Source organism: Girardinichthys multiradiatus, chromosome X (genome assembly GCF_021462225.1).
Source record: "Girardinichthys multiradiatus isolate DD_20200921_A chromosome X, DD_fGirMul_XY1, whole genome shotgun sequence".
NCBI lineage: Eukaryota > Metazoa > Chordata > Actinopteri > Cyprinodontiformes > Goodeidae > Girardinichthys > Girardinichthys multiradiatus.
The window spans coordinates 39,163,500-39,285,395 of NC_061817.1; the positions used below are offsets into that span (position 1 = coordinate 39,163,500).

At 42.6% G+C, this 121,896-nt stretch overlaps 7 protein-coding genes across 17 annotated transcripts in view; 4 read left to right on the forward strand and 3 right to left on the reverse strand.

The window, feature by feature from the left end:
• LOC124862501 (syntaxin-4-like) overlaps window positions 1-28,148 on the forward strand; it is a 52,326-nt gene extending 24,178 nt beyond the window's left edge. The window contains exons 7-12 of the mRNA XM_047356455.1: window positions 11,247-11,320; window positions 11,994-12,102; window positions 14,843-14,916; window positions 16,590-16,727; window positions 16,814-16,924; window positions 19,910-28,148. Coding sequence (XP_047212411.1) covers window positions 11,247-11,320; window positions 11,994-12,102; window positions 14,843-14,916; window positions 16,590-16,727; window positions 16,814-16,924; window positions 19,910-19,990 — 587 coding nt within the window. The 3' untranslated portion in view covers window positions 19,991-28,148. The remainder of the gene's footprint in view (window positions 1-11,246; window positions 11,321-11,993; window positions 12,103-14,842; window positions 14,917-16,589; window positions 16,728-16,813; window positions 16,925-19,909) is intronic.
• A 6,157-nt stretch (window positions 28,149-34,305) lies between these two features.
• Window positions 34,306-45,017, reverse strand: LOC124862797 (zinc finger protein 646-like). The gene is given in 5 exon segments (XM_047356926.1): window positions 34,306-38,510; window positions 39,362-40,471; window positions 42,462-43,335; window positions 43,338-43,637; window positions 43,640-45,017. Coding segments are annotated over 5 exon segments (4,548 nt in total). The 3' UTR covers window positions 34,306-37,624.
• A 9,466-nt stretch (window positions 45,018-54,483) lies between these two features.
• Window positions 54,484-60,684, forward strand: LOC124862169 (THO complex subunit 6 homolog). The gene is made up of 13 exons (XM_047355984.1): window positions 54,484-54,637; window positions 56,163-56,254; window positions 56,336-56,400; window positions 57,242-57,345; window positions 58,653-58,690; window positions 58,767-58,815; window positions 58,920-58,991; window positions 59,076-59,178; window positions 59,246-59,295; window positions 59,382-59,444; window positions 59,583-59,693; window positions 59,779-59,907; window positions 59,983-60,684. The coding sequence occupies exons 1-13, from the start codon at window positions 54,623-54,625 to the stop codon at window positions 60,061-60,063; spliced, it is 972 nt and encodes a 323-aa protein (XP_047211940.1). The 5' UTR covers window positions 54,484-54,622; the 3' UTR covers window positions 60,064-60,684.
• Window positions 60,685-63,314: 2,630 nt separating this feature from the next.
• On the reverse strand, window positions 63,315-78,842 carry LOC124862186 (mediator of RNA polymerase II transcription subunit 15-like). The gene is made up of 18 exons (XM_047356003.1): window positions 78,668-78,842; window positions 77,046-77,139; window positions 76,792-76,843; window positions 76,663-76,686; window positions 76,362-76,517; window positions 75,952-76,184; window positions 73,164-73,568; window positions 72,960-73,064; window positions 72,732-72,845; window positions 72,240-72,355; window positions 72,032-72,162; window positions 69,597-69,731; window positions 67,646-67,709; window positions 67,441-67,507; window positions 65,568-65,725; window positions 65,333-65,499; window positions 64,039-64,137; window positions 63,315-63,754 (listed from the first exon to the last, which is right to left on the reverse strand). Exons 1-18 carry the CDS (start codon window positions 78,733-78,735, stop codon window positions 63,618-63,620), a joined length of 2,325 nt encoding a protein of 774 aa, XP_047211959.1. The 5' UTR covers window positions 78,736-78,842; the 3' UTR covers window positions 63,315-63,617.
• A 7,657-nt stretch (window positions 78,843-86,499) lies between these two features.
• On the forward strand, window positions 86,500-98,104 carry LOC124862587 (nuclear receptor subfamily 1 group D member 1-like). Of its 3 annotated transcripts, none has more exons than XM_047356578.1 (8): window positions 86,500-86,728; window positions 91,985-92,269; window positions 92,507-92,595; window positions 92,719-92,863; window positions 93,906-94,582; window positions 94,667-94,852; window positions 96,700-96,910; window positions 97,569-98,104. In XM_047356578.1, exons 1-8 carry the CDS (start codon window positions 86,704-86,706, stop codon window positions 97,784-97,786), a joined length of 1,836 nt encoding a protein of 611 aa, XP_047212534.1. In that variant the 5' UTR covers window positions 86,500-86,703; the 3' UTR covers window positions 97,787-98,104. The 3 variants fall into 3 exon arrangements, with proteins under 3 accessions (XP_047212534.1, XP_047212535.1, XP_047212536.1); XM_047356579.1 differs by having other exon boundaries at window positions 91,988-92,269; XM_047356580.1 differs by lacking the exon at window positions 86,500-86,728 and adding an exon at window positions 87,078-87,220.
• A 1,553-nt stretch (window positions 98,105-99,657) lies between these two features.
• On the reverse strand, window positions 99,658-103,481 carry LOC124862590. Its single transcript, XM_047356589.1, has 9 exons — window positions 103,415-103,481; window positions 103,132-103,225; window positions 102,728-102,851; window positions 102,196-102,353; window positions 101,784-101,926; window positions 101,502-101,706; window positions 101,195-101,334; window positions 100,926-101,088; window positions 99,658-100,545 (listed from the first exon to the last, which is right to left on the reverse strand). The coding sequence occupies exons 1-9, from the start codon at window positions 103,429-103,431 to the stop codon at window positions 100,480-100,482; spliced, it is 1,110 nt and encodes a 369-aa protein (XP_047212545.1). The 5' UTR covers window positions 103,432-103,481; the 3' UTR covers window positions 99,658-100,479.
• On the forward strand, window positions 103,162-121,022 carry LOC124862588 (WAS/WASL-interacting protein family member 2-like). 9 transcript variants are annotated; one of them, XR_007036950.1, is made up of 9 exons: window positions 104,659-104,775; window positions 106,007-106,080; window positions 106,346-106,478; window positions 115,909-116,031; window positions 117,034-117,681; window positions 117,802-118,029; window positions 118,225-118,326; window positions 119,159-120,280; window positions 120,733-121,022. XR_007036950.1 is itself a non-coding variant. In XM_047356584.1 (8 exons), the coding sequence occupies exons 2-8, from the start codon at window positions 106,039-106,041 to the stop codon at window positions 119,197-119,199; spliced, it is 1,317 nt and encodes a 438-aa protein (XP_047212540.1). In that variant the 5' UTR covers window positions 103,162-103,288; window positions 106,007-106,038; the 3' UTR covers window positions 119,200-121,022. The 9 variants fall into 9 exon arrangements, 8 of the variants coding, with proteins under 8 accessions (XP_047212540.1, XP_047212541.1, XP_047212544.1 ...); XM_047356584.1 differs by lacking the exon at window positions 104,659-104,775 and adding an exon at window positions 103,162-103,288 and having other exon boundaries at window positions 119,159-121,022; XM_047356585.1 differs by having other exon boundaries at window positions 104,658-104,775; window positions 118,460-121,022.
• Window positions 121,023-121,896: the final 874 nt, after the last annotated feature.

The following is a 121,896-nucleotide window of genomic DNA, read 5'->3' on the forward strand; positions in this document are numbered from 1 at the left end:
CAAGACTGAAATAGGAATAAATCTAGAAGTCACGTCACTTGTTCATGGGGTGGGATTGTCAACGAAAACAGAAATTATTGTTTTTCTTCGAGACTGCATTATGCAGGTATTGTGTGCTGTATTAATAGAAGACTCTGAGGATGATCTTGCACACTGACCTTCAGCTGCATCAGAAGATTAAAATATTCAGAGACTAGCAGTGATTTATCAAGCTGTAATCAGCAACTCAAACACACACAGAGAAAGATGGGCCAATGAGCCTAAAGCTACAGAAACAGGGAGAGAGCATTGTTGCTACAGCAATAGTCCATGCTGAAAGCTCAAGGACATCCCTGCTTTAATGTGAACAGCTAGAAGATGGACTACACAACACACACACACTGACAGTACATATGCAGACTGAGAATAGCTGTGATGCTGGCAATGAAGCTATAATTGGAATCTCCACGAGGCAGCCGAGTGTTATTGTCCCCACACAGACTGAAATTCTGCAGCATCTCTTACTGTAGACCTGAAACCCTCAGGATGGGTTTTAGTGTTTGAGTCCACATGCTTGTATAAAGTGATCATCGCCATGTTTGGCCAATTGACTGTGGAGCTCTAAAACAGTCAGAATTTTAAAATATCTTTAAACAACCTTTTACCAAAGAGGTATCAATACATTCAGACTAGAGTCTGTTGTGTATTGTTTGTTTATCTGTGATATTTAAAGTCTAGCGTGTTTAAATCTAGATCCTGTTAAAAACCAAACAATTTTTACTTTGTCCTGATGCATAAAACACTGGACATGAAAGAGGCTGCTTTGTTACCATGACTCTAAGTTTTATTAACTGATACAGGGGTTGGACAATGAAACTGAAACACCTGTAATTTTAGTGTAGGAGGTTTCATGGCTAAATTGGACCAGCCTGGTAACCAGTCTTCATTGATTGCACATTGCACCAGTAAGAGCAGAGTGTGAAGGTTCAATTAGCAGGGTAAGAACACAGTTTTGCTCAAAATATTGAAATGCACACAACATTATGGGTGACATACCAGAGTTCAAAAGAGGACAAATTGTTGGTGCACGTCTTGCTGGCACATCTGTGACCAAGACAGCAAGTCTTTGTGATGTATCAAGAGGCACGGTATCCATGGTAATGTCAGCATACCACCAAGAAGGATGAACCACATCCAACAGGATTAACTGTGGACGCAAGAGGAAGCTGTCTGAAAGGGATGTTCGGGTGCTAACCCGAATTGTATCCAAAAAACATCAAACCACGGCTGCCCAAATCACGGCAGAATTAAATGTACACCTCAACTCTCCTGTTTCCACCAGAACTGTCCATCAGGAGCTCCACAGGGTCAATATACACGACCGGGCTGCTATAACCAAACCTTTGGTCACTCATGCCAATGCCAAACGTCGGTTTCAATGGTGCAAGGAGCGCAAATCTTGGGCTGTGGACAATGTGAAACATGTATTGTTCTGTGATGAGTCCACCTTTACTGTTTTCCCCACATCCAGGAGAGTTACGGTGTGGAGAAGCCCCAAAGAAGCGTACCACCCAGACTGTTGCATGCCCAGAGTGAAGCATGGGGGTGGATCAGTGATGGTTTGGGCTGTCATATCATGGCATTCCCTTGGCCCAATACTTGTGCTAGATGGGTGCGTCACTGCCAAGGACTACCGAACCATTCTTGAGGACCATGTGCATCCAATGGTTCAAACATTGTATCCTGAAGGCGGTGCCGTGTATCAGGATGACAATGCACCAATACACACAGCAAGACTGGTGAAAGATTGGTTTGATGAACATGAAAGTGAAGTTGAACATCTCCCATGGCCTGCACAGTCACCAGATCTAAATATTATTGAGCCACTTTGGGGTGTTTTGGAGGAGCGAGTCAGGAAACGTTTTCCTCCACCAGTATCACGTAGTGACCTGGCCACTATCCTGCAAGAAGAATGGCTTAAAATCCCTCTGACCACTGTGCAGGACTTGTATATGTCATTCCCAAGACGAATTGACGCTGTATTGGCCGCAAAAGGAGGCCCTACACCATACTAATAAATTATTGTGGTCTAAAACCAGGTGTTTCACTTTCATTGTCCAACACCTGTATGTGATAATTACAATTTGGTGTATTTTCAGTTCTCTACAATGATTAATAACAGTTTATTATTATCACATTTCAACTTTAACTCTTCTGAGTTCGTAGAATTTGGAAGAGATTTTTACATGAGAACAAATATGCACGCACCATTATGTATTTTCAACTAAACAGGCTAAAAATACACAAGGACACGCAATCTGTTTCTTATTCACCCAGTTTTTATCTCACTGTCACACAGAAAAACAACATCACCCAGAAATACAGTGCACGCACACACACAGACCATCAGCGCTGTGATTCTGCTGAGTCATCGTGGATTCAGCAGGGCCCTGCAGGCCACGGGCCAGAAAACGCACACAAACAATTCCTGCATAAAAAATATCAGGATGTAAAATGACTCCCACTCATCACTGTACACTAAGCATTTCTGCAGACAGGTAATGCTATTCATTAAGGAGACTCCAGAGACAGTCAGTCCCCATAGTGCAGGCAAACTACTGTTGGAACCCAAAATGCAGTTAAACAAGGACACGTCCACACACAGCTGATGAGGAATTTATCAACTAAGATCTTTAGCTCGGTTCTTCTGCAAAACAACGATGATCATTTCTGCCTGTCAGAAAACACACAACTGAAGTTTAGTGGCCTTGTCAGCAAAATACATTACTGTGTCAATTCATACTTGGCATGCACACCTGAAGCCTGTTCTTCCTGAGGGTAAAAGGACGCAGTACAGTAGACGTGCAGTTTGGATGAAGCATACTTGAAGATGTCACAGCCCAGCTAAGATCAAGCCTGGAGCTTCAACAAATGGCTGTTTATTCCATACTTTTAATAATAATCTTTATTTATAATGACGAGCAAACAAATAACATTTGTGGAAATGTTGATCAGGCTAAATATACATATTTACACAGGAAGATTTCCCTAAATACACTTTTAAAATAATAAGCTAAAGTTATATTAATTATAAAAAATTAGTAAGTAAACTGGTGGTACCATTTTTACATTTTCAGACTTCTGTAGCCGGTGAAACATGACTGTCAACTAAAAACTGAAAATCATCAACACCTCAGAGGGCTATTTGCTTATAAAATATATTCTGGCTCAACTAATGAATATTTGAATAAATAAGGAATAATCATGACCAGATTTAGAGTTATACAATAATTCCTTTAAATCATATTGGATCTATAAGCAAGAGGAGTTTCAGGAATAATTTTTTATTCATCTGCATCAGGCCAGAGTTGTTGCTTTAAAACTGCACGATTTGTTTACAGTAACTACTAAACAGTAATGAGGATAAACCTATTTCTCTTTTTATTATCATCATTAGGTTAACCCATATCATAGCACAAAGACAGGCAACTTTTTTATTTCTCACCAAGATTATTATTCAGGGAATTGTATGAAACATCCTGACAATACTTTTCCTTGTTGCGTTTCTGTGGATTTTATTGAGCAGAGCCAGAACATTCAGAAAACTCGGGGCTGGATGCTGACCTCTGTGGTAGACAGTGTTGTCTACATCAACATCTGTGCCTTTTTCAATGTTATCTTGTTTCTTTATTGTGCAACAAACCCACTACAAGCACATAACGTGTGTCACTGTAACACCAGCACATGTGGGTATATTTGGGTTCCGGTGATTATGATGAAATCATTGTTTAAAAACTTGGCCTGCTGAATGACGTGTCTTCACTTGTGGCCCAGTTTGTATATCCGACATCACACCTTTGATATTAGCTCGGAACCGTGTTTGAATAGTTTGGGTTTGAGCTCAGTCATTTGCTATAGTCAAATGAACTATAAAGAAAACTGTTCAACAGTCTTAAACCGTCCTTCATTTCTGCACATTTTTCTGAAATTATCCAGACTTTCCTACAATATATTAAAGAAGATTTTATCAACAGCTCTTTGGCTGCTTTTCCACTCAAAGTATAAAGAAGAACTGTCTTGAGGTTCTTCTTAAATTGCTAAATATTTTAAAGCATTTAAATGAAATATGTCCTTAGTGCATGCATACGATTTTTCACTATGTTGCCACCTACAGTGTCAACAGCCTGTAGTGGTGCTAAACAAACGCTAGATAGAAGTATGTCAGAAGAAGCAGGAGAACAAGAATATTGTGACAGTTTTGTTGTTCAGTACTGCAGAAATTACATTATACGTGTTACACAGTTCAGCAGACTGACGTGTGTTAAGGAACACCACACGTTATTATCATAAAATATAGAAATATACTAATTTATAGCAACAGCTTGGCTCTGAAGGTAGTAAGAGAAAAAGTCTAAAACATATTTTGTAAATGCAGTTCCCTGCACAATTAATAAAATTGAATTAAAAGCAAATGGTATTTACTTGTAGTAAAGTTGATCTACATGAAATTCTAACAATGTTGATAAATTAGTCAGTCTCATAACGTGGCCTAGTACCTGCCACAGGTAATGATGATGACATGCAGGTGCCGTTGCTATGCATTGAGTCACGTCAACAAAACCAACGCTGTTCGGATGTGGGGTGAGCGTGCATCTGTCACAATACTCAAGCTGCATAGTTGTGATTATAGTATCACAGTTTGTTGGCTTCTGGCCTTGATGCTGGAAGTTTTAAACTGATATATTAAAAGTGGGATCATGTGACTCCTGTCATCTGGGCCCAGGAGTGGGCTAACCATCAGGAGGCAAGGGATATTTCCTGGTTCAACTGGGACCAAGGGCTCAGTTCAGGTCACACTTGATTATTTTTTTTTTAAATCAATCCCTGCTGTTCACGTGTCTCACTCTGGTATCTGCCTGAAGCCCCCAACCGGAAGACAGACTTCCTTCCTTTGTTCTTCTGAGGCCATCACAGCAGGCAGAGAAAAACAGAGACTGCCAGAGAGGATAAAACATCAGAGAGCTCGGACCGCCAATGCTGCAAAGTGTGTAAATTAATATATGTTCATAAGGCAGCAGGTGAGACATAAACAGTAGTGATGAGGAGTGAACAATGAGCTACTTAGAAGGAAGACCACTCGTCCGGTTCTGTCAGAGGAGACCACATAGAAATAGAGAGCAGTAGTGGAGGTAGGGAAGCCTTTGGCAGAGCGTTCTAGTAGGTGGGACCCATTCCATGAAGCTCTTTGTGGGCTAACATCTGGGTAGCTGGTGGAAGTCAACCAACAGAGGGGTGACATGTCCTCTTTTAGGCTAAGACTGAACATGCAGCAGATGTTTCACAGCACAGGCTGGGAGACCAGTTAGGAAGGCCTGGCACTGGTACTGCCTGATCTGTCTGTGAAACAATATGAAGCAGTACAATTGAGCGATGGAGGTATCATGATCTTTAAAGGTCAGCTGGTCATTCTTCATGACCCCCGAGGTTCTAGCTACCTTTGATGGATCAGAAGTAGGGATTCTGTCTGGATGCAGATGATGTGGTTATATGGTCCGTTTGGCTGGGAATGCATGTAGTTTAGTATTAAAGACATTCCAGAAACTGAGGAAAAATGTGAAATATTGCAGCTGGAATAAATTTACAACCATAAAAATGTCCCTCTTTAATATTTTCCTTTGTATAATGTGTTTTCAAATTAATTTCATTGCTATAGATTTAAATCTGTTCTTGTTAATATTGCTGACTAGAAGTTGGAAGGTCAAATATGGTTTTGGTTCAGGATCTTTCTCCTGGATGGTTTCTTTAGAAGCTGCAGTGATCACAGTGATCCTCAGAGGGAACATCTAATTAAACTGGCTCTCCCAGTTAAATAACTGTTGAAGCTCCAGCAGAGTGATGAGGTGAGGCTGTTGCAGGCAAATGAAGGAGAACATTTAAGTTTATTCAGTCTTGTGGAAATGATGTGGAAAGCTTTTTAAACATCTTTTTAAACCTCATTAAAGATGTGTGAGAAAGTCTGATAATAAACTATCTTTCATTGCTGCAGCACATTCTGCTCTGAAAATGGTAGAAAAATCCAACCTTTGGCTTGAGAACATTTATTCAGGTGGAACAAAATCCCACAAGATAAATAATTTCATGGCAACATCACTGATGGAGAAACTATTCGCAACCCCCCTGTTAATATCATTGCCCTTTGCATAATCTCTTCAGATGGTCCAGAGTCCTGGTTCTTTTCTCTTTAGCGCCCCCTGCAGGTTTTCCATGGGATTTAGATCTGGGGACTGAGATGGTCATGGAAGGAGATTGACATTGTTTCATTTCCTGACTGATAAAGATCGATACACACTAGAGGGTGACACGGGAGTGGATTTTTTCTCCTGTCCCATCCCGCTTCCATAGAAAAATGTCTTGTCCCATCCCAATCCCAGGCCAGCATAACGAAAAAAATCCTGTCCCGTCCCAGTCCTGGTAAATTGACTCCCACTCCTGTGACTCTCCCATTTTTGTTTTCTTTATTTAGTCTTTTGGTAATTTCTTTCTTTGAAGGACCAGTTAGGTCCCTGTTTTTAGCTGTAGTAAAGGCCAGTTAAAGTAAAAAGAATAATAATGAAGAAATAATAAAATATCAAACAAGGAAACAGACCATGTCTATCTTAGTTGAATAAACAAAATGTACATAGTTGTATTTTACTCATTTATTAAGTGATTGTTTCCTTTGAACAATGACATTACTTTTATGTTTCAAGTTGCTGAAACGAAAGAAAAATGCACCTAGTAAGAGAACTGTACTTGGTGAACAAAAGGACAAAAAGGCATTACCTTCATAATTTAGAAACTGTACCTCAATGGTTCACAGCCCTGGTCCTCAGGGACCCCTTCTCTGCTAGTTTTAGATGTGTTTCTGCTCCAGAACACCTGATTTAAATTCTGACATGACCTCCTATACAGGCATCAAGAATGGAGGGTCAAACTGGACAAAATTAATACAATAAAATCATCATTAAATAAATACATGTTAATGTCCCATAAGTGAAGTAAATGTAACATGAAAGAAATGTAACATTAAATGTGCCATTAAATTAAAGGTACCATTTATTTATTTAATACATCATTAGAAACAATAAATGTACCATTATATCATGAAATGGACTATAATGCAATTAAATGTGCCACTGAATAATTAAGTATAATTTTAAAGACGACATGACGTAATTAGTGGTACACTTAATATTTAATAATGTATTAAATAAATTGTACATTTAATGGTACATTCAATTTTTTTCTATTTCACAACATATTTATTTAATATCTTCTCTTGATGAAGCTTTTCTACGAGGTCCGCGAGGGGACAAGGGGGGATGTTTTTCTCTTTTGCGTTCCCACGCAATAGTCTTTGCGTTATTTCACAATACTTTGTGGGATAATTTCCAAACCAGATAACTGCAAAAATGAAACAAACACTACACCCGTTTTGAGATTTATTGAGTTTTATTTTGAAATCGGCCTTAAATAAAATGATCTTCAAATCAGACTAAAAGACAGTTTTTAACCACAAGCTGTCAAACAAACTACTGAACTCTGGACCATAAAACTGCACGAAACCACATCTGTGACACTTTATTTCCTTATTACTGCTGCATGATGGGTACTTTTTTTTGTACGCCATTAGTGTTTTTGTTTTTATCGTGATTTAAACGGTTCTTCTTATCCTAAACATTTAATCACATTGTTTACTGCATGTTAACCTGCATATGACAAATAAATCATATCAATGACATATCAGTGTTTGTTTTATGAGCAGTTTATCATCTGTGCTGTTGCTCCAAAATGCCGAACGCAAAAGTATTGCGTGGAGACGCAAAAAAAAAAAAAAAATCCCCCATGTCCCTTGGCGGGCTCCGTACCTTTCCTCTCTACTGTGGCAAAACCTCTTAAATCTTTAGAGCACATGCAGCAGTTTTGTTGGTCAGATGAGACTTGACACATGTTGGTACTTTTGGTTTGATGAATGAAGAGAAGCAGGGTTGATTTAATCCAGAATCTGTCTAACAAGTGTCCCTTAATCACTGGTGAACTTGATTACAACTAAACACGTTTTATAAGCAGCATACTGCGTGTTAACACCGCTACATTCAACTCTCCTGAAGTTCGGTCATATTTGCGACTTTCCTGTCAGCTCTATGAGTTTAATAGATACGTCCTTACTGCTGACTTTACGTTGCAAATCCAATTTTACCACGTCCAGTTCTCCACCTGCATTTGCTCCCTTCATCCTGAACGCAGGTGGAAAACATCGATCAGAAGCACTGTTGGCTTGTGGGTCGTGTAGTTCATTTGACTCGCATTATAGTATAGGCTTCTTGGAAAAAAAACTACACAATGGCGGCATCGATCCAAGTTTTTTTTTCTTAAAGTTTATAACAAAGTCTCAGTTTAACATTTCCAAAGACAGTTGATCCTAGTTTATTTTCCCTCCTATTGGTTAGCTCCCACTCCCGTCTGTTCCAGTTCATGTTTTATCCTGTACCGTCCCAATCACGTGATCTTTACTGACGCTGTCTCCCGTGGGACTCCCGAAAAAATGTCAGCCTCTAATACACACCTGTCTTACGGACATAGCATGTTCTCTTGTCCTTCCCATTTTGAAGAGTTGCTAAGATTAAGGGACTTCCTTTTTCACGCACAGAAACAGGAAACTGTGGATTAAAGTTCTTGAACAATCTGATCAATTTGAAATCATTAAATATAAATAATTTACATTTAGTTTATGGGGATCATTGTAGTTGCTGACACTTTAAGAACCAGAGGTTACCTTGGAAACAATTATTTCTTAACATTGGGTCTTTTTCCTCTCTGTTTATGCTGTTTGTGGTCAGATTGAAGGTTTGATTTTTTTTATTTTCCAGGATAAAATGATGATGCTGCAAAGACAGATTGATTTAAGATCAGGTGCTCTGTACCTCCTGGAGGGTCTGAGGATTTAGAAGATTTTCAGACTTGAGGTTTAACTTTGAAAGGTTCTGAAAAATAAAAACATTTTTTTATTATTTCAGTCATACTGCTGGTCTGACTGGGAGCAAGCAGTGAATAAAAACCAGGTCCATCTTAAAACAGGGGTTTGAATCCCGACTTTTATCGGGATTAGGGAGGATCTAATTAACACCACCTTATTGTTAAATGCTCATGATTAACCTTTCTTAGTATGGTAACGTTTACATTTATGCTGCTTCCTCTGCATCACTGCTCTTCATGTTTTATGACCGTTTTTAGGACTTTGTTGCACAGAACGTTTCCTGGTCTCACTTTAGAACCTGGTTTCTTGGCCATAGTTGAGGAGCTGCTGGATTTTTATGGACCAAGCTTTACTGAGTAAACCCACTCCTGTTTCAAGTCAACTGCAACACTTGCTACGACTTTTAGTCGGCGTCTCTTCAGAGTAACTGAAGAGAGCAGTGGACGTTTTTAAGCTGGAGCTTCTACCTGCTTGATGTTGATTCAGATCTTGTAGCTCATATCTTCGTCGCAAGGCCAGGTCTATCATGGAATCTGCAGGATGTTTGTGGTTAAATGAACATCACAGCAGTGGAGACTTTAGTCCATAATTATTTCAGCACTCTTAAAGCTGCTATACTCATGATCTTGTTAGGTAGCTACAGACAACCCGATTCATCCAAATAGTTTTAAAAGAATGGAATAAAGCCCAGGTGAACCAGTGAAATCTATGATTCAGGTTCTCCACTGATGTTTGCCTGAAATCAAACATAATTTCAGCAAATCCAGACGTTTCTGCAGTGGTTCACTTCTTCCTTATTTTGTTATATTACAGCATTTTTCTTGACTGGGTTAAATTTAAATTTTTCCTCACATTCTTCTCATAACATCCCATAATAACAAAGTGAAAGACCTTTAAAGTGTTTGCAAGTTTATTAAAAACTAAAACTACAGAAAAAAATCACCTGAACAGAGGAATCCACAGCCTTCGCTCAGCACAGTCTCAGCCTCTGATCTTCTGCATTCGTCTCTACAAGCTTGGCTTACCTGTTTTGTGTGCAGATGTTCTGAAGATCTTCTCAGGCTCGGTCAGGTTGGATGGCTTGTTGTTAGGCAGACACTTTAGGTCTTTCCAGCGATGTTCAGCTGGATTTAGAGCCAGGATCTCTGGCTCAGGAACATTCAGAATGCTCCTGAAGCAACTCCTTGGTCTTCTTGGCTTTGTACTTCATCTCATTGTCATGTTGGAAGATGAATCTTCACCTCAGCCTGAGGTCCAGAGCGCTCTGGAGCAGGTTTTCTAGAAGAATCTCACTACGCTTGTTGTTCTCATCTTACCTTCTGTATGAACTGGTCACCCACTTCCTCACAGCATGATGCTGCCACCCCCATGCTTCAGAGTACGGATGGTGTTCACCAGGTGATGAGCAGTGCCTGGTTGTCTCCTGACATGACACTTGAAGTTCAGACCAAAACCTTCTACTATGGTTCCATCTGGTCCAAGGGTTTTTGTTTCTCCTGCTCTGATGATCTTCAAGGAGCTTCTTGGCATAATTCAAGCAAGCTGCCATTTTGTTCTGACCACTCTACCATAAGGCCTGATTGGTGGAGTGCATTACAGTGGTTGACCTTCTGGGTGGGTCTCCTATGTCCACAAATAAACACAAGAGCTCCACCTTAGAGACATTGGGTTCTCTGTCACCTCTTAGACCAAGGCCCTTCTTCTGATTACCCAGTTTGGTCGGGCAGCCAGATTTAGGACGGGTTCTGGTGGTTCCAAGCTTCTTCCATTCCCAGGAGACCACACAGCTTTTTAGGACGTTCATTGATGCCAAAATCTTTGTGACCTTCCTCAGATTAGAGCTTTGACACAGTCCTTTGACTTCATTCCTTGGTTTCTGCTCTGCTCTGTCAGCTGTGAGACCTTTTATAGACAACTGTGTTCCTTTCCAACCACAGGTGGACCCCAAACATGTTGAAGAAACATCTGATGGATGATCAGTGGAAACATGATGCACCTGAACTCAGTTTTCAGAGACATAAAACAGGCCATACTGTGATAATGTGAATGTGATTTTGTTTTTTATTGATTTCCAATTTTAGCTCTTTAATTCAAATGTTAAACTTTTAGCATATTCTAAAATATTTACAAACTGGTCTAAAAATGGGTCGGAACCAGGAATCAGCCTTGTGGTCCGGAAAAAAATATTAAATATGTTTTAGTAGAACAGCTCGGATGTTTTTTAACATTGTCTGCATCTTTGTTTTTGCAGCAATCGAGCAGAGCATCGAGCAGGAGGAGGGTCTCAACAGATCATCAGCGGACCTCCGGATCCGTAAGACACAGGTGGGTCAGGTTCTGACACCTGACAAAATGAGCATCAAAGCTCTTTATTAAAGAATAAGTTATTAGTGGGTCAGCGTCTGCAGAAAGTGTCAAAGTTTCACTTCATTGCTGTGTGTTTATCTGTTAATGTAACTGTTGCTGATCACGCGTGTTCAAACTGACACGTATATACAGGACAGACATCTTTAACATGTCAGATCCAATAATCCTTCTACACTCATACTGGAGTTTTCTTGCTCATAGTTCCTCCTGAACGTCATTTCCTGCAGGAAACATTTTCTCATGCAGCAGGATCCTGCTCTGTGATTGGCTGAAGCCATCTTGTCTGTTGCTGCTGCCACCCAGTGGACAGGAAAGGGACTGCAGTTACTCAACAGCTACAGGATCAGCTTCAGCTTACACAACAACAGAAATAACACACACACACATCTTAAACCTATGCCCACTCTCTTTATGCCCACAGACTAAAAACATTTGCATCAGTTATGTTTACAGTCAGACTGGGTTTATTTATATTTCTGCTGCCATATTTCAACATTTGGTTTGACCTAAAACAAAATTATCTGTTTGACACAAAACATTTCTGAGCATCTGAACTTACATCATAAACCTCCATGTTTGGTTTTGGTTTCCCAGTTAAACCAGTTGCCGTTTCCTCCTTGTGTTCCTGCAGCACTCGACGCTCTCACGTAAATTTGTGGAGGTGATGACCGAGTACAACACCACGCAGTCCAAGTACCGCGACCGCTGCAAGGACCGCATCCAGAGACAGCTGGAGATCAGTGAGTTACACAACGGAACCAAAACACACAGCAGCAGTCCAAACGCTGGAGCTGCTGGAGGACCACATCTACTGTCATAGTCAAACACACATAATTAGAAATCAGTGTCTCTTTGTGTTTGTAATGGCTACCTGCAAAACAACAGCTGCAGTATCAGCACTTTGCATCCAAACAGCCTCACATGCAGTAAACTGTGGCTGAGAACATTACAGCCTTTTGGACCACCAAGAATGTCAAGCTGAGAGGTTCAACTACAAAGGAAAAGCTTTAGGATGTCTCAGAGGGTCCAGCAACCTGCAGGGCCATGTCAGGTTACCACCAGTGCAGAGCTTTCTCAGCATCGGCGGCAGGTTGGTGCACAGTAATTGTGAAGACTTTTGTACATCAAGGACAGCAAAGAACCTGCATCTGTCCTAGAAAACCATCAAGAACAGTCAAACTCTGCAGGAAGAACCAGTATGGGCAGCAAAAGACTAGAACAAAGGGACTTCCTCTGATGGATGCTCATTTAGACTGTTTGGGACATCTGGAGAAGAACAGCGGAGAGTTACCCTGAATCCTGTATGTACCAACAGTGAAGCATCCTGATCCAATACATGTGTGAGATTGCTTCTTATCTAAGATTGGCGTGGTTTGGCTTTTAGCAACTATTAATAATTAAAAATTATTAACAAAGTTTGAATATTTAATTTTAGTCAAACAACCTTCGGCCTGTGGGTCTGCCTGTGATCACCAGCCTAATGCAACAAAACACAAACGACTCTCCAAAATATAAGAATTTATTAATATAATAAGACAACTTCAAGTTAAAATACTCCAGTTAACAAACTAAAGTTTAACTTGGCTATAACATTCACTGAGTACAAAGTAAAAATGAAAGAATGAAGAATAAACTACAAAACAAGAATCAACAGAATTAAACCAATAAATGATTCAATGATGACAGCCCAGAATCTTGTTAGGCAGAACCAAGGTTGGTTCTGAGGAATTTAGAATGAGGTTAAATTAGTTTAAAATGAATAAGGAACAACCAGAGAATGGGTAATGCAGTGCATTCTGGGATTCAGAGTTTTTACCAGTCTCTTTTGTTTGTGTAGTTCAGTGGTTGTTCTCCATCTACGGCTGGGTCTAATAAAGAACAATCCAGTCCAAAAACGTTGCATGAGCAACTTCTTCCAACAGTTTGTTGCTAATCCGTGGATTTTCCAAGTGTCTCAAAGATCAGAACATGTATGTTTCGGACCCCTGGTTAGGAAACTCCCCATATCTGCACCCTCTGAAAAACCTGTGGTCATCTCAGGTGGAGAAACAGAACCCAACAAACTGGGATCAACTCCAAGAATGGGTCACCACCACCTAGGATTTAGGAAAAGGACCCGCACTGGGGATATTCACTCTAAGCAGAAATGTTATGGATTTGATGATAAAAGTATTTAAACTGGATAAAATGCATCAAATATTTGTTCCAAAACACAAGAGTGGTGTCAGAGCAGAACATTTTGTGTTGTGACTGTAGAACCAGGTAGAGAAAGTTGTATTTAGAAACCAACTAAACACAAGGTCAGCAAACATCACAAGAAGGAGCGTTTCTGCTGACTCAGCAGTCTGAGTGTTTTTATGTCACCTGCGGTTCTGAACGTTGCTCTCAGTTTCCATCCATCCTGGGTTTCCAGTGAATCTCTGTTGATGGATATAACTGACTCATTCTTCTGTTAAACATCACCCTCAGGCTCCAGATTAAAGCGTGTGAACGCTGCAGAGGTGATGCAGCTATTTTTCACTCAGCACTTTAACTATGACCTTCACACACTTTCCGCTCAATGCTGCTGTTAAAGGAGACACCTTCTAACAAACTCAGGCACTTTAGGTCTTAATGAAAAGCGTTTGGGACATGTTTCTTTTCCATCAGGTCCCCCTTTTTTCTGACTGTGTTCAGTTCAAATCTGCTGCCTCTGATCCATCACTTAGGAACTAACCTATCATGAGTGATGTTCTCCACTCCTCCAGGCTGTTCAAATACAGGGAGCAGGAGCAACAATTGCTGCTGAAAGACGAGTCACGAAGTTAACTGCCATATGGTCTGAGTGACCATCAGAACTTTTTGTTGGGCTCACATGTTCATCTGTCTGGGTCTGCAGTGTTTTCTGTGGGGGATCTGCCAGGATAAACCGAACCTTCAGGTCCATTGTCTCCAGAACCATCCAGAGCTGAAATTTACTGTGAGTGAATGGGAGTGCGGGCGTGTCTCTCTGCATTCTGGGCTCTGATTGGTCAGAAAACTGATGGTTCTGCAGCAGTGGAGACACTGGCTGGAAGGAGACAGAAACACCTTCGACTGGATGGAGATCCTGGACATGTGGAGATGAAATCCAAAAAGTTTTGAATATTTTTCCGAGTCAGAACCATCATTACACTCTAAGCTGAACACTCTGTAGGGAAATCTGCAAAAATACTAAAACTTAAACTGTGGAAACACTGGAAGAGGGATCAAAATGATAAGTGGGTCAAGTAAAGTCCAAATTTCTGTGACCCGGTTAAACTTTAAGTGATGGTCCTGATGGAACTGAGATATGAAGCTCCAAACAAGACTGGCTTCATTGCTGCTTTTAGTGAAAACCTGTTATCGTCTGAGGAATAAAATCTTCTGTCAGCCAGTGTTCAGGTGCATCCGGCTGCAGTCACATGACCTTCAGGTTTCCGTGTCTCTGAATATTCTCTTTGTTTCTTGCTCTGTCTGCAGCTGGAAGAACCACCACCAACGAAGAGCTGGAGGACATGTTGGAGAGCGGCAAACTGGCCATCTTCACCGATGATGTAAGCACCGCACCTGAGGTCACTTTAACCTGCAGCATTCTGCTTCCTGTACGCATCATCATGTGATCAGGACACAGAATGGCCATAGGTGCGCTGAAACATCAAGTGAAGACGACCTTTGTCACATGAAATCATGGGTGGGGTGGGAGGATTGAAGAAAAGCAGCCACTGCTTTTATTTTGAAGGAGTCCTCATTGTTTTCTTCTCCTTCAAATTAAAAGCGCTCATGTCTGCAGAGACCAAAACTATGGGATATAACTAAACACCTGGCTGCAAACAACTGAGCTACTCTGATTGAAACCATGTCTATTGTGATATCACAGCGAGGTGGCAAATCAGCAGAGGTCAGTAAAGTTCAGGCTTACAGCAGGTGTTGAGTTAGTCTGAGCAGGTAAGTTGGTCTCACCATCAGCAAACAGGAGAAGGTGATGAAAAACATGAGTTCAGGTGTGCAAACAAAACTAAATTATTCGGTCGCTCATATCGTTCCTTTTGGTTGAAACATTTAACAGGTGAAAGTACAAAACTTCAAGTTTCTTCACCAACTAACCACATTGTAATCAGAAAATGGAAACAATCCAATTTTAATGAGGCAGCAAACATCTAGGCTACTTCTGTTTCTCATTACGTTTGATCATCTTTGTTTTCATGACCCTTTCAATCGCTTAGACCTGAGAACATGAATAGTTCCTGTTCTTCAGAGGAAACTGTAAAGTTTTGATAGATCCCAGATTTCAGTAGCTCCACACCATGGTCATCATGGCTTCATGGTGCTTCTCTCAAACATGTTCACTGGGAGCCAGACCTGGACTTCAGGCTCACAGCCCAGATCACATATCCTCTGTCTATGAAGCCAGATTTTCTCCGAATCCAACTCTATCTAAATTTAAAATGCTAATTCTAGCCAATCATCAAACAAGGCTAATCAGGAGGTCAACTCCAGCTAATCATAAAATGATATTCAGTTATCCTGTGCTAGGATAACTGTAACCTAACTGAGGTGGACTGTAAAATAAGATAATCAAACGCTAGTCCCAGCTCTTCAAGAAGCTAGTTTTAGTTTACCAGATAATTTGAATTAATAAAGGAGTTTAATATCGCCAATCACAAAATAATTCTAGCAAATCTGGATTTTTGGTTCAGCATATAATTTGAAATAATCTTCTTGCTAATTTGGCTAATTTTTAGATATTTCTCTTTAATTTAGAAACTAATATAGCTAATTATTAATTAAATCAAGCTGATCTGGAAGAACATTCTCGTTCGTGATAATAAACCTCCCTGGATGTTAACTTGTAAGACTATAAATGATGTAGATGGAGGTTTTTATTCTTTTCTTGTTGTCTAGCAGAATAAAACTGCTGAAAAAGTTTGAACACAGGTTAATTTTATTTTTGTTTTTCATCTTTTTCTGCCTCCAACTATTTTATGTAATGTTTCATCAGATTTTTTTCTCTTTTCTGAAGTTATTAAAGCTGCTAACCAAAGACAGATTATCTTATTACCTTGTCTTATTTGCATGTTTATTTTTGTAAACTTTTTTAAGGCTTACCATACATCAGGTTTCTGACCCATTTCTACTTCCTGTTAATGTAGACGTTAGGGTTTTTTATTTGAAAGTTCTGTAACAAAGAAGAGAAGCAAGGATTTGTTCACTTGAACTTCTCCTGCAGATCAAAATGGACTCCCAGATGACCAAACAAGCCCTGAACGAGATCGAGACCCGACACACCGAGATCATCAAGCTGGAAAACAGCATCCGTGAGCTCCATGACATGTTTGTGGACATGGCCATGCTGGTCGAGAGCCAGGTAGATTACATGGAGGAAGAAAGTTGTCAGAACAGATTAAGGTGTTGTCTTCTGGTTGCCAAATGAAATTCTGATATTCATTTTAGGGCGAAATGATTGACAGAATTGAGTACAATGTAGAACACTCCGTCGACTACGTTGAGCGAGCCGTCTCCGACACCAAGAAGGCCGTAAAATACCAGAGTCAGGCTCGCAAGGTAATACATTTTTCTCCTGATGAAAGTCTGCTCTGAATCCAACTGCTGTTCCAGAAGTCTCCTTTTATGAAGCCTAATTATTTTAGGGACAACCTAAAAGCAAAATGTTGGACTGAAGGCTTGGACTGCTCTGATTATTCAGCCAATGTTGTTTGATTGGGTTCTAAAAAGCTTGCAGCTATTCAGCCGTTTTCTGCAACTTATAAAAGACTGGACTCCATCTGAGAGCCCAGAACCTCCTTCGTACAGCTGCCTCCTTCAGATCCCTTTGGTGAAATCAGGGCTCAGGTATACCTTGCCGTGCCTAATGAGTTTAGACATCAAGAGCATGATTTTGAAGGTTCTAGCTAATTTGAGGCACACAGCTATCATTGCAGTTCTAACTTTAAAGAGTGGGTGTCACTGCAGGTAAACGTTGCCTGTATTTAACAAGAATCTATAGAGGAAGTGCATTCCCAATAAACAACTCTAACTACACAATTTGAACTTAAAATGTTATATTTTGGTGTTTTTGAAGGCATGTAGAACATTTAAAAAAATACTTCCCCCTATCTATTTATAACTATGCATTAGGTTGTAATAACAAACATGCTTTCAGACTTTATCCTGCTGCTTTCCTAGTTTGTGAACATGAATAACTGATCAAAACAACAGAACATGCAACTTCTTGACAAGGTGCGCTTCAGCATGTTGCGTTGGTGAGGACCGAGGTCCTGGGTCCATCCTAAGACCTCCTCTCAGTGGGACATGAATAAACAGAGGAAGATGTTCGGATGGTATTTCCAACCAGGTTCCCTAAAACACCTCTATTAGCTCCTGTTAATGACAAAAGCAGTGACTCTACTATGAGCTACTCCTATTTAGCTAAGGCGACTGTGGATCAGTAGGAAGAGTAGTTGTCTTGCAATCAGAAGGTTGTGGATTCGATTTCAGTTTCCTCCTGTCGATGTGCCCCTGGGCAAGGCACTTAACCTCAAGTTGCCTACTGATCTGCATATCAGTGTATGAATGTGTGAGTGTTAGTGAGTGCAATTGGGTGAATGTGGCTCTAGTGTAAAGCGCTTTGAGTGGTCTGGAAAATCGCTATATAAGTTCAGTCCATTTACAATTTAAGTCTCTCACCTCAACAATCTCAAACCGGCTTGAATCACCACCTAACTTTATTGAAGGGGTTTGACCAGAACCCAGAATCTATGTTTTCTGCAGCACGTTTTTCCCCGATATGGTCTTCAGTGGGTGATTTGTTCTGGATGAGAGGCCAGAGAGCAGAATATACAGGGGTTGAACAATGAAACTGAAACACCTGGTTTTAGACCACAATAATTTATTAGTATGGTGTAGGGCCTCCTTTTGCGGCCAATACAGCATCAATTCGTCTTGGGAATGACATATACAAGTCCTGCACAGTGGTCAGAGGGATTTTAAGTCATTCTTCTTGCAGGATAGTGACCAGGTCACTACGTGATACTGGTGGAGGAAAACGTTTCCTGACTCGCTCCTCCAAAACACCCCAAAGTGGCTCAATAATATTTAGATCTGGTGACTATGCAGGCCATGGGAGATGTTCAACTTCACTTTCATGTTCATCAAACCAATCTTTCACCAGTCTTGCTGTGTGTATTGGTGCATTGTCATCCTGATACACGGCACCGCCTTCAGGATACAATGTTTGAACCATTGGATGCACATGGTCCTCAAGAATGGTTCGGTAGTCCTTGGCAGTGACGCGCCCATCTAGCACAAGTATTGGGCCAAGGGAATGCCATGATATGGCAGCCCAAACCATCACTGATCCACCCCCATGCTTCACTCTGGGCATGCAACAGTCTGGGTGGTACGCTTCTTTGGGGCTTCTCCACACCGTAACTCTCCTGGATGTGGAGAAAACAGTAAAGGTGGACTCATCAGAGAACAATACATGTTTCACATTGTCCACAACCCAAGATTTGCGCTCCTTGCTCCATTGAAACCGACGTTTGGCATTGGCATGAGTGACCAAAGGTTTGGCTATAGCAGCCCGGCCGTGTATATTGACCCTGTGGAGCTCCTGACGGACAGTTCTGGTGGAAACAGGAGAGTTGAGGTGCACATTTAATTCTGCCGTGATTTGGGCAGCCGTGGTTTTATGTTTTTTGGATACAATCCGGGTTAGCACCCGAACATCCCTTTCAGACAGCTTCCTCTTGCATCCACAGTTAATCCTGTTGGATGTGGTCCGTCCTTCTTGGTGGTATGCTGACATTACCATGGATACCGTGGCTCTTGATACATCACAAAGACTTGCTGTCTTGGTCACAGATGCGCCAGCAAGAAGTGCTCCAACAATTTGTCCTCTTTTGAACTCTGGTATGTCACCAATAATGTTGTGTGCATTTCAATATTTTGAGCAAAACTGTGCTCTTACCCTGCTAATTGAACCTTCACACTCTGCTCTTTCTGATGCAATGTGCAATCAATGAAGACTGGCTACCAGGCTGGTCCAATTTAGCCATGAAACCTCCCACACTAAAATGACAGGTGTTTCAGTTTCATTGTCCAACCACTGTATGATTCCCATTATGAGGACTTTAATTTCCAAGGACAAAGGAGTCCGTGCCTCACCTTGAGCCAAACCTCGTTGAGAGCTTCTGGTAGTCCTGCCCGGTACATCTACCACGGTGGACCCATCACCTACAGGACACGCGTGGTGCAGCATGGATTGGGCAACATTCAGAGGCAGAGATATTGGTGGCACAAATCCTGGTTATTGAAAGTGGCTTTAAGTATGGCGGAAACTTAATGGACACGTGATGTTTGTGATGAATTAACAGCATTTAGAATAATTTTAGAGGAAATAAACTCCGAAATACCTTTAAGATCAGTAACCAAATGACAATTCTAAAAGGTTTTCACCAGCAAAGGACAGACCTAATAAAAAAAGTGTTGCATCAGTTAACTGTCATTCCCTCACCATTCATCTGTTTCTTTTCTACTGTCGCCCTGCAGAAGAAGATTATGATCATTGTCTGCTGCGTCATCCTTGGCGTGGTCCTGGCATCGACCATTGGCGGCACGCTGGGCTTCTAAGACGTTCCTCCACCTGCTGCCATGATGACTGATGCCGACCGACTGACCGACAGCCAGCAGAGAAAAGAAACAGCAACGACAACACAAAAACTTGAAACGCAAATGCAAGACCAACAACCAATCAGCTAGGAAGAGATAATCCAACCACAGATAAGAGGAAACACCACGGGTTCGGGCGGGGTACAAAAAGCAAAGAAGAAAACACAGTAACACCACATTATAGGTGATTTATCCAACGTATACAAGAGAGGGAAAAAATAAACCTATTTATGTAAATGTATTGAACATATGAAGAAACATGTGGGTTAGCTACCTGTAAAAAATGATAACCAATAATATTTACTTTGTTGTTTGTTTGGCTGTTTTCTTCTGTTTTAAAGTTTTTGGTTTGATTTCTGAGTGTCTCTGAGGACAGTGACAGCTGCTGGGTGGGAGTTTTGTGGGTAAAATCTGTCATTCGGGTTCCTCACGTTCAATTCAGGAAACAAGCACCTAATATATTGATGCAGAAAAACCATTCCAGATGGTTTTTCCGGAAGGAAAGATTCTAGAACTTGGGGAGATCCGTACAATGTTCATTTCTGAAGGGGCCTGGAATGTTGTGCTTCACCGTCAGCTCAGCTGCCAATTTAGTCCATCTCTCACTGGCTGCTTTGTCCCGTCATTCACCTCGGTGAGCCTGTTACCATAGACTGATTCGACCAAGATAGGCACCTTGAGATGTTTTCACAGCCAGCTGACTGGTTGGGGAAACAGTGTCGATAAGGGGGAAGTCAGACTCCCCGCATCATTGCATCGATCCAACCAAAGAGCTGTGGAGGTAGGACCTCTGATCGCCTTGCTTTTTCTGACTGGCCAGCATATGCGACACAGTGATAATTGGAGAGGTGAATGGTGGGTAGGATGTGGGGTAGGAGGCATTAAAAGGGGTGGGTGGAGATGGACAGTTAATCTATGCAGTTTAGATAAAGGAAAGACGACTTGTTCCGCCAATGAGAATCTGGCCTCTATGTTAAAAGCCTGATCCAGGCAGGGGCATCATCCTCCAGCTCTTCATCTGGAAAATTGTACAAAAAATAAAGGAAACACATCCAGACCAAACAAACAAGCAAGTTAGCCGAGTGTGGCGATGGTCTTGTGGCTGTTTGGTGTTTTGATGGCGAGCGTTTGTTGCTTTTGCCATGCTGCTGTTCTGGTGTGTGTGTGATGTATCCTGTGTTGTATCTGCTTAACATCGTGTTAACGTTGAGTTTGTGCGATCTGATGTGTCTCCGGTGTGTTTGTGTTGGAAAGCTGTGATGTTTCAGTTGCCACACATGAAGGCATTCCTGTAGATAATGTGAAAGGAACATCACACCTCTGTGCATGCTGAGGCAAGATGCACCACCCGACTCTTTTTAGCTTCCTGCCTAGAAGTCCTGAAATAGGAGTAGGCAGCATCTAACTAAACCATGCCTGATGTCCACTTCACATTCTCTACTGGTGCATTTTCTGTGGATGGTGGTCAAACGTGACACACATTCATTCACAACATAAACACGTCATGTATGTTTTACTTCTGAGGTAGACAGGCCCCATGAATGTTGTGTTGCTGCCAGTGTTAGGATTAGTCTGAGCTGCTTTGCATGTTGTAGAATTAGCTTGTGTTTGTGTAGGTTGTGCAGAAGCTTACTGAAGATTTATTGTCTGTTTTCTAGTTACTTTTTCTAAAAACTCTGAAAGGCTTTTTTTTGACCTGCCCAGTTGGAAAGATTTCTGAAAATGTAACAATTGGTTAGTGGATAGTAGCAAATTAGTAAGAAAATTATTTGTTTTAATTATTGAATGCTAATTTTGTTTGACCATTGTTTAATCCTTGATATTCTGCAAACTATTTCTAGCTGCTCACAAGTTATTTCTGTCTAATCTGGAAGCTAATTCTAGCTATTCATTGGCTAATTCTAATTGAAATGAAAGATACCTGTAAACATATTTAATTTTACATTATTTAAGTGGGTTTTTCTTACTTTAAAATAAATTATTTGATTGTGTTATTTTCAGCACTTAACTGTAAACCAAATTATGGAGAAATTGGATAATTCTAGCTAATCATAGAATCATTTTAGCTAACGAATAATTCTTATTAATATAGAGAACAAATTGTAATATGAAAAATATTTTAGCACTTTTAAATTACTTGAACTAAAAATGTGTGGTTTTAAACTGATTTTTAGACTTTGTTAGCATTAGCAACCTACCAATTACCCAAAGAATGCAAAGTGGGATGCTAACTATATGGAACTAGCTAGTTTTAGCTAACTATTATTTTGAACTCAACTCTGTTAACCAGGACAAATTAACACGTGTTACAATACTAGGAGTATAAATGATGTACGCATGTTTCGTTTTGTGGTTTATTGAATGCTAACTGTGTGTGTGTGTGTTTGTGTGTGTGTGTAGTGTCCCTGACTGGACAACATGCTAAAACGACCGTACACATGGTTCAATTTACAGAATAACGCAGTCTCATGGCAGCTCATGAAAATCTTTAATTGCATATGTTGTAAAAGTGACACATTTGCCAGATTATTCAACTCTGGACCGTTTAAAGTAAAGATCAAACTCTGATAGAAACTGCAATTAGCCTGGTGGAATCTGAGGAGAGAAAGAAAATATCTATTGAGGTGTTACAATCAGTGTAAGAGTGGACTAAGTTTCTGCTTTGTTCATAACCACAGAACCAACAGTTCTGACTTAACTTTTAACTATTTAATATGTTGCCGTGTCTGAGGAAAACTGTTTGGTGAAGTGTTCATGATCTGCCATGATGCTGGGCGAGAACAAGTTAGAGGCTTTCAGGAGGATTGCGCTCAGGCTCTGTGATACGGAGGTTCACCTACTTCTGTTGAGGCCTACGCTGGATGAAAAACCACCTTAAGGTCCCTCTTCACTCTCTGCCAGAGCAATAAGTATAGTTTCGATTCTCAGAGTTGAGAAAGTAGTCATTATTTAGTGTAAAATGTGTTTCTTCTTGAGATGTAGAATTTGGCATTGTTAGCTTTAGATGTCTGTGGTGCGCTTGATGTTGTAGCTTTAGGTTTGTGGGGTTCATTTATTTTATTCTTTAGCTTCAATAAACCAAAACTATTGTGTTTACCAAAGTGTCACCTCACAACTCCTCCCAGCAGCACAATCCAACAAATCTCTCTTCAAACAAGCCCTTTGTAGGTTTAGGATGATTGGACCATTTTCTCAGCTGTTGTCTTTGGTTTCTGTTTGTAATGGTTTCCAACATTTAAAGAAGTGTACACTGAAGTGGATTTAATGACCTAGCAAATCGAAATGTCATGGTCACTTCACACATCAGATTTTTAAAAATGTTAGTCACAGCTGAGCTTTTCTTCATTCAGCGCCATGGGTCTTCTGGACAGCTGATGGTCGCCTGGTGGCATCAGAGTCGTCTGTGGTGATTGAGGTGGCTGAACGTGAGCGGTGTAAGGATGCCGCCAAAGCACCAGCCAGTTTGTTGACGTTGTTGTTTGTGTTTATTTTGAGTAAAGTTCCTAAAAACACATCAAACCATGAAGACATTAACAGAAGAATTCGGTGAGGGTCAGTTCGTCCGGGTGTTCGGCCCTACCCAGTCCTCTTGTCTTGTGTTGAAGTCATTTGGTTGTATAAAAAGATGGCGACGCGTGTTGGGAGTCTGACCTTCCCCGTTCATCCTGCTGTGTGTAATAATTATAATGATAACAATAAAAAAGGCATGCAAAAGCGTTGTGGAGTTTGCATGAAGCTGTTTTTGTACCCTGCCCCATTCTCCTTATCGTGCACTTTACCACTCATCGGACCTGTTTGATTAGCACGTTAGCTACTAGCTACAAACAATTGCTTGTTACTAATTAATCTGTGTTCCAGTATTTCTGTTTAACACGTTTTGTTGGAACATAATTTGAGTGTTTTGCTTAAATGTGAAAAACTAAACTCCCGTCAGCTTCAATCATTCAGGTTCGTTTAAACTTCTGGCTGGATTTCACCCCACCTTTATCTGCCGGGCTTGTTTACGTCACCCTTTGTTTGCTGAGAAATTGCCTGTAGGATAACCTCCGGTTGCACCTCCACCCATCATTGTGCGTGTGCAGCAAGTTTTCTCTCATCTTCGGTGAAGACGGTACGTTTGTGAGTGTATGTATGTGTTGGCAGCATGGGTTTGTTTAGACATGCGAAGCATCAGATTGCAGTCCGCTGGGTTGCAGCTGGTTTCACAAATTGTTAACAAATTGTAACTAAGAGGTTCAGAACCATTAATGTACGCAACGTTCACTGTTTGCTTAATTCAAACCAAAGCCTTTTCCCTCCCACTCGTGTTATCAAAATGTCCGCCTCTAAAATCAAAGAGCACAAAGCAAGTCAAGTTTACACAGATACAAGGATTTAGAAAAAGCAAATATAAAAATAAAAAGCCTGCCCTGATTCCCTACCGCCATGACCACCACCAGCCCTCATCGCATGTTTGTCTTTCCTTCAATCAGATGATCCAACCTGTCCAAACAATGTCTGCCTCCAGTTTCATTTCTCCTGTAGATGCTAGTTTGTGGTCTGATTAGTGGAAAAATATGGCACATAATCATAACCGGAGACAACGGTGGTGCTTTCTTCTTCTATTTAATAACTGCTCTTATTCTTGTTGTTTTGGTGTCATTTTATTTTATTTTTTCTGTACAGCTTGTTTATCAGTCATCTTCACACTTCTGGATCAATGCACAGCTGCAGGTTGGAGATTCTTCTGAGGGAAATGTTTCCCCATCAGGCAAAAGCAGAATTATTTTAAATTATACTGATTATTAATGTTATATATTTATCCATACATTCATAGGAAGAAACACAGAAATTACATTTAAAGTGCAGCTTTATTCCAGAATGTTTAACAAAAAGGCCAGTTTTCTGTTGCTTTAAGGCTGAAAACCTTAAAGCTGCACCAGTTTTAAACCAAGGTCCCTTCCCTTTACCCCATGTTCCAGAATGTGCTGCCATGCTGGAACTCCAAACCATTAGCACTGGAAAACATTCAGAGGTTGTAAAATTACAAACTGTTTCTGAACCAGAACAGAACCTGAACAGGAACGGGCCTTGGATTGCTAGATGTTCCTGGAAAACGTTCCTGTCTCTGCTTAATGTGAAATGACTGCTGTGCGTAAACGTGGATTCATAAAACTGAAGCTGTGTTCATATATGAGCTTTGGTCTCAACATGTTGTAGATAATCAGGTGGAGCTGCATGTGTGAATGCAGAGGTTTCCTTCAACAAGGTTTACAGAGTAAAACTCAGAACGACTCAAATAGAAAAGTCTGAAACAAAAATAAAAACATTTGGATGTTCCAGCTTCCACAAACCTACAGCGAGCGTTGTCCAGGGTGTGACGAATGACTGCAGCCTCAACCAATATATAAACCACAATATATCAATATATTTATGTAAATCTTACACCAACCTGCTGCGTTTGTATGACTGTATGTACATGGCCAAGTGTCATTACTGCTTCTGTGGGCTGTGTGCAGTTTTCGTCAGAGCAGGACACAAACAAGCAGGAACCAAATCATTCTGACAGGGTTTGGGTTCGGCGCCAAGGCTCCAAAGATCAACTCTCTGTTAGCGAAGTAATCCGACGTGTTTCTTCACACATGATACAAACGTCATTGTCCTTTCACTTTGTGTAAACACGGGTTTGTCAAAGTTTTCCTCTCTTTGTCAGACCAAGTCCTTCTCTGTGATGATTTTTGTCTTCAAGAAACAGTTTTCAGAAACCGGACCTGCTGCGTGTCCTGCTCTGATAACATGAAAATGTTTATTCTGTGTTGCAGCAACAGCTGGGACTTGTTCTGAACAATGTGATTTTTTTTTTTTTGCTTGATCCAAACATCTCTTCATCAAATGAGACAGTATTTGGTTCATCAGTGTTTATTTTCTCTGAGTGGGAGGAGTTAGGGGAGGGGTCACATAGATAGACCACACTGACACAGTCCCCGCCATATTAAGAAATACACTTAAATAACATTATTATTATTATTGTTGTTGTTATTATACTTCTAACCATAAAAGGCAAATAAAATGCAGTAAAACATTTGCAAAACCCAGAAGGAGTGAACGGCTTCACACAAAGTGATCAAACAAACAGAAAAACGTTTAAAAAGGGAGGTTACCACGATTCCATGATTGCAATGATTTAAAGAAGTACAAAAGGAGTTATGTTATCATAAATAATAGTAGTAATATTGAATATTGAATGCTCGCAATTTTGTCAAACTGAAACTGGAATCTTTGTGTTCTGTAATTATTGTAAATAACTTCAAAGAGAGAAAAAATGACTTGCATGTCTATGTATAAATCTACTGAGATATTTATTCCTGTCAAAGTTGACAAGCACTTCGATGTCTGTCCTTTTTTCGCTGCTTTTATTTCCCGGACGTTGCATGTCCTCAGCCCTGCCCCTTCCGGTCTCTGCCCCTGTGGACGGGAGACGGCAGCAGAGAGACTGATTTGCGTAGCTTCCTTTGTCGTCGTTCTCCGCCGCGCTCAGTTCAGAAGCTGTGTTCACATTGCGCTGCAGAGTCGGTCCTTTTGCCATTCTGGTCATCCCAGAGTTTCATAGTGTGAACACAGCCACACTTCTGTCCATAACCCCAAATCCAGAGGCTCCACTCACTGGTTTCTCTGATGAAAGTGCTTCCCTCCATATTAGGAAACTTAACCCCGCCTCCAGGGCTTTAGAAGCCACGCCCCTGGTCACTCTGAAAGATCTCTACGTCATCACAGTCTCTCTGTTTTATGTCGTCTCTCTGCCATATTATGCCAGAAAACCGACCTCAGTAAAACTTTTCCTGCCCGTTTCCCATCAGGATTTAGCCTGCACCAAGTCTGACTCTCAGGCCGACCAGTTCATAGCCATATCCAAACACAAGTGCCCAGATAGTCCGAAATAGCACTAGATGTGATTATCAGTGACAAGGGCCGGTGGTGGTGATACCCATTAAAGGAAAAGCACACGTCCATCTGCTGAAAAGATCCCAAGGGATCCACAGGATGGAGATTCTTGCTGATCTTCTTTCTGGTCTTCATGGTTTCACTAACCAAGCCGTCTCTGATATTAGAGCTCCCCCTTCTTAGTAGACATAAACTAGATTTGACCCCAGAGTTTCAGTCCTCCAGACATACCTCGAAACGCCACCACAGTCTTCCTGCTACACAACTTTTCCACAGTTTTACCCCCAGTTGAGTTCCTGGAGGAGATCGTGGCTTGGGTTTCTCGAAGACATCAAACGTTGTGCAGAAGCAGGATCTGAAAGCTATCCAAGTTCCCAGAGAACCAGCTGTAGTTTTTTGTGGTCAGGAGGTTTGACAGCTTCGAGGATTGTGGTCCTGCCAGAGTCGCCACCTAATTCCAGGCCCGGTCTCCAGCCTCACAGAGGCCTTTCGTAACAAAGCGTGCAATATTCAGAGAAACAAGGGCTGTCTTTATCATGCAGAGGCGACCAGGCTGGCCAACCATCTCACGCTCTCCTGCAGGAACTCCCTTTACTGAACCGCACCTTTGAGATGCCATGATCTTGGGAGAACCTACAGCCCTGTTTTTTTAGGCAGATGCATATGGCTGTGGTGGGGCAGGCGGCAGAAAAGAGACGGCGACGCAAGGTCAAAAAAATTTTCTGCACTGTAAAAAAAGCAGATGAAGCAGAAAGAGGACAGCGACGTCGCTCTTTGCACGCAACTTTGACCGGAAATGCAACTTGTGTCCCGTTTTTTTTGTGTGTGTGTATGTGTGCGTAGCGTAATGTAAAGCAATCTGTCCCCCTCACCCCTCTCCTTCCTCTCTCCTCCCCCTCTCTCTCGTACTGCTGTTGGCTGTTCTGTTTAGTTCATGTGACGTGCCAGTATTCCCCTCCCCCCTTCTTTACTTCCCACCCCTCCCATACCGACTCCCTCGCCTCTCCGCCCTTTGACCCCCCCCCCCCAGCCTCGACCTTCCTCTCTTCATGGATCTTTAAGATGACAACTCTATGCAGATGCTGTCTTTTATAAGTGTGTCAAAATTTTAATTTAAAATAAAAACTTAAAAAACAAACCCCGACAGACATATTGAAACGAAACAAAAAAATAATAAAGAAAAGGATTGTTCAGTGTACTCTGTGGTGTCATGGGATCATTTTTGCTTTATGTGTTTTTGCTTCCGACTCACATCCATGTTGCTCTCCTAGCACGGTACCAACACATGTCAAAATGCCACTTTTCCAGACACAGACCTCAAGGAAACCTGGATGGATGGATGGATGATGGATGGATGGATGGATGGATGGATGGATGGATGGATGGATGGATGGATGGAAAGTGGGTGCAAAGGAGGATAGAGGACAGGAGATCTATGATGATCAGGAGAGGACTCAGGACAGAACCTTGAGGAACACCTAAATCCAATTTCAGACCAAACCAATAAAACTCTGACCTTGAACATGAAGATAAACATGAGCTCTGAAATAACAAGAGCTTATTCGATCATCTTCCTCATATTCACATTGTGAATGAAGACCGGTCTAGGGTGTAGCCCGCCTCTCGCCCAATGACAGCTGGAGATTGGCATCACCTGTCTCCACCCACCCTCCTGTATAGATGAGGGGGTACAGAAGACTGATGGACGGACATTGTGAATGTAGGTCTCCAGTCCATCACAGGGACACACAACCATACATACACTCATACCTAAGACCAGTTAATCTAACACTAACATTTTTCCACTGTGGGAGGAAGCTGGTGTACCGAGAGAAAACCCATTTACACTGCTGAAAAAAATAAAGTGAACCCTTAAACAACATAATATAACTCCAAGTAAATCAAACTTCTGTGAAATCAAACTGTCCACTTAGGAAGCAACACTGATTAACAATCAATTTCACATCTTGTTGTTCAAATGGAAAAGACAACAGGAGGAAATCTTTGGTGATTATCAAGACATTCAACAAAGGAGTGGTTCTACAGGTGGGGACCACAGACCACTTCTCAGTACCGATGCTTTCTGGCTGATGTTTTGGTCACTTTTGAATGTTGGTGGTTCTTTCACACTCGTGGTAGCATGAGACGGACTCTACAACCCACACAAGTGGCTCAGGTAGTGCAGCTCATCCAGGATGGCACATCAATGCGAGCTGTGGCAAGAAGGTTTGCTGTGTCTGTCAGCGTAGTGTCCAGAACCTGGAGGCGCTACCAGGAGACAGGCCAGTACACCAGGAGACGTGGAGGAGGCCGTAGGAGGGCAACAACCCAGCAGCAGGACCACTACCTCCACCTTTGTACAAGGAGGAACAGGAGGAGTACTGCCAGAGCCCTGCAAAATGACCTCCAGCAGGCCACAAATGTGCTTGTGTCTGCACAAACGGTTAGAAACCGACTCCATGAGGATGGTATGAGGGCCCGACGTCCACAAATGGGGGTTGTGTTCACAGCCCAACACCGTGCAGGACGCTTGGCATTTGTCAGAGAACATCAGGATTGGTAAATTCACCACTGGTGCCCTGTGCTCTTCACAGATGAAAGCAGGTTCACACTGAACACATGTGACAGACGTGACAGAGTCTGGAGACACCGTGGAGAGAGATCTGCTGCCTGCAACATCCTTCAGCATGACCGGTTTGGCAGTGGGTCAGTAATGGTGTGGGGTGGCATTTCTTTCCATGTGCTCGCCAGAGGTAGCCTGACTACCATTAGGTACCAAGATGAGATCCTCAGACCCCTTGTGAGACCATATGCTGGTCCGGTTGGCCCTGGGTTCCTCCTAATGCAGGACAATACTGAACCTCATTTTGACTTGTTTTAAGGACATTATATCAAAGTTGGATCAGCCTCTAGTGTGTTTTTACACTTTAATTTTGTGTGTGACTCTAAATCCAGGCCTCCATTGGTTCATAAATTTGATTTCTATTGATGATTTTTGTCTGATTTTGTTGTCAGAACATTTAACTTTATACAGAACAAAGTATTTAATGAGAATATTTCATTCATTCAGATCTAGGATGTGTTATTTGAGTCTTCCCTTTAGTTTTGGAGCAGTGTATGCACGGGGAGAATGTTCCAACTCCATTCAGAAAGACCCCAGACAGGGATTGAAACCAAGGACCTTCCAGGAACTCTTGGACAGAACCATCAGCTTCTGCTCAGATTTTCTACAGCCGAGGCTCCAGTTTTTTTCTAGTATCTTTTAACTTCAATAAAGTTTGAGTGAAAATCAAGATGGAAAACCCTTTGATTGGCTATTTCCAAAAGAAAAGCCTGATCAAAGTTCTCCAAGTCCAAGGACAGAACTGTGTGTTAAAAATATGATCTTACCATCAACCAGATCTCCACTGGAACAGGTTCTGTTCACTCATTTTAACGTTTGCAGACAGAAGGTTGAAAGTAAACACTGGCAACAAAAATGAGATTATTTTTTTAATTAAACAAACTATATTACTTTAATTTTATTTTCACCTTATAAATCACAGCTAAACGTGTAACAGTTTAATCAAAGTACCTGTAAATTATTGTAGATCCGAAAGATAGGAAGGGTTTTTCATGTTTGTGTAATTTAAAAAAAAAAAAAAAATAGCCTATATTTTGGAGTTTAATTTTCTTGGTCTAGAAAAATGTTTTAGTTTATCTTCCAGTAGAAGAAGTCTCTCTCTCTTATTTACATTTACATCTAAAAATTATAATATGTTGAAAAAGGTTAATATCTTTGTACCTCATTTCAGAAAGTATAACTCAGATATAGATCCATTCCACATAGAGTGAAATATTTCAAGTCTTTTTTTCTTGTAGTCTTGAGGATTCTGGCTTCCAGAGAATAAAAACCCAAAATTTGAATATTGTGAAAAAAATCAATATTGGAAACTCATGGTGTCAGCACCCTAATCAGCTAATTAACTCCAAACAGCTGCAAAGGTTTCCTGAGCCTCTAGATCATGGGTGTCCAGCTCTAGCCCTCAAGGGTCGGTGTCCGTCCAGATTTAGATGTGTCTCTGCTCCACCACAGCTGATTTAAATGGTCCAACTACCTCCTCAACATTTCATCAAGTTCTGCAGAGTCCTGCTAATGAACATCACTTGATTCAGGTGTGTTGAACCGGGGAAAGAACTAAAACATGCAGGAAGATGGCCCTTGAGGACTGACTTTGGACACCACTACTCTAAATGGTCTCTCACTCTGGGTCATAGGCTACACAATCATAGGGAACCCTGCTGACTGACAGATGTCCAGAACATAGACATGGACACCCTCCAATAGGAGGGGAAGCCACAAAAGGTCATTGCTAGAGAAGCTGGTTGTTCACAGAGTGCTGTATCCAAGCATATTAATAGAAAGTTGAGTGGAGGGAAAACAAGTGATCAGAAAAGGTCACCAACCCCCAGCCTTAAGGGGATTGTCAAGCAAAATCCATTTAAAAGGAGGAGCTTCACTAGTGGACTGAGGCTGGATTCGGCACATCCAGAACCACTATGCACAAACGGATCCTACACATGGACTACAAGCGTCTTACCTGGGCTGAGGAGAACCAGAACCAGACTGTTGCTCAGTGGTCCTGTTTTCAGATGAAAGTACAGTTTGAATTTAATTTGAAGATCGAAGGTCTCAGAGTCTGGAAGAAGAGTGGAGAGGACCGGAATCCAAGTTGCTTGAAGTCCAGTGTGAAGTTTCCACAATCAGTGAGGATCTGAGGTGCCATGTCACCTGCTGGTTCTGGTCCACTGGCTTTTCTGAAGTCCACAGAACAGCCCACACTGTCAAAAGTACCAAAAGCTAGTCCAATGGCTATGCTTGACTGGGCAACTAACTGGGCTGAACAGAACCCCATAGAGAATCTATGGAGATCTGTCAAGAGGAAGATGTGAGACACCAGAACCAACAACGCAGATGACCTGAAGGCTCCTATCAAAGCAACCTGAGCTTCCTGAACACCTCAGCAGAACCACAGGCTGATCTCCATGCCATGCTGCATTGATGCAGTAATTCATGCAAAAGTATTGAGTGGAAAGAACTGAGCAAACCTTTCAGAACCCTAACATTTCTTTTTAAAACATTTTTATTGATCTTATTTAATATTCTGAGACACATATATTTGGATTTTCTCTGTAATTCTCTGTAAACCAGAATGATCAAAATTACAAGAAATAGAAGCTTGAAATATTTCACTCTGTGTGACAAATCTAAATAATCTATGAGTTTCACAAGGAACCAAAATATTGAATATTTTAATGATCTTCTAATTTTCAGAGCTGTGCTTTTAGCTACCATGAATGCCATAAATGGCCCACAGGCCATACTTTGGACACCCCTGCACTACATATTTAAAGAAGTGACCAAATGTGTCTCTAAATGACTCATTGGTCTGCAGCAGTGACATGAAGCGTTCAGCTGTGACCCGCTGACTCATTTAAACCAGTTAACAATGTGTTTGGATTGTTTTCAGATTCAGCAGCAAAAATTATCCAATTAATTTTAAATTATAACTGTTAACATAACTTTCAAACCAAGGAAGTTTCTCTTTGAATGATCAAGCACAGCTGGGACCCCCAGGCCAGCAGGGGGCCCTCTGCAGGAGCAGAAACCAAAGCTATATCAGGCCAGCTGTGAATGCATGCAGAAGGAGGAGCCCACACAGAAAGATCCAAGCTGGGATTTGAACCCAGGACCATCTTGTTAAGAGGCAGTGTGCCTAAATATGTTTGTTTTAAATGTTTGATTTTTTTTTTATGATCTTCATCCTTATATCATGTTGGCTTCAGTGTAGCTCAGAACTTTCTCCTATTTTAGCTTCCCTTCATTGGCTCCCTGTTAAATCCAGAATAGAATTTAAAATTATCCTCCTCACATATAAAGCCCTTAATGATCTACAGGGGTTGGACAATGAAACTGAAACACCTGGTTTTAGACCACAGTAATTTATTAGTATGGTGTAGGACCTCCTTTTACAGCCAATACAGCATCAATTAATCTTGGGAATGACATATACAAGTCCTTCACAGTGGTCAGAGGGATTTTAAGTCATTCTTCTTGCAGGATAGTGGCCAGGTCACTACGTGATACTGGTGGAGGAAAACGTTTCCTGACTCGCTCCTCCAAAACACCCCAAAGTGTCTCAATAATATTTAGATCTGGTGACTGTGCAGGCCATGGGAGATGTTCAACTTCACTTTCATGTTCATCAAACCAATCTTTCACCAGTCTTGCTGTGTGGATTGGTGCATTGTCATCCTGATACACGGCACCGCCTTCAGGATACAATGTTTGAACCATTGGATGCACATGGTCCTCAAGAATGGTTCGGTAGTCCTTGGCAGTGACGCGCCCATCTAGCACAAGTATTGGGCCAAGGGAATGCCATGATATGGCAGCCCAAACCATCACTGATCCACCCCCATGCTTCACTCTGGGCATGCAACAGTCTGGGTGGTACGCTTCTTCGGGGCTTCTCCACACCGTAACTCTCCCGGATGTGGGGGAAACAGTAAAGGTGGACTCATCAGAGAACAATACATGTTTCACATTGTCCACAGCCCAAGATTAGCGCTTCTTGCACCATTGAAACCAACGTTTGGCATTGGCATGAGTGACCAAAGGTTTGGCTATAGCAGCCCGGCCGTGTATATTGACCCTGTGGAGCTCCTGATGGACAGTTCTGGTGGAAACAGGAGAGTTGAGGTGCACATTTAATTCTGCCGTGATTTGGGCAGCCGTGGTTTTATGTTTTTTGGATACAATCCGGGTTAGCACCCGAACATCCCTTTCAGACAGCTTCCTCTTGCGTCCACAGTTAATCCTGTTGGATGTGGTTCGTCCTTCTTGGTGGTATGCTGACATTACCCAGGATACCGTGGCTCTTGATACATCACAAAGACTTGCTGTCTTGGTCACAGATGCGCCAGCAAGACGTGCACCAACAATTTGTCCTCTTTTGAACTCTGGTATGTCACCCATAATGTTGTGTGCATTTCAATATTTTGAGCAAAACTGTGCTCTTACCCTGCTAATTGAACCTTCACACTCTGCTCTTACTGGTGCAATGTGCAATCAATGAAGACTGGCTACCAGGCTGGTCCAATTTAGCCATGAAACCTCCCACACTAAAATGACAGCTGTTTCATGTCGCCTATAGTAACTCAAATGCAAATAATTTATTACATGTGATATCTTAGAGGCATGCACGTTTTTTTTTAGGATTTCTATAATTCTTTGCTTCCGTATAACCTTCGGCCAGGGATTTTATCCGTGCTGTCTGACTGTTCTCCAGGAATCAGACTCAGAACCTGAGGAGTTTAATCTCATCTATTTATTTTCAGTACTCAGCAGTCAGGGTTATAGTATATGGACAAGTTCTCTGTTAAGAAATGAATTATCAAAACATAGTTTATAAAAGTGTATAGTAAGCATTACATCATATATACGCGTGAAAACAAAAAGTTAGAGCTTCAAACAGAGGGTTACAGATGCTCCAAACTTTCTTCTTCTCTAATCTACTGAAATGCAGGCAGGACGTGTCGTCGGAGGACAGACGGACAGGGAATATTTCTGTGTTCTAGATCACATGGACTCCTACAGCACTTGACGGTCACTGCACGGCTTTCACTTTATTTTTTTTGACTAGCACCGGTGCTCCTCAACACGCTGACAGACACACACAGGCTTCCAACAGTTAAATAAGGAACCAGGAAAGAAACACCAATAAATACAGGAAGTAGGACAGAGCCGGGACGTCCTGCTGACTCGGTCAGGAAGTCCGTACGGAAGCAGAGAGTCAGGAAGACGTCACGGGATGAAGAAGGCAGGATCCGGATGAGTCCGTCAGGTTCGAGCAGAGGGGTGCTTCACATCGACACGGCTTTAAACTCACATCCTAAACACTACCGCGGTCCGATACAAGAGTTAATCATCAATAATCAATAATCAGCTTCATATAAATAAATGAGTTACTACAGGATCTGCTTCCTTCTTACAAAACTGCAGAGATACAACGAGCACAACACACACAGTCCTCCCAGCTGGGTTAGGGCAGTCCAGGAGCTGGATCAGAACCAGAGAGCAGATCCAGCACAGGGCCTGTTCAGGTGCAGGATCAGAGCCAGGTTTAAGCGCCACAGCTGGGCCAACTCGTCTCGTTCACACACATGGAGTCATGAGGAGAACATGGACCTACAGGAACCAGTCAGTTATTGAACACAGATAATAAAATCATTTGTTGGCTTGTTTTACCAATAAACATCGGCTCGGTTCTGATGAAGTTCTATTGGGTTATCAGCAGATAAGTAAGAACATGTTTATTGAAGCTAAAGACAGATCTGTGAGAGAACAGTAGCGTTGTCTATGGCCTGCAGGTGGCGCTGTAGGCTGCAGTGATACCCTGGGTCGGGTAACAAAAACAGCCATGGAGGAAAACATGGAGGAAGTTCTGGTTTCACATGAGCAAGTTGGTTTTCTTTTATTGTTGAGAAGCAGAATCAGCTGATCGATCATGTGATTAGTCAGGCGACCCATTTGATCCAGAACTCAGATCTGGGTCAGAAAAGTTCTGTTTATGAATCAGTGACGAAAGCTCAACAAACCTGCATGAGATGGTAAAGTTGGGACAAGTACCTTCAGAACCAAACCCATCTCTGGTCCGACTGGTTAGATGTGATTAGATGTGAAACTACGGTGGCTGAGAGAGTTCAGAGGAGCCAAACATCAACCTCCTTGTGAGAAGTCAGACGGCAGCCTGATGAAAACAAAGAGGACTGTGTCCACGGTTCTGGTCAGGTGAACCGGTTCTTGCTCTAAGGAGCTGAATGATCTGCTCAGGCTACATTGTGTAGTGAATAAATGCTGGTGCCAGGAAGACAGAGGATGTTTTTTAAACCATGATGCTGTCACCAATACTGACAAATGTCTTTATCTAGAACTCTGGAAGCTTCGTTTTTCCCAGGGCTCCTAAACGCATCACTGGCCTGCTATACCCCTGCTCCATGCCCGGCGAGGGAGCGTCATGGCAACCGTGGAGAGATTTAAACAGCTGATGAAGGTCGTTTATGAAGGAAAACACAACGGGACCACAAAGACAAACTGGACTCCTACGAGTCATCATGAACGGATACGTTAGTCTGTTGAAAAGAGAACAGCTCAGGTTCAGCTCAGCTAAAAACGGCTGATGGACCCACAGAGGTATCATGGCACCAATCGGATCAGAATTCTGCTGTGTAAAGTTGCCAAAGAGCATGAGAAACTATTAGAGGACAAATGGGTCGGATGATGACCTCCGTATTTTAGCTTCAGTAAAGAAAATAACTTGTCCTGCTGTAAATATTGGCCCGGTTTGTTCTGCACCCAGAACCGTGGCCTGCTCTGCTTGTTTCTACTACAGCTTGTATTTGGTTTTCTTGGTGTTTAAACACTGTGCTCATATATTTATATTATATTGTAGATATGTTAATACTGTTTCATTTTTATTGTATTGCACCGACTACGCCAAAACAAATTCCTTGTATGTCCAAAAACGTCCTTGGCAATAAAGCTTTTCTGATTCTGATTCTGATAATCTGTGCTCCGGTCAGCTGTCGATCAGTCCATGCTGCTGTCAACCTTATGAATTGTTCATGTTACTGTGATGGTGCTGATCCAATGCAGCCCAGCCTCACAAAAACTAAAACTGCCCTTTAATTAATGCGAAGCTCCAAACCAGACACCAGCTTCTGCCCTGTGTAACCCGGCTGTGGGGGAGTTCAGTCATGTCTTCATTTTCTTTCAGGGGCCCTAGACGTTGTCACGGCAACAACATAAAGGAGGACCAGCCATCTTCCGTTCCTAATCCACCAGGTGAGGTCCAGGTGGTCCCTGAGCTCTCTGAGCCACCGTAGCAACCAGATGTACCATCAGCATCTTTATGAAACCTTTTAAATCAGCGAACTTCTCAGACTCATTCATTTTAAAAGGTTCATTTCAACTCCGGGATTAATATGGGCACAATAAATGTTCTGACTGATCCGGAGCTTCCACCTCCTCCATGAACACCAAACTGGCTGTGAAGCTTCAGCTTTTTGATTTAAGGGTGCAGGATGGGAACTCGGTATGGTAAATCAGGAACTCTGCTTACCAGTATTAAATATAAGAAACAGCTTTGATAAAAGCGAATGAAATGTGGGAACGTGTTAAAAAAAAACTTGTTAACAATAAAACAGCTTTTTTACATAATTATCAGCTCTGAGTCCATGTGGGTGAACCAGATAACAGGAAGTGTTTTCATGCTGCAGCACACACGCCTAAAGTCTGAAAAGTTCCTATGAGTCATTGCTGCCTGACGGCAGGGCGTAGAGGTCCAACAGCTGAGCTCCACTCGTGCTACGTTTTAGAGTGAGAAGGCTTTAAAACACAGAAGAAGGCCACCAGAGGAATCCACAGCAACCCGACGACCCCACAGTCCGGGTCCGGCTCGAACACTGCAGCTGTGGGGAGGAGGAGGGCAGCATGCAGCAGGGGGAGGTGGTTTGGAAACAGTTTGTGTGTGTGTTTATCTGTCCTCACACACACTTTAACCACACAATAAGGAGGAAAGTTAGGCTACGGTTTGGCACCTCCACCGACCCCAGCACTGGACCCCCCTCAGCCTAAATGAAAGGTCCGCCGGGCATGCCCAGGTAATTGGGCGCTGCCACGGCTGGCAGAGGAGGTGTGGTGCTGCTCCAGTGCACCTTCATGTGGTGCCGCAAGTTGGATTTGGAGGAGAAGCGCTTGTCGCACTGCTGGCAGGAGAATGGCTTCTCCTTGGTGTGGATCCGGCGATGGCAGATGAGCTGTGTGGACACGCGGAAGGACTTACCGCAGTCAGGGCACTGGTAGCGCTTGGGCTCGGTGTGAATGCGCCGGTGGTTCTTGAGGGACATGAGGTTGGGGAACTCCTTCTGGCAAGAGGAACAGAAGAAGGTCCCGGTTTTGTGGCTGTTCTTGTGGTTGAGCAAGGAGCTAGCATGACGGTACGAGCGGCCACACTGGCTGCAGACGTGGGGCTTAGCGACCTCATCGTAGCCCTCTCGGCTGCGTGCTTTATCCAAGCTGCCGGGATCGAGTCCTTGCTCTTGCATGAGGGTGAGGTCAAGGCCTGACCCCCAGCCCAGCTCCTGGGAGCCCCCTGGCCGGTGCTGCTGGGGTCTGGGCTGGCGGGGTTGCGGCACCTGACCATGGGTGATCTCCAAGTGGAGTCTAAAACTGGCCTGTGTAGGGAAAGCTCGCTGGCAGGACCGGCAGGTCAGCTCCCGCTGCTTCTGGTGGACACGCCGGTGGTTATAGAGCTGTGAGGAGACACGGAACGCCTTCCCACAGTCGTGGCAGCGGTGGCGGCGAGTCTCCGAGTGGATGCGACGGTGGTTCTTGAGAGCAAGCAAGTTGTTGTAGGTCTTGAGGCACACGGCGCAGTGGTAGATGCCGACGGTGTGGGTGTTCTTGTGGTTGAGCAGGGAGCTGGCATGGCGGTAGGAACGGCCACACTGATCACATCTGTGCAGAGACAAATGGCAAAGGGGGATCACGGGGGAGGGGCAGGGGGAGAGACAGAGATAGATTAATGATGGGAGGCAGACGTGGGAATCACTGTTACCATCTGATAAGTTCACATACAGGTATATGATCTGAAATCCGGCTCAGAGCTTTCTACAAACTGGTGCACCAACTAACGTGTCTACACAGGTCACTGGGGGGACTTCTGGGTGGACGGGTGAGGGAGAGGGGGACATGGACACACAAGCGGGAGGAAAGTAGGAAGTATCTGCTGCTTCCTGCGCTGCACATACAGCCTCGTTCTGCCTCTGTCTCAGTTTAGACCGTATGTAAAAGGATGCACTGAGTCTGTAGTGTGTCAGCAGAACCAGCCGTAGCTACACTAAATGTCCGGTGGGGAATGCTAACGTTTAGACATGTGCAGTGCAGCTAGCTCCAAATACTCCCTGCTCTTCCCAAACAAACATCAAAATGCAGCAGCCTCATTCTGCTCTGCTCAGCAGCCATCAGATCAGACACAGTCAGAGGAACACACACACAAAGCTTCAGTCAGAGAAGAAAACAGCATGTAAACAACATCTAAACATGACATGATTGATTGATTGAAGGCAGCCTACAAACTACAGTGTGTGAGATATGCTAACTGAAAGCAAACGGGGATGACTTATCTGGTCTCTAATTCAATCTGTCCAAACTTCAGAAAAATCCGAATTCCGGCACGCGTATGGTCCCAAGGAAGCCGGATTGGAGATCATATACCTGTAATAGACACGTAGAGACCTACATTTATCTGCACTACTTGTTTTTTTTTGCCAACTTCGAAGAATCACAAACAACTGACGAGAACTCACGTGTACCGACACTCTTCTCCCTCTCCTGGGGGTGCAGCGGCCTTCCTCCTGACTTCCATGCCTACCTGGTTGTCCCCACAGCGGTGCCGGGCCAGACCAGACCTCCCCTGGAAACTCTTCCCGCAGCTGGGGCAGCCAAATGGGGTGGCACCCTCCTCATGCACCTTCTGGTGGTTCCGCAGGAACCTGGCTAATCGAAAAGCTTTCCCACACGTGTGGCAGATGTGTTTCTTGCGTTGTGTGTGAATGCGCATGTGGTTGCGCAAGGCCATGTAGTTGGTGTAGGGCTTGTCACAGAAGTTGCAGCGGAAGTTGCCCGTCTTGTGGGTGTGCTTGTGGTTAAGCAGAGAACTGGCGTGTTTGTAGGTGCAGCTGCACAGGTCACAGGCATACGGCCGCTCGTCCGAGTCCATGTCCACTGAGCTTCTCTCCATGCTGATGTTGGCCGAGCTGCTGGTGGACGAAGATGACGGAAGGTGCTGAGCCGGGCAGTCGTGAGCAGAAAGCTCGTCAGCTGTGGCGAAGCCTTCGCAGCAGCCATCGCACTCAAAGTCCATTTGGGCCCCTGGGCCTTGTGGGCCTTTGCACAAGCCGGCTGTAGTGTGGGTGGCAAGCTGCCGCTGGGTGCGGAAACCTTTGCCGCACTCCTGGCAGTTGTGCTTCTTCTGGGCAAAGTGGAGGCGCAGGTGGTTCTTCATAGCCAGCCGGTTGGGATACGTGGAGTTGCAAACATTGCAGTGGTACTCCCCGATTTTATGAAGGTTCTTGTGATTTGCCAGGCTGCCGGCGTGGCGGTACGTCTTCCCACATTCTTCACAAGCAAAAGGCCTTCGCCCGCTTTCCGCAGGGTCAAACTTCTGGGGCCTAGAAGTGCCAGCTGATGAGTAGGGCTTCTTAAAGCCTTGGTGGTTGTACTTGACCCCCATCATGGGTCCCTTTGAAGACTCTGCTCTCATGGTCTGCATCTGAGATGGACCAGGCTGCTGGAAGCGGGAACCGTTGGGACCAGTGCGGACGAGACCTTTGGCACGGTGCTCTTCATGGAGACGGAGGTGGTTGATGAGCTGCTTTTGGATCTTGAAGGCTTTGCCACATTCCTCACACTTGTGCCTGGAGCAGGGATGACAAAAGATGAAGGAGACACAAGAACCACAATGTTCCAAGTACAACAATATGGTTTACTTTCCATTTCTGAAACTGATCAGTGAGCAGAAAGTTCTGTACAGTATGTCTACAAGTAAACAGAATTAGATGAGAACCCATCTATGGTGTTCCACAAGGATCCATTCTTGTACCCATGTTGTTTTTATTGAAAACGTATCTTTAATTTCTTCGTGACTCACATTTGGACCTGGATTCTTGAGAACCAACTGAAATAAATTGATCCATGATCCAGCACCACATGGGAGAGAGAAGGGCGGAAGACATGCAGCTGAAGTCCCAAGGTCGGGAATCGAACCGCCGACGGCTGCATCAAGGACCAATAGCTTCCGTATACAGAGCACCCACACTACCTCGATACCATAACCCCCGTTTCCACCTAATTTCAAATGCACACCATGATGCATCTGCTATACTCTGGAAGAGGAAGAAACTAAAAGAAGCTCCACCAGTACATGGAGGTTTGTGTTGGTGAGGTTTTCTTTAACTCTTATTTATCTGGTTGAAAATAGAAAATAGCTCGCCTAATTTGTAATCATGACAACATCAGCAGTGCCACAAACTGCAGCTACAATTATCAAATTTGGTGAAAACGTTTGTTAGCTTCATACCCAGAGACATCAGTAATGGGCTAAAGTCATGTTGCTGCAAATCAATTTGGGAAGAAATAGATTTCCAAAGTATATGAAGTTTATTATTCAGGCAGAAATTATCATGAAAACATCTCAGATTCAGACCATGGTCACAGTGTGCAATGCTCAGCAAAAAGCCAAACCCCAAGAACCCCATCCCAGATTCTACGGGCCTCAGTTGGCAGGTTAAAGGTCATGACAGGACAATTAGAAACACACTGACCCAGTGCGGCTGTTAGAAACGGTTCAAGGACAAAGACTATTGTCTCTAAAAACAGCAGGACTTAGGTTAGCAAAGCTGCAACTGGATGAAGTTCAAGACTAATGGAACAATGTCCAAGCTGAAGCTGGGTTTAAACTGGATCAAGACACGTATTCCAAGGTTAGGACAATGCAAGTATTTTAATATAAGTAGAGGTAATCATTTAATGTAATATAGCTTTAAACCATAAAATGTTTCTATGTTTCATGAAGGAAAAGTCACAGGTTTGAAGACAATGAGATACCATCACGGTTCCAACCATACACCACGCCCACCATCAACCCAGCAGTGTTTTTCTCCAAGACCCACCAAGCAGGATCTGGGAAACCAAAGCCTTTGGGTTCTGAGAGAGGGATAATTGGAACTGGAAGGACTGAGACTGTGGCTTCATTTAATTCAACACAAGTAACCTCACATGGCCCGGACCTGGATGGATCAATCATTATTTCTGGATTCTATGAATGTGTATGGTTCCTGGTTGGTGAAGTGAACTGTCAAAAGGGTCCCAAGAACAAACGAGTCTCTCACTTGTCAAGCAACCCTGGCAGATCATGTCTAACTCCTCCGAGAGACAAGTGGCATTCAGCCACACAAGATTGAGGAACAACAGGGCCGTGATGCCCTTAATGTCCGGGACTACACACACTCATCATGAAAATTAGGGATTGCAATTATTTCCAGCCATGTGGCATTGACTTCATCACGTGGTCCTTCCCCTTCAACAGAATGCTGCTCAGGGATCCCTTACCCCGTCTACCGTAGACGCAGACCCACCGCCCTGCTCCCAGGGCTCGTTCGCCTATTTGAAATTCTGTATGAAGTCTTTGGAAACAGCAAACCAAGACGTGTTGCTTACTTTGAAATAAGCTGCAGATCAAAGGTCACATTTCAAGACATGTACAAGCAAATTTTAATGTTCACAGACTACTTAACATGTATCAAGATTTCTTTACCGAATTAGACGTTCTAATTCGTAATAACACCCATTTGTAATTTGAGTAAAAGCAAGTTTTTCATGACATTTGTAAATGAACCATTGGCATACCTTTTCAGGTCAAAGTGGGTCCTTTGGTGGTTCTTCAGCGCCAGCAAGTTATAGTAGCGTTTCTGGCACACCAGGCAGCGGAAAACACCGGTCTTATGAGACTTCTTGTGATTGAGGAGCGAGCAGGGGTGTCTGTATCCTCGCCCACACTGGTCACATTTGTGGGGTTTATCACTTTGATCAACAATTGATCTGCGGCCATCACCACTACCTCCAGGTACGCCATCACCTCCAGACATCCCCTTGCCTCCATTTAGCCCAGGTTTATTCATTGCTCGATTCTTACCAGGGCATAAGTGCGTGACCAGGTGGTGCTGGTCGGCAAAAAACATGCCACAGTCCACACATATGTGGTTACGTCCATCCATCTTGTCACTGCCATTGGCTGAGCTGCCAGTGATACCCTGCTGCTGGTTGTCCGGCCTCTGGGGGCCATGGATTAACTGGTGATTCAGAAGGTCCTGCTTCCTGGAGAAGCTCTGGCCACAGGTGGAGCAGATCATTCTCCAGTCCTGATCCAGATTGGATGGTCCTGCTCCTATTGGGTTATTGGCATGGCTGCGTAGGTGGCTTCTGAGAGCTCTGAGGCTGGCGTAGTGATTGCCGCACACCGAACATTGATACACTTCTCCGTCGTCGTCGTCTTCTTTGTCATTGCTGCCCATCCTCTTACCCCCACTCTGAGAGTAGGGTCTCTGGCTGCTGCCTCCTTTAATGCTGCCGGAGCTCCCAGAGGGCATGGATGTCCCACTGGAGCTGTGGTAGCTCATGTTCCCCATGAAGCCGTTAGACATGTTGCTTTGCTGCTGCTGCGGTGGTGGTGGTGGCTGCTGCTGTCCGCGGCGAGGACACATGTGCGACTTGATGCCTGAACATCCCCATACATCTCGCCGCAGTCGGCACACACGTGTCTGTCTGTCTGGCGGTGAGTAGAGCTGCTCTGGGACAGCGAGCTGCCGTCAAAGCGATCATGGAACTCTAGGGAATCCAACCCGCTGCTGTGGCTGCCGTCTGGCACAAAGTGAGCGGAGTCGCCAAGGTTTCCTGGCAGTGAGATTGGAGTGTTTGTGGTGCTGCCCTCTTGGACGTAGCTCTGCTGGGAGTCTAGCGTGAGTGGCTCAGGAGACAGCCAGTCGCTGTTGTCGTTGTTGATTGGCTGGTTGGCGGGGCGCCCTTGTGGCTCCGCAGATGGCTATGTAGTGCTGCCAGGTGGGGGTACTGCTTACAGCAGATGGTGCACTGGTAGTGGCCGGTCTGATGGCAGCGTTTGTGATTGACCAGGCTCCCTGCGTGCCGATAACTTTTGCCACACTCTTCACACTTAAAGCGCCGCTCTTCGTCGTCTGGAGAATTAGCCTGAGGCACGCGGCCACCGGAGGGTGATGCCACCGAGCCTTGTGATCCAGAGCTGAGCGTGTCTGAATTGAGTATGGAGCCATCCTGACTGTGGGAGGGTGGATGAGGATCATGCGTTAGATAGTGAACTTTCAAAGTCTCCAGGTCTGGGTGCCCTGCCCCACAGTATGCACATGTGTAAATGGGGTTGTTGACTGGGGGGCCCATAATTGGGTCATAGGGGCCCCTTTTATCTGCAGGAAGGGGAGGCAGGGGCAAGGGGTCCCCCAGGGCCGGGGTGTATGCTGGGGACCGTACAGCACTCAGGTTGTGAGGCATGATCCCTGGAAAGCTGCGTGGCAGTCCGAGTGAGGGTGAGGCTGTATTGTGCAGCAGGATGTGCTCCTGGAAGTCTGTCTTGTTCGGCAGCGCTATCTGACACAAGTGGCAGAAACAGGAGGCAGAGTCATCGCTCTGAGACGACTGCGAGCCAGTACTGCGCTCCGAATCGTGGAGGCTGCTACCAGCGCCGCTGCTCACCATGGTTGCTCCTGGTGTCTTGAACTTCGAATGAGTTCTCTCGTGGCTGTTTAAGGCAGCCAGATTGCTGAATGGTTTAAAACACACAGAACACTTAAAAGTTCCTTGTTGGTGACACTTCTTGTGGTTCACCAGACTACCGTGATGCCGATAGGTTCGGTCGCACTGGTCGCACTTGAACGGCCTGTCCCAGGCGTCGTCAGATTCAGGGGAGCCTTTTTTCCTGTGGTCGTCTGTCTCGTGGCCAGGCAGGACACTATGTCCCATACCAGTATTGTTCAAATGGGAACGGCCAAACCCATCCGAGAGGTCCTGGGCGAGGCCGAAGTTCCTCTCGTCGTGGCCCGCCTCCTCAGGGGCCTCCTCGTTCTCCTCCTCAGCGTGTGCACTGCTTGGGGACAGAGTATGGATCCGAAGGTGGTTTTTCAGAGCTACCGCGTTTGGCAGGGTACGCGTGCAGACTGGACACTGGAACGAACCCACTTCGTGCGACTTCTTATGATTGGCTAGGCTGGCTGCGTGCTTGTAAATTCGTCCACACTGCTCACACTCAAAACGACCGCTCTCTTCTTGGTGATAATGTGCTTTCATATGCTCTAGAAGACTTGGAGTACTCGGGCAGACCATATCACATTCTTTACAGGGGAAACCCTTGGCACGACTCATATCATGCATTGCCATAGTACTCTACACCATAACAGCAGTTGGAGGGAATCACAGTTCACGACGTAGTAATGAACAGTGAAGGGTTGAAGGGGTGAGGGGGAGGGGAGGAGACAAGGCTGCTTAGCTCTTCAGCTGAGACCTTAGGCCATCTTCTCCCACCGAGGAGCTCCGGCCAGTCACGGCCCGCCTCAGAGGTTGGCGGGCCTGTGGGGTGATGGGCACACCAGCCAATGAGGAATCACTGTGGAGAAAAGAAGAAGAGAGTTATTGATGGGATATCACAGGGTTACTAATCTAGGTTCATCTGATTCGTACTGGTTATCACAAATATTGATTTCTAGATTCAAACCTTTAGTTTTGATGTGAATATGCTTCGTTAGGTTTTATATGAACTTTGTAGCATTTATTGTTAAAATAAAAAAGTATTTACATCTTTTCTGATTGTGACTGCTGTCGAAACCCCCCAAACACAAATTTAAAATTAGGCGTCATCAGGACATCAGTGACATAATAACATGTGATTCTAATCACCAAAATGCTAACAGTAACTCCATTCAAACAACGGCGCTGGTGGTGTAGGGGTGAAGCGTGTGACCATATACGGAGGCTACAGTCTTCGAAGCGGCTGTCCCGGGTTCGAGTCCCGGACCCGGCGACCTTTGCTGAATGTCTCCCCCTCTCTTTGCCCCTCCTTCCTGTCTGCCTACTATCAAAAATAAAGGCCTCTAAAAAATTATTTTAAAAATAATAATTTCAACTTTATTGTAATTTATGACTCTCGTGGAACAAATAGTAAAAATAATTCCAACAATACTGTCAGTTTTTGGGAATTTCAAACATCATTATTTAGGATCTATCATCGTTACGATAAACCAAAAACCGTATTATCAAAATCCAAATCACTTTATTGTCATTGTACAAAAAAGTGCAAGTAATATATATTTATAATAAATATTTATAAATATAAACACACATACATACACATAATACAAATAGAAGCAAATAATAAAGAAACAACCGGAATGCCATGTTCAACATGTTAGAATATTACATTTGTATGTATTGATATTGCACTAAGAAAATGAAAATTGTTCAGGTTTTGGATGAATTTGTGGAGTTCAGTGCAACACGATTGTTTGGGGGAGAAGCTGTTTTTCAGTCCATTTGTTCTCGTCTTTATTGCACTGAAACGCATCCCTAAAGGTAAGAGTTCAAAGAGATGGTGACCATGGAGTGAAGGGTCCCTGATGATGCTGTGGGCTCCTTGGAGGCAGCGGGTAAGGCAGATCCCCTCCAGAGATGGAAGGGGGCAGCGTTTATGACCCTCTGGAGCTGCTTACTACCTACTTAGTCCTTAAAGAAATGTCTTTTGGGGGATTTGATCAGCAGCGCATCTTTGACTGCATTAGAATAATAATATAGATCAAATTGTAATTTATGGAAGTGAATTTAAGTCTGTCCACATGTTAGAGATCAATTCTGGGATGGATCTGATTGTCTGGTGACATTTATTATGAATTGGTGATGCATAAATTCAACTGACAGGTAGCTGAATACATGGATATCTTCAAATCTTGCTCCACTTATATGACATTTGAAGTTCTGACTTCTAATTTGAAAAACAATCTACTGAAATTTGAAAATGGAAAGCTAGACATTCGGCTGGCATTTAAACAACCAGCTGGTTTATTTCTAGAAATCAAGCACAGCTCTGACCTCTCAGTGATAATGAGACTACAGACTCTACAACAGGGGTGTCCAAACTTTTTGACACAGGGGCCAAAAATTATATTAAAATTATATAAACACAAAAAACTATTTTTGACTGTGCAACAATAAACCTGCATCATATCATTGAAACCTAGTGGTCAGGTTGCTATAAGACAGTCTGTAAATCATAGTGAATCTAAAATATAAAAAGCATCTCAGATGTTTGTCGTATTAAAAGGAATTTTCTATTTTAAAAATGTAATGTTTATTCTCAGCAACCAGAGCATGAAGCAGCTCACTCTCTCGATGCACCAATGTCTGCTGTGGAGGTCTGTAGTCGTATTTACTATAACATTTTAGTTTAAACTAAAACTGTGATTAAAGACAAATACATTGTGTTCTAACATATTCAACTTTAGGAACATATTCATTTGTAGCAGAAATTTCATGCTAAAAAATGTTTTGCAAGCATAAATCTGTTTTAGGTGCCGCCAGCACATTTCTTGTCACTGGCGGCTAAAGAAAATCACTCCGGGGGCTGCAAATGGTCCCCGGGCCACACTTTGGACATCCCTGCGCGAAGCCCTGTGGCCGCATCTAGAAATCACATTATTGACCAACTGATATGAATCAAACTGAGAAAATAAAGCGACTCATGGAGTCTGGGTTGGCTGTGGACTTCCAGCTGCTTTCTGCAGCTCACAGAAGCAGCAGAAAGCAGCTGAGGTTTTTCCATCCAGTGTTGACCCAGATTGTTTGTTCTGAGGTCATGTGACCATCAGAGCTTCACCTGCCTGCAGGTCAACAGGATGTAGAATAAAACAAGAAACAGGAGCAGCTCTCATTCACACTGCTGGATGTTCTCATTCTCTCAGGCAGCTTTAGTTTACTCTTTCTTCTCAAACTGTTGCTGTAGTTAAACCATTTTGTTTTGTATGTTTGGTTAATAACACGTTCATTATTATAATTACTGGTCATGAATTAAACTTGCGGTCCTTAAAAATACTCCAGTTAAAACCAAAATAATACATTTATCATAACTCTTCCATGTGAGGCTGATTTCAGCAGCAAACAATGTTTTTATTAATGTTTCTTTTAATCAGCTGTTTTTTAAACGGATCCAACATTGCAGGGTGATGGAGCACCTTCAGACACTCTGAGGTCAAAGATCAGGTCAACACTTTCAGCTGATCTGAAGTCAGCAGCTGATCACTGCAGACTTAAACACTCCGGTCACATTCAACGACTCCTGAAGCTCCCAGAGAAGAACCTCTTCTCTGTGTAACAAAACCGGTTCTACAGACAACACCAATGGGTTGGGCTTCTGGAGGTCGTTGAAGGGCAACAGAGACCATTGGTTCTGGGCAGAGATCCAGCTGATCCAATATAATACCTGCTCTGGACACCAGACACCCTTCATCATCAAAAGTAACTGATCTACTGATATTATTACTGATCTATTTAAGCTCCTTTTATAACAGAGTAAAGCAGTTCTGGCATCAGGAAAAGTCCGTTTGAGCTAGGGCTGAAACAATTAATGGGATTAATTGTGATTAGTCGATTATTGAAATAATCGTTAATTAATTTAGTAATCGAATAATCTTAACTGGAGTATACAGACTCTGAAACATGCCTTTTGCTGAAAGAACAACCCGTTTAAGAGCAGTAAATTGGCAAAACTGTACAAAAAGGATTTATTTTGCATTTTAGATGAAAAACCTCGCCTGTCAGTTAATATTCTCAAGTCGCCCAGCTATAGCGTCACCTCATCATCGATCATGTTCTCACAAATGTTTTGTACAATTGAACCTTGCAACATGCAACAAAATACAGTCGCTTTTATTTATTTAAAGACCTTATTATTATTAAAATGCCATGTTCTGAGCACACATTTAAAGTGCGCAATAAATGACTGTTTTTATAAGTTCAAAACGCTCGTTAATTTACCAAGAGTATCTCGTTAATCGATTAATTGAAAAAAATAATGGCTAGATTAATCAATCACTAAAATAATCGATAGCTGCAGCCATTAATTGATCAGATGTTTAACTTCAGGTATCAGAACCAGGGCTGGGAAAGTATCGATGTCATTTATGCCACATTAAATATGAATAAATCTATCACTAACGTCGACATAACTTTCTATAGCAATCTTTATTCATCTTTGTTTATTTCACTGAAAGTTTAGTTTTCCTTTATGCTCCTGAATGCATCGCTCAATCACTCACTGGATCGGGAAATATAATAGTAAATATTGGTTATTGGCCATAACAGCAATATTAATATCGGATATCAATATCAGTCCAAATGTTCCTATCGATGCATCCGTACTAGCTGTTACCTTTGCAGAGATAACCTGTTTTCACAATGAGGAACCAACCTGCAGCATGAGCTTTGTTTTGGACATGAAGTTGATGTTAATAAAGTTATTGGTAAACATATTAGAATAATAATTGAACACGCTGCCAAGCTTGTCTCGGTCATAAAGCTGTTAACATGTCTCTGAATGGTTTCTAAACATGTCGAAAAATTCACCTTCAGTGTTTTATTTTATGTCTGTATGTTTTATGGTCAAAGAGTCTGAAATCATGAGTAACTTTTTAATAAGAAAAAAAGAACAGAGGAGATCTCGGTGTTTGCATCCTACCGTTTCTCCTCTGATTGAAACCTTCGGTCGTACACACACACACACACACACACATACGAACCGTGATCACAAAGATGTTCAAGAAGGTTGAGGTCAGGAGTCTGCAGGTCAGCCAAGGTCCTCCACACCTGCAGCCACAGAGGTCACTGGGACACCAGAATTAATTGATTTGCTGGTGGGACCCAACACTTTAGACTATATAGTGTATCTATCAGTGTTATTTACCTTTAGTGCAAAGTCTGTCCTGTTTTATAAGACATGGTTATTTTTGGTTTTCCCCTTTGAGATATTTTATTTATTTATTATTATTATAAACAGAGAGGTATGCATGTACATTTTGTACTTTATATTATTTTATTTGCTTTATTTGTCTTTGGGTGTATTTCTGTATCACTTTTTGCTGCAACAAAGGAGGATTTCACCACCAAGATTTAAATCTATAGTTATTTCTATTTCGTCTATTTGTTACACGGATTTTTTAACATCACAATCTACGAACCAGGATGCTAGCTTCAGTTTATTATAGGGCGGCACTAATTTAGGAAATCTTGATAAAAACGGTGTAATTTTGCAATGGCAGAATTGGCTGCTGTAAAAACTTTTGCTCAATCTTCTTTCAACATCTCCCATTCTGTTAGCTTTAGAATCTTAATCACTAAAATATGCATTAAAAATAACAAACATATCTATGATACGTTTGGGCACCAAGGAAGCAGAGAACAATCCATCCAACTGGCCAAATATACCATTTACATGTAAAAAATAAGTATCATAGGCCGCCAAGTATTGCATCCAAACTGTCCTGTGTAACTGTGATACCAAGATAAAGGTTCTGATTGAATATGTTGTGCAGCTCTAGTTTATTGTCCCAAACCCTTATTTTCAAAGAAAATGCCCGAACTCCAAGCTGAGTTCCTCCTCAGACGTGCTGTAAAGTGATCTGGACCAGTCTGAACCTTTCAGTCAGTCAGATGTGAATCTGGGCTGCAGCCCATCACAACTTTCCCTTCAGATCATCATGTAAACAAACCTGCTGAGGCCTTAAACTGACCAGGAACAACCCGGCTGCGTTCACACACAAACCGGTCTGACCCGAATTAAAGGTTCTGCTGTATTTTACAGTTTTCTAGACCAACACACATTTCCTGCTTGAAGCAGACCCGGACCAGATTCAGACGGCCGCCCCGTGGCCGCCTGACCTTGGCCCGTCTCCTCCCGCTCCGGTTCGGCCTCGGCAGGAATTCATCGGACCAAGCGGGACAATTCGACATTTCGTGCCGCGGACCCCCCACTCTGAGCGCCGCTCGATCATCACACCGCCACCCGCCCTGCCGCTCCGGGGAGAGGACGGCGGAGCTGAGGGTGGAGGACCGTATGTTTGCGACATGATGCAGGACACCACCTGCAGCCATGAGCCCACTCCCACCGAGACCCTATGAACATCTGAAATGGCTTTCGACCGCGGCGGCGAGCCATTTTCCCGCAGCTAATGGGGTTAGCTCGCTTTTTAATAGCAAACACAGACCCGCTACGGTCCAGTCGACCTCCGAGCACAGTTCACTGACCGAGGCACGGTGCTGAACTTCGGAAGATTGTCCCGCGGTCATTTCAGGCTGTAATTACGAATATTTAGAGCAAAGCAAGCGGAGGTGAGACCTGATGCTCGGCCGAGTTAACGGTTAGCGCCTGGCTAACGACTAGCATCCCCGCGGAGACAGAAAACAGAAAAACGGAAGTTGGAAACAAGCAAATAGCGAAGAAAATCGCACAATCATCAGTCTCACACAACTGTATGCCCGACTGTGAGGCTGGTTTCTAGGTTTCCTCCATATTAAGTGACCGAAAGCTGTATCCGCTGCAGCGGTTAGCAGCGCAGCTAGCTCGGAGCTACACAAAGATCCCGACAAACACACCGCGGCCCCCCTTTCATGGAAAACATCGGCTTTCCTGCGTTTTCCACCCAAAACTCACCCCTCAGTTGGCCTCTGCACCCGCCAGTAGACCGATGCACGGTCTGGACCCACAGATCGTGAACCTTTCACAGATTAGACATGCTTATTTTCTCCTCCTGCTCACCCTCCGACTTTTTCTGCTGTGTCCCCCCCACCGCCGCTACAGCAGCACACTTCCTGCCGCTGCCGCGCGCGGTGAGGCTAGCGGCGCGACGCGACGCGACGCGACGTGGGTCTAAACAGCAGCGGCGGCAGGTTTGTGTCGCCAGGGTCAGAACCGAACTGCCCGCAAAATAAAACATTCTTCTTTTTTAGTTTGCTAATTAAATGAATTAATCTGTATGGAGTCCAAACATGCCACACTCATCCCAAAGGGAACGAAGTGTTTTATGTGTGTGTGTGTGTGTGTGTGTGTGTGTGTGTGTGTGTGTGTGTGTGTGTGTGTGTGTGTGTGTGTGAGAAGATAAACAGAGCATCAAAATGATCTAATGCTACAAACAGATGCAAAATCATAAAATCTGCAGATTCCAGACGCAGGAAAAGCAGACTGATCACAAGTCAATAATATCAGACATTCAGTAAAAAAACAGACAAAAACGCAACAAGAAATTTTACACAAACACAAATATAACCAGATATTACAACGGAGGGAACGAAATGATGGCGAAACAACACAAACAATAAGAGCAAAAATATAAACACAAGCTGCAACATGTGCAACAATCAGAGAAAAACAAGTAAACACAAAGCAACAACACTGACCCACAACAGGACACCAAGTCGACAAAAAGAAGGATGACAAAGAATTTGAATTCAATGATTCACAAATTACACAAGTTCCTGCAGGAAGCTGCTGAGGTCCTCTGCAGCTCTGAGGGTCGTGTGAGCAGCAGGATCACCTGTGGAAAGGGAGACTCGAGAGATAAGACAACGCTGCGATTTGACCAATAATCAACCATCAGCAGCTTTATGTAGCTGCACCACAATAAATGAGTGACCTCTGTGAGCCCTTCAGTCTGACCTCTGAGGAGAACCTGGAATGTTTCAGCTAGTTTCAAGCCTTTTAGAGCCTTTTAGAGTATAAAACAACAGCAAACAGATGTTGCAAATGCACAATTTTATTATATATGTGTATATTGTACATTGTAAATTTGTATATTCTGTAAAACAAAACCAAAGAGCAAAAGTGGACCGGAGTCAAATTCCTTGTTTGTATGTCCGGACTTGGCAATAAAGCCGATTCTGATTCTGATTTTAACGTCCAAACTGATGGGTTGACATGTTGCAAAGGAAACAAACGGCTCAAATTTTCCTGGTTATGTTCTTTTCCAAGAATAAAAGAAGCAAAACAATCAAATTTTAGAAAGTATCCATTTTGTTAGCAGGAGCCTGGTGTCAGTCTGCAGAGGACAGTGATGAGAGGCAGGTTCACCCTGGACACACACACCCACAGCGGCCAGTTTGGACTGTGGGAGAGAATCACAACAAAACCTAAAAATCAGGCAGAGAAAAACTAAATGATATCTCTTAGGAAAGTCTGAAAAATAATCAAATGCTTGAGATATCTTGGAAGAGTAAATGCAGATTGGAACCTCCTGTAGGTTTCCTCCAGAAGCTCAGGGAAAAAACTGCTCTGTTCTGCTAAGACTGTTTCCTCCAGATGTGGAGAGTTGAAGTTCTGAGAGAGAACTGAACTCAGGGCTGAAAAATGATGCAAGTTATCGACTAACGAGCTAATCTAAAGTTGATTGATCTAATCAATCGACTAATGATTAATTGATGAGATCTGACCAAATCCACCCAAACTTTCTGCTACAAACAGACCTCCACTGAGTCCGTTCTGGACAGAGGTGGGTGGAGAAGCCAAGAATTATACTCAAGTAAGAGTAGAATTACTTCTACATATTTGTACTCAAGTAAAAGTAAAAAGTATTTGGTAAAAGTAGAGTACACAATAAGAACATCTGATTTAATATTTAGAAATGATTTAATCAGACAAATAAAAATATAAAGTTAGGTGAAAATTCTGGTATTTTGAAAACTAAAAATTGATTTTTACAAATAAATAATTACAAAATAACAAATTCAGGCAGAGGGAACCTTTTTTCTACTTAAAACCTATGAGACCAGTACTTACAGTAGGTAAGGTTTATGTGTTAGAACAGGGTGAGGTACTTCCTGTGGTAGTTTCTACTGCTTCCTGTATGTTGACTAGATCTGACGGCTCAGCAGACAGAAAATAACACCAGAACAATGAAGCCGCAATGAAGCCGTGAGTCTGGTGTCTTTTAGATCTTCATCCAGTCATGTGACTCACAGCGAGAAGCTTGGTCCAACATTTTACTCAAGTAAGAGTAGCAGTACTTCACAATAATATTACTCAAGTACTTCATCAAAATATTACAAGTAAAACGGATGATGCTGTAAAGCTACTTCTGGAATTACTTTTGTTTTCAAAAGGTTACTCAGGTAAAAGTAACTAGTTACTTCTGGATACTTCTGAATATGTGTGGAAACAGTTGAAGTCCAGTTAACATCAGAGGTCAGGCCACGGGCCGGCTGTCTGAGACTGGTCCAGTCCGGCTCTCATTTGGGCAGGAAATGTGTCTTACTCTGGAAAATTCTGCAGAATATTTAAAGCGGGTCAGACGGGGAGATGTAATTCTTCTCTGGGAGTTCTTGATCCACACTGGGTTCTCCTTCAAAAGGTGAGGCGTCCTGTTCTCCAGCTGGCTGCTGTTGATGTGGAGGAGCAGCAGCTGTTCTCCAAGCTTCCCAGGATGATGGAGTTCTTCTCCTGATCTCTGTGGTAGAACCTGGTCAACCTACAGGAAGCTCAATGCAGCTGCTTGCATCCAGGAGCTGGATCTGTCAGTCACGATCCAGCTCCTGGTGGTGAAGACCGAAGCGTAGATGGAGCAGCAAGACCAGAGCATCTCCCTCAGGAGTCAGGTCTTTGAAGATCAGATCCGAATCAGACAGATCGGAACCAGGATTACATCATGAACCAGATTAAATCTCAGTCGGTCGGTACAGCTCCAACCAGGTGGCTCCGACCACACTTTCTAAAATAAAACTCTTCGACTTGTTTTTCTCGGAGGATATTGGGCTTCTCTCAGCTCGGAACCAGAAAGACGCTGCTGGTCTGCATGTCCCAGAATGCCGTGCTGTGGTGCTGACGTCATATTTCAGCGCCACTCTCCGTGTGTTTCCCTCCTGTTGCTCCGTTGTTGGGCTTCCATCTGCTTGTTCCTGAGTTCTTTGTTTTTCCAGACGTTTTCCCAGAAGTTCGGAGGATTCCCGCGGCCAGGATGGGACCCGTAGAGGTGAACTCGGTTCCGGTCAACATTTCTTCATGGTTCTGTGGGATCTCTGTAAAGTTAAGACACTAAAACTCAAAAACCCGCGGCGCCGTTTCTGAAGATATTTTTGAAGCAGCATAAAAAAATAATTTACACGGTTCTTTTTTACCGAGCAGAGAAGCTAAAAGTTAATAAGGAGAACTTCTATTATATTTCTCCCTTTTTGGGCGCAGAAGTTTGATTCTTCACAAAGAAACGAACTCCCGTTTGAAATCCAGCGAATGTTTGTTTGGATATTAATCTAAAATACAGATATTAAATGAAACGTTTTAAGCAGTTTGACATTAGACTCCGTTTAATGTTTAATTCGGGCAGAGTTTGGACCAGTTCTGAGGTTATCTAAGAGGAAAATCCGTTTGATTCGTTGGGTCGGAGGTCATTACTTCCCGGGGCTTTGTCTCTGCAGGGTCACGTGACCTGCTTTCAGGGAGCCAACCGAAAACTGAGCATGCGCACTTTAAAATGCTCCCAGCCCCACGAACAGTTTTTTGTTGAAATTAATATTAGACAAAAACATTAAAATACAAGAAAACAAAGTAAATCCACACCTGTGTGTAGAACAGTATCTGTTGCTATTATTATATATATATAATAACATATATATATATATATATACACATACATATAAAATAGAAATGATTGAAGTTTGGTTTAGTCTATCTTTGTGAATGTGAAACTTTCCAGTATACAAAGGAAGTTGGATGGAAAAAATGCCCCCTTTCCAGGTCTTTATCTATAGGAAATCAAATTATGCCAGTTTCTTGAAATTAAATTATTTTTCCAGTTTTCTGCCTAGTGTAACGTTTAATAATGGTCCAAACATCCTGATGTAGAACATGAGTAATTAATATCCAATAGAAACCTCGTCAATGTCTTTTTAACTTGTATGTTATAAAGTGTTTTATAGAGACTTATTTTTTTATTGAAACTAAATTTAGCCCCCGGTAACCAAATTATGTTCCAATGAATTTCCCATAAGAGGTTGAACCAATGGGAACTTCCAGAAGACAAAGGTACCTCTTATTATTTTCTTTTGGTGACAACAACCTCACCAATCATTATATAAAAGAGCTCTTCTTTGATATAAGCATATGTTTCTCGCTTATAAAAGTTGGATAAGTCGATGGATATCTTTACGTTTTATAATCACGTTTAAGCAAGCATCAAATTCCAGCCAAAAGATTAAAAACAGGACTTAGAAGTACGCTTGATAGCAGCTATTCAATGCTTCATAACTTGAAACTTCCAGGCCACCATATTTTTTTTACATTACACAATATAGCTTCTTTATCACAATAGTTTTATTTGTCCAAAAGAAATCATATCAAATGTTATCCAGTGTGTTAGGTATGTCTTTAATTTTTTATCATTTTCTCTAACGATAAGGATACGTTCAGCGATATTTCCAGGTAACCATGGTAACGTTTGATCCTGTCTGATCAGATATAACATTAATAACTCGTTACCATCATGTCTTCTCTGCCTGCAGCTCCTCCACATGTCTGTTTTCTCCCAGAGCTTTTCTCCCTGCGGACGCTTTCTGGCAGCTGGGAACAACTATGGAGAGATCGCCCTGTTCAGGTGAGACGAAACAAACACTCCTGATCTGACTCACCTGCAATCGGCGGGAAGCTCACACCTGTCACCATGCTTTGTTTTCAGCCTGGCTGCAGCACTCAGTCCAGACGCCACAGCAGCCAATCAGAAGCCTGTTCTGACCTTCACAGGTGAGACCTGCACACCTGAGGGGTGCGTTTCATTTGTGTTTCTCCTTTGTGAAGAGTTGATTGTCAGTCTGTGAAGGGTTAAAGGTCATAAATCACCTGTAAATTCAACATAAAGTCCTCACAGCATTAATAAAACAAATTGGTTTTAAAACAAGCAGAAACTTTTTATTTCTTTCTTTCAGGTTGATTTTAAAAACTCAATTTAAAACAGTTTTATCAAATAAAATACATTTTTATTTTAACATTTTAAGAAACATTTTTATGAGGCTTTTTAACACTTAATCTGCATTATAAAATGTTTTTTATTACATAAGTGCTTGTTTTAGAAAGGAATAATATTATAAATTAAAAATCAGTGTTTTTTTATTTTTTTGAGCTACTGTAAACATTTCTTAGGTTTGTGAGTTATTGTTTGGTTTCCCCATTTTTAAAATCCTTCGTTTTTAGTTAGAAAAAGTGATTATGCTATAAAATATACTTTGTAAAAGCTTATATGTTGTGTAAAAATGCTTTTTAATCCATTTATTGCATGAATTGTTTTTGTCTTTAACTAGAAGAAAGCCTTTTTTCTCCTAATAAATTTGCACTGTTAAAATGTGAATTTTAACTTAATGTTGTACAAAGATAAATTTGAATGAGATTTTTGTGAAAAGCAACTCTTTTCATTAAAAAAAGTTTTTGTTAGCACGGCAAACTTTAACATTATTGAAGTTATGAACAGTTGCATTTGTAAATGATTCATGCTGTGAAAAGGTACTTTTTAAAATACTGTAAAGCTGTAAAGAACCAGTCCTGGTTCTGGAGTTCTGGTTGGATCCCAGTCTTGCCTTGTCCTCTGCAGCTCATGAAGGTCCCGTGTTCAGTCTCCTGTCCACCGACTGTGTTCTGCTGAGCGCGGGAAACGGAGAGGTCAGCTCCTGGAGCTGGAACGAACTTACCAAGAAGGTAACGTCTGAACTTATGGAAGGCCATTAGTGCCAGAAATCAGCCCGTCTCCAACCTATTTGTAAGAAAACTTCAACACACATAACTGTTCACAGAGGGGTCAGTACTTTTTAGAGCAGCAATTCCAGCTGCAAGTACTTTTGGATCAGTCTCCATGAGCTCGCCATATCTTCCCACTAGGATTTTTACCCATTCTTCAAAGCTAATGTGCGCCAGCTTCTCCAGCGATATTCAAGTCTAACCAAACATTTTCAATTGGACTGAGGTCTGAACTTTGACTAGGCCATTCCAACACATTTAAGTGTTTCTCCTTAAACCACTCGAGTGTTGCTTCAGCAGTATGCTTCAGATCATTTTATGACGGAAGGAGAACCTCCGTCCCAGTCTCAGATCACAGGCAGACAGGTTTTGCTCCAGAATACTCCTGCATTTAGCACCATCCGTCTTTTTCTCGACTCTGACCAGTTTCCCAGTCCATGCCGCTGACAAACATTGCCACAGCATTATGCTGCCACCATCATGTTTCACTGTGGGGATGGTGTCCTTGGGGGTCATAGGATGTGTTGGGTTTGCACCAGACAGCATTTCCTTGGTGGCTGAGAACTTCAATTTTAGCCTCATCTGACCAGAACCCCTTTCTCAGTACATCTGGGGAGTTGCCCACGTGCCTTTTGGGAAACTCAAATGTCCCTTCTTATTTTTATGGCTACGTAATAGCTTTTTTCTGGCCACACTTCCATTAAGCTCAGCTCTATGGAGGCTTAATGTGGTCCTATAGACAGATGCTCCAGTCTCTGCTGTGGAACTCTGCAGCTCCTCCAGGGTTACCTTTGGTCTCTGTGCTGCCTCTCTGATTATTCCCCTTCTTGCCTAGTCTGTGAGTTCTGGTGGGCGGTCCTTTCTTGGCAGGTTTGTTGTGGTACCATGTGCTTTCGATGATGGATTTGATGGGACTTCTGGGGAACATCAAAGATGTGGATGTTTGTTTTTTTTTAGAACCCCACCCTGACTTGTACTTCTCAAAAACTTTGTCCCTGACTTGTTTGGAGAGCCCCTTGGTCTTCATCGTGTGATGTCTCCTGTTTAGTGGGGCTGCAGCCTCTGGGGCCTTTCAGAGAAGGTGTGTTTATCCTGACAGATCAAGCGACAGATTGCACACAGGTGGACTTCATAAAGCTTACATAAAGTACAGCATTTTTACACCAACCGGGCGATTTCAGCTGCTAATGGCTTGCCATAAGTCACAGCTTGTTGACAGGCCTAGGAGCTGCAGGGTCAACATGAAGTGATGAACTTTGTCTCCTCAGAACGTGAAGCCGCTGTGGACGAAGAGGCCGAACTACAAGTGAGGATGACTCTGCTGCTTCCAGTTTGTTCTGAAGGACGACCACAAACTCATGTCTCTGTTGTGTCTTTGGCAGATCTGGTCTGGAGATCCCAGAAATCAACTCCATGGTCATCAACCCTCGGGTGAGAAGGCAGTCACTGACCTCTGACTTGATTTAAAGTAAGGTGATGTAGGCGAGTTGATGAGCTGATGAGGAAGAGTCTCCCTGTGTGTTTTCCTGTGTTAGGACAACAGTCTGGCAATCGGAGCCGGAGACAACAACATCCACATCCTGGACCTGGAGCACGGGGCCTTCAAGGTGCGTCAGCTTCTTCTTCTGCAGCAACCACTCAACCTGTTGTCTCTGATCATACGACTAATATGTCACCTCTGGTGTCCTCAGGCGACCCTTCAGGGTCACACGGACTACTTGCACTGTGTGTGCATGCGTGAGCGGGAGGCAGAGCTTCTGTCGGGCGGAGAGGACGGCGCTGTGAGGATGTGGGGTGAGTAGCAGCCACCATGTGGACGTTCATCAGCAGACAGTGAGGTTGATGATGATGTGTTGTTTAGACAGCAGGACGGGTCAGTGCGTTCACTGCATCGAGGTCTACAAGTACGAGGTGAGAGCTGACACCAGACCAGGCGCATGATGCCATTAAATGTTCTTAAATCCAGAGAAAACTGAAGAAAGTCCGCTGTGTTTCAGAGCTGCGCGAGACCTCGGTACGGGAAGTGGATCAGCTGTCTGACCACAGACTCTGATTGGATGGTGAGAAGTCATGTGACACGTGAGATTTTGTTTAGACACTGATGGAAAAAATCTTCCAAGCTGACCGAGCTTCTGTTAACCACTGGTTGCCATGGTGATTCCTTCTTCGTCAGACTGTTGTTGTTTGTGTTGCTGCAGCTGTGTGGTGGAGGACCTTCTCTGTCTCTGTGGCATCTTCGCTCCCTGTCTCCAACCTCGGTGTTCCCTCTGAGAGGCTGTCAGCGTCAGGCCACCTTCCATCAGGACATGGTGGGAAACAGATTTACATCGCCCACAGAGCGGACAACAAACAGCAATTCTCACTGTGTGTGTGTGTGTGTGTGTGTGTGTGTAGATCCTGGCTGTGGGTGAGGGGGCCTTCGTGTCCCACTGTCTGCTGGGAGGAGAAGTCAAGGCCCGGATCCCTTGCACACCGCCAAGCTTGAACACAATGCAGCTGAACACCAAGAGCTCAGAGCACCGGGTGAGACCCTGAACGCAGCACCGGAAGCTGCAGGTGTGAAGGAGCGTTCAGTTGACAGGTGTGTTTGTGTTCCAGGTGTTGACGGTGGGCGGCGGCAGCAGCAACATCGACGTTTTCACCAACCTGTCCTACAGAGCCTTCTCACTCAGCTTCTGATCTCCGTTCCTCAAACTGATTGTGAGGTTCAGTGAAGGCTTCACAACCAGGATCAAATCCTGGACTATTTCTGCTGCGAGTTACAACCAGGAGGAGTTCTGATGAAGAGTAGACCCTGAATGAACTTAATAAAACCCAGTCTTTGTTACCTTTTCTACACTGATTCCATGTGTCTGTTAACATCTAGCGGTCCGATTTCTTTATCTGGGAACATAAACTGTTACATCCATAACACCACGGTGAAAATCCATTCAGACCCGTTGTAACATGACTGCATCAAAGAACAGGAGCCTCCTGGGTCCTCACCACACCCTTTCTAGATGGGTTCCGGCTGCAGGAACCAGAACCAAATCCAAAGCTGGTAGAAATCTGCCCACATTTTGGATGGACCACGAATGGACATTGGATCTTTGTGGTTTGAGGAAGCTCAAGATTTCTCGTTATGCTAAATGTGCCCAGCATTGTGATTCCAGTCATCAGCTCTTAAGGCCAAATTTTCCAACCAGGGTTCTGCAAACTTCTGGAAAGATTTAAAGGTCTTCCACTTTCAGCAACGCTCAGAGCTTTTAACCAGTAAAGTTCAAATTGATGTTCTGAAATACACATTGAAGCAACTCTTAACGGTGGGATTTCTGGTTCTGTTTGAATGGAGCCGTGTGTATGTATGTGGTTACGGTTTAGAGTGGCAGTCTGTGGCTCCAGTATGACCACCTTGAAACAAGCTGTATTAGTGTGATTTTTACTGGTTTTATGGCTGTGGTGGGTGGAGATCTGCATGCTCAGACTGCGGCTGCTGGACTGCTTCTGAATCAGGACATAAACGGTCGGGCATTCAGGCGCCACAATCAAAACGCACACAAAGGATCCAGGAAGTGAAGCTCCAGATAAAAAGACGTTCAGGAACCCGAAGTGGAAACAAACTAGGCCTGAACTCTGTGTCCTCCTGTCCAGCAGGGGGCAACGTTGCAGCACTGATTTCTACAGGTCCATCTCAATAAATTAGAATATGGAAAAGTTCTGTTTCAATTGAAAAAGTAACATTCTGATATATAGATTCATTAGAGTGAAACAAAGCCATGTAAAAAAAAAAAGTTAGCACACCCTACAACAGCCAGTGTGTTTTTCTAAAATTATTTAAACATTTATATATGGATATTTATCAGTTTTAACCAGTATTATTAGGGGGTGTAGTGGTAGACTGCCCCCCAACGTATGGAGACTCTGGTTTGACTCCCGATCCGGGAAACTCTGAGTAAAATCACAACAGGTGGGCATGAGAACATCATTACTCTGCATTGTGAAGGTTTGTTCTGTTTAAGCTCCAGACATTTAGTTTGGTGTTCCTGACTGTTGCAGACAGGATGAAGACCATGGGGAGATCCAAAGATCTGAGGCCTACAGAAAAGATCGTAGCAGCTTATGTGTCTGTTTCAGGACTTCCGAGAGCTCGGAGGAATCTGAAATCAGCCGTTCTGATGTACAGAAGATAGTCTACCAGAGGAGGACATTCAGATCCATCGCCATGTCCAGGCCTGGTCGTCCAAGCAGGTTGATAAAGATGCTCAAAGAAGTCTCAAAAAAAAACCTAAAATGCCCTCAGGGGATCTACTACAGGTTCTTGCTGCTGTTGAAGTGCATGTCTGTCCAACAGAATAATGTTCATTGAGCAGATAAGTCAATCTAATTATGTGGACACCAGAACAGAAGACATGTTTGGCCTAAACTTCATACCTACAATGAAGCATGGAGGTGGAAGTGTCATGCTTTGATGCAGCCGGAGCTGTCCAGCTCACCATCACAGAATCCAGCATGAACTCTACAATGTATCAGAGGGTGTTTAAAGAAAATATGAGCAGAACTGGACCCTGGAACACAAAAATGACCCAAAACATCCCACTAAACCCACATTTTATAGCAATGGGGTCAACAGTGGCTCTTACAGGTAGGGTGTCCAGACTGTCACCTTGGCTTGAAAACATACTTTTATTCATGTCTTTTTCTGCTAAACAACTAAATATTTATATTTATAAAGTCCTCTTTAAACCAAATTAATGAAATAAATGAACTTTTCAGAAGTTGACTGACCTAATCAATCGACTAACAGTTAATTAATAAATGGTCATTTTCCTAAAAACCTGACTTTTCTCTTGTATCAAGGTCTTTCCATAATGTGAAGCTAAATTTTATACAAGACGCTGAATTTAAAATAAGCACAACAATATATTTAACTTTAATTTATCGTACCTGCTGTATTAATACCGACTGAATTAACAAAAATGTGATTTTCTCACACATTAAACTTAGACATATTTATAAAATAAAGCAAATCAGTAACCAATTAGGTTGCTGATTAAAATACAATATGTGAAACATTAAAGTAGAGCTAAACTCCATGGAAAAGCATAACTCCGCCCCCAGACAAATTTTGAAAAATGCCACCAAAGTGGGCGGTGCCAAGTGTAGGGAGGAGAGCAGAAGGTTAAGTGGGGGTGTGGTCAGGAGGACGAGGGAAAGTGGTAGCACCCCCTCATCACCGGAGGTTAAGAGAGGTTTTATGGAGCCCGAGGAGGCCTGAGCCTCATCAGTTCAAACCGCTGGCTCAAGGAGATGATGCCAGAATCCCGACGCTGCCGATGCAGTGGAGGTGCCGGTCCAATTCCTGACTCGCTACAGGGGCGTGTCCTAGTAAGATGGCTTTGTACCTAAACATGGGGCTGTGACATAAGCACGGACCAAGCTGTACCGCTTGAACCAATAGGAAAATTTAACTACAGTAACCATCTTCAACCCAAGATGGCAGCACTAAGAGGGTTTTAGGACAAATATTGCAGAATTAAACAAGTTTACATGAAATAAAAAAATAAAAACGCACTGTAACATAAAGATAGCACCCCTAAGGCCCAGTTTATACAGCTTATCTGCAAAGAAAAAGATGATTTGGGGTTTAGTTCCTCTTTAATAATCCCTTATGAACAGAGAGATGTAGAACTACCATTTAAAGACAGGGTAAGCAGACGTTTTCAGTAAATAAAATCAAACTAAATTTAATCTAATAAAAATGCTTTCAACAATTAACCGTAAGTCGATTATTTGTTTGCATCCCTGGTTCACACGATATATATTTATAGATTTATCATTTCCTCACCTTTTTACATTAGAATCCAGGCTTTTTCACAGATGGGTTAAAACTCGAGATATTTTCTTTCAGGCCGTGAGGAAAAACCCACAGAAGTGATGAAGTGGTGTTTGGGTTCATGTTGAAACTGATTTTATTTATTAAAAAACATTTAAACAGCTGATAAATCTTTACTATATTGGCTGTTTTCAAACAGAGAAACTAAAGAATGACGCATCCAGGAGAAAAACATCTGAGTAACACAAGCAGCGGCTTACTGGTCTGCAGGTAAACAGGTGAGCAGCATCACAGCTGGAGTTCATTTCAACCTTTAATGTTTGAAATGGATCAGAACGTAGTGTGAGTTACTGTGGCTGCGACAGGTAGACTTCAGGTGGGTGGGGCTTCAGCCTGCAGGTGGCTGTGCGTGGGCGGGGCTTCAGGCTGCAGACAGGCAGGCCTGCCGGACGCTCTGGGCCCAGGTGTTGAGCAGCTCCGTGACGGAGTGTTTGTCCGGCAGCTGCAGCAGTTTGGATGTCATGTTTCTGTGCACCGTCTGCAGGAAGCTGTTCGCACCTGAGAGACACAGCAGAGACAACGTCAACACAGACAAGCACGTCCAGAGTCTCCGACAGGGGTCAGGGGTCAGGGGTTGGAGGTAATAAGATGCTTCAGTCGTTCACTCAGTGTTTCCACAGATTTAATCATGAAGAAATGAAACCTTCTCCAGATGTTCTACATTTTAAATCTAGCTGTACACTCTGAAGCTTTTCTTTACAGCAAACGTCCTGAGTGGATTCAGACTGTAGCTGTGACCTGGTGCTGAGGAACGTGATCCCCATGTTCCTGTGTTTCCTCACCGTACTGATCTCCATCGTCGGCCCAGTGCGGACTCTGATCCGGATAGTCTGCAGGAACGCTGAGCTGCAGAGGAGGAACGCTGGGCAGGTTTTTATCATCTGACGGGCAAACAACAACGGAAACAAGGTTAGATGAACGGTAGCTGCGACTCTGACCCAACAGGAACAAGAACCGAAGCTGAGAAAAAGGAAGCCAAAGTAAAAATGATGGAGATCTGTTGATCCAGACGACCCAAAAAGAATCTCAGGATTCTGGGTCGCAGAAAGGAAAATACAAAGACAATGAGCTGGTTTTCCAGCAGAGCTCAGCAACATTTAGGCTAAATTAGAGTTAGAAAGGCATGAAGTTTTATATTCTGCAGTATTTCATTAACAGTAACTTCCTCTAAATAATTGATCTGAATGATCAGGATTTGTTCTGCTGAAGGAAAACAGCTGCATGAAAGAAACACATTTAATGAGAAGATTATATGTAAACATAAGTATCATCCTGTTTTCAAGTCATTTTAAACTTTCTGGAATGCCCAGAGCCTCCTGAGTTAACCAGGAAGCTGGTCCCTGCATGGACGCCACACAGTGTTGATGCCACTCAAGGTCATGGTAAATGGCCTGAACTCGTATAGCGCTTTATCACGTCCCCAGACAACCCAAAGCGCTTTAAACTACAATCAGTCATCCACACATTCACACGCTGACACAAGTGAGACTGAATAAAGAAGGACACAATGACAGAGACGAACAGTGGGGGTTCAAACTCCTACCACCTGAACCACAGCCGACCCAGAAAGGTGAGAATAACAACCACCGTGTGGGTTGAAAGCGTTCTGGTGACACAGTTGTTAAGAAGATCACGCTGACAGATGCACACCAGCTGCTGGTCAGAACCAGACCAGAATGAGGCCACACTTATTCTCCAGTGAATTACAGACAGGCTCAGTGCAGAGAGCTTTGTTAGGTCTCCAGGCTGCAACTTTCCTGCTCCTCACTGGATAAAATCGCAGATAAATCTTCACTTTATGAACTCAGACTTGAGCTGCAGACTCGCTGTTTTTATCTCACCTTCCTGCATCTCCACTTCAGACGTGAACATGAAAAGAACCATTTTCTATTTGTTGTAACTGCTAGAATTAAATTATTGGCAGACCTATAGATCAATCTGGGCCGTTCTTCTCAGCATTCAGGTCTGTTCCTAGAGTGTTTTAACTTTGCAGAGAATCACAGGAAACATCAGAGCGGCTCTCAGCTGTTTGACTGATCTGAGGTCAGTGCTGATCAGCCAATCACAGCCTCTCACCCAGCTTGCAGATGAGGTGAACGGTGCCATTGTTGCTGCAGAATGACTGGTCCAGATTAACCCGGAACTTGACATCGAGGCGCGCCACCTCCCCCTGCAGGATGTTGGGGATGGTCTGCCGCTCGTCTTCCTCGTATTTCCTCTTCCTCCCGCAGACATTTGGTCCCCTGAGGAACAGAAACTGGGTCAAACAGGGTGAGGTAAACCAGCATCAAGCAAAGTGAGAGATGCCTACATGATGGGAGGCCCGTGGATGGCACTCATGGCGGGGGCGAAGGTCCGGTAGAGGGAGTGGTTGAACACCGGGGAGCGGATGTTAGCCATGACGGCGTCCAGCAGCGGCTGACACAGATACTGCTGCTTGGTGGGCACTGGAGGAGGAGGAGGGGTTGGCTGAAACAGAGATGGTACTCCTTTCAGAACCGATCCACCCAGAAAATGATCTTAAGGTTCATTAAGAAAGAAAACCTTAAAGGACGAGCCAGAGATGAGTCGACACAGAAGCAACTTTCAAAATGACAGAACATCAGAGAGCTTCTCTTGCATGGTTGTCAGCTCAGCTGCACCATCTGCTTACATCTGCTGCAACACGTCTGAGACAAAGAGCCATCACTAAATACAGTAACTCTGATGGTCATTTTATTTTCAACTAACTACTACTGATTTCATCCTGGCAACAAAAGGCTTCAAACCAGGAAAACAAAACGTGCATTTGAGAAACAGCTTAGAGCAACATTAGAATGTGTCTTACAGACAATCCAAAGATCTCTCAGCTATGGAAGCTCGTCAAATTCAATTCTTCATGATCTACCATCGGAAAATTGGGCAGAAATTTATGTTGTATTAGGAAGATGTGATAAAAGACAATTGTGTGACAAAATAAGCCTATTTTCGTTGTTAAATTTTGTGAGTCCAAAGTCGCCAGGAAGTGACATCAGAAGGGAAGTCTCTGGTCATTCATTGTGTGAGCCTCAAACGGTTCAGGTAGAAGCCAAGTTGTGTTAAAAACAGCGTTAATATGGTGAAACGGTGCATTGCTGGTGGTGACAACAACAGTCTGCACTACTTTCCTGAAGGGAAGAGGATCAGAGCTGCCTGGATCAGAGCTGGAAAACTGAGGAGGAACAGATGGGCTGGTCCCACCAAGCACAGCCAGGTGTGATCCGAGGACTTCTCAGCAAACTGCTTCGAACAAGAAAACCTCTGAATTCACCAGAGAAATGATGTCAGAGGTCAGATATCTGACAGAAGAAGGAGGATGTTGAAGCCGAGTCTATAGCCTCGCTGTTCAGAGCATCTGATGGGAAAAGATCTCCAGGTGGTGTCTTCAGATCTTGAATCATCCCTTGTGTTGCTGCTGCTGCTCACTTTTCCTCTAGTTGTTTCACTTGGGGCCGTATTTACTGTAACCCTGGATTTACACGGTATCTGCTTCGGTCCAGTCCGGTCCGGTCCGCTGCGAAGCCCGTTGGAGCTCCAAGAACCAAAGGCAGATCGCTCAATAAAAGCCAGTGATAAATGCGGCAGCAAGTCCAAAACAAGTCATTCTGTGGAACTTAAACCAGTTAAACTGCCTCATTTTTTTTTGTTTTATGCATCCAGATATTTTCATGCATTTTGTTCTACAATGGATGAGTTCACTGAGACCAGAGAAGCTATATTTGTTGCTTCATTTGGTGGATTTAATGTTTAATTGCTCGGTTTATAATACCTTAGTTAACCCAGTAACTGATCTAATTGATCTAATGTTAACAACTGCTAATATAAAGCCAGTTATAAATATATATAAAGCCAGATCTAGTCCGTCTCTAGTGAATTATTTTGAAAATCCAGATGTTGTGCTGGTTCTGTTTCCTGGTGGTCCAGTATGATCCATACATATTGACTCCAGCATCCTGGAACAATAAACTCGCCGCCCAATGCCGGGGATGTAAACTGGGATTAAGGCTCTGGTTTCACTATATTATGACCATATATGTCAACAACTGTTCATTGCAGTAACTTTCTAAAACATTTGATCAATGTTTCCTTTCCATAAATGTAATTGGATTTATCATAGGATCTTTAAAGTGTAGAAAGGTGGAGGCAGATGGTTCAGCTGTTCTTACCACGGCCATGTCGTTCTTCAGTTTCTCCAAAGCTATTTCACATTTCTGCAGCGTCTTCAGAGGACACCTGAAGGTCAGAAGAACAAAGAACCCCTGGATGAACCAGCCAGTCTTGCAGCTCCACACCTTCAACACAAGGAAGCAGCTCTGTGTGTCTCACAGCCTCACATGGAGTTCATGGCGAGGTGTTAGAAACAGATTGTACCTGATGGTTGGGTCGGTGAGGATGTTCAGCAAGCTCTTCATCTTGCTCAGATCCTTCTTCCTGTCTGGCAGCACAACATCACAAGCATTAACTTCCTGTTTTCTTATAATTTCACCTAATAAATATTGATCATAAAAACTGAACCCAAACCATCGGTTCTGGTAACTTTCTCATAGCTCACTGCTTCCTTCCACAGCCTTAATTAATGTTTATAGCTATTTTAAATTGTAACATTGCAATTTCTAATTTTATTCATCCTTCAACTGTAATTTATTCACTTTGAAACTGTTATTTATTATTCCATCCTCTGATAGTCATATAACATATGTACACTGTTTAAAAAAACTAAAGGAAACACTCAAATAACATCCTAGATTTGAATGAATGAAATATTCTCATTAAATACTTTGTTCTGTATAAAGTTAAATGTGCTGACAACAAAATCAGACACAAATCAATGGAAATCAAATTTATTAACCAATGGAGGCCTGGATTTGGAGTCACACAAAATTAAAGTAGAAAAACACACTAGAGGCTGATCCAACTTTGATGTAATGTCCTTAAAACAAGTCAAAATGAGGCTCAGTATTGTGTGTGACCTCCACGTTCCTGTATGACCTCCCTACAACGCCTGGAGATGCTCCTGATGAGACGGTGGATGGTCTCCTGAGGGATCTCCTCCCAGACCTGGACTAAAGCATCCACCAACTCCTGGACAGTCTGTGGTGCAACGTGATGTTGGTGGATGGAGCGAGACATGATGTCCCAGATGTGCTCAATCGGATTCAGGTCTGGGGAACGGGCGGTCCAGTCCATAGCTTCAATGTCTTCATCTTGCAGGAACTGTTGACACACTCCAGCCACATGAGGTCTAGCATTGATGTGCCATCCTGGATGAGCTGCACTACCTGAGCCACTTGTGTGGGTTGTAGAGTCCGTCTCATGCTACCACGAGTGTGAAAGCACCACCAACATTCAAAAGTGACCAAAACATCAGCCAGAAAGCATCGGTACTGAGAAGTGGTCTGTGGTCCCCACCTGCAGAACCACTCCTTTATTGAGTGTCTTGATAATCACCAAAGATTTCCTCCTGTTGTCTTTTACATTTGAACAACAAGATGTGAAATTGATTGTCAATCAGTGTTGCTTCCTAAGTGGACAGTTTGATTTCACAGAAGTTTGACTTGGAGTTATATTATGTTGTTTAAGAGTTCCCTTTATTTTTTTCAGCAGTGTAAATATATATATATATATATATATATATATATGCCTCCTTGTTTACAGCATTTATTTTCAGTTGTACATATCAACCCCTCTGCAGTGTTTGTTACACTTCATCCATCATGTCTCTATTTTAAGAGAAAACCTTCTTTAATGTCTTGTTTTTTGTTAATCCTACTGTGTATGGTAGCTTAGCGCTAGCACCCTCAATGTCATTGTACCCCCAATTACTATGACAATAAAGACTATTCTATTCTATTTTAAATTCACCTCTAAAATATTAAAATATTTACATATTTAACCTGATACAGAATTTAAAATTTGATTTCATATAAATAAAAGACAGAGGACCTTTAATTAAATTAATTAATTTAATTAAAAGTTTTTTTTTGTTTGTAACTTAAGGCCTGTTTCCATGGAAACAAGGTTTCTACAAAAAAAAAAACATCATCTGAAATTATAATTACGAATAAAATGTTTTGTAAATATGATAAAAAAAGTTTCATTAACATAAAACATTTTAAATTAAATTTAGCAATTTAATAAAACATTTTATAACAAAAAGTCTAAATAAACTTAATGAAAATCTTTGGAAATTATTGCTTTCACATAAGAACAAACTGATGATCATTTGAACAGTTTTACTGATTTTTGTCCAACATCTCAGGTCAGAGATGACCTGCTGAGAAGAAAAAATAACCTGCAGATAGTTCAAAGGTCAGCTGCTCACCTTCGTTCTTGTCGATCTTGTTGATCATCCGGCGAAGCGGCTCGATGTATTTGGACAGCTGCTTAAGTTTCTCCATGTATTGCTGCTCCTCCAGAGATGTGGCTCCTGCCGGACTCATGGCCGAGTTGGGGTTACCTGAGCACAGGTGGGGGGAGGAGGAGCAAACTGAAGTCACGTGACCGTCTGCAGCCATGGTTCTGGTTTCAATTTCACTCAAATATGGATCGGTTCTGTGTTTCAGGGCCTATAGACAAAAACCTGCCGCTCGCTGATTTTCACGCAAACGTCTGAATGCATCATTAAGGAGCTGCAGGTTATTGGCCACTCATGATGAACAAATAAGTTACAGGTACAGAAAATACCTTTAACAATAATGACTTTATCAGTAGTATAGTACTATTAGATAGTACTTTTATCAGATGGAACCTTGAAGGTCTATGTATTATGCGTGTATTTATAGACAGAGAGGATTTTCTTTTGCTGTGCAGCTGGAAGGATTTTTGCTGCTACTTTTTTACTTTTGGACATTTGTTATGATGCGTCACCATGGCAACGGGGCTGTTTTATTACAACCAGGAGCAGCTGATTAATATCCCAAAAGCTCAAATAATACATCAACTATAACCCTAAATCCCTGAGGAGCTGAAAAGGAGTCGCTGTGGATGCAGAGCAAGAGCAAAGAGAAGGAGCAAAGTTCAAACCATCTCTTCCGTCGATTATGATGGGCAATGTGAGATCGTTGGGAAACAAGTTGGATGAACTCCAAGCCCTACAAAGGATCCAGCCAGAGTATTCGGGAACCCACTGAGACATGTCTGCAGGATCATATCCGCGACTCCTGCGTCTCTCTGCCAGGCTTTCTGACCATACGGGCTGACAGAGATTTAAAAAGGAGTGGCACACGCAAAGGAGGCGGACCAGCAGTATTTGTGAACAACAGATGGTGTAATCCAGGACATGTAACTGTGAAGTGTCATCTCTGCAGTCCAGATATTGAACTGTTGGCAGTAAGTTTTCGTCCATATTATTTACCCAGAGTTCACCAGTGTTATTTTGGCAACAGTTTACGTTCCACCTTCCGCTGTTGCCGACACTGCATGTGATGCCATCAGCTCAGTTGTTGCTAAGCTACAAACACAAAACCCCAATGCGTTTATGAAGATTTCTGGTGATTTTAACCATGCTTCACTCTCTGCTAAACTTCCAACGTTTCAACAGTTTGTCAGCTGCTCTACCAGAGAAAACAAAACGTTGGATTTGTTTTATGCAAATGTCAAGGACTCATACATCTCTACAGCACAACCTCCTCTAGGCAAATCAGATCACAATCTTGTTTTTCTCTGCTCGAAATAGAATCCCCTTGTTCAGAGGCAACCTGTAATATAGAGGACTGTGAGAAAATGGTCACAGGAAGCTGAAGAAGCTCTGCAAGGTTGCTTTGAGGCTACAGACTGGGACGCACTGTGCCAGCCACATGGAGAGGACATCAATGCCATGACTGAGTGTGTAACCGACTATATAAACTTCTGTGTGGATAACATCATCCCCACCAGAACCGTGAGATGCTTCCCCAATAACAAACCTTGGATCACCAATGACCTGAAGGACCTGCTTAACAAGAAAAAAGAGCCTTCAGAGAGGGAGACAGAGAATTATTGAGTAGTTTACAGAAGCAACTTAAAGTCAATATAAGAGACAGCAAGGAGGTGTACAAGAAGAAGATGGAGAGCAAGCTCCAGCAAAACAATATCAGAGATGTGTGGACAGGGATGAAGAAGATCACAGGCTTCAAGCAGAAGGATGATCAGACCGATGGAGGTCTGGACAGAACCAATGAACTGCCCACAGCCATCAGCATCTACAACGGCTCATTGAGGAAACCTTCATAATGAGCTACAACAACATTTAATTTCCCTTTGGGATTAATAAATTATTTTTGAATTGAATTGAAACATTAAAGCGTTGTCTGCAGCGAGAGCTGCTCTTCCTGATGTACCTGAAGCTCTCAGCTGCACCTTTGTTGCTATAACAGCACCATCACTGAGGAAAGACCTCCTTGTGAACAGGAAGCATCCCAACTTATTTTGTGATGTGCAAATGTTTTGAACCAAATTCTAGTGAGGTGGCCGGGCCTGATTCATATATTCTAATGAACAGCAGAGGTCGGATCCGGCACTAAGGGTCAATATGGGATCGGTGAGTTATACTTGGTGAGTAAATTTATCAAAGTGTCTCAGTAATAATCCATCGGATTCACACTGAGCAGCTGTAGGAGCTCACATGGAGTGAAATGAAGACAGTAGCAGAATTTCTTTCTCAAACTGAGTGTTTCTGTTGCTTCAACTAAACTTTCAGCGCATTTTACCAAATTCCTGTAAACTGTCTCCATGTTTACAATAGTCCTCTGAAACAATATCTGCAAATAAAAATGTTACCTGGAGTGTTCAGTGATCCAGGAGAGGCCACCCCGTGGTTCTGCTGGGGGGTTCTGGACGTGACCGGGCTCGGGGAGGGTTGAGGGGATGGGCTGGGCTGGAAGCCCCCCGGAGATGGTGTAGGACCGGAGCTGCAGGGAGGAAGCAGGAAGCAATTAATGGGAAGCGGGAGGCGGAGGTGGGGGGCGTGGCCTCTGAACAGTTATACCTGGCTGAGTTAGGCTGAGAGGAGGGGGGCTGCGGGGACGGCTGGGGGGGAGGCAGCATCTGAGGAGTGGGTACCTGCACAGGTGAGGGTGATGACATCATGGTATGCTGCTGCACCTGTAGAGGAGGAGATGAGACTGAACTGGTTTCCAGGTAACAGCAGAGCCTCGGTTTGTGTATGTAAGGTTAATCTGTGTTCCTGGTCGACTTGAACAAGTTTTCCTGAATGCTTCCAGGTATCTCGGATGAGGAACGGTCTGATGGAGCGCTGACCTAACAGTAGTAAACCTCTGCTGGTGTCAGAGGAGCTTCTTTAAGGTAAACCATCTCCTTAGTATGAGACAGAACCTGTCCTGAGCTGTTTCACAGGTCCAACTCCAATCATCACAAAGTGTTGAGGAGAGAAACTAACTTAAATAAAATTTTTCTTTCCTTTTAGACATGTTGAAGAAGCTGCTGAAAGAATCATAGAGCACAGAGCGGGAATACAAACCTGTGGGGTCATCATCTGACCTCCAACGCCAGCAGTATTGTTTGGAGGAGGGATGGAGGAGTTCGGCGGAGGCCGAGGAGGTCGGGGCAGATTCTGCATCGTAGGGCGGACCATCTTCAGAGGAAGACAAACAGAGACATTGGCAAAGGGGAAACTGTGCAGTGGTAAAATGACCCCTGGGAAGAAGGTCCAATGCCCACGAGGCTCCTGCATCTGCTGTGGTCTCACCTGTCCAGGTACAGCCGCAGCCGCAGCTGCAGCGGCCGCTGCATTCAGCTGCGCCTGAGCTGCAGCCTGCTGGGCTTGCTGCAGTGGCAGGGTTGCACGAGCCTGCTACACACAGAAAGCAAAGCATGCAAGCAGAAGAGAGTGAGCTGCAGCGCAGGAGCATCGGGTCTGGTTCTGCAGACGTTGGATGGGATCCGAACTCACCTGAAAGGCCTGCAATTTCAGCTGCTGCTGGGTCAAAGAGTTGATGGGAACAGACTGAGCTGTCATCTGTCCAGCCAGAGACTGAGGCACCATCCCAGCCTGCTGCTGGGAGTGTGGAGGCATCTGCCCGGGCTGAACCTGAACTTGCTGCTGCTGCACCATCTGCTGAATGGACTGGGCCTGAGCCTGGGCCTGGACTTGCGCCTGGACTTGTGCCTGGACTTGGGCTTGTACCTGGGCCTGGGCCTGGGCCTGGGCCTGAGCCTGGGCCTGAGCCTGGGCCTGGGCCTGGGCTTGAGCTTGGGCCTGAGCTTGAGCCTGAGCTTGAGCCTGAGCTTGAGCTTGAGCCTGAGCCTGATGCTGCAGCTGCAGCAACTGTTGCTGCTGCATCCTGGTCTGATGCATCTGCAGACACAGAAAATGAAAGCTGAAAGACAGGAAGGAGCTGCAGCTGCTGGGTGCACCTTAAAAAACATTCAGTCTATTTAAACTGCTGCACAGCTTCACTGACAGCATCCAAACATCACAAAGCTTCAGAGATTGACTGGAAGGCAATACTGATCTTTAGGATCTAACTTACTTCAAGATTCAAGAGTCTTTATTGTCATTATGTGACCATAAACTACATAGACATAAACTAAAAACACTATGACTCCCTTGGTCTTGCTGGTGTTCAGGATGAGGTTGTTCCTGGAGCATCAGTGAGTCAGGTTGTGGACCTCCTGTCTTCAGTGGGTCTCATTATTGTTAGATATGAGACAACCACAGTGGTGTCGTCCACAAACTTCACAACCATGTTTGTTTTAAAAGTCCACAAATATCATCCTAACATAGGTGTTAGGGTGCTGCAGACGAGTCGGAGCCGTGTGAAGCACTAACAAGGCAGCATCCTCTGTGGAGCGATTCTCCCTGTAGACGAACTGCAGGCTGTCCAGGCAAGCAGTGATGGTGTCCTTGATGTTCTTCAGGAGGATCCTTTCAAACCACTTCATGATGACTGGGGTCAGTGGAACAGGATAGTAATCATTAAGGCAGGTGATGGTGGATTTTTTCAGGCACAGGCACAATAGTGGAGGACTTCAGGCAGGTAGGGACCATGGAAAGCTACAGGGAGAGGTTGAAGATGTCCAAAAAAAAAAAAAAAACCTGCAAGTTGGTCAGCACACGATTTTAGCGTCCGACCTGCAGCCTTGTTGATGTTGATCTTACTTATAGCGGAGGTCACTTGGTGCAGCTACAGGACGAGAAGCTTGTGCTGCACCTCCAGCTGAGGTGGTTGTTCAGTCCTTCTGCTGCTTGGAGTGTCAAAGCGTGCAAAGAAGCTGTTTAGGGTGTTAGGGAGAGCCGGGTCATGGCTGAGCTGCTGGTCGCTCTGCTTATAATCTGTGATGGATCTGATGTCTCTCCAGATACCGCGTGGCTTGTCGTTGTTAAAGTGCTCCTCGATGCGCTCCTTGTACCTATGCTTAGCCTACTGGATGCCTTTTTTTTCAGTTCTCGCTGAGTCCTGCTGTAGGTCAGTCGGTCACCTGATCAATAAGATGCATCCTGAGCTCTTAGCAGGGTCCGCACTGTGGTGTCTACCCATAGTTTCTGTTACTTCTACAGTAAATAAGAGGATCTGAGAGAAACTTGAGAGCTTCCCCACGTCCATCAGGAGTAGATGTGTGATTCTAGCTTTTAATACTAATCCTACCACCCTGAGAGCTGGTAAACTGCAGGAACACATTTCCACCACCAGATGGCAGAGTTGTATATTCAATGTGAATAACCCAAACTGTTCAATTAATTCATTTAGTTAAATTTAGCATTTCGTTGCTCTGTACTTGTGACATGTGCATTGACAGGAAATTGAATCCTAATCGTAAATTGTTAATGATCACTTAGATGTTCAGTAAAATAAGTAGAACCAAAATAACTAGACTTCTTTTCTCAAGAAAAGACATGTTGCCTTCTCCTTAAACACCATCATGTCCAGGATGACAGACGGTACACTAGCCTGCAGAAATAAATACAATAATAATTGGAATAAGTTAAAAACGAAAACATTAAAAAACAGAAACCAAGTACAAGAATAATTAGGATCAGGGAAGAAATGTTAAATCTAAGAGATGAAGGAAACAAATAGGAAGACAAATAAAGATAATGGGTTGAGAATCATTAATTACAGCCTTGCTGCCATTCGTTCATCTTTCTGATGTATTCACTGGTGCTTTAGGTTAGTCACTTATTAGCTGGTGCTCAGAATCCACATTTTTCTCGTGGGACTATTTCTGAACAATCATTATCTGGCCATGAGTGGGTTCTCTCTGGGGACTCCAGCTTCATCCCACGGCTCAGAAGCATGACTGTTCCTTTAATTGGTCTTTCTAAATTGCCCTTTGGAGTGAGTGTGGACGTGGTTGTTTGTCCTGAGTGTCTCCATGTCTCCTGTGATGGACCGGTGACCCGTCCAGGATGTACCCCACCTCTGCCCAATGTACTTGAATGTGTTTTTGGAGTCCTGAACCTGATACCTCCACTGTCCAGTCTTGAAAACATCATTTTCAACACAGGACAACTGAATGCATGGACAGACGGACAGACGGATGGATTATTTAATAACACACGCACCCCATCAGCTCCTGGAGCCTAAACGTCTGCAGCAGTTCTTAAGTTGGTTAGTATCTGCAGAACCTTAAAAGTGTATCTGAGACCTGGTTCCGATGGTTTTCTTGGTGGGGATCTTTGAGAACAATGAAAAACAATTTGGTTTGTGATAGACTGGATAGATCTAGAAGACATGTACCTGGTTCTGCTGCTGCTGGTTCTGGGCCTGCTGTTGCTGCTGTAGCTGCTGGTGCTGCTGCAGTACCCTGAGCTGCTGCTGCTGCTGCTGGAACTGCTGCTGCTGCTGGAGGGCAGCGTTCTGCTGCTGCTGCTGCTGCTGCTGCTGCTGCTGCTGGGCCTGCTGGAACTGCTGGAATTGCATGGACTGCTGCTGCTGCTGCACCATCTGCTGCACCGACATCTGACCACCCACTACAGAGACAGGTGGAGGTGAAGGGATGACCCGGTTCTGAACTCAGAGCCACTCTGAAGTCGGCTCAAACACACAACATGCCTAAGCAGAAACTGAAACTGAGAGCGGCTCGTTCCCACACAGCCTGCATCCATAAAGCGCTCTGAAGATGAGCATCAACAGCAGGAAACACTCACTGGCTTGTGGGTTTCCAGACACCCCGGCCATGGCATGCTGGCCTATCTGCATCTGCCCCATGCCCCCCACTGCAGCGCCGGGGGGCCGAGGCCCCATGCCAATGGCGCCTGGGCCCCCTCCAACCCCTGTCAGGTTAGTCAGGGCATTCATGGGATCTAGCAGAGGGTAAACAACAGACAATATTACGCAGCTCCAACATGCACAGCAGAAATTATGACTGCCATGAATTCGGTAGAGACAGGTCCAGCCCGGGACGAAACCCAACCCAGAACCCCAATGAGAGACCAAACCTCCACTTACCAGGTCCCCCCAGAGCCTTCTTATCTGGAAGACAAAGCCATGAGTCAGTCTGGTGAGTTTCTACAGCTTCTTAGTGCAAACACAACATGAGTCTGGAGCACAGAGATCTGACCCAGGTTTAACACTCACGGATGTCTCTGAAGTGGATGATGAGCCTCGCTACCAGAGATAGATACTCCTCCTGAAACAAGCCACATTATCTGTTTCTATCTGCATGTTCACTCAGGTTGGGTTTGGATACACAAACAGAACCAACTTTAATCAAATACAACCAAGTAAATAAAGTCATAAACGATTAGATTTTACATCAATCCCTCAGGTGTAACCCCAGCAGGCACAAAGAGATCATTCAGTGGTTTTAAATCCACTTCAGCAAAACTCACTCTGGTCTTGGCTTTGATGAAGACGTGGCTCTCCATGTCTGTACCAGACTTGTGTGTGGTGTTTCCAGATCCTGCCTTTCTCATGGCATCTTCACTGAGGACAAAAATCACAAATCATACTAAACCAAAGCAAATTACCTTCAAGCACAAAATTAAAACACCAACATTAATGAGCTTTACTGATGAAGTGGCCTGCAGGAGCGAGGTGACCAGTCTGGTGTCCTGCTGCAAGGACAAAAACCTCACCCTCAACGATCACAAGTGAAAGGAGATGATAGTGGACATGAGGAAGGGGATTTCTCATGAGCCACTGCATACCCAGGAGCTCGAGGTGGAGAGGGTGAGCAGTTTCAAGTATCTAGGTGTCCACACCAGCAAGGACCTCATCTGGACACTCGACACCACGCAACTAGTTGAGAAGGATCAGCAACGGCGGTACTTTCTGAGGAGACTGAGGAGGTTTGGTATGTCTCCAAAGACCCTCAGAAACGTCGAGAGCATCTCGACCAGCTGCATTACAGTCTGGTACAGTGGACTGCAAACACCTGCAGGGAGCGATGAAGACAGCAGAGAAGATCAGCAGGACTCCACTGCCATCTCTGCATAGCATTTATCACTCCAGGCTGAAAAACTCATTCTTCCACTCTGCCACCAGGCCTCTAAACTGCTAAAAATGTTCTCTAACCAACTACTGCATACAGATTATTTTACTTACCATTTTAGTTTGCATTCTGCTCACTGCACACAGCTGATACAACACATTTGCACAATTATCTTTGTATTTTTGGATTTTGTGTATTCTTTGCATAATTTCATTGTGATATTACATCTTCTATTATTTTGCCATTTAAAGTGTTTCTTGAGACTTTAAATGTTAAACGTCACGTTCAAACGGTTAAAATGTAGAAAACCCAAGAGATTTTGATGAGAGGAAGAGTTAAGTTAATCATGACACTCATAGAAACAATAAATAAAATATGTTAGATAATATTTCTATAGCAGTCTTTAAAAGAGCGTTTGGTGTGTGTCTAAGGGACCCAAATGAAGCATAACAGGAAGGGACCCCGATGGGAACTCAGGTTAAAATCAACTGTAAGAGCTGTGAGAAGCCAGTGGGAAACTAATGTTGGTTCAGATTAATCACTCGTTTATTTAGTATCAACACATTAGCATATGAATGTGTAGCTCCGAACAAAAATAAATATACCGATAATTAATCAGACAATTGAAGGCAAATTATGGATGTTGTCATTAAGATGAATTACACCTAATTATGAACTTATTTTTCTGTCCAACAGAGTCACAAATTCTCGTCGGTTTACTTTACGTTTATTTAGCTGATTTAAAACTATTCTTTATAACACGGATTAGCCATTGGAGCTAATGACGCTAACTAATAAAAAGGTCAGAAAAATAAATGTTTTACTTTAGAAATTTGATCCGCGCCGAATTACACATCGCCTTCAAGTCATTAAAAGACAATTCAATATTCAGTTAGAATTGGGCAACAGACTGATTTTTATTTTCAGTTTTTGCTAATTTGACAGTTTTTATAAACTGATAGCTGATAGCCTAGCTAAGAGAAACACAGTTAAACCGCGAAAAAGAAGCAACTTTCTCACATCTGAGCCACGACTTTCTGGCGGAACTGAGGGCTCCTCCAGTCGCTGTCGGCTCCTGAGACCTCCATGCCAGAATTTATCCAGAATTGAGTTCTTTTCTCTGGACTTTGGGTCGTAGTTTCCTCCTTCCGCTGTGAGGATAATGGCGGCGTTCGACAGATGTTAGCGCTGATGAACGCTTCCGCCCCCTGCTGGTCGGAATTAGACAATACATTCTTCTTCTTCTTCTTCTGTGTTGTTTTTTGGCAGTTGGCAAATAACTTGAAGATGTGCATTACCGCCACCGACTGGTATGGAGTGTGGTTCTTCATGGTTTTAAATCTTATTTACTATTACAACAATCAAATTTTATTTATTTATTTAGTGCTTTTGAAAAATCTAATTATAATTTGAATATGTTTGCTACCTAAACTTCTTTGCAAAGTATCTCTCAAAATAAAATTTTCTTTAATACCTACAAATTCTCTCCTTAAAATTGTTCTTTCTTGTTCATATTTCTGACACTTCAACATTACATGTTCTATTGTTTCCTCCTCTCCACAATGATCACATTTTCCTGTATTATGTTTCTTTATCTTGAACAATGTAGAATTAAGTCCTGTATGTCCTATTCTTAATCTTGTAATTAATCTTTCCTCTTTTCTACTCCTTCTTCCAGTTCTTACTTCTCCTACTATCTTGTTGATTCTGTAAAACCATCTTCCTTTCTTTTCTTCATCCCACCTTTTTTGCCACTCTTTCCTGATTCTCTGTTTAATTATATTTCTTGCCTCTGACCTACTAATATTAATTATAAAGCTAATGTTGTTTTGTGTTGCCTTCTTTGCTATCCTGTCCGTCTTCTCATTCCCTCCAACTCCTACATGTGCTGGTACCCATAAAAACACTAATATTAATCCCATTCTTTGTATTCTAAATAAAGTATGTTTTATTTCCAACAAAATGTCTGGTCTACCCTCTGAATGATTATGTTTTAAACTTAATAATGCTGAACTTGAGTCTGAACAAATGATTGTTTTTAATGGTTTTATATCCTCCACCCACTGCACTGCTAATAATATTGCTAATAATTCTCCTGAATATACTGATAATCCATCTGTAATTCTTTTTCCTACTTTTATTTTAAATTCTGGTATTATAAATGCTACTCCTATTTTTTCATCTGTTTTTGATGCGTCTGTGTAAATCTGGACATAATGATAGTAATTGTTTATATATTCTTGTATTATATTTGAATCTAAAATACATTTCTTATCCTTTTTCTTTTCCATCAACACCATATCCATCACTGCTTCTGGTAACAGCCACGGTGGCACTACTGGCAAAGGCAACATTGAACTTATTTCTTTTTCATATATCTGAAATTCTTCTGCTATATTATTGATAATCCAACCAAAACTCTTAACTTGTTTTTTTTCTTTTTCCCAGCATGGTTTGAAAATATCACGTGTGGGATGATCCAGATTATTGCTTTGTAAATTTATCAAGTAATTTATTGCTAACTGTTTCCTTCTTAAATCTAATGGCATCTCTCCCATCTCTACCTGAAGTTCTGCTATTGGACTGGTTCTGATTGCTCCTGTACTAATTCTTAAAGCTTGATGTTGTATATTGTCTAATTTTATAAGATGAGTGTTTGCTGCTGATCCATAAATTATACTTCCATAATCAATATTTGATCTAATTAATCCTATATATATTCTTTTTAATGATGTTCGATCTGCTCCCCAATCAATACCAGCCATACATCTCATAATGTTTAATATTCTTTTGCATTTATCTATGATTTTTTCTATATGTACTTTCCATATAATTTTTTCATCAAACCATATACCTAAAAATTTTATATTTTTTACTTGTTCTAAAACTTGATTGTATAATTTTAGTTTTATATTTTCTCTTTTCCTTTTCTATGTAAACATCATTACTTTTGTTTTTTCCACTGAGAATTTAAATCCCCATTGATTTGCCCATTGTTCTATTCTAATAATCTCATCCTGTATTTTCTTTTCAATAAGTTTGATATTACGACACCTTTTCCATATAGCTCCATCATCTGCAAATAGTGAGCAACCGACTTCCTTACCAATATTTTTAAATACATCATTTATCATTATAGAAAACAATAACGGACTTATAATACTTCCTTGAGGAGTACCATTATCTATTATATATTTATCTGACAATTCTTGACCAATTCTTACTTGTATTTTTCTATTTGATAAAAAATCTTTAATCCAGTTATACATTTTTCCAGTAATACCCATTTTATTTAATTTAATTAATAATCCTTCAACCCACATCATGTCATAAGCTTTTTCTATATCAAAAAATACAGCTACTACATTTTCTTTGTTTATTTGTGCTCTCCTAATTTCATATTCTAAACATAATGCAGTCATTTGTGCTTCTCCCTTTTCTAAACCCATTTTGATTTCTAGATATATATCCATTAATATTTAAATAATATGTTAATCTATTATTAATCATTTTTTCCATTATTTTACAAATATTTGATGTTAATGCGATCGGTCTATAATTTTCTGGTTTTGTGTTATCTTTTCCTGGTTTAACTATTGGAATAATTATTGCTTCCTTCCAGCTCTGTGGCAGCTCTCCCTCCTCCCAGACTTTATTGTATAATTATAATATTTTGTCTTTTGCTTTGTCATTAAGATGTTCTATCATCGTACAGTAAATTTGATCTTTTCCAGGTGATGTATTTTTTGTTTTCCTGGTTACAAAGTTCAACTCTCCTTTTGTAAATGGCTCATTTATTAATTTATTTGTATCTACATTATTTTGCATTAATTCTTTATATTTCATCTTTGTGATTTCCCTACCTTTCTTTCCCTCTTCACTAATATTATTTGAACTATGAATTTTACTAAATGTTTTAGCTAATATTTCTGCTTTTTCTTTATCTTCCGTTATAGTTATATTATCTATTTTTAATATAGGATATCCATATTCTTTTCTAATACCCTTCATTCTTTTAATCGTTTTCCAAATTTGATCAATTTTTGTTTCTCTCCCTACGGTATTACAAAAGTTTCTCCAATATTCTCTTTTTGCATGTTTAATGATCTTTCTTACCTTTGCCTGCTTTCTTTTGTACTCAATTAGATTCTGATAAATTGGGTTATTTTTAACATTTTAAATGCTTTATTTCTTAATTTTATTACTTCACTACAATCTTTTGTCCACCATGGCACAATTTTTTTATCGTTCTTTCTTACTCCTTTTTTTATTGATTCTTCTGCAGCCTGTAATATTTTTTTACAGATATTTATATTTAAACTATTTATATCAATTGACTCATCTATTTCTTCCAATTTCTTTTGACTTAAATATTTAAATTTTTCCCAATCAGCCTTATTAAAATTCCATCTTTTATATAATCCTGTATTCCTGTTATTTATTAATATTCCTGTTATGATTTTAATGGGGTAATGATCACTACCTACTGTTGTATCTTTGTCAATGTTCCACTCACAGTTATTAGCTAAACAATTTGATACTATTGTTAAATCAATCACAGACTCTGTACCTGTTTTTACATTAATTCTTGTTCCTTTTCCATTATTTATACATACCAAATTTTTTATTTCCATTATTTCTTCAATAACTTGTCCATTTTTATCATTACATTTTCCCCATAATGTGCTGTTAGCATTAAAATCTCCACACCAGATTACTTTTCCTTCTAAGTATCCCATTAATTCATCCATCAACTCAAATGATAATATTTTACATGGATTATAAAAATTTATTATTTTACATTTTTCCTTTTTATTGTAAATTTCAACTACTATATATTCTAACTCTTTACCTTTTCCTAATATCTGATATTGTATCCCTTCTTTTATAAATATTCCACATCCTCCTCCACTTCCTTCTATTCTATCCCTTCTGATACTATTATACCCTTTAAACACAAAATCTAGGTTTGGTTTTATCCATGTCTCCTGTATACATATAATTTCTGGTTTTTCTTCAATTCCATCAATATACCATTTAAATTCCTGTCCATTAGCGATTAAACTTCTTTCATTCCACTGTAATATTATCATATATTTCTATCAGTTGGGGTTCCTCCTTGCCTTCCATCTGTTTCCAACATTTTATTAATGTTTTCCCAAGATCCTTCTTTAAACCCTAAGAACTTTTCTGCTCCTCTGACTATTATTTTAATCTTTTCTGTTTTGTGTTTAGCCTGTTCAGTGCAGTTAATGACATAAGCTATGAATAATATCAGTTTTTCCACAGACATTGTAACATTTTCCTCTGATTCTACTTTTCTTTGTTGATAATCTGGAATCCTAATTTGACCTTCATCCCTTGATCTTTCTTTCTGTACATTTTTTACTGCTTCAGCATAGCTTATGTTTTTAGTCATTTTAATTTGTTGGATTTCTTTTGCTTTCTTCCTTACCTCACATCCCCCGAATGTAACTCTATGTTGCCCTCCACAATTGCAACATTTTTCCTGCACTTCTTCCCCACAATCTTCAATTCTGTGATCTTCTCCACACTTTGGACATCTTTGTTAACCTTTTCAGACAGCTGCTATATGACCATATCTCTGACATTTATAACATCTTAGTGGTGGAGGAATGAAAGGCCTCACAGGAAAACTCAGATATCCTATTTTGACATTTTGTGGCAACACCTTTTCTTCAAAATCTATTAAAATTAACAGGCTTCCTACTCTTTCTCCATTTACATTTTTAGTCAGTCTTTTGAGATTTTTTATCTTTGCACCAACAATGCTTTTTTTTAACTTGTCTATATCTTCCTCCATAGGAATGCCATAAATTACCCCCCGAATGATTTTATCTTCTCCTATAATCTTCCTCTCTGTCACCGTTTTCTTGCAAATGTTTTCAACTTGTAAAGCCTTTCTTCTTTGTTCTTCAGTTTTACACACCACCAGTATATTTCCATCTCTCAAGACCTTCACCATTTCAACATCTCCTATCTTTTTTTTAATTTCTCTAGATAGTGAAATAGGACTCAGGTTCTCTTTTTCTTCTTCATTTTTTATCTTTAATATTATTTTACATTCTTCCCTTCCGATTTTCCTCCTAACTTCTCTCTCTTCTTCAGAACTGTTTTCTTCCAACTCTCTTTTACTCCTTTGGCTGTCTAACATTTTTCCTTCTTCTGCTTTACCTCTTCCGCATCCTCTCCCTCTACTTACTGGCGTCCATTCATCAAAGTCCATATTATCCTCCTGTGTGTCCATTCTGAACCATTCACATACCAGTTTATGCCTTTTACTGCCACTTCCAAAAGTAAATAATTTCTACCACTGTGGGGTTCTAAGTAGACCAACGTTTTCAGATCGAAGTTTCGCGCTCCGCCGACCGGTTCGAACCTTCTGCCCTGACCGTTGTCGTTTTCCTAGACAATACATTGCAGCTGCGCGACCCATATGAGGGTCCTTGCATCAGGAACACAGCCTAAAGCTGGTTCTACACAGAACAGTGGGACTGAGACCCAGTGAGCTACCACACCATCATGTATTACATATCAATTTCTTTTTAAGTTGTTTTCTGGCTTGTGGCTCGCAACAGTCATTCAGTTCCATGTCTGACAATGAAACAAGTCTTTTAACTGTATGGAAGGAAAGAAGAGAGCACAAGGAACCAGAATGTTCACGTCACCTTGGGAACGTCAAACTCGAGCATCGATGGATAACACAATGGCCACCTAGAGATCAGAGATATTAGTGGGCAGCAGAAATTTAAGGTCATAAGTGAAGTTCAGTTTTTTTCCGTCTAAGGATTCAAATACACACAATATACTGACAACTCAACACAACAAACACTGTCTGAAAAGGCGTAGATTGTTCTGCCTACGTATTCGTGTCAATAACATTTCAAACTTCAGAATATCCACCCTTCAGTAAGTGCTTGTACCAAAGTCCTGTACTTTACCAATACAGTAAACATTTTTTAAACAAAGAAAGGGAAAAGATTCTCAATGGACGTTTACAACTGGGCCACAAATTCACTTCTTTCGACAAACACACATTTCTGCTGTATGTTTGTTCTTAATTCAGATTTTTTTTAAACATCTGTGGATACTTAATCTCATTCTGACTTATCTGGATTCACTGAATACACCAAGGAACCATGTTAATATGCTCTTTGCACATTATTTGATTAGTTTTATAGTCGACCAAGTCATGAAAGTTGAAGGTCTGTTAAATGCTGAAAGGTAAATAGTTATAAGGTTATTAGGAGGAATGTTTTCTGACTGAAATAACTTGGAGACCTAACAGATAGACACTCCACCACGGATTTAAAAGCTGTTGTGAGCCCTGTTCTCCACCATGGAGAATGACCACTTGTGACAAAAACTAACTCAAAACACTGCAATTCTGCTCGCATTCAGATAAAAGTAATTGTTGCTCCTGTCCTGACTGGCATTGTTACTCTGATATCTCCAGTCAACAGGTTCCTCCCAACAACGTTGTCCCCAGAATACTTTATATTAGCAAGTCATGGAGAGATTGTCCAAGTCTCACTTTTCTATTATTTTTCAGACTTTCAGTCAGAAAGGAGGAACTTAGTGGCAGAACGATTGTGGCACAATAAGATCTCAGTGGACAAGGAGTGAAAAACTGAAAAACAAACAAACAGAAATGTGTTGGTTCTGAGAGTCCAGAATGGACCTGTGTCAGGTTCTGAGAGAGGTTAAGATGTTATTGCATTCTATAATTAAGCTAAAGGCTCAGCAAAAAAACTTCCTGTGTTACAGGATGAGAGAGGGGAGGACATTAACATCCCTCAAGTTTTGCCACTGAAGGTGAAAATGCGTCACGTCAACATAAGGCCCACATGCACAGTCAGGTCGGTTTGCCCCAATCATTGTTTACATTTTTATTCCGATATTTATGTCCATGCTTTTCTGATTCTGATTCTGATTCTGATTCTGATGCAAACATGCCTAGTGATTGAACACAGACTGTCACATAATGGGAACAACTTTTGACAAACGGAGATAGTGGAAATCAGATCAAGTAGAGGCTATTTTAAAATATATATTTCACACGTTGTTGTCATCATCAAAAATATAAAATGCCTTTTACATAGTTTCAAGTTATTCTTTGTGGGATTTCAGCTGCTAACACTAAACTGTGACAACAAACTAAAGGATATGAAACATAATAAAATGAAAATAATGACATCCTTTCTGGACTGGGTCTTGGGGTCCTAACACCACCACCGGCTGCAGCTCCACCTTCGGCATCACTGTCTGATGCTGACAGCGAGACTAGACAAACAGGTGAGCAGAGGGAAATTGTTGTATCCCAGTAGCATCTAACACAAAATTTATGCTGGAGCAAATACCTTTAATAAGTATGAACAATATAATGAAGAGTTGTATGGAAATTAAAAGAGACTATGAGAATAAACATGATTTATTTAGTTTAATTACAATAGACAAATCTAAAAGTTGATGCCTTGCATCAAGAAGGTCCTGGGTTCAACTCCCGGGGATTGAACCAAGGACCCCCACCCAGGAGTAGGTTCTCTCCGGGTACTCCGGCTTCCTCCCACAGTCCGAAAACATGATTGTAGGGTTAATTGGTCTCTCTAAATTGCCCTTAGGTGTGAATGGGAGTGTGCGTGGTTTTTTGGAGATCTAAGAGCTAAAACCTGAGGGATCCAGGAAATTCAGCAGAATCAGAACCTGCTGCACTAACAGGGAGGACCAGCAATCTGTCAATAGAAACAGACTACACCTCCCACAACCCCCCTCTGTCTGCACACAGGCAGTCGTTTCTGCTGTCCACGTGCAAGAGGGAGGGGCGGAAAAGTGTGTCACGTGGTCCCGTTTTTTGCCGCGTGATGATGGTTTGAAGTGAGAGCAGCAGCCGCAGAGAGACCGAGAAACGCAGCAGAACCAGACTCTTCCTGCGGAGGTTCTTCGCTTTAACTTCTCCCTGGGATGTTCACACGGCGGCAGCTGTGCGGGACTAGTACCGAGCGCGCGTGTGCGTGACTGGACTCTGGTTCGGCTTGATGGACACAAACAACAACAACTCAGGTAAATATTCGGGTTCTGGGCTCCTCGTTCACTGGGGTTTCAGTCGGGCACAATGTGTTTAATGCGTGACGTGTTGGTTCGGAGCTCAGAGTGTTTTTTAAAAGCGGCCAGAACTCAGCTGGAGTTCAGTCCAGTCAGATTTTAACTGGAGTTCAGTCCAGCTGCAGGGACATAGACTACACAGAGGTTTCTGTTAAGTTCGGGTCCATCAGCTGGCCCTGGTGCCGCTTGTGCACGTGTTGACCAGTCTGTCACGAGGACCGTCATCGTGAATGCGCTCATGTTTACGGGAAGTGGGTCGAGGTGACAGCAGGTTTTTCGGTTTCTGGTGGAGGGTTCGGGTGTGTGTTCACATGGAGCGGCGCAGTGAGCCATGTGCGCTTTGTTTTTACGGAGCTGCGCGGCTTCTGATTGGCTGCTGCAGGGACTGAGGTCATTACACAATCCTCCCCCTGCTGCTCCTCGGCGACGTTTGAGCGGATCAATAATCAGGTAACAACCACAAAACTGTCAGGTGCAGGTAAATGTCATGAAGCCTGAGGAGCATCTGAGGAGTTTTATTCTGATTAATATCCAGACTGGGAGCTAAATCAACAGTCTGCAGAGTCAAAGTCACTGAATCTGATTCACTTGCAGCAGGAAGGGTGACTGTGTGATCTCAGCCGTATCTCTCTCTCACACACACACACTCAGACTTTTAATCCTGCTCATCTGAGCTCAGATCAGCAATTAATTCCCTGGAATTCTGCTAAATTCAGTATAATATGGAGAAACAGGGAGAGGTCTTGTTACTTAGCCCACCTCATGTTGTTGAAATCTGATGACTCAGTCTCATCAACCTTTCTCACTGATCCTGATAGTTTCATTGTATATGTTAGCATCTCTTTAAGGCTTTAAGACTTTAAACAAAGGCTTATGTCTCGTTTTGTTTGTTTTCTGCCTTTTACTTTCTGTCTTGTTTTATTTATTTCTGTCTCATTTGTTTCTGTAATATTTAGTTAATTATTTTTCTTTTTATTGTGCTTGTGTCTTGTTAGGCTGTGTCCCTGTCTTGTTAGGCGCTGTCCCTGTCTTGTTAGGCTGTGTCCCTGACTTGTTAGGCTGTGTCCCTGTCTTGTTAGGCTGTGTCCCTGTCTTGTTAGGCTGTGTCCCTGTCTTGTTAGGCTGTGTCCCTGTCTTGTTAGGCTCTGTCCCTGTCTTGTTAGGCTGTGTCCCTGTCTTGTTAGGCTCTGTCCCTGTCTTGTTAGGCTGTGTCCCTGTCTTGTTAGGCTCTGTCCCTGTCTTGTTAGGCTGTGTCCCTGTCTTGTTAGGCTCTGTCCCTGTCTTGTTAGGCTCTGTCCCTGTCTTGTTAGGCTCTGTCCCTGTCTTGTTAGGCTGTGTCCCTGTCTTGTTAGGCTGTGTCCCTGTCTTGTTAGGCTCTGTCCCTGTCTTGTTAGGCTGTGTCCCTGTCTTGTTAGGCTGTGTCCCTGTCCCATTTAGGCTGTGTCCCTGTCTTGTTAGGCTCTGTCCCTGTCTTGTTAGGCTCTGTCCCTGTCTTGTTAGGCTGTGTCCCTGTCTTGTTAGGCTGTGTCCCTGTCTTGTTAGGCTCTGTCCCTGTCTTGTTAGGCTCTGTCCCTGTCTTGTTAGGCTGTGTCCCTGACTTGTTAGGCTGTGTCCCTGTCTTGTTAGGCTCTGTCCCTGTCTTGTTAGGCTCTGTCCCTGTCTTGTTAGGCTGTGTCCTTGACTTGTTAGGCTGTGTCCTGTCTTGTTAGGCTGTGTCCCTGTCTTGTTAGGCTGTGTCCCTGTCTTGTTAGGCTGTGTCCCTGTCCCATTTAGGCTGTGTCCCTGTCTCGTTTGGTCTTGTCCTGTCTTGTTTATTTTATGTCTTACGAGATAACAAGCCTTGTTGGTCCGACAGATAAATGGTTGATAAACCACTGATTACATTTCACTGACTACATTAACCATAAGTCTCTGCTTTGGTTACTGTCAGTATATTAATCTGATGCAAAGTCTTAGGTTCCTCTGGTTTCTGTCCAAAATAAAAATACCCCGTTCTGCTCTTTGATTGGCTGTTTGCTGGCGAGGCATTCTGGGAGCTCTGGTTCTCTCCTTTCAGTGACCCTGATGTGTTGTGTGTCCTGATAAGCATGCAGATCAGACATCACATGTTTTATATCAGGAAGGAGAGTTTTGTGTTTTACTGTAAAAAGAAACGAGCAATGAGCTGCAGCCGCTGGGTTGTTTCACACAGGTGTGTTTCCAATGTAAAATGTGACACACATGTTTAGGTCATTTTTCTGTGTGACTTTTAGCCTGCGAACATACAGCATGACCTTACAGAAAGAACATAATGTCCACAATGAGACACGACACTTTTTTCCAGAAATAAACCGTAACAATGAAACAAAACTACAAAAAGATGCTAAATGCCCATTCAGAGACAGACAACAGTAACTCTTTTATTCCATTTTTACTTTGCATTCACGTCTCTTTATTAATATAAATAAATGTTCAAACATAAACGGAAACGTACATACACAAAATCAAGACAAATAGAGAAAAATGACCACAGAGGGACAGAAAACAACCAAAACACCAACAAAGAACCAACCACCATCTAAAAGGTCCAGGAACCCTTACAGCCACCATAGAGCTAGACCCACCAGAGCAGCAGAGCTCCTCAGCCTGATTCCCACCTACAGCTCACTGTGTTTTAGCTGCATGGATCAGCAATTACAACCCGAAGATGATCTGCAGTGCAGTACCCCCGCCTTACTGGGACTCAGACCTGTTTAGATGGAGACACGACTGGGATGTGTTCTCCTCATGGGGACATAAAGTCATGAAGTAAAGATTTAGAATGAAAGCTCTTGGCATCATGTGAAGATTAGCTTAGAAAATAAATTAGTGGGAAGTCCTAATAAGGAGCGCTTTGTGTTTGACTGTGTCTTTCTCACGTAGCAGCTGCTCAGTCTGGCTGAAGGTGGAGGCAAGGCAGGACTTCTCATCAGTGGGACGGTCACATTGACGAGTGTGTGTGGGGGCGGTGGAGGATGTGGGGAGCGTGAGCACGGGGAGAACAGGAGGCGTGACTGTGGGTGGGACTCCCCTCAGCCAGTCTCGTTGTGAGGACGTGTGTGCGGAGGAGGCACGTGGCCTGGAGGTGTAACCACAGAGAGAGCACGAGGAGGAGGAGGAGGGGGCTCCTTTGGAGCTGTGTGTCCTCTCTGTGATGTTTTACCTCAGTGAAACTTTATAAAACGTCCATTCATCTTCTGCTTCATGTAAAACAATTTCTATGGTCACATTTCCCCTCTGATTGTTCCACATTAGACGGGCACCCGGCAGGCAGCTGCTCTTTGTGTTGGTGGCCCAGATGGTCAATGAAGGGAGGACGTGATCACGCCTCTCTTCTTTCTTCTTTTACACACATCATACAGTTTTTACATAAAGCCTCAAAAATAAGGCCTGAGGAAGACATGAAGTAACCTCACTGAGAGGCAAAACACACAGCGGGAGGCGTTACTACCACAAAGAGAGGCAACAGTTGGATTAAAAACATCCACAAAGAAGCAAATCTCTCATGAGGAAGATGCAAAACTACCACAAAGAGACAAAGATGTAAGAAGCAGTCTGCTTCCTAGTAAAATATCAATGTTCTTTCCTTAAACATGCATCATGCTCCGATGATCATCATATTTACCATGCATGTGGAGTAACACCATGAGAACAGCCTCAGGTAGTTAACCCTGACCGATGCTGAGCTCCACATGGCGATGTTGATGTGAGAATCCTCCTTTTGTCACTCAGACAGATTCACGTGCTGCTCTGACACGTGAACATGTGGCACACCTGTTCTCCATGGCTGCAGTGATGCAGAGTCCCTGCTTCTTCTTCAGCTGTGTGGGAGCTCCCTCTCCTCCCTGAAACTCGGGTCATGCTGCTAGATGGTTGGCAAGTCTGCGTGGCAGCAGATGGATGAAGACATCTCACAGATCACTTCCTGCTTGTCTCAAGTTGGTTTTATCAGAGGGGGAAACCTCCTGTTGTCTGTGTGGAGGAGGAGCAGGAAATATTCTGCTTTCATCTGCTCCTCTGTCTGTTTCTGATGCTCACCCTAAACCAGTTTAGCCATCCTGCATCCACCCATTCATCCATCCATCCTGTCAGAGACAAGGAGGGGTGAGGAAAGGTGGAGGCAAGCAGCCCCTCCCCCTTCTATTCCCAAATTTCCTAGGAAGTCTGTTTGTGTGGGACTTTAGCAACGTCGGTTTGTTCCCATGGTGACAACAAAACCAGCACAAGCCCACCCCTCGGCGACAAATGGCTACACCACCTCGTGCAGAGCCGTGTGAGGTCACTGACCCGATCCCAGCACATCAGTTCTTCCTCTCTGTGGACATCGACGATGAAAATCTGGACAGGGAAAACAGATTCCTAGGATCTCTGGGAAACTTTAACTGGATATCAGACCATCTTCATGTGTTCTTATCAGTAGCTGATGATTTTATCTGCTCCCCCTGCAGACTCAAACATCAGGACGTTTGTTTCAGGCCCTTACTCTGACAGGTACATTTTGCTCCATCCATCTTCCCATCAACTCTAACCAGCTTCTCTGTCTCTGCTGGAGAAAACAGCATGATGCTACCTCCACCATGTTTCACTGTGGGGATCGGGATGCTGTGCAGGTTGTGAGCAGAGCTGCGTCTTCCACATGTTTGCTGTGTCCCCGACAAACTCAGATGGATTTTACGGCTTTCTTTCAACAGTGGCTTTTATCTTCTCACTTCCATGAAGGTCACATTTGTTGAGTTCCTAACTAATGTGGACAGATTCTCCCACCTGAGCTATGGAGTTTTGCAGCTCCTCCATAGGTCTGTTGGTTGTTTCTCTAATTAATTGTTGCTAAGATGCTGAAGTACACACACCTGGACGCTACTGAATAATTAGGTTTCTTCTGAAGGCAGTTGGTAGCACTGGATTGTATTTATGGTATCAGAATGAAGAGGTCTGAATACAAATGTGTCTCACATTTCTCAAACTTTATTTGTAAGAAGTTTTAAATCCATGCATAATTTTCCTCCCACTTCCCATGTACGATCTACTTTGCGTTGCTCTATCATAGTCCTAATAAAACATCTGTGGTAGGAACAGGACAAGTAAAAACATTGCTGTAGAGATAAAACATCTGATCTGCTGTGGTACCGTCACCTGAGACCAGATCCTGCAGCTCGGTTCCAACAGGAGCCTTTAACAATCTCCTCTCTCTTCCAGCAGGAGGTGTGATCTCCTATGTGGGTTCATGTGGAGGCTCTCCTTCCAGAGCAAGTCCAGACTCCATGTACAGCGAGAACTTCAACCCCTGCTTCTCCTCCTCCTCTTCTTTGTTACCCTCCTTCCTCAGCAGCAGCTCCAGTTCAGGCTCTGCAGGAGACGACGGCTCGTCCTCCACCTCCTCCTCTTCAGCAGGAGGTTCTCCTCAAGGCCGAGACGATGGCAGCGATGGCACCAGCATCTCTCAGAGAGCTTCGTCCAGGAAGTCTGTGGCCAGTTTGAACAGTAAGTTTTAACAATGAATATATGTGCAAAAGTCTTGGATCAGGTCTCGTTTCTTATTTACCTTCCTGTGATGTGTGTGTGACTGTTTTCATCTTTTAAAGTAGTTCTGATCCAGACTTGTTGAGGCTTTCTAAATGTTTCTTTGGATGTGGGCTTCAATGAAGCTACATGTAAAGAAACAGGGGCAGGGCGAAGATGTCTGCTGTGTTTCTGATGGTCCTGTTTGTTGTGTTTCAGAGCTGAATGGCATGGTGCTGCTCTGCAAGGTCTGCGGGGACGTGGCCTCTGGTTTCCATTATGGAGTGCACGCCTGTGAAGGATGCAAGGTGAGAGGTGAAGCCCCCACAAACCCAACATGGTGATCATGTGATCATCAGACATATTGGAGAGCTCATTGTGTTTCCTCTTCTGACTCTGAGCTCAGTTGTCCTCACTGTTGCCCCCTGCAGGGCTTCTTCCGCCGCAGCATCCAGCAAAACATCCAGTATAAGAAGTGTCTGAAGAGTGAGAGCTGCACCATCATGAGGACCAACAGGAACCGCTGCCAGCAGTGCCGCTTTAAGAAGTGCCTTTCTGTGGGCATGAGCCGAGACGGTGAGTGTGATGAACAGAACATGCCAGATCTTTAACAGCTTCCTTCAAAGTCCTTCACAATGGCCCTGCTGGATTGTTAGGTGGATGTTTTGTCAATTTCTCTTAAATTATCTTATTTTCAAATACAATGAAGTGAAAACAGTGGAAGTCAGGATAATTTTATCTACTAGGACCGATTGTTGATGTTTTGGGTCTCTTGTCTAAAGAATTTGCTGGAATAAAAATTTGTCAATTTTTCTTACTGGCTGTCTTGCACAATGTGGCTCAAACATTTCCAGAAGTCCACTTTTGATTGGTTCATCAGAACTTCATGATGCCTCCCTCCTGAGAAGCTGCCTGCTCCTAAGGCACCTAAGTTCTGACTCGGTCAAGACACGATTAGAACCATCAAGAAGCTTTCTCTTAGTTGTGTCCGAACCAGGACACATTTGGTTGCGTAAATGTTTCTGTTTTTTAATCATACTCACAGCTGTGAATCAAACACATTAATCAAAGTAGAATTGACCTCCATGATTGAGCCAACAGGCTGATTCTGGACTTGTCTTTTCCTGTTCTGTACTAGTAGTTCTGTTGGGTGTCAGAACTTTAGCCTTCTCTTTAATCTCCAGAGAGACTGATAAACCTCTCCAATTTCACTCAACAGGAAGTGAAAGAATTTATCCTTCTGACAGATATTTGGTAGATAATAATAATAATAACACATTTTATTTGTATAGCACTTTTCTATAAAAACCAAAGACACTTTACAGGAGTCAAACAAAATTACAAGATCAAAACACTTAAGTACATGAAACAAAGTCATAAGAGCAAGACACATAAATCCATCACTAGACATTACCAATAAAGGGAGGAGGATCTTTTTGACAAGAATTATGAAACCAGCTGAACTTGGAGCTATGAACATTAACATAGTTTGACGTATCTTTCCAGTAGTACACCTGTGTACCTGGCCACCAGTGGAACAGTTCAGGTTTTGCACTTCCAGGTCGTTTCCAAACTCCGCCTCATCTTATGATGCTCCTCCTTTCTTTTCTGTCCACAGCTGTTCGTTTTGGCCGGATCCCGAAGCGGGAGAAGCAGAGGATGCTGGCTGAGATGCAGAGCGCCATGAACAACATGGTTAACAACCAGCTGCAGAACGACTTTCAACTCGCCAGTCTGTCCTCTTCCTCATCGTCCTCCACACCCTTTCCATGTCCGGGTGTGACCATCGCTCCACAACCCCAGCCGTCGGCCCTCCCAGTCGCTCCTTCTTCCCCCTCACCTGCACCACCTGCCTCTTCCTCCCATCCATCTCCTCCTCCTCTCTCTTGTCGGAGCACCTCCTCTTCCTCTCCACCCCCCAGCCCTGGGACTGACTCCACCATTAATGCCATTGCCCGCGCTCACCGTGAAACCTTCCTTTACGCACAAGACAAGCTGACCAATCCCCATGTTCCACCGCAGCAGCAGAGTAACAACGCCCACCACGATGATGGGGAGGCGGAGCTTTGGTCTAACCGCTGTCATAATCGCTTCGATTCGAATGGCTACAGCAAAAACAACAATAATAATGAAAAGAACGCCAACAAGGACTGCTACCTGCTGCAGGATCACAGCACCATAAATCACCATAGCAACAGGGGGTGGCGTTTGCCACACAGTTATCTGAATGGAGGAGAGAGTCATGCGACTCAGAGGCCTACCTGTCCATTGAAGAATTGTTCTGGAATTGTTCTGGTAAGATCCAGTCTGCCGATAGGACTACGATAACCACCACAACCAGTTTTCTAAAGTTTTTCTAACTAGACTTTATTTTTGCAGGCTTGTCCAATGAACATGCAGCCTCATGCAGACCCTTTAAAGACCTCCCAGGAGATCTGGGAGGACTTCTCGCTGTCCTTCACCCCCGCCGTCAGGGAGGTGGTGGAGTTCGCCAAACATATCCCAGGATTCAGTGCTCTGTCCCAGAACGACCAGGTCACCCTGCTGAAAGCTGGCACCTTCGAGGTAAAATGTTAATCCATATATCAGGGTCATGATGTCTTCAGTGTCGGTTCAGTTTAAATTCTGTTTCCATTTTGTAGTTTGTTTCTGTCCTTAAAGCGGACATAGATAGCGTCTTAAAGGGTTAAATCTGTTGGGTTTTTTTTTTCAGATTGTTTTTCCCCAAAGGAATAAAAGGAACTGATAAATATGGCACTGCTAGCATCTTCTTAAATCCTAACAAAGTATTTACTGCTATATGAGCAGAAACTAGATAATTAGCACCAATATCAACCAAAAACCTAAAGTTTGCTGTAAATAATAATAGGCTATAAATAAAGCTTTAAAAAAATAAAACAAGATTATGTTAAAGACAAGTGAGGTTGTTGTGGTTGGAATTTATAAATTTATACTTCTACCTCCTTTTCGAATATGGAAGAAGTAAATATATAGTTTGTTAATAATGTGAATGTGTTTATGTTTGAAATAAACCTACACCTAAGATAAATAATAGGCTCCTACATTAACCTAACAAAAACAGCTTAGCTAAAACAAAATATTACTTGCTCATGTTAGCCTAATCAAACATCTTGCTTGCTATAAAGAGATTCTGTTTATTAATAAGTTGGGCTAAAACGTTCACATTATTTGAAACAATTTAAAGTTAACTGCTAGCATATGCTAAATTTTAGTGGCTACATTAATGCAGCAAAAGCTCCTTTGATGAAACAAAATTAGGTTAGCTAATAAGTTCGCCCTAAATAAATATTACATCAGTCATAACACAATGTTAGTTGATAAGTTCATCTAATTCAAAAGAAATTTTTTTTCAAACAAGATAGCTAATAAATTAAGCTGAAATGCTAGTTGCTACATTGGGCTAATAAAACCAACTTAGCTTGATGTTAGCTGATAAGCTAGCATAAACATTATTACTTAGCTATAGCTAGTTGACAAAAAAGTTGGAAACAAAATTTTAGCTGAAAACCAATTACTATACTTCATGAGACTAGCAAAACCAACTTAGTTTAATGTTAGCTATGAAACTGGCCTGAACAAACATTACATCACTCTTTACAAAACTAGTTAGATCATATGTTTGCCTAGTCGATGATTTGATTTATTAATTAAGACGAGATTTTAGCCACTATCCTGTTGTAAGTATATTCATGTTGATCAAAACTAGCAATTATTCAATGTGAATGACTCATGCCTAGCTCATGGAAACACTGAAATTACAAATGTGACTTTGCTGACCCCCGGGAACCAATTGGGTCCTTTTAGCCATTTTTTGCTTGTTATTGGTTAGTATTTTTGTCTGACAAAAACCTAATGACTAATTTTTTCCAAAGGTTAATAGTTTGAATCAAGATTAAAAACTGCCACCTCATTTCTCATCACACCTTCACAATTTAAAAGTTACACATCCACTGCACACATGGGACTGTCGGCCCAAAGGATCCCTATTAATGACTATTCAAACAACATTTTTGGGATATTTTTAAATTGACCCTTCGCAAAAAGGTTATACACATGACCACCTCTACAATCTTAGCCTCCAGGTTGAAATACGTTTCAACAGTTTCCTGAATTTACAGATTTCACCATTAGTTGGAAGCTGAGGTAATGTAGGGGTGTAAATGGAGTCATTCTGTTGTGTTTTGCTGCAATATTATGGTGTATTTTTGAAGCAGGAGCTTCTTTATTGTTCAGCTCCTTCTCTGTCCATGGTGAAGTCAGAATAAACCACACAGTTAATTCAAACATCTCACTCTGAACCTCTGTTCTGTTTTTTTCTACATAAAATTGGTTTCATTTAGACAAAAATGGCACCTAAACTTTTATTGACTGGGCTTTGACTCTTGCTCCAGGTACTGATGGTGCGATTCTCGTCATTGTTCAACATGATAGAACAGACTGTGACTTTTGTCTCTGGCACCACCTATTCCTTGGAGGAGCTTCAAGCAATGGGGATGAATGACTTGTTGGCAGCCATGTTTGACTTCAGCCAAAAACTGGCCTCACTGAAGCTGAACGCTGAGGAGCTGGGACTGTTCACTGCCGTGGTTCTGGTATCTGCAGGTGAGCATTAACATAGGTGATGTTATTCTGTCTTTGGAATCAATGTTTACTGGAACACCCAACTCTGTCCCAAGTTTCCACCGTTTAGTTGTTGACTTGGGGTGAAGTCAAAGAACTTGGAGGTTGTCCTTCTTCTTTACTACTTATAAAGCACCAGTATCACTTGCAGTCAACAGCCCACAGTACGATGCTGCCACTACCATGCTTGAGAGTTGGTCCTTACGTCCGAAAGCCTCGCATTGACTCCTCCAAACAAATGTCTTGTCATTTTTTCTCCATAAACTCCATATTTGTGTTGTTTGAACATCAATCTCTTTTCCTGAGGATGTTTGGCTTGTCCATGAGGGCAGCTGCAGATTTCAGTGCAGCTTGAAGGTGTATTTTTCAGCCCCCTCTCGGTCCATAGTGATGTAAAACTTTACAGGAGACAGTCACTCTGGTGTTCAAGCAGTTTCTAGTTTGAGTTTGAACCTTTGTGGTTTCCGTGTTGCCCTGAACATCCCAAAGAGTTTCATTCCATCTGAGGAGAGAAAGTTTGGATCTCTTGGGTTTAAAATATGTAAAATATTGAGCTCAGTGTTCCAGAGATGTAACTGAACTCTTTAAACGTCCAACATGTGACTCCTTCCGGTTGTTTGTCTTTGTTGTTCTTTCACAGATCGCTCCGGGATCGAGAACCTGTCATCTGTGGAACATCTTCAGGAGAACCTGATTCGAGCGTTTCGCTGTTTGGTTAACAAGTCGACCGGGCCTAACAGCGACCATCCCAACATGGACTCACCGCGGTTCACCAAACTGCTGCTGCGCCTACCCGACCTGCGGACACTTAACAACATGCACTCAGAGAAGCTGCTGTCCTTTCGCATTGACCCCTGATGACCTCACATATCACATCACTGTAACAAAGGCATGCTCCCCGCCAAAATAAGAGTCTGCTTACACAGCTGCTCTTCAGGGGAAATAACTCTTGAGAGATTTGCACTCTGACACATTCCCACTTCCTGATGGAATCTTCATCATCCCTGATGGTTCTCTGGGTTAAACCTCCAGATATCCTCTTGGAAAACCAGGATACATGGAGACAGGAGCAGCTGGAACAGCATAACAGCACAATCCTGAGCTTTCCAAAACTGTCTTGTTTGTTCGCAGGAACTTGACTGCAGATTTGGCAAACAGAACACAGATCCAGATGCTCACCTCATGCCTCAAACATCTTCATCTGAGTACACAGATATAGTATTAGATCTGAATCACCAGATCTGGAACCAGGTTTGTCCCTCTGAATATTTATGAGCTCTACAGATCCAGAGTCTGACTGGATTGTAACTTCCAGCACAAAGCTCTTCAGGACAAATGTCCAGCTCTTCCTGACAGTCTCTGAGGCAATGGAGAAAAGAGGCAGCTGTGACAGACAGCTTTATGGACCAATGAGACGGCGGGATGCTGAGGAACACCTCAGCTGAACCTCCGCCTAGAACCTGTAAATACTCCAAGCATCCAGTTGTTGCTTGTCTGCCTCTGAGTTATACTGATATTATAAGAGTTGCGCACAAAGTGTCTGTCTCAAGAAAATCTTCCTATGTCTGTATTTTAGTCTGACCATTTATGTAATAATATAAATTCTCACTGAAGATACGGATTTGTGGCTCATTTCCTGTTTTTCACCTCGCTTAAACCAGCCAATTAAAAACCAGAGCAGCTCTCAACATTTGAACACATAATAATATGAAAAATAAGAAGTTTAATTCATTCTTTTTGTAATGAATAAAAATATGTTCAACAGGGAATTCTGTTAAAATTGTTTCAAATTTACATTTCAAAACTTTCCAAATACACACAAAATGATGTAAAATTAAAAAATTACGTTTTAAAGAAAGAGAAACTAAGTAAAAAATAAACAATAGCGACATTGTTTATTCCAAAGAATATTTTTTTCCTAAAGAGTGCATATTACAAACATAATTTAAATAGGAAAATATAAAGAAGTATCAAGTCCTCAAGATAAAATAAAACAAAGAAAATGGTAACAAAAGTAATAAAGATACAAAAATGCTAAACTAATAATTATTCATTTTTTTATGATTCCCCTAAAAATGCATAATGTGTTTCCCACATATAAAAGTAAAAATTTAATTAGAATAAATAAAAAACACATATTGATTAAAATATTAAAATATTTGTGGTGTGAAACATTTTTAATGCAACTTTTTCAAATAAAAGAGTTGAAGTATGTTGGCACAGAGGTCTACAATGTAATTATCAAAGATTGCTTTTTAAATTCACATTAAATAAAATGTGCAGACAACTGAAGACCAAAGCATCTCATATAAAACAGATAAAGTTCAGGGACTTTTCTGCTTGTTTCTCAGCCAGGTCTCTCTGCTCCGATTGGTCAACGCGGATGCTGAGGTTTAAATGAATCCAACCAATGAGGGGCCAGAAGGCTAAGCTGTCTTCCAGTTTCACTTAGTTTCCTGCTGAAAACTGAACTCTTATATAACTTTGAAAGCATATTCTGTTCAGGGTTAAACTGACAGGGTCACACCAGGTCAACTTAATGAAAACGTTCAGGTTCTGATGTGTTTTAACCCAATGCCAGGATGATATCAGCGGTGACCTTAGGGAAGCAACTGTTGGTGCCCAGCAATCTGGGAAGGGTTATAAATCCATAAGTCCAGAGATAGAAAGATTATTCCCAGATTTAAGAGAGCTTCAGCAGAACATGAACTCACACTGTTTACTTTCAATATAAGAGTATAGATTTAATTTCAATTGAATCAAAAACATGAAATTAATAATTTGTCTCATAAGCGTATGACTCCATGGCTGCATCATCACATCAGAAGGAACAGTTGTAAGAAGAATCAGCCTCACATGTTGAAACGTGGAAACACACAGTGTGTGTTTTCTGACAGGTGAGCTGCTGGGGTGGCAAACAGCAACCCCTGGAGGCAGCTTTACAAAATAAAAGCACCAGATGAACTTTTAGTTTTCAGTAAATTAACATAAAAGCATATTAATGACTTTCTTTTGTAAATTACAGTTTGTGTTTTGTCAGAATTACCTTTCTGCAATGTAGAACCACAATGAAGACATTGAGACTATCAAATATGGAATTATGCAGCAAACAAAACATTGTGAAATAACTGAAAACATATTTTATATTCTCCAGAAAAGCCCCTTTCGATTTTCTCAATCTCTGCATTCTCCCGATGAGCTTCATGAGGTGGTCAGTCACCTGGACTGGTTTCCCAACAGTCTGGACATAGTTCCCAGAGGTAGGAATAAAAATAAAGACAAACCACTGAATGAGAAGGGGTGTCCAAGTGTCCATATTCTAAAATCTAAAAATATTCAGACATGTGAAAATGAAGCAGTCATTGCGTTAAAATCAGTTTATTTTATGATATCAAAATAACACATAGAACCAGCGGAGAACACACCAACAGCTAAGAAACACACCGGAGCAACAAAAGAACATGTTGATTAAATGATGAGATGAAAGCAGGTGACAGAAGGACATCTGCTGCTCGGATGAAGGAGGAAGAGGAGGAGAGAACGAAGTGTCTTCAGATGAGTGGACTGCTGCAGAGGAAAACCAGCCACTCGGTCAGAGAGAGCTCAGCTTTATGAGGCTGAGAGAAAAACAGAGAAAACCTGGTCAGTTTATATTAATCATCTCTATTCTAACTCACTTTATCTTCTGATAATGTGAAGAAATATGTTGGAACCCTCTGAAATCGGGAAACAAACCACCTTATCTGGAAACTTGCTCTAAATGTTAGAGCTGTTAAAATAAACTGAAAACTCAGAACATTTTCTAGAAGCAGGTCGTTGGAGATAGCTGGAGGTGGGAGCTGTTAGTACAAAAACAAAAGGTTGTCCACAGCTTTTTCCTAAAGGAGGAACAGATTCTGGTTGGACACCACATGGAAGCTCCTGATGGCTCAGTGAGGAGCCAAGCAAATGCTAAGGAAGCTTGGCTCTGTGGTGATCAAGGCCTTAAACTTGTTACCTTTAGTCCCGACATGTCAATGGGTTGTCCGTCCCGCCGCACTGAGCACAGCCGAGTTCTCCCGCCACTCGGGTACCCCTCCTCCACTTCCAGGTGACACACCAGTGACGCAGACTTCAAGTAGATCAGCAGTCGCTGAGCAGGGCACCAGTCAATGGCAAACCTGCAATGCAGATGAATTACTATGAGGAGGCAGTTCTAAATTAGACCTTTAAACTGATCAGAACCATCATTCTCTGATCATCCCAGAATGACTTCCACGGCCTCACCTGGATCTCAGGGACCGGATCTCGCACAGCAGCTCAACCTGACCCATGTAGTACTGCAACACCTCCACCAGGGCGGCGCTCAGCTCGGTCCAGCAGCCCGAACTGGAGTCCCCCGCCAGGCCAGCCAGCTCCTCATTCACCTGTGAAGACATTCAGAAGGCAGGCATTTCCTCTCAGGTAAACAATGATCTGATCACATGAACAGGAAGTGACATCAGCCCCCAGGTTTTCAGACGTTTAAACATGACGAAAAATTCACCGAAATGTAAAAATGTCTGCAGGAAACGTCTCCTTTTAAAGGTCTAACCTGCTGCTGCTGGTCAGAATTCGTTATTCGCAGGATGAATCTGTCGTCATGGCAGCAGGTGATTGACAGCCTCAGCGGCTCTAGCTCACTGGCCGAAGAATTGGAAGAGAGGCGTGGCCTGATCTCTACAAGCACCTCTGACTGGTTGAAGGAGATAAGTTTGATCTGCATGACTTCCTGCATGGCGCCAACATGTTCCTGCAGCCTGACAGGACATAAAGAAGAGTTACCAGCCAATCAGAGCGTGTAACTTCGGTGGTCATGTGACTTGTCCGCACTCACGTGTCTCTAATCCGCTGCCATGAGATCAGCTGACTAAGTGCTGCCTCTGACTCCGCCTTCAGCTGCCTCAACTGGTGATCACATGACCGCAAAGCATTCTGGGCCTTCAGCAGTGACACCGTGAGCTGTTCCTGCTCCTGGCGCTGGAGGAGGTGAGGTGAAAAGAGAAGGAGGTAAGGAGATAAGTATGAGAAGGTGAGGAAAGGAGATAAGGGGAAACAAGGTCAGGAAACAAAGAGAGGAGATGAGAAAAAAAAAACAAGAGTGGAGGGGACTAGGACACAAGGAGAGGATATTGGGTGAGGAGGAGAGAGGAGACAAAGAGGTCAGAAGTCAGGAGAAGATAAGGTGAGAAAACAAGAGATGAGAATGCTCTACACTAAGTTTGTGAGTGTGTGAGAGAAGGTCCAACCTTGCTATGGAGCTGCTGAACCAGCTGTGTAAGTCTGTGTCTTCTGTTATTGATCTGTTGGACTCGTTCCTGTAGGGACATGAGCAATGTCTCCGTCTTCTCCATTCCTGACCTGTTCTCCGCCTTCAGAGCCTTCCACCTGCTGTGAGCCCCACCCTCTGACACACACACACACACAGAGTGGTAAACACACACATCTGTTCCCTGTTCTGACCACCCTGTTAGAGCTGTAGGTAAACATGATCTTTATTAATATCAGAAGAACTCTGTTTGCTTTGACTTATCTTTCATGTTTCCTGTTTAATCTCTTCATGTCTTTTAATATCTGCCTTTCAGGCAGCAACATGATCCAGGAAAACTGTGTCAGATTCTCATTCCTTCTTTAAAAACGTCTAACAGTGAAGATACCAAAGCATAAAGAGCTCCAGGTTTTCTTTTGTTCAACTTTTTTCTGCAAACAGATCTGAAGATGTCCAACAGTCAGACAAGTCAAAGTGATCGTGTGTGTGTGTGTGTGTGTGTGTGTGTGTACCTGGCTGCGGGGGACAGGGTTGTGTCATCAGTTGCTGGGCAGACGTCAGACCCTCCAGTAAGGACATCATGGAGTCTAGAACAAACAGCTGACGCCACAGAACCTTCTGCACACGTCGTCTCTCCTATATACACACACGTTTGTATTTTTGACAATTTATTAACGATTATTCAGGACTCGGGACCCACCGTCCTGCATGTTTTAGAGGAGTTCCTGCTCCAGGCCAACTGACTCATCACCTCCTCAGCTGCCACCAGGGCAACAGGCCGTTAATCGGCCATTGATTTAAATCAGGTGTGCAGCAGCGGGGAAACACCTCAAACATGTCGGGCAGCCGGTTCTGAGGATCACGGTTCGGGATAATTGCCCGTGAATGATTGAAACAGAAAACATCAGTTACAGACCGTGAGGAAATTAACCATTCCTGCCGCTTCCGCACAGTCCGGTTCGGATTCCCCGCCGGGCTCCAACAGATCCGGATCACAGCGCTGCAGAATTCTGGCCGACAAACAGATAAATTGCTAACAGTTTCAGACAGAGCCAAACTGTGGGTGATAAAATGTATGTTTTTAATGTTTCCGCTCATTTTATGGGTCATATTTTTTATGCCTGAAAGTTAAAACTCCTGAAATTTAAATGTTTTAACAAAAAGCTGAAAGAATTTTAAATCTTTCTGAGGAAACTTACCCTCGAATATCCGCCATTTTTGTTTTCAAATCTCCGCGCTTCTTCTTCTGTTGATGTTCTCTAGCAACAAGCGTGGAGGTGTGTTAGCGCCACCTCCTGGATAAGATAAACAGTTCAAGCCTACTATACCACACACCAATCTTTTGTGGTTAACTAGTAGGTTTTAGATAATGTGCAAGATGCTTACCAGTAAATAGTATGGAGTAAAGTCCTTCTTCATCTCTTTTTATATTTATTTCAATATGTTTCTTACACTTCAGTGATGCCTTTAAACCTTTTAGTTGTTTGTAATAAGAACAAAGCCTGATTGGATGTTTACCTGTTTTCTAAAGTGTGTTGTTCAATCCTCTGTCCTTTTATAGTTTCCTATTCCTAGCCCATTTTTGTCTTTTACCAACATAATTTGGAATATTATAAAGGTGCTTTCATTAACATTGATGTCCCAATATCCTTGCCATACCATATCAACCCAAAACGAGTCCAAAAGTCTTGTTCTGAATAATCATACGATTTTTGTTTGTATTGTGTTGGCTTTTAGTGATTGTGTGGTTAAAATATTGTGTTTATCTGGAGATTATCTGTAACATTTTCCATAAAATATATTGTCTGCATGATGAGTTTAAATAACTGAAAAGCTGACAGAAGCCACTGTTATATTATTTCTATTCATCTACTCTAGCACTACCATAGGTTCTGTTCTATATTCAGGTATATGAACAGTCGTTCTGGATGTTACTGCTACATTGCATTGCTGAATCAGGAAAGCTTCCCCAGTTTGTCCTGTTTGTGGATCCTGAGAACCATATGTCAATATAAAGAGAGTTTGTAAATAATCATGGTTAACATATTGCTCCAATTTAGGCTATTCTGGATAATATATAAGGGTCTTAACTACTAACATCTGGTATCCCCAATGAATGTTGGAGAAAGCGATGAGAAAAAAAACATTTAAAAAGTAGAAATCAATCCATGTTGCAGCTGGAGCAGAAATAGCAGATTCAACAGAAAAAATAAAATAAAAAGAAAACGTATATCTTGACAAAACAAGGACTGCAGAAAAGAAAAGAAATACCATGAAATAAAAAAACAGCTGAAAAACAAAATTAAAATAAAAGCAAAAACGATTTAAATGTAAAAAATGTATGAACAGCTGCAGCAGAAATAAATACATATAATATTAACATAACTTTTGTCTGATAACATCGTCATATTTGAGATAGGACAGGAGGCTAGGTGCTAGCAGGCTAACGATACGCAGCTGCAGGCACGTCACGTGACCTGGTGTTGACTGCAGCTCTAAGCTAACGGTGTTGGTGTTCACCTAGCTCCCGGGAACGGGACCGAGCTCGAGCTTTGGCCAGGTAACCCACAGACCCACACCTGGGAGGATGAGCTAATCAGTGTAGAGACGTTAAGGCTCTCAGGTAGGACCAGTTAACTTCACCTGTGCAGGTGTGTGACGGTGATGCGGCGGGATAATTGTTAGCAGGCGGAGCTAACTGCGGAGCTAGCCTCCCACAGTGATGATCAAAGGCTTCGGGAGTCTTTGAAGCGAGCTGTTGGGGGTTCTGGTGGGTTTGGATCCAGATAGGAGTCTTTTTTATTGCAGTTTTAATGCAAGCTCTTCGTTGATGTTAATCTGTTAGCCTAGCTTCTTGTAGAGATCAAGGCCCATGTTAGCCTCATGCTAACGGGGTTAATTGATCACAAAAAAAGCTGATTTCTATTTTATCACACATTCGTATGCAGGTTTGCAGACCCGGTTTCACATGGTACAGGTGCTGAAATAGTCTTTATTCCCCGGTTTTTATAATCTTCGGTTCATAAAACGGATTTCATAAACACTAAGTGGATCATGCAGAGGGCTGATAAATTTTGGGACTCTGTTTTTAGATCTGGTTCTGCTTGGATATGGGTTAGTTGGAACAAAATAACTGCAAACAGGTTCATTTAGCCACTGAATCATGAAGAATCCAGACTATCGATTCATCTGTTCAGTCTACAAGTGAGTTCAGTTCTGGACAGAACTACAGTTAGCAGGTTCTAATGTTCATCCACTGGGTTCTGGATTGAAGATAGACGAAAGCCTGAGGATTTCTCAACTGGTGCTGGTGGGACGTGTCCTGGAAAGAGCTGTAAGATCTTAAGGTTCTGATGGATCCAACAACAGAGCTGTCTGCAGATTAGAGAACTAGGAAGAAACCGAAATCCTATTCTAAGCCAGAAACACAGCATTTAATTATTACAATAATGAATATGACTGTGGATTCAGACTGTTACACTAACATCCATGAGTTTATGTTAACTGCGTTAACTGTTGTCATTTAGTTTTTTAGCAGTGGTCTGAAGCTGTGTTCCTTTTCCCATCCTAGTCTGAGTCTCTTTACAGTTTATTTCAGGAAACGAGAAAAGAAAAATCTTACTATTCAAAACGGATTGATTTTTTTATGATCTCTTCTTTTAGATTTTTAGAAGTGTTGTTTTATTTACTCTATTTGTTTGATTGTTAAATTATCACTTTATGTGGATTTCACTGCTGGATGGTTGGGTTCAGGTTCTCCTGATGAATCAGAAATGTTTGTTGTGTCCCAGGGTTCAGGAGATCAGGTGTTGTCAGCAGCAGGATGCCCATCCCTCCCCCTCCTCCTCCCCCCACCTTCAGTCAGGTGAGGTTTTTGATGATCACGATCTTCTTCTCCTTGTGCTCTTTCTGTTTGCACCTCTTTGCCTTCCTGCTCTCCTACCTCTTCTACATGGATGGATTAGTGTTTGGACAGCTGAGGCGTTCAGGGCCTCCTGTTTTTGTGCTTCATACAACAAGATGTAAAGTTTAAGGTTCAGTTAAAAACACCAAAGGGCCACTGAACAGCAGCACTGTTACAGATGTCATCACAGCAGCCTACAGACTGAATGTGTCTCCTCCTCCCTCAGGCCAACACTACCCCTCCCAAGCTGAGCAGGGAGGAGGTCAAAGGTCGCGGCGCCCTGTTGTCGGACATCTGTAAAGGCACTAACCTGAGGAAGGTGGCGGTGGTGAATGACCGCAGCGCTCCTCTGCTCGACAGTAAGACTCAAACACCAAAGAGCCAAACACCTCCCACAGAGCACCCATACATTCGCTTATACCAGTACCTAAGCCAGACCCAGCCCAAACAGCAGGGGGCGCTGTCTGAGGAGGCCAAGAAGAAGGCAGGAGAACCGAGCTCCTCTTCGTCCCTCAACAGTAAGACCTCTGTGTTCTGAGATAGTTTAGGCCGGCTGCAGGAGGCTGTGTTCAGGTTTAATCAGCCGCTAAGGTCCCTGTCCACAAACATTACATAGAACAGGGGTCAGCTGACCTAATGACACATTACCTCATGTCAGTCAGCGGCACTGAGGCTGAATGTTGAACCACTCAAAGTAAAACTTTTCTCCCCAGTAACCTCCTACAGCCAATCAAAGCGCAGAGGGTGTTGCCTTTAGGAACAGGAACAGCAGATCAAAAGTGAGGACATCCTCAGCTTTGGTCTACATCACATTCTTGCGTCAATAAAGTGTTGTTGATCATATGATCAGACTGAAACATAACCAAGTCGGGAGCTATCGGGGCTTTAAACAAACCAGTTTGTTACCAAGGTAACCAGATCTACACACCTGGGGTCTCCTGTACCAAGAGCAGCGTGGATTTCCTGCTGAAACATACGCACAAACAAACTCAGATTAATGAAGCTGTACGTTCGCATTGATCTATCTTTCACCTTCGGGCAGGCCATCAGGTGCACCTGGTGGACTGCCAGACCCCTCCCTTCACAGACCCCAACCTAAATATGCAGTTACATGTAAATATGCCCTGCATGTTGATTGTTTTAGCTGGAGATTCATGTTCACATGTGGCAAGAAGAGACAGGTGGAGACACTGCTACAGTAAACAAGGTAGATGTGTCTATAAACTTTCTCTGCGTGAAGTTGGACTTTAGGTACAAACTCACACTTTCACCTGGCAATGTTCCTGTTTACACACAGCAAAGTTATTTTAAAGAACAGTAGAAGTGCTATGAGAGATGCTGAGGCATGTTGAATTTTATGGATGTTTATTCTCATAAAGGCACTCAGCAGCTTGATGGAATGTTCTCAAACTGGAGTTGAACCAGCAAACAAACAGGAAGTTGCTCACTTTAACCACTGACTAGTAATGAGGTTGTGAAGACGAGATGATGTTGAGGCGCAAGGGTTCAGTTTACATCAGGCTGGCTACTATTGGTAGAATTAAACAAATTTCCTTAGCAAGAAACCAGAATCCCCAGTGCTGGATTTTATTCTGCTTCCAGCCAGGTTGTTAATTACAAGTAATGAATTAATCGAGAAAATCACATGTTCGTTAGTTATTGTGACTATGAATCTGAGAATATTATTTAATATTTAATATTAATATTTTATCAAATAATATTTGGGTCTGTTAAGGGTTGTCCTGTGAATACCAGCCCAGTAAGGTGATGGTATTAGGATAAAATAGAAAGGTGTGAGACGAGCTCTGACATTATTGAACAGCATAAACTCTGCACATATATGGAATAAATTCACACAATTTCTTAAAATACAAGAATTTATTAACAAAAATAAGTCAACTCAAAGTCAAACATATTTCAATCAACAAACTCTTTACTTTGCTAAAACAATCCAACTAAACTACCAAGCAGAATTAAAGAATAATGAAGACTAATGGACTATGTACAATATAAACAAGTTGATTAAAGATGATTGATAATTATGACCAAAAGAGTGATGCAACATTACCATGCAATGTTTATGTTTGAGAACCAAGGATTATCTTGAAGAATCTGGAAGTGAAGTTAAGTTAGTCTTGGAACCAACTTAGGAAATAATCAGCAAACGTTTAGACAACCATTCACAATGCAAGAACAGATAAAATATTATTTTAATAAAATAATGTTTTAAATAATGATCTGCTGAATAAAACCAACCTTCTGGATGAATAATTCTCAACGGGGTCTCATTAGCTGTCTTTATTTATTAAAATAATATTTAAATAAATATTATTAAGAGAGTATTTTGGAAAAGAGTCAAATCTTTCTGGAGAAATGGGGCTTAATGGTGTTTACTTAGTTATCAAATTTAGTAAAATGATGTTTAGGGACTATTATTCACTAGCTTGAAAACTAACAACCTTTTTGTTAAATATTCTTTAGTAGCAGCACGTGTTCTTAGCTGTTAGCAGTTGAGCTAACAAAAGAAGCTAATAGCTTAGCACCAGAATCAAACTCACGTCTTTAAAAATACCGTTAATAAAAGGGTTAAAATGTTTAGATCATTTCATCCTAAATCTCTCTGCCCAAATCCTAACTTCGTTTGAATTGTGTTGAGGAGGAGTTGTCCGGGCGACAATGAAGTTTGAAGAAAGCTCTGTGAACAAAGTGTTAGCTTCCAGCTAACCTCCGGAGCAGTGGCTGGGCGGCCCGTTCTGTCCGCTGACAACACTGCACGTTACCACGGGATGCGGCTCCTGTTGTCGTCCTTTCAGACCGGGAAAACCGCTCCACTCTTTGTAGAGACAGCGTCTCTACTGGGGACTTCTCTGGAACACAGTTTGTTTCTGCAGGCCTCAGAGAGAGAAAGTCAAGTCAGGCTTATACCTTAATTTACCCCTTTTTATGAATGAATACCGGATTCTTTCAACAGTAATTCATCAGTACTTAACTTGTGCATATGATCGCGTGATCTTATGACACCCTTGGATCCAGTTTGAAGAGTTTGTCTTTTTGCCAGCAAAGAGACATTAGCGCTGTGTCCCCTCCTGTCCCGATGATCAATGGCGTGGAAGTGAAAGAACCATTGGAAAGGTGGGGGTTTTATGGGGGCAGTGGCATCATGGGAAGTCCGCTGTTACCCCCAATTCCTAAGTTGTGTCGGAAGTAGGTTAATGCAATTTATTTTGAAAGTTCCAGAAAAGTCCGTACCGCATTTCCTGTTGTAACCCATGGCTGTGGGTCCCAACATCCCCCCTTTAGTTCTGAAGAATGGGATGAAGTCCACAGTCTTTGGGGCTAAACATCAGTCCTCAGCCATGAGAAAAGAGTCACTAGGTTCCTGTAGGTAGGCAGAGTTCAACAGTTCATTTTGGTTCAGAGGTTAGTGTTTGGACAGGAGTGAGGCAAGATTGGGCAGACTAACACTAATAAAATGTTTTAAAGAGAAAAGAAACAAAAGTCATGTAATAATTTTCACACCATAATAATACTGCTTTTAAAACCTTAATTTCTCAAGTTCAAAACCATAAGAAAGAAAAAGATTAAAACAGAATATAGGGTGTTGGAAATTATTTACCATCTTCATACCTTGTTTGATAGATTTTACAGGGTTGATTCTGGACTGCAACGGCTTGCCAGGTCTTTTAGGAACGTCTCAGTTATAACACACCTGTAGATCATCTCAAACTCCTCCTTTTATGATGACATCTTTGGAGTGGCTCCAGTCTTTACCACCAACCTTACAGTTCAATGTTGCACTGTGAAAAGGTGTTTGTCTTTTAACTGGTGGCTTGTCTTTTGGCTGACGCCAGTTATCACCCCCCTGGTTCTGTTGCATCACTTGGGAAGTTACTTTGCGCTTCTTCTTAGGCCTGTTCTCAGTTTGAATGTTTAACACTCTAACTTTACCTTTTCCTGCTCTGTCTGAATGAACACGTGTTTCCCACACAAGCTGAGCATATCTACGAGTCTCCTGCATAGAGAGATTCTCTGTTATGCAATGCATGGTCACTTCATACTGCACGCTAACATGGAGATTGTGAAGAAACAAAGACTTAAAAGTGTGGTCTTCTTCAAGACCTGGAGCATAACATCCCTGATAATAAGTCGTCTTCAAACGGCAGAAATATTCTCTAGGAGGTTCATCCTGTTTTTGCAGAACAGTCAAAGCATTAATAGTGGCAGCGGCTTCATCTCTGTAAACATAGTACTCTTCTCTAAGAGCCTGGCAGAGAGATGGATAGCTGTCACTAATTTCTGGAGGAAGAGTTTTTATGAACACATGAATATTCTTAGCTGTTGTTTTCCAAATAAGTCTCAGCTTCTCACGATCAGAAGGAAAACGCAAGTCAAGAAGACAATGTTCAAACTCAAACAGGTAAGCATCAATATTTGACTCCTGGCTACCTGGATCAAAACCTTCTATGTCCTTAGCAAAGAATTCAAGCTGCTTAAAACGGACACCATGCTACCAAGGTGGACCACGTCCATCTGAGAAGTCATGCTGGTTAGGTTCATGAAATGGTGGGAGAAAACAGGTTTTCTCATGATTTAAATGAGAGCTTCCTAATGAATGGACTCGTGCAAGTGGTGGTCGGTCAGGTTGGAACGAGTCACCTGAGAACCATGTGCTTCTCTCTTGGCCCCTAGGGGTCGACATAGAGTCAGAAGGGAGAGGGATGCCGATCAGGCCAGAAGGGTGCTCCTTCCACCTAGTTGGATCACTTGTGCACGCTGAGTCCCGCACTCGGTCATCTTGGTGGTTGTTCACTGCAATGGGATTTGGCAGGACACCACTGGAGACCATCTGACTTCCACCATTTCTGTTAAGGTCTGTGGAAGTAAGTTGAACACTTTGACTAAGTTTAGAAAGGGGCGACTCTGTAGGTGCTGCATGTCTGCTGTCTGAGTCTGCCCCCTGCTGTGGCTGCTGTGAGTGAAAATGCAAATCGGGTACCTGAGAGGTGAGGGTCTGTTCCTGCTTTTGGGATGAAGCTTTCTTGAGCTCATCTGCCTTCAGGTCTTCTAACTTTGCTTCAGCTTTCTTGGTCCTCTCAACTTTTGAGAGCTCAAGCTTTGCAGCATTTTCTCTTTGAAGAGCCATCTGATGGCCAGTCTGTAACTGAAGATATCTTTTAGCTTCCAGTTGGGATTTCTGCTGATACAACAAGGTAAGCTGACAAAGAACATCTTAAATCAGATTCTCTCTAGTTGGATTTTCAATTAGGTCAAGTAATTCTTTAATCCTTTTATCACATGCAGAAAGGTCAAACTGATTTATAGCATCCCATTCATCTGGAGACAAACGGATGAGATCAGCAACAACAACCTTCTGCATATCCATGTCTGCTGAATTCATAATAGACTTTGATTCTTCATTCTGGCAGAAACTCCAAAACAACAAAGTTATGAAAAATTGCTAAAAGCAACAACATCTAACAAATGTATGTCCAGCTATATATGTATCTTTGACTATACATATATTGGAAACATTTGTATGACTGTAAAATGGGTGCACAAGTTGATCATTCAACCTGTGACTTGTGACAACACTATGCTCCAAGTATTACAATGCTACTCCTTTCTCTAAGGATATTTGTGATTTTAGCATACATTTTTTTCACCTTTCTTGGGAGGAACTAGTGATTAGACACTACTCTTAACCTTTAATGGAATTTGTTTAAAAATGCAAAGGAAAAAGAAAAATGCTACACCTCCCATGGGTAATAATTGCAATTTGGTTTTTGGTTCACCCCCCTTTATGGCAGGGTGGATTAGATTAAATTTTTGGATTTAATATGGCAATACATCCTGTTCTTTCAAAACATAAAACAAAACTATAAAGTTACTGAATGGATACATGCATCAAAAATCCTAGGTCAGATCCTAAAATTAACTGCAAATGTTAATTCAGTTTCAGATTGTGGTCTTACATAAAACACAGCCTCTGGATACAGATGTGCAGCAACTCTCTGGACAGTGAGGTTAACTTAAGTTAAACCAAGTCTCAAGTCATTGCTTACACAGAAGAAACCAGAGTCAGAACATCTAAAATTTTGCCTTTGTAGCAGAGTTGATTGGTACTAGCACAGAGATATTGGAGTTATTAATTTTGATGAAAGTCTAAAATTGTGAACTCCTGGAGTGTCACGAGTTATAATGTTCTCTTAAATATAATCAGTGGCATCTGATGTTAGAACTCTGATGTTTTGTGTCCTCTTGTGACCAGTGGCAGCTGGTTTTAAGCTCATCAATTGGTGCAGCAATAATGTGCTGTTGTGGTTTATTCATTCGCATTTATGTACAGTGCAAGCTGTTCATAATAATGCCCACCCAGGGATGCCAATTATGTAATGATTGATTATTGATTAATTAATATTCATCAAGATTTCCACGCATCCGTGATCAAATTAAGAAAAAAAAACGATATGCGCCTCCTTTGCACTGTCCTGTGAGACACGCGGGAAATGGCGACGAAACTCTCCATCTCAGCCGGTTTATGCTCTCGGTGACGTCAGAGCTGCGACGTCTGTGGAGCTGTATGGAGGTAAATTTGTCTCAATATTATTCAATCAAAAAAAAATCTCAATCAAAATATATTAAGTTGTGATCAAAACTATCAGAGTTGTAACGATTTTTTTTAAATGGAATATTTTATTTTGGGGAGGAAAAAAATTGACAAAACTTTTTTTGATTAAAATGACTCATTTTTTCTCACAAAGAGAAAAAAGTTATCTGCAAAACATAAACTTTTATTTGCGTATGTCAAAAATCTTTGGTTACGAGTCTCGCTTTTTTGGTTTTGACGCTCTCTGTTTTTGGTTGAACTCAAAAAATTTTGAGTTCTGGAAACATGAACATCCTGGGCGGGGCCTAAAGATGAACGATGTAAGACGTTTCCCTATTGGTTAGCGCTGACTAAAGCCGCAGACTCTGATCCCCCGCATCTCTGAACTTCTGGTCGAACTGCAGGGCTTGCAGCGTCGCTTCAGTGAGGAGACATCAACTCTACAGAAGAAAACTGCGGTCAAGTGAGCCGACAGTCAGAAATACGCGGTGACGTCAGCCGACACCAGCTCTCTCTTAAAGATTAGCGTCACGCATACAAGGTGCTTTACGGTAATGGAGCAGAAAGGACGCCGATCCTGGCAACGGTTGAGAAAATAAGAGGAAAACAGAAAAGTAACCTACAGAACATTTATATTAATTACATTTTTACAACTTTCACATTCATGTTTTATGTAAAAGAATAAATATTTAATATTTTACTGTACAGTTTTGGAGAAATATCTTGTCAAAATACCTCAAAATGCTCAACCATTATATGCATTTGTCCCACTTTCAGGAATTTATTTCTCCAAAGCCATAGTTGTGTATTTCTCCAAACCTTTACAGTGAAATTATGAAATATTGGTTATAATCTGGTTATAATATAGATGACCCTCTAATATAATCTGAAGAGATTGTGTTTTCACCTCTCTTGGTTTTGGAGAAATAAATTCCTGAAAGTGGGACAAATGCATATAATGGTTGAGCATTTTGAGGTATTTTGACAAGATATTTCTCCAAAGCTGTACAGTAAAATATTAAATATTTATTCTTTTACATAAAACATGAATGTGAAAGTTGTAAAAATGTAATTAATATAAATGTTCTGTAGATTATTTTTCTGTTTTCCTCTTATTTTCTCAACCGTTGCCAGGATCGGATCCTTTCTGCTCCATTACCGTAAAGCACCTTGTATGCGTGACGCTAATCTTTAAGAGAGAGCTGGTGTCGGCTGACGTCACCGCGTATTTCTGACTGTCGGCTCAGTTTTATTCTGTAGAGTTGATGTCTCCTCACTGAAGCGACGCTGCAAGCCCTGCAGTTCGACCAGAAGTTCAGAGATGCGGGGGATCAGAGTCTGCGGCTTTAGTCAGCGCTAACCAATAGGGAAACGTCTTACAGCGTTCATCTTTAGGCCCCGCCCAGGATGTTCATGTTTGACCACAATTTATGTTTTTGATTGAGATTAGTTTTTTGTTTGATTGAATAATAGTGAGACACATTTACCTCCATAGAGCTGCGCATGTCAAAATGTGCGACCAAAATGGATGAGCCAACATAGTGATAGATTTATTTTTTTTTACGTTGATTGAATGATGATGAAAACATCTTCATCCTGTGATGGTGCTTTTGAATCTTTTTCATTTTTTATTTAATTGCATCAGATAACTGGTTCTCTCTGCAGATTGTGCTTTAATGTTGACTTATTTACAGGCAGAATCCTCCCAGGCTGTCCTGATTGGTCTGCCACCTTCACTGAAATGTTCCTGTTCATATAAGAACTGGTCAGCAGCTGTATGGGTACAGACCCAAGCACAGTTCCAACAGGATTGCTCTTGGAAAGTTGAAGTCATCACCTTGAGCCAGAAAATCCCCTCGGTCTCTAACTAGGCGCTCTGGTCACGCTGTGACATTTGCAATATCCAGTAATATTAAAGTCAATAAAGCCACTATAACGAGGGATAGTTTCCGGCACACTTTTCACTTGCTCTAATGTCCACTTATGTCATTTTAAATGTTGTGAGTGCATTAATTTGTCATCATGCCTCTGACAGGGACCGTAGAATACCTTCTAGGTGTCACCAATGAGCCTCTAACCGTAGAACCAGGTGTACTGGTCACAAAGCTGCCGTGGGCCTGTGGACATCTCCACAGTTGGTTGATCCATCTGATCTCTTGGGTGGAAAACAACCAACAACATGGGTTTGTGCATGAGCAGCACTTATACATGAGGCCCCTGGTTCCTGGGGGTGGTCACAGCTGACATGCGATGAGACGTTGAACGCAGGATGTAGCTGTCCCATGTCCTCCTGTTTTTTTTCCTCATCTGATCCATTCCTGTTTTGTTTGACATGTCTGCTCTCCCTGTAGCTGCCGAGTTTGCATCAACCAGCTGACGTGCTGTCAGGCTGCAGGCAGGTGTGTGTATGTGTGAAGCAGGTGGACAGGTGATGGTGCGGCTGCTTAAACAGACGCTGCAACTTCCTGCAGCTGCTGTTTGTTAAACGTCTGCTGTCTGCTTCAGTGTCGCATCACTTCAGCTCATCAGATGATTCAGGAACGCACTGTTGGAGGAAAACCTCAGTAAATTGTTTCAGGGGAAAACTGAGGCAGCTTCCACATGTTTGACAGTTTAATCTGTCTCCTCCTCACCTGCTGTGGAGGACACCGGGGTGGACGGCAGACTCCACATCTTGACTGCATGAAACAGAACAAACTCAGAAATCTGAGTTAAAAGAATCTTTTTACTTCAGCATGTTTTGTGTTTAGTTTTAGTAAATGTAGAAAGTTCTGTTTTTGAGAATCCGGACTTGTGCAAAATGTTTACATGATCTGTTTTTAACCAAATTAAAAGAACTAAAATGGACGATCAGAAAAGAAACATCTTTGAAATGAAAGAGAAACTGGTTATTACATAGTGATGAAGTGTGCACTCCTGATCACCTGTGATTTCATTGATTATTAACATGTTTCTGACTGTTTGTTGTGCTGACGATGATGTCATCGGAGCTGCGTGGGAGCGTAAACACCTTAATTTACCGTCTCACTCCACATCACTTCATTCCACCTCATCCCACCTCAGTGTCTGACATAGTTACCTGTCCTTACATGCATCCCACCTCACACTAACTCATTGTAGAGGACAGCGGTGACATCATACCCTCAGCCTGTACTCACCTGTCCAATGGTTGTGGTCCTCAGAGCCCAAAGGAGGTGGAGCAGCCACAGGAGCCAATGGCAGCACAGCAGGAAGTCCGTCAGGTTCTGCTCCTCCAATCGGAGGCCTGTTCACAGGCGGAGTTCCCAAACTGAAGCCAGTCGGAGGTCAGGAGCTCCCATTTATCTGCAGGAACATTCTCCCTGCGTGAACGTTTCCATGTCATTATGATTTTGTGATGTAGACCAGCATGAAGAAGTGCATAACTGAAGTAGAAGGAAGATGATTTGTAATTTTACACACCTGGAAAGTGTGGCGTGCGTTTATGTTCAACCCCCTGAGTCAAGACACCTCTGGCTGCAGGTCTTTTGGGGTTTATCTCCACCAGGTTTGAACATCTACAGACTGAATTATTTTGTGTAAAACATCTCAAGCTCTGTCAGATTGGATGTAGAACATCAGTCTTAAAGTCTTCTCACAGATTCTTAGTTACATTTAGGTCTGAGCTTTGTTTAGGCCATTCAACACATTAATGTCCTTTGATCTAAACCATCCATTGTATATCCGGCTGTATTTTTAGTTTGGTTGTCCTGCTAGAAGGTCAACCTCCAACCTAGTCTCAGGTATTCTGCAGCCTCTAACAGGTTTTCTTCCAGGATTGTCCTGGATTCCTGTTCCTGCTGAAGAAAATCACCCTACAGCATCAGAATCAGAAAAGCTTTATTGCCAAGTACGTTTTTGGACATACAAGGAATTTGTTTTGGCGTAGCATGATGCTGCCACCGCCATGTTTCTCTGTAGAGTTGGTGTGTTCAGGGTGAAATGCAGTAAAGTTTTGCTAATAGGCCAGATAGTTTGATTCTGGGGCCATCAGACCAGGACAACCTCTGGATGCGTTCTCCACATCTCCTACAGGCTTATGCCAAACTGCAAACAGGACTTCTTCTGAAGGCAGCTGGTGGGACTGGACGTTATTTATGTGCATGCCACACTTTTCAGATCACTATAATTATTTTTGAAAGCCACGAATCGTTTTCCTTCCACTTAATACTTTGTGTTTGTCACATGAAATCCTTTACAGCAGCAATCAGACAGAATGTGAAGATGTGGGAACATGTTTGTGTATTTCTTGTAATCCACCGTTACGGTTTTGTTTTTTTTGTAAACAGACTCCTCCTCGGGACGTTCTCCTTCGGCTCGTCCTGCAGCACCCCGCCCTCCAAGCCATCGGCATGACAACACAGAGAGCCCCTCCCCTCAGGCGTTGTCACCAATGGAGACCTCTCGATCTCAGCGTCCTTCGCTCCCCAACCTCTCCTCCTCTCCCTCCCCCTCCTGCCCTTCCTCCGCAGCCTCCTCACCCTCCACTGGCATGAAACACTCTTCCTCCGCTCCTCCTCCCCCTCCTCCTCCCCTCTCGCGCCGTGGTAATGCCCCCTCCCCTCCATCCTCCTACAACAGGGAGAAACCCCTCCCACCAACACCTAACAATACCCCGCCTCTACCCACAAAACCTCCTCCGTCTCCTAGCAACAGCAGACGTCCTCCCACGTCTGGAGGAAACCCCTCCAGCTCCTCTCTGGCCCCGCCTCCTCCACCGTACCGCATTAACGGTCCAACGGGGGGTGGCGAGGTGGCGCCCGAGCTGCCCCAGCGACACAACTCGCTGAGCAACAAGAGGCCCGCTCCGTCACCGGGAGGCCACACCCCCACTAGAGGTCCAGCCCCTCCGCCTCCTCCTGCGTCACCCACACCATCCCAGCAAGGAGCCAACAGGCCGCCTCCTCCCGTCAGAGAGCCGCCGAGCAGGGGAGCAGGTGAGTGTTGGTGAAATATACTTTTCCCAACATGACGTCATCCTCTGCTTCCTGGTTTCAGCCAATCACAGTTCTCCTTGGAACAAGAAGGTATTGATCACCTGTGCAATCTCTCCTCAGCTCCTCCGGTTCCAGCTCCATTATCATCGTCAACGAGGGCAGGTGGCAGAGAAGCTCCGCCTCCTCCTCCTTACAGGACGCACGGTAGCCCCTCCCTGTCTTCGGACCCCCCCTCCAGAGGGAAACCTCCTCCCCCACCCTCCCGCACCCCAGCCGCTCCTCCGCCGCCTCCCCCTCCTCTCCGTAACGGACACTCCTCCTCCTCCTCCATCCCTCGCTCGTTTGTTGGTGAGTCTCTGCCTGATTGACCGTTTTATGGATCAGTTCAGATGTCTCCAGTAATGTTGAATTGACTCAGGTCATCAGAGCGACCTCCCCTCTTCTTTTCCTCTTCCTGCCCTGAGTTTAAAGAACAGATTCACTGTTAGAAATGATAAAGAGTTAAAAATGAACCGAGGTGATGATCCTTCTCTCCTTCTGCAGACGACTTTGAGTCCAAATATGCCTTCCACCCTCTGGACGACTTCCCTCCTCCAAACGAGTACAGACACTTCACCAAGATCTACCCGAGCAAAGCCAGCAGAGGTACGACACACCTTCAGCAGCTGAGGATACTCCTCCTCCTCTTCCAGTACAAAAGCAGATGAATTCAGTTACTGTCAGAAGTTTCCATCCACTCATCTTCAGCATCAATGATCTTTTTATCATTTTCTTTTAGCCGTACTCTGTCCAGGATGAAGGGATTGTTCAGCATGGAGCTGCGATGGTTTTTGGATTAATTCTGGAATTTCTCTAATCCGTTCGGGATGAAACATTTCTATACAGCCTCAGTAGTATGGAAATAAACTTTCTGTATCCATCAACAAGCTTCTGGCTGAATATGTGACCACTCAGTTTGGCGGCTCTGGTACAGCTCGTTTAACTGGTTGGTGTACTGGAACAGAACCCACTTTTAATCAAAGTTTATATTTTTTTAACATTTCATAGGCTTTGCTCATCCCAGAACCTCTTTAGATGTATGTTTGTGTTCATTTGGAGCACCAAAATGTGTCCAGGAGGTTTTTCCCTTCATTACTCTATCCAGTACCACTGGCAGTGGAACAGCTCCACACCATGATGCTGCCACCACCATGCTTGGCAGTTTGTATAGTGTTGTGAGGTTTGAAAGCTGCACCTTTGTTCCTGCAAACATCCTTCTCGTCATTGTGTCCAAGTAGTTCAGTGTTTGTCTCATCGGACCATCGAAATGTTCTCCAGAAGACATCTGGCTTGTCCATGTGGGCAGCTGCAGGTCCTTGGTGATGTTAAACTGGTTTCATGTGAAAATGCCAATCGATACTGACGAGGTTAACCAGTTAAATATGAATCTTTTTCTGTTTCCTGATTGGTTACTGAGCTGTTTCTGTTTTTGTTTCAGTGATGAGAGGAGCTCCTCCTCTTCCTCCTGTTGGCAGGTGAACCTTCAACTTCTCCCCTCTCACACCTGCTTCTTCATCCTGTTTGTCCATCTCCACCTCATCTACGCTCACAGCTGATTGGCTGAGGAGATGTCCGACAGTTTGACCAATCAGAGAGGCCTTGTGGAAGAATCGGATTGAAGGAGCGAAGCGTCTTCCTCCAGATGTTTGATTTTTGTTTGCACCTGCACTTTTAGTTTTTATCAGGCGGCAGCACAGAGTCGGAAACAGCAGCATGAGCCGTTCCTGATGGTTCTGTTAACCTAACGAGGACGGGCCACAGCAGGATCCAGGTGGATTCTGAAGGCTTCAGGCAGAGGATGAAGATGAATTAAAGCTTACTAAACGATTAACGCTGAAAAAAACAGATCTTAATATCATTCACTGACAGAAACACTAATCAGAGACATGTTCTCACACTGAGACTTCTCCACAGGTCCTGTACCTGGGTCTAGGTCAGGTTCTGGATCTGCTGGGTCCACAAACTGAACTGGGATCAGTTACTTCTGAGGATTTCTCCTCAGACTCCATGAAGGATTAAAAACCTGTATATATGCACCTCAATCATCAGCTGACTGAGTGGTTCCTGAGCAGGTCAGTTGTTTAAGTGCCAATATGGACTGAGGAGGCCCGTAGAACCTCAGCTGGGGTCATGTGATCGAACCAAGTGTGGAGGAGCACGATCCGACCTATTTCATATCAGTAAATATTTCTTCATGTATCACAGCAGCTGCGTCTTAGACAAGAAAACGGTTTGTTTCTGCTGATGATTCCTAGAACTGTTGGAAATATGGGAGAAAAAAGGTCAAATGTGAAGATTTCAGAGGTCATTCTGAAGGTCGATGTCAGAGCTGCTGCCTGGAAATCCTACAGCATTAATATCTGTTAAATTAATTAATGTTCAAAAGAAGAAGCTTGTGATGTCACTGGTTGCTATGGCGATTTCCTCCTCTCACCCACAGCAGTATTTCAGACTGTCAGGAAAACTCGTTCATGACCTGTGAGAACCGTGAGCAGTCATGATGGAGGAGGAAGTCCACCGTTTCTGCGTTAGAAAAACTGTCACAAACAAAGGGTCAAAGGTCAGAAACATTTCTGTAATTAAAAAAAGTTCTGGGAATAGAAGAAAATGTTCTGAATTAAACTGAGGGGGAAAAAAAAAAATGTAAAAATCACTGAATCATTCGGACCTCGGTCTCATTCTCCCTATAATCCCGGCCCAAGGGTGGGTTTTTTTTTCTTAATTTTACTAATAAAGGTATTTAAAACCATGAGATCAGTTCTGATTTCAGCAGGAAGAAAAGTAAAAAGTGTCATTTAGTTCTAATTTATGCATCAACATTGTGGCTTTTTCTCTCCCATCATTCTCCTTATATTAGTGGACTTTTCTCCTCAGATTGACTTCCTGTTACTGTATATATTTATGATTATTTGAGAATAATTCGTCGTTTTCCTGAACCCCAGGCCTCCTATGTGGTTTAATCCGGTCATGTTCTAACATGTTCTTCCTGACATAGCTGTTCTCTGCATGCAGAACCTTCTCTGGTGGCTTTCCATGCTGGAATGTTGTTGAATCGGAAATCTCCGGATTTCTGGGAATAACTTCGGTGTCGCCCCCTGGCTGCAAACGATGGAGCTGCAGTCTGACTAACTGAGCGGAACTGATTTCTGTGCTGCAGGATGGACTGTAGAGGCTCTAACCGAAGTTCTAATGGTGTCAGCTTTATTCTGACACTGGGACTAATGGTGTGTGTTGTTCTCAGTTTAGCAGCATGCTCTCTAACTGGTTTAACTGGTCTCTGAATAAACTCCAGCAGTTACTGATCCACCTGTGTCCTCCCTCTTTGATCCTGTTGAAAACCTCTGCTGTAGAAACCTGGAAGATGAGCCAGATTAGTGACTGTCGGACCTTCTGGCTCAGAAGAGCTGCAGATGCTTTCATCTTCTAATTAATCATTTATGTCTTTAATTTGTCTGCATATAGAATTTTAAACCTGTTATTTAGACACGATTTAAATTGAATAATTACTGTCACGCACGCAGCGTTTTTATTTCGCCTTTAAAACGATTAAGCTGAGCCTCATCAGTAAAAGCTCTTCGGTTTCTCATCAGTTCAGATATGTAGAATATTTTGTTCTAATTTGTTCACATAATAAAAGATCAATGAAGACTGCATGGATGTTTTTAAAAACATTTGCATTTGGTGACTTAAAATAATTTAAATCCTTAGTTAAATAAACCATAAATTCTCTGATTTAACTTCAGAGTTTTTCCCATTTTGTTCCATTTCAGCCACAAATTTAATTGTATTTAAGATTTTCTGTGACGGAACAACCCGCACTTCTGCATTCATGGGTTTCAGCCTTTCCTTACAAATAAAAATCTGACATGCATTTGGATTCAGTGCCAGCTGGAGACCTACCAGGACATGGACATCCACCTAAACAAGCAGGGCAGCCAAGAAGCCCATGGTAACTGGAGGAGATGCAGCAATCAATGGCTCAGGTGGGTTAATCTGTTGACTGAGCCGCACACTGAACACACCATCCTCTCTGAAATGTGGTGGTGGCAGCATCATGCTGTGGGGATGCCTTTCTTCAGTAGGGGAAGGGAAGTTGGTCAGAGTTGATGGGATTAGTGGACTTTTCTCCTCAGATTGACATGCTGTTACTGTATATATTTATAATGATTGTTTGGG

Coding starts and splice junctions, on each gene's coding strand:
- LOC124862169 (XM_047355984.1), top strand. Junction 56,255..56,335: donor GGAGAGATCGCCCTGTTCAG/GTGAGACGAAAC, acceptor CTTTGTTTTCAG/CCTGGCTGCAGCACTCAGTC. Junction 57,346..58,652: donor GGAACGAACTTACCAAGAAG/GTAACGTCTGAA, acceptor TTGTCTCCTCAG/AACGTGAAGCCGCTGTGGAC.
- LOC124862186 (XM_047356003.1), bottom strand. CDS start 78,735: ATGGAGGTCTCAGGAGCCGACAGCGACTGGAGGAGCCCTCAGTTCCGC. Junction 76,844..77,045: donor TCATCAAAGCCAAGACCAGA/GTGAGTTTTGCT, acceptor GGCTTGTTTCAG/GAGGAGTATCTATCTCTGGT. Junction 65,500..65,567: donor ATCCACGGGCCTCCCATCAT/GTAGGCATCTCT, acceptor TCTGTTCCTCAG/GGGACCAAATGTCTGCGGGA.
- LOC124862587 (XM_047356578.1), top strand. CDS start 86,704: ATGGACACAAACAACAACAACTCAG. Junction 94,853..96,699: donor TGAAAGCTGGCACCTTCGAG/GTAAAATGTTAA, acceptor CTCTTGCTCCAG/GTACTGATGGTGCGATTCTC. Junction 96,911..97,568: donor CGTGGTTCTGGTATCTGCAG/GTGAGCATTAAC, acceptor GTTCTTTCACAG/ATCGCTCCGGGATCGAGAAC.
- LOC124862590 (XM_047356589.1), bottom strand. Junction 102,852..103,131: donor GAATGGTTAATTTCCTCACG/GTCTGTAACTGA, acceptor GTGTGTATATAG/GAGAGACGACGTGTGCAGAA. Junction 101,707..101,783: donor TGGCAGCGGATTAGAGACAC/GTGAGTGCGGAC, acceptor ATGTCCTGTCAG/GCTGCAGGAACATGTTGGCG.
- LOC124862588 (XM_047356584.1), top strand. CDS start 106,039: ATGCCCATCCCTCCCCCTCCTCCTCCCCCCACCTTCAGTCAG. Junction 106,479..115,908: donor CAGCGCTCCTCTGCTCGACA/GTAAGACTCAAA, acceptor TGTGGTCCTCAG/AGCCCAAAGGAGGTGGAGCA. Junction 116,032..117,033: donor CAAACTGAAGCCAGTCGGAG/GTCAGGAGCTCC, acceptor TTTTGTAAACAG/ACTCCTCCTCGGGACGTTCT.